This window comes from Balaenoptera borealis (genome assembly GCF_965194805.1).
Source record: "Balaenoptera borealis genome assembly, chromosome: 17".
NCBI classification, from domain to species: Eukaryota; Metazoa; Chordata; class Mammalia; order Artiodactyla; family Balaenopteridae; genus Balaenoptera; species Balaenoptera borealis.
Genome location: NC_138876.1, coordinates 15,775,340 through 15,887,234, shown reverse-complemented (window position 1 = coordinate 15,887,234; position 111,895 = coordinate 15,775,340). Strand labels below are relative to the sequence as shown.

Genomic DNA, 111,895 nt, shown 5'->3' with positions numbered 1-111,895 from the left:
AAAGAAAGCTTTAAGATGATTGTTTAGGGGGATGGTGGTGGTGGGATGAATTGGGAGATTGGGACTGACATATATGCACCAATATGTATAAAATTGATAACTAATAAGAACCTGCTGTATTAAAAAATAAAATAAAATTCAAATATATAAAAAAAAGATTGTTTACCCAATATAAATGAAAGCAGAAAGAACAATATTTAAAGTAGCATAGTCTACCATTATGGTATGTCCACTTTTCTTTATGCATATTATACATCGATAAACATTTATGGAAAGAACTTCCACCCAAAAGGCATATACATTTGTGATTTTGTTATATATTACCAAATTGACCTCCACAGAAGTTATAGCTGTCATTTTAGTTTTTAGTTTTTTTTAAATAAGCAAAGAAATAGAAATTTCATAACACCAAGAGATGGAGCCAGCCAAACAGTTTTCTTTGTTCCTTTACTCTCTCTCCAACAACATTAAGAATTACCATACTTGCTTCAGCCTTTAGTTGATGTAGTGGGTTGATCTGTGTACCCCAACAGGATACATCCAAGTCCTAAACTCTGGCGTCTGTAAACATGACCTAATTTGAAATAGGGCCTTTGCAGATGTAATTAGGATCTTGAAATGAGATCATCCTGGATATACGGTGGACCCTAAATCCAAGTCTGGTCTCATAAGAGAAAGGAGAGGAAGATCTGACACAGACTCACAGAGAAGAAGGTCATGTGAAGATGGAGGCAGAAATTGGAGTGATGCATCTGTAAGCCAAGGACCACCAAGGATTGCCAGCAATCACCAGAAGCTCGGAGAGAAGTATGGAACATTCTCCCTCAGAAACTCCAGAAGGAACCAGCCCTGCTGACACCTTGATTTCAGGCTTCTGGCCTCCTGAACTGTGAGAGAATAAATTTGTGTGTATGTGTGTGTGTGTGTATGTGTGTGTGTGCGCGTGTGTGTGTGTGTGCGCATGTGTGTGTGGGGGGGGGTTAAGCCACCCAATTTGTGGTAATTTGTTACAGCAGCCTTAGGAACTTATAGAATTGGTCTGGAATTGGTCTTTGGCAGGTCACTTCTTTCTTTTGCTGAAGTCTTAGCTATTGTTGACAGGAATGTCTTGATTTAGGAAAAGAGGGGCAGTAGAAACTGAAGTTCTTTCCCATACTCCCTGACTTCCTAAAGAGGGTCAAGTGTTCTTACCTCACATGTGACAGAAAAGAGGCCTGAAGTAAGAGCTAATCATAATTCATTACCTCATTTGAGATGAGGTCATAGCACAGGCTCAGTAGTTGTGGCACATGGGCGTAGTTGCTCCGCGGCATGTGGGATCCTCCCAGACCAGGGCTCGAACCCGTGTCCCCTGCATTGGCAGGCAGACTCTCAACCACTGCACCACCAGGGAAGCCCCATAGGCTTGTTTCTTAAAAGCAGTATAGCAACATGTATCAAGAGACCTAGAAAATATTTAAAATCTTTGGCCCAGGAATTCCACTTCTAGGACTCCCTCCAAACATAAATAATTAGAGGCATGGACCAAGATTTATGTACAAAGACGTTGACTGCAGCTTTATTTATAATAGTAGGATCTGAAAACAAACTAAATGTACAACAGTAGGGGAAAAGTTAAGTGAGCAATAGTCTGTCCATGTAGCTTTTTATACTGATGTTGATAAACTTGATTTTTTAGAAATGTTTTATTAAAAAATTTGTTATTGGAAAGTAACCCATGTGAAAAATTCAAGCAGTACAGAAATGTAAAAAATAAAGGTACAAGTCACTCTGTGTGATTGCCATGAGGAAAAAGAAGTTTTCTCTTTCTACTAGGGTTGTCAAGCCTGGAAAGTACAATATGGGGCTGCCAGCAGCCATCCTCCCACAGCAAGAAGTGAAGTGACCTCAGAATGAAGCCAAGCACTGAGAAGCAGACAGAGAGGGGGAGCAAGAAGGCCTGAGGAAGTGAGTTCTGCTTCTGGTCCCTTGAGACCCTGGTTTCCGCAGCTCATCCTTTAACTGTGAGAGCCACTTCAGTGTCCTTCCTGTTCAACGGGCTAATAAACAGCCTCTCTTCCCTTGACTTTTAACTGATTGAGTCATGACTAGTATAACTGGGACAGCTGCTTTATGGGAATCAAATTATACTGTTTGTGCTATAATCCCATTCTAACGATCAGATAATTCTTCCAGCAACATGAAATGAGGTCCATTTGGCACGAAGTGGGCTTGGCAAACCAGTAGAGGCCTCTAAATGATCACCTTTTTTTCATGGTCACAAATCATCCTGGGACTAGACATCAAGTTCATCAGGGTATACTGTCTGGAATATATGTATTGTTCCTTTTATGAAACTGAAGAGAGCAACTATTCATATTTAGTCTTATGTTATCTCTTCCAGCATATTTTCTCAAAGATCCTTAAGAAAGGCTTTGGGGTCATAATCTAAAGCACTATCAATATGCTAGAATGTAACTCATTTGAGTCTAAAGATTTTTAACCCATTTAAGGCAACTTGGTGATTTCTACCACCGCACCTATCTTGGCTTTTAATTTCTTCTTACTGCTATTTTCTTTGTTCTTTACAGCTTGAGGATCATTTTCTTTGATAGAAAATGCAAGCAAAATAGACAGACATTGGGTATTTCTGTGTTCTTTCAGTTGTCTGATCATTATCGTATCATGTGGTCTCAAGCAGTGGGATTATCTTTCTTTTTCTTCTAGCTCTTAATATTGAGCATAAAATACCCCCTCCCCCAATAAAAAACAAAAGCCCTTTTTGCTATTAAACCTGACTGTATTGTGTGCTATAGACTTCCTGAATCTCCCCTTTCACATCCATGGCCCTTTTTAATATTTTCCTTTGTTATGTGTTCCTCCTCCAAACCCCTGCCCTTTAACATCCTGATTTCAGTGGGTATTGGCTTGTGTGAGTGCATCTCTTATTTCTTCCACATCCAGATCACTGGGATTTGTAGGTCAGAATCTGGGTCTATGTACCTCCTAGTCCTCTGAAACCATATCCTTTTTTATAGTCTTTACCATGAAATTGTATGTATTTTAAAAATATGATCTATTTTTTTCCAATTTAAAGAGTAATTCCTGCTTATGAGACAAAGTTTAGAAGCATAAAGAAAGCACATTATGGCAGAGACTGCTGGCTCTCTCAGTATTCGTTCCCTCCTTCTGCTTGACATACTCAGATGTTAGCTGGGCTGCCCAAAATAAACCCTCCATTCCCTAATCTCCCTTGCACCTGGGTGTGACCTTGTGGTTATCTTTTAGGCAGTGGAATGTGAGCAGAAGTGACGTGTACAACTTGTGGATTTTGTTCTTAAACCTTCCGCTCCTGCTTTTTCCTGATTTTGCTGGCCAGCATGCAATTATAGCAGATATGGTGGTGAGCATTCTTGAAATATGTGGACCAGGACAACACTCTAGATACGGCTTTCCATCCAAATCTCAGGAGCCTGGGTAACAAGACACTGTGGAGACACTACATCAGCTCTGGAATGTAAATGTTCAGGGTGTTATATGAGAAATGCATTTGTACCTCATTTAAACCACTACATTTTTGAGGTCCTTTGTGACAGTAACCTCACCTGTATCCTAATAAAACAAAGTCATTAATTCAACAAGGGTTTATCCCAGTCACAGTGCTTATACTCTGTTCACAGAGAAATATAATGATAATAATCATAACTGCAAAACTCTTGTGTTTGTTTACTACATGGGGTACTTCTGTTGTGCCAGGCACTATGCTTTTTGCACAGATTAGTTTATTTAATGCTCGCTACAGCATCATTAGGTAGACACTCGACTTTTATTATTCTCATTTTACAAAGAAACTGACACACAGAAAGGTTGGTGACTTGTCCAAGGTCATACAGGATAGGAAGTAGCTGAGAAAGGATTTGAGCTAGAGTCTCTGACTCTGGAGCTATTATTTTGTCTCACCTCTCAAGACAAGACCGTGTCATGGAGCTGCTCATGGCAGAGGTAGAGTCAGGTTGAGTTACTTAAGATGATAATAGTATTGAAGACATATGACTAAAAAGTCATGACAAAACAGAAAAAAAAAAAAAGCTGTGCAAAAATGGAAGGCAGCAATGAACTTTCCCTGGGAAAAGCTGCAAGTAAGGAAAGTGAAAGAGCACACATTAGATAGAAGATATGTATACCTTTTGCAGTTTTAGAGTGTCTGAGGAGTAGTAAGACACTCAGTGACAGGAGTATACGGTATATTGGAGATAATGGAGTGAAATTATACCACAAATTGTGGTTGCTAACATTTTTTTTAATTAAAAAAAATTATTTATTTGACCGTGCTGGGTCTTAGTTGCAGCAGGCGGGCTCCTTAGTTGCAGCATGCATGTGAGATCTAGTTCCCTGACCAGGGATCGAACCCGGGCCCCCTGCATTGGGAACGCGGAGTCTTAACCACTGTGCAACCAGGGAAGTCCTAGCTAACATTTATTATTACGTGTCAGCACATATTCTAACTGCTTTATATACATGAATTTAGTCAACCCTCATAACAACCCTATGAGGTAGGTGTTATTATCATTAACTTCATTTTAGATGAAGAAATTGAGGCATAGAGAGGTGAAGTAACTTTGCCCAAGGTCACACAAATAGTAAGTAGTAGAACCTACCTAGTTTGGCTTCAAAGTCCTGCAGTAGTCTGGGTCCAATAAGAAGAAACCACATGGTAGGTTAAACAAGGGAATTTGAATGTCAAGAATTAACTACGATAAAAGCGAACTGTAAGATAAAAGGAAACTATATGGTAACTAGGGCTGAGGGAGAGTACGCAAGGACAAATTTGAGAGGGGTCTGGATCTCGTTAGAGAACGCATGGGTTGGCTACCAGATAGCAGAGAAGTTTGCTGGTTTAGCTAGGCTGCAGGCAGTCTGGAGTTGCTAGGCAAACAGCAGAGAAGCTGGTGGAGGCGAGCAATCACCAACCGGCCCTGTGGGTAGCCACGAGAACCTGGGGGCCAGCAGGGACAGAAGGCCTTCAAGAGGCCTGGGTGGAATACTGGGGTGGGGGGGCAGAAGGACTGCTCAGTGTGTGACCCTGCCCCCCAAAAGGCTTGCTGAAGGACAATGGGCAGGTGGTTGCCTGCAGGCCTCACGGGGCTCTGGTTTCTGTGTCAAGAGGGCTGCATAAAGGTTATTGCCAGGCTGAAGCTGCAAGGTCGCAGAAGGACAGAGTCTGGGCCTGCGGCTGGAGCAGACCCTACTGGATATTTTCATGACCACACTCCTAACTCTGGTCGGGTCTCTCCTAACCACACTCCTAACTCTGGTCAGGTCCTAGAAACTGAAGGAAGCTTCTTCCTCCAGCGAACTTAACTGAGAAGGCTTAATATCGTGCTCACTTTAAAGAAGAAATGCTTAAAGGAATTCCATTTTTTATCACAGAGCCTATGTTGAAGTATGTATTTGGACCTGAGAGGCAATACACTGACACAATGACTTATGTTCAAAGTCTTTAGGACTTTTGGGCTTTACAATTCATGAGATTGGGAGAATCTAAAAACCAATAAAATAATCTAACAATTTAAGTTTTTATAATGGGAAATACCCTGATCAGCTATATATGTCACTTGCAAATTTAAACATTCAGAAGGATATAAGTCTAAAGTGATAGTCCTCCATACCACTCATTAACCAGAGATAAACACTTTTTTTTAAAAAGTTTTTTCTTTTTGGCTGGGTTGGGTCTTCGTCGCAGGACACGGGTTTTCTCTAGTTGTGGTGCGCGGGCTTCTCATTGCAGTGGCTTGTCTTGCTGCAAAGCGCAGGATCTAGGCGCGCTCATGGGCTCTAGAGCGCAGGCTCAGGAACTGTGGCGCACGTAGCGATAAACGTTTGACAATCTGGTGTCTTTCCTTCCAGACTGCCAGCAAATAAACAAATATATGATTAACACAAAAAGGATATCATGAGGACCCTTTCAAAACTGTTCTTACTTATACCTTTCTGAGCCAATATATTTGGAATTAACCTCCCCCCATCATCCTCTCCGCTCCCCCCCCCCAACTCCAGACTCAAACTAAACCTTTGTTTTTCACACAGAGGTCCTCTTATTTTATTTGCACACGTGGAGTCTTCCGAGTCTCATCTGCCACAGCCGGCAACAGGTTACAGGGTCTCAGACTCCTCGGAGACTCACGAAGCACCGTTTACCAACTCCAAGCCCTCCCCTGACTCCTCTCTCAAGCGGCCAGCCGGTGACCCCCTTTTCCCCCACGCTGACTACAACCCCGCTGTTCCCAAAACCTCCACCAAGCCTGGCGCCGCAGCCGCTCTAGGACCACGTGCCGCTCCGCCCCGCCCCTGGCCCCACCCAACTGGCGGGGCTTCGCCCACCAGGGACCACGCTGTCCTCCTCGCCCTGGGCTCCGCCCACTGTGAACTCACGCCTTCACCCAACCCCGGATCCGCCTACGTCGCCCTGGCTCCACCCTCACGGGACCAGCACTGCGCGCCTCGAGCTCCGCCCACCTCGTTCCAAGCTTCGCACGCCGGGACTTTGCGTCGCTCGCCCCGCCCAGGCTCCGCCCAACAGGACTTGCCCCACCAACCCAGGGCAGCTCGCGTCCGCCCACTGACCACCACCACCCCCGCCCCCCCGCCTCGGCTCCACCCTTCCGGAATCTGCAACGCGCGCCTCAAACTCCGTGCGCGGGGATCCTGCGCGCCTGCTCGCCCAGGCTCCGCCTACCCTGCCCTAGGCCCCACCACCTGGGGACGCCACCAGCGGCCTCGAGCTCCGCCCACTCCGTCCCCCGAACCCTCGTTGCGCGTAGTGCGCCGACGCCTTCGCTGAAGCCCGCCCGCGGGGCTGGTCCAATCGGTCCGCCTCAGGCCTGTGCCGAGGCCCACCATGGAAGGGGACGTCTCCGCCGCCGCAGCCGCCCACTACCAGCCGGCCAGCCCCCCGCGGGACGCCTGTGTCTACAACAGCTGCTACTGGTGAGGGGGCGCGGGGCCGGCTCCCGGCATCTCCCTGGCCCGCTCGACCGCGGCGTCGCAGCCGGGCCCCGCCTCTTCCCGGCCCCTCCCCGGGGGCGCTTGGGGCCTTGGCTGGCGAGTTTTCCGGTTTGAGGGGAGGAGGGAGCGGGAGTTGCAGCCCTTGTTCCTTGAGTCGAGTGTGGGCGTTTGGGTGGGTGAGTGGGTATTCGCCAGAGTGGTAGGGTCGGTGGTGCGTTACTTCTCCCCGGCTCCTTTCGCTTGGACGTTTGTCAGCAGATCTCAAGGCTTGGGCGGCCAGGAAGGGGAGTTGGAGGTGGAGGGTGGACCGCAGAGAACCTTTGGAAATTATTCTGCTGAAGCCTGCGTGGTTTCACACTGATGTGAAGGTCATCTTAATTTTGGAAGAGAATGAAAGCGCAAAGATCTTACAGTAACATTCCCAAGATCACCCAGCTAATAGCAGCCCGTCAGGTCCTTTTGTACCAGAAACCAGGATCTGAACCGCCTTGTCGTCATTATAATAGTGATTACATTTACACGTAGCACTTGATGTATGCCAAGCATTGTTCTGAGACGTTTATGTAAACGAAGTCATGTGAGCCCCACAGTTACACGAGGAGGTCGGTACTGTTGTCCCCATTTTAAAGGTGAGTACATTGGAGCACAGAGGGATGCAAGTAATTTGCCTAAAGCCACATAGCTTGTGAGTGAAGGAATGGGGATTTACACGCAGAGTTTGGCTCTGGAGTCCACACACTGTACCCCTGTCCTAGGCCACCTCTGTGGCTGAATCACCACTCTTATCTTGGTCCTTTTCACTCTCCCACCTACCTTTCCCTTGCTTGAATAATGACTTCTTTCCAGTCCCTGCACAAAAAACCTTAGGGCCCTCTAAAACTACCTTTCCCTCCTTCAGATGGTCACCAAACCGCTGCTATGAAGAGCTCCCCATTTGTTCAGCTCTGACTGCATGTCAAGCCTAGTGCCGAGTACTTCCATCCATGCTTAGGAGATAGGCCTTTTGTTATCATTCTCCTCACGAAAAGACTGAGCCACAGAGAGGCCTGTTGTTTGCCCAAGGTCACACATCTAGCCAGTGGTGGTGCTGAACCTGGAACCTCTGCAATGGTGGGACCATGCTTCTTCTGCACTTTACTTCTGCCCTGTCTCTCACCTCAGTCCTGTTAGTTCTTGTCCCTAACATCCATTGATTGTTTTATTCATTCATTCAGTAAATGTTTATTGGAGCGTGTGATGCATGATTCTAGGCACTAGAGATACAGCAGTGAAGAAAATAGACATGTTCCCTGGTAAGATCTCGTACTTCTTACATTTTGGTTGGGGGAAAGCAGACAAAACCAAGTTTAACCATGTTTGGGAGTGTTAAGTGCTATGAGAAACATAGAACAAGGTAAGGGATGATGACTCACTATATTATTAGGATATTTAAAGATTTTATTTATTTATTTATTTAGTACTCCAATAAAGATGTTAATTAAAAAAAGATCCCTAAGAAATTCTTTTGTATTCCAGAAACCACAAAAGATATTATTTATAAAATGACATTTGAACAGAGAGCTGAAAAAAGAGAGGGCGGGAGCTTTGTGGGTATTGGCAGGAGATCATGCCAGGCAGGGGGAACAGCAGGTGCAGAGGCTCTCAGAAGGAAGCGTGCGAGAGTATTCTAGGAACGACAAGGAGGCCTCCACGATTCGAGTGGAGCAGTCCCGTGGAAGAATAGGAGGAGGTGAATGTCTCTTTAATAGAACGTCTCCTTATAGTTCCTTCAGCCATGGGCCAGACCCTCCTCAGCTGGCCGTTGGGGCCTGTTTCAGTCCTTCCTAACAAGCATCTCTGCCCAGCTCTCCACTAGCCCATTAGGTCTTTAACTTCAGCTGGCTTCACACTGCTCAAAGCCATTCTAAATATGAACGTGCCAGAGAATCACCTGGAGCTTGTAAAACATGCAGATTTAGGGTCCTACCCCAGAGAGTCTGGATATGTGAGCAGCACGGTAGAGGAGTCTGAGTTTGGTCCATCAATCACGTTTCAAGGAACTCAGGCCTAGACAATAAAGTCTGTCATCTGAGTGTAGCAAGCCATCTGAAGATCTGGTCACCACCTGTTCCTTTGACCTCATTGTGAACCTGCCGTCTCTGCTCTACCCGAGGGTTTCTCAGCCTTGCCTCTGTTGACATTTTGAGCATGGAAATTCTTTGTTTGGGGGCCTGTCCTGTGTATGGCAGGCTCTACCCACTAGATGCCCATACCACCCTCGCCCAGTCTATCACAATCCAAAATGTCACCAGACATTGCCAGATGTCCCCTGGGGGGCAAAATCGCCTCTCATGGAGAACCAGCGCTCTACCCTGTCTGAACACATCAGGTAGGTGCACCTTTCTACGTTTGCTCCTGCAGATGCTTCTAACTTGAAATAAATGCCTCTCCTCTACTACTGTTAGCCTCTGTCAGATGTTACTTATCTTTTAAGACCCAACTTAATGATAATAGTGGAAGCCAATGTTTGTGTGGCTCTGTGCAGTTTGCAAAGCATTTTTGATTCTGTTGTAATTGTTCTGGATTTTTTCAAACATTTGTTGAGCACTTGCTGTGTGCTAGGGATTCTCCCCTTCTGCATGCTTCTGTGACCTCAGCCCATCACCGTTAACCCTTGCAGAATCCCAGCCCTAATACTGCTTTGTCAGCATTTCTGCTACCCAAATAATCAACTGACAGCCTGGGGCATTATTATCACCCACTTTTTTTTTTTTTTTTTTTAAACCAGTTAAATGAGTTCCAGGACTCACACCCGATCCAGGGCACTTTCTATTCCAACAGTGACTCCCAGCATTTCCAAGGATAAGGCCCTCTTATTTTTATTAGCATCGAAAGTCTCGAGATCCTCCTCCATAATATTGATTGTACTCTTGCAAAAAAAAATCCAGAAAAAGGGATTGCAAATTCAGTAACTCATGTTTAATTTTGCTTTTTCTCTGTGTAACATTCGCACATACTTGAAAAGTGATAGCAGAGTATGTCCAGGCTACATGTGTGTTCAGCCTACCACTAGTGCTTGTGGTACATATGCATTCAGGAACTTTTTGGATTAACTCTGTGCCCATTCTTGGGAGGGGGAAGGGGAACATCAGGGAGCACCCACTGACCTATACCTCCTCCATCGTCCTGTATCCCTCAGAATTAATGACTCCCTCCTCTGTGTTTGCTCTATGCATCTTCTATGGCCTTTATGACGCTTACTTATTTATGGATCTGTAGGGCTCCTCTGAACGTCTGTGAGCTCTAATTTATCATTACATCCTCCAGGCACTTAGCACAGTGCTTTGTACATCACAGGCTCTTTGTGGTCAACTCTCCAAAATGTCTATAGGATGGGCAGACAAATGTTTTCTCAAAACTTGGTCTGAGAACATCCAGATTAAAAAAATTTTAGCTACTACGTGTTACATGTCACATTGAAACAGTAAAATTTTGTTACTCCGTGCTACACATCCTGTAGAATTAGTAGCAATCTCCTGTTGGTACCTCTACCACCATTTTTTTCTGTTAAGGCTTCTTAGGTGTTTTAGGGAAAAACAAAATCATAGAAAAATACAGACGCTCAACTTCGGTACTTTTTTTTTTTTTTTTTTATTTTAGAATGCTTTTTATTTCGACACTTACAGGATGTGTGTAAGGCATGTTCACAAGTATTTGTTTGACGTTATGTACAAAACACGTTCTCTCTCTCTCCAGCTGCTCTTCTTTCCCTTTGTACCTGCTGCTACAAACTGGGCCCTGTGTATCTTCATATCTACAAGTCCTCAGTTATTTTGAACATGCAGACAGTGTTTTAGGGACCTGCTTCAAAATATGGAGGAAGCTTCTATGCACTAAGTCACTAAGACATCAAAACTCACAGGGAACCAAGGCAGAGGGAAGCAACCAAATCAGCTCATGAACTTGGGGCTGTGAGCTTCTAGGGGGTAACAAAGAACACACGGAAAAACATTTTTTGACCCTTCCTGTTTGAGAGAAATGGAATGTGTCCACAATTCATGTTTCTTCAACTTCGGTACTTTAAGCCTAGTTGTATGGAGCGTTGAGACAGGTGGACGAGAGCAAGACTGAAGGGAAAGTGTGTCTTTCCACAGAAAGGCGCCAGTCCTCAGTGCCGTTTGTGTCTTGCCTCATTTTCGGGTAGCATGGTGTAGGTGGCTGGAAATTAGGTTTTGACAAATCGAGTCAGTTGTGTGAGCAGGGTGTTGGTGTAGCTCATTTTGAGCGGAGGTGCTGTGTGACTCATTAGAAGAAGACAGGACCCCAAAGCCTGGGCTGTGAATACTGCCAGGAGTGACTGGGCTTGCCCATGCTGGAGTGTGGCTACCAGTGTGGCTTGGTTTGATGCACTGGACACTGCTTTACTTGGAGGGCTCTACCACTGCTTCAGATAGCTGAAGGCCTCTCATATAGAAGAGATTCATCTGGGGCAGAAGTATAAGGAAGGTGGATTTCAGTTCAGTATGAGGAAGAACTTTCTAAAAGTCAGGACCTCTTCCTTACCGGAGAGGCTCAGGGAATACCACTCACAAGGGGCTCCCTCCAAAAGAATTCCTGGACATATCACATCGCTGTCCCGATACTTTCCAGTCAGGAGTCCTCCTACAAAATACCCATCCTGCCCCATTCCAAAGGGGAGCAGGAAACCAATGTTAACTAAGATTTCTTGAGTGTTTATGATGTGATTATACCCATTTTACAGAGGAGAAAAGCAGACACACAGGGAGGTCAAGATGTCCAAAACTTCTTACCTTGTGAGTGGCTGAGTTGGAGTTCCAGCTGTATCTCAAGTCCCTGGACTCAAAGCTTATGGAATATTGCCATAGCATTTGAGTAGTTTATTAAATGCCTCCATACCCTAGTACTGCTGACAGAGGTAACGAGCTCTGCGTCTGCAGAGGGGTCCATGCGCAGTTTAGGTTGGTAACAGCTTGCTGGGGATTTATTTTTTTAAAGCTTTTTAATTTTTAATTTTTAATTTATGTTTGGCTGCGTTGGGTGTTCGTTGCTGCGCGCGGGCTTTCTCTAGTTGCGGCGAGCGGGGGGCTACTCTTCGTGGCGGTGCACGGGCTCCTCAGTGCTGTGGCTTCTCTTGTTGCGGACCATGGGCTGTAGGCGTGTGGGCTCAGAAGTTGTGGCTTGCAGGCTCTAGAGCGCAGGCTCAGTAGTTGTGGCACACAGGCTTCGCTGCTCCGCGGCACGTGGGAATCTTTCCAGACCAGGGATCAAACCCGTGTCCCCTGCATTGGCCGGCGGATTCTTAACCACTGTGCCACCAGCAAAGTCCCTTGCTGGGGATGTTTTTGAGAAGGTTCAACTGTTAGCCAGTTGTTGGATGAGATGGTGTTTCAGGTCTCTACCAATTTTTTTAAATGTCATTATCAGTCTTTTGTTCAAATTTGAAAGACATAGAGCGTTCTTGCTTAATTATATTGATTAAACAATTACTTTATTTCAGTGAAGAAAATATTTGGAAGCTCTGTGAATACATCAAAAACCACGACCAGTATCCTTTAGAAGAGTGTTATGCTGTCTTCATATCTAATGAGAGGAAGATGGTAAGTTGGGGAGTGATTGTGGAAATTTAAGATTACATTAGAAGCTAAATAGACCATGGGTTTAGCACTGTTCTAAAATGTGCTTTATAAAACACAGCAACATTTTAAAGTTTGTTTTTGAATGAGATTTTTTTCCTACCAGGACATGGTTGAGTTAGTAGAGCTTAGTCCCTTACTTGCAGATAAGGAAATATGTGATGGTATGTTTATGCAAATAAAATCTACTTTCTTTAGGTATTAAGTTAGAGCATTTTAAATTAAACTTAATTTTTAAATTAAGTTAGAGGCACATATTCTCAGGTTTGAAGTAAAGGTTTCTTTGTTTCTGGAGTTTTAATGGAACTGTAGTAAACTTCTATGAAGTATTAAGAAAAGTAAGCCCTTAATATTTTGTAAAGCACTTTTGCGAGCATCATCTTGTTTGATCCCAGTGGAAACCCTGTGAAGTAGACAAGGTCCAGACAGCTGTCTCTGTTTTATAGATGAGGAAATAGAGACTCAGGGAGGTCCCATGAATAATTAAGTGGGAAAGCAAGATTTGAACCTGCCAGGAATTCAAATTCCTAGTTTAGGTCTCTTTCTACTCTCCAGAAAACATCTTGTAATTAATTATTGCTCCTTCATTGTTAAGGACACTTGGAAGGATTTGGATTTCTTCTTATCCATTCATTCTTTCACCTTGATTGTTGGTTGCCTAGAAATATTTTATTTTTCATGTATGTATTGCTTTAAAGAATTTAGTAGTGGTTTAACTGAAGTTGTGGCTTAGGAGAGTTATTGTATTTTGTAGATACCTATCTGGAAACAGCAGGCAAGACCTGGAGATGGACCTGTGATCTGGGTAAGATGGTCAACACAGACAGCTTCTGATGCAATAGTACTTGTAATCCATGAGTGGTCTTTATGTTTTGGTAGAGCAGAAATGATGGGGCAGTAGAGAAAGACTATGATAATTATTAATAATTTGACTTCCTGACGATAGATGTTATTTGGTCTAAGGTAGAAGCACTTATGGGCATGTTTTCTTTTAATTTTGAAATTATTATAGGAATGATTTTAAATGGCTGATGTAGCAGATATATTTGTTATCTAGACTCTTGTCTATTTAGCACTGGAAGGAACTTGAGCAGTATCTAGTCCAGCTGCACAGTAGAATTATCCAGAGACTGTTAAAAATACAGATTTCTGGGAATTCCTTGGCAGTCCAGTGGTTAGGACTCAGGGCTTTCACTGGCAGGGGCCTGGGTTCAATCCCTGGTCGGGGAGCTAAGATCCTGCAAGATGTGCGACATGGCAGAAAAAAAAAGAAAAAAGAAAAAAAAAATAAAGGTTTTTGATCTAGTCGATCTAGAGGTTCAGGAGTTAGTGTTCTTAGTAAACTTCTGAGTGAATATGACTGGCATTTGGAAAACATGGATCTGCTCCAACCCCTTCATTTTTCAGGTGAAGAAACAAGCCAAGAAAGGCAAAGTGACTAGCTCAGGGTCATTTAGCTGATCATTGTCAGGGCTGGGTCCTTTCCGGTACACATCCATATGTCACCTTAAACTGGTCCCCTGAAGAATGGAATTGTTTATGCTAAGAAACATGAAGATAAAGTAAAACTCCATTCATGATAATGCAACAAACATCGGGTTTCTGATGCTTATTTAGAATAAGATATCATTTGAATTGGCTTCATTCACTTACTTAACATATATTTATTGAGTGCCTCTTATATGCCACGCTCAAAATAGACTGAAATCCTTGGCCTCATGCTCTTGCTTCCTTCACCAGCAGGGGATCCGCTGCTCTAACATTGAAGCCCAAATCCAGCAGTGTTGGGTTAGGAGTGCAGGCTGAGTCGGACACATTGGGGTTAAACCCCAGTCCTCACATTGGTGGGCTGTGTGAGCTGGACAGGTTGTTTACGCTCTTTCTTCGGTGTCTTCCTCTGGTCACTGGAGGCTTTGGTGAGATAATGCATTTGAAGCATTGTCCTGGTATCTGGTACCAGTGCTCTAGAAGAGTTAGCTATTATTGTTAGCAGAGCTACAATAACCCCAGTTGCGTACTGTCCATCTGCCCTAGCAATCATGCCCATTGCTGAAGTGCTCAGCTGATTTTGAGTCACAGTCTTGCTTCCTGTCTTCAGGAAACTCGCAGGGAAAGGACCTGTCCCCCTTTACACAGCAGCTCATGGCGGCTCAGGGTGGGGAACCTTGTTTCAGGAAGTGTCCCCACAGATTTTCTATGTGGAGTAAGTCTCTGGCAGATTGATCTGGGTCTCACTGCTGTTCTGTTGCAGGGAATGGGTAGGCTTCCCTAAGTGGGTAGAGGCATGATCCCTGAAGGAACAGATCACTCTCTAAGTGGACATCCCTGCCTCTAGCCCCACTGGGTCTTTTCCAGGCATTTGGACAAGCTCTGTACCCAACTCAGAGAGTGAGGCTATTGCTGGAATCTGCATTCCTTGGTTCCCCATCTCTGCCGTGAAGGTGACTCCTAGTTGAGACCTGCTTTCCCTCTCGAGTTCACCAACCATCTGTTAAGTAGGAATATGGACCCGAGCTAACCAGAAGGATATTCCTTGTTTATGCTTTTTCCTCTCTCTCTTTTTTTTTTGGGTTGCACCTCGTTCCCTGGTCTTAGTTCCCCGACCAGGGGATGAGCACACGCTCCCTGCAGTGGAAGTGTGGGGTCTTAAACGCTGGACCGCCAGGGAAGTCCCTGTTTGTGCCTTTCCACAAGTTGTGTCCTCCTTCTGGGAAGCTCTCCCCTTCAGGCAAGAGGCAGTGACGGCAGCCTTTCCTCAGTGAAACGCTCCTTAGCAGTTGCCTGCCTTTTCCTCCCCGCCCACACCCACCCCCCCACACCTTGGTTGGCTTTTTATAAGGCTGATTATTTACATAGTAGTCTCATTAATTCTCTCAGTAATACTGTGAGTAATACTGTGAGGTAAACACCGCAGTGATCTCCGTCCTATAGAGGAGGAAGCTGGCTGGTGGTGGGGCTGAGGCTGAGCCAGGTGGCCCCGCTTCAGGTGCCTTTGCCTGCGTGCTCTCCCACCTCCGCTGAATTACCTCATCATCTCGTTGGTCTGCAGCAGTTGACTTGTGTTTCCCACTCGCTTCTCTAGGAACTCCTTGAGGGTAAGGACCTATCTTTCTCATCTTCGTATCTGTATTTTAATAGCATGGTTTCCCACAAAAAAATAGGGAGTACATATTTCCAACAAAACAGTAATACAGCATAGAAGACGTCAAGAGAGAAACAGATTTTGGATACGGCGGAGACTACTTCTGGCAGGGGTGGGAGAAGATCAAAGATGGGCTCATGGGGAAGAAAGCATCTGAGCCGGAGCTTGAGTGATAGATGTGCGGAGAGCGGAGGAGAAGGTGATGCAGATGGAGCCGAGTAACGAGCACGCCTGGGGGAAGGGAGTCGTGGACTGTTACCGGGGGAGCGGCGCTTAGTTCATGTATCTGGAGGGTAGGATGCATTAAGGGGAGGACAGGGAATAAGCTTTCGCTTCCGATGCTATTCTGCTTTCTAAGATAGAACTGGAGCCAAAGGAAGCACTTTCAGCTCTGATGGTGCAACATCTCCAGTCTCAATTATGTTCCCCACCTCACTGGGTCAAATGAAACATCGTTTGAGAAAGTGCTTTGTAAGCTCTGAAGTACTAGAAATGTAAGATGGTATTTCTAACATTGTATTAATGTGATTGAACTTTTTATCTCGCAGTGCTGTTCTCTGTGAGCGCGTTTTTCTTCTGAGGAGCTCTAAGCATCACACTGCCCTCATGTCCATTGATAAACCTCCCTGACGTCCCTTCCAGCCCTTAGCTGGTTTGGGCAGTGCCCCGTGTCCGGGAGTGAGAGTGAGAATTCACATGTGCGCTGGGACCCAGCTGTGCAGGAGAAGCTGTCTGTATTCTTCTTCCTTAATGGCTACAGATTAGGGCTTGGCTGACTTAAAAACAATAACAACCACATTTTAAAGTCCTTCCCCTCTCCAGGCTCACCTCAAGCTGTCCCCTTTGTTAATGGTTTGGAGAATATCCTTGTAGACTTGTTTCTCTGTACTCGTATGCATGCATGTGTACTTCTGAATGCACATGTCTGTCTTTATATACACATAAATTTAAAAAATAATGTATAATACATAATCTTCAATTTGCTTTTTCCATCCAACTGTGTAACATGGACTTAGTCCAATTTCCACAAAAATTTACCTACTTCTCTTTAGCAGCTGCGTAGGACTCCGTCCTATGGCTGCATCGTGATTTGTTAACCATTCCCCTCTTGGTGGACTTCTGGTTGCTTCTGAATTTTCAGTGTTATAAACAGTGCTGCAGAGATTTTCTTTGTTTATATACCCTTACATGCATGTGGCCAGACTTCTATAGGCTGGATCCCTAATGGTAAAATTGCTGGATCGAAAGGTGAACATTTAATGTACATGAACATTTCCACTATTTGACTGTTCCCTGTCGCTGGACATTTGGTCTGCTTTCAGGGTTTTGTGTTTGCTTTATTTTGCTATTATAAGGAGGACTGTCTTAGTCTTGTATATGTTTTTTTGTTTGTTTTTAAGGCTTCAACTTTTTTTTTTTTTTAAGATTTATTATTTATTTATTTTTGGCTGTGTCGGGTCTTAGTTGCAACACGTGGTATCTTCGTTGAGGCATGTGGGATCTTTTGTTGGTGCACGCGGGCTTCTCTCTAGTTGTGGTGTGCGGGTTTTCTCTCTCTAGTTGTGGTGCACGGGTTCCAGAGCGCATGGGCTCTAGTTTGCGGCACGCGGGCTCTGTAGTTTAGGCGCGCGAGCTCAGTAGTTGTGGCGCGCGGGCTTAGTTGCCCTGCAGCATGTGGGATCTAGTTCCCTGACCAGGGATTGAACCCACGTCCCCTGCATTGTAAGGCGGATTCTTTACCACTGGACCACCAGGGAAGTGCCTTGTATCTGTTTTTGATGATATATATGCATTATTACTATAACCTTGGAATTCACCATCATAAGGTAACCTGGTTAACTTCAGCAACTTTTACTTCTAGGATTACCATGTTGTCTTGCTTCATGTTTCAAGTGGAGGACAGAGCTTCATTTATGATCTTGACACTGTTCTGCCATTTCCCTGCCCCTTTGATACTTACGTGGAAGATGCCTTTAAGTCTGATGAGGACATCCATCCACAGTTCAGAAGGTGAGGAAATTCAGGGTGGATTTACCTACTTTCTGAAGTTGGGCCTTGACAATTAGACAGCGTTACTTTGTGTGTTTGTTTTTGCATTGGTTTTGTAAAGATCACTTGTCTTGGCTTCACCATTGAGTTGATGTTTGAGAATCATGTGCTCTACAGAAAATTCAAAATGTTTTAAAGTTTTAAAGGTTGTCCGTTGTATAAAAGGTTGGCAGTCTTTAAAAATTTGTGTGATGAGATCCAGAACATTTTCTAACAGTCGTTTTGGGGATTTCTCTCATACTCTTCGTTTTGGGTGGGTGGGTGGTGGGGTGGCGGAGCTGGATGCCTGGTGATGACAGAAGTCTGAGGGCTGAGATGGCAGCACCTGGAAATTACGCCCTTTGCCCCTCATATATACACTGAGTAAGTAAAGGCAACCGGGTACACTTCCATGCCTTTGTAGTTTGGGATTTCAGCTGATCATTTCTCATGGCATCTTTAACAGGTATTAAAGCTACATATATATTTGTGTATCACTAATAGTACAAAAATGCCTGTCTAGTTTTGTGCATGTCATAGAAAATGAGTCTATATGAGAATTGAGTTAGAATTTCAACTGTGATATAAACGAATGTTGGTTTATGTACAGGAAATTTAGAGTGATCCGCGCAGATTCCTATTTGAAGAACTTTGCTTCTGACCGATCTCACATGAAAGACTCCAGTGGAAACTGGAGAGAACCTCCTCCATCATATCCCTGCATTGAGACTGGAGGTGAGCCAAGGACGCCCTCTCACAGGGGTTGCCCATCACTGTGCAGATGAGCGTGGCCCCTTAACCAGGGACGAGAAGCGCGTTGTTCTTCGGGTAAGACTCCCTGAGTGGTGAGAGGTAAGAGGGAGTGTAGTTCTTACATTTATCAGATGCAGAAATGAAGGCACAGGGCGCAGGACCGGAAGGTGCCAGAACTCATGGGAGAGGAAAGGCGTGAGGGAGCCGAACCACGACCCCGTTGCCGGAGTGCTGGGTGTACCTGCTGCTCGCGCCCTGGACTTGGGGAGATCTGCGTGTTTGTGCCGCTTAGCGGTGGGACTGGTAGCGCCTTGCCGTGGTGGGTGTCACGTGATGGTGAAGGAAATCCCCAGTGCATCTTTGGGATATGTGAAATGTCGTTTCACTGGCTCTGTGACAAAATCTGCATTAGAAGGAGGTGAGAGCTAGCAGGTTTTATTGCCCCACTCATCTCATTTATGTGCTTTCTCAAGACTTAAGTAGGTAAAAGATTCTTCACTGTGTTACTATTGTTTGGCATTCACCTGAGTTGGAAACATTATTTATGGTGGGAATTAATTCGCAACGTTGCCATTTATTGGTGGAACATCCCCTCACAAGGATGTACCATCTGAGTGAAAATGCTCTGTAAGCCGTGAAGGATGCCAGAAAAATAGGACATTAGTGTTCAGAGTTCAGCACGGGAGAAAGTAAAAAATATATTTGGTATATTTGAAGTGAGTGAACACTGAAAGAGGATTCCAACTCTGAATTTTGAGGCTCTCTGTGAAAAGCTCTCATGATTTTTAAAGTTTATATTGGAGTTACTTTGGGTTCACCAACCTGGTTCCCAGCCTCAGCATTAGAATTGGGATAGCTCAGGTCAGGAAGGGGCATCATGGGTCTTGCTTTCAGTCTCACAAACCCTGCTATGCGGCGTGGTCTGGACAATGCTTGCACGGCTCCCCGTTTCTCTTTTACACGTGAGCACTAACGCAGAGCCTGACACATCGTGGACCTTCAGTAAACACCACCTTGTCAGCCCCGGTCGTTCCTTTGGGTTTTAATGACTACTTCCCAGGAGGTGCCTGGCAAAGGTGCCAGGCTTTGTGCCAACCCCTTCACATCTTATTAACACTTACTCTTCACTTGGTAGACGTGCACTGGAGCGCGTGAAGGTTCAGCCCTCCGCCTGCCCCCGGTGCCCAGCTGGAAGGAAGTAGGCTCCATTAGTACCCTGTGCTCAGGAGCGGGGAGCGCGGTATCTTTTTTTGCCTTCTATGTACTAGCTCGTCAGGGGCCTCCTGAGGTTGACATTGGGACTCAAAGGAATCTGCTCTGAATGTGGGATAAACATACTGGTTTCTCGTGTAGTAATTTAACCACATGTTCATGGTCTCTTGTGTGGTAAATCCATTACTTCAAGCCCTGTATTTATCAAAGGAATGTATTTGAAGTTAGGAGACAGGGGAATTACCTTTAGCTAATTAGTATTGCTTTGTAAAAAAAAAAAGGTTAAAAAAAAAAATGGTTCAAGAAGACATCAAACTTTAAACTGATGCAGCTTTGTTTTTTTCATAGCAGCTTTCCTTGGTCCCCTGCATTTAGTTATGGAATTGGCCTTTAGGGCTTAAAATTTAGTACATTTGATGTGTTGCACATTATAATTAAGCCTATACATTTAATAATTTTGGTGGTCATGTGTCGGCAGGCCCACTATTTTCAATTCAGCATTTAGTGTATTTTAAATAAAGGAACTCTTTTTTTTTTTTCTCCCCTCCCTGAAAAAAGAAGGAAACGGAGATTCACAGTTTTGCAGCCTTGCTCTGAAGGCTCAGTTCCAGTACCAGCCACAGATGGTTCAGTTCTTAAGGACATTTCCCAAGTCTTGGGCTGAGTTATAGGGTCTACCATATTTGTTCCCTTCTCTTTCTGAGCCCTTTGCTGCCTTTTGTCCGCGTTTACCTCGCATCTCCTTGTCTCAGGTGACGTGTTATAGTAACACTGGCTAATTTGAGCCCAGCTGGAGGACCAGTGTTATGTAAACAGAAATGTTGTAGTGCCTCTTGGGGAGATTATAGGCAAGTGCTGATCTGTTATACGTTGATCTTTAAAAATTAAAAAAATTCTTATTTTATTTTTATATGTTATTAGGTAATGAATGCCTGCAGATCGTAATCATCTTTATTTACTTACATTAAAAAGCCCTAGAAAATGAATACAGTTGTATTTCAGAAGTTGAGGTTTCATTTAGCCATTTGTTAAAGATTTTAGCTGACTTGCATGGAGTCTGGCATCTACCCCAGGTAAGCAAGAACTTTTGCCCCATCTCTCCTGGGAGGTGCCTGTTTTTCCTTTATTTTGGATTCCTTGGTCATCGTGCATCCCTGGCTCTCTGATGACTTCAACAGAAGTCCTGCTTTTGCTGATGATCTAGCTTTTCTTGTTGTAAGGGTGGGAGTGACTCTGTTTCTAGTTTTCTGTATCCTAAGTGCTTACCTTCATTTTTGAAAGATATATTTGTTGGGTAATGTATGCTAGTTTTACATGTTTTTTCTTTCAGTTTTTTAAAGGTGTCTCTCTCTTGTTCTCTGCTTGCTTAGTTTCTGATCAAGGAGCATGCCATTGTTCTTGTGTTTGTTTCTCTAAATGTAGTGTGTGTTTTTTCCCTGCTCCGGCTGCTTTTTAAGGTTTTTCTCTTTATCTCTCGATTTCAGCAATTTGGTTATGATGGACTGTAGCATAGTTTTCTTTAGGCTTATTCAACTTGAGGTTTGTTAAGATTCTTAGATTGGTGGATTTATAGTTTTCATCGAATTTGGAAACATTTGGCCATTATTTCTTCAAATATATTTTCTGACCTCTCCCCTTTTTTAAAAAAAATTCTTGTCCTTCCCCTGCATGTATGTTAGATGGCTTGTTACTTCTCTTAGGTCAATGATGTTCATGTTTTTTCAGACTTTTTCTGTATGTGCTTCATTTTGAATAATTGTTTTGTCTATAAATTTATTGATCTTTTCTTCTTCATTAACTAATTTGCTGTTAATCCCATCCAGTGCTTTTTTTTTTTTCATTGTACATATTTTATTTTTTCATCTCTAGACATTCCATTTGGGGCTGATTTAATATCTTCCATTTCCCTCTTTGTCATGCTCATGTTTTACCCTACCCTTTTGAGTATATGGAGCATGTTTATAATAGCTGGTCCTTGTCTGCTGATTCTGTTATCTCTGTCGTTTCTGTCTGTGAATGTTGATTGATTTTTCTCCTGGTGTTGAGTCATATTTTCCTGTTTCTCTGTGTGATTCGTAATACTTGGTTGGGTGCCGGGCTTTGTGAATTTGAGGTACTTTTAAAAACAGTGTTGGCTTTGCTTCTGGCATGCACTTAAATTCCCGGGGGTCAGCTGGATCCTTTCAGGGCTTGGTTTTAGGCTTTTTTAGTTCAAAGCAGCCTTTCACCCAGGGCTAATTTAGCCCCACTGCTCTGGTGTGACCCTTCTGAGGATTCTGTCAAGTGCCCATGTGTTATGAGTTCTCTCTACCCTGGCTGGTGGGGACCATGGAAGTTCTGGGAGTTATTAGACTGACTGCTTTTTGGTGCTTCTTTCCTGGCCTCATGAGATTAGTCCTTAACCAAAGACTTAGGGGTAGAGGAGTGAGTTCCCTCTGCAGAAATCCGGGACACTCTCTGCGTAGTTCTCTCCTCTCCCACACTGTGTCCCTCACATGTAGCTGCCAGGCCCTCCTGAACTTGGATCTCTGTCTTCCCATCAGCGGGAAACTCCCATGCTGTTTGTGTCCCTGCCTCAGTGCTGTGGTCTGGAAACAGCCCCCCGGGCAGTGAGCTGGAGGGATCCTACAGCTCCTGCCCTTGTTTCTCTTTTCTTAGCAGTCAGTCGTGTGTTGCCCATTGTCTAGTGTCTGGAAACAGTCGCTAAATATATTTTGTCCACTTTTCTGACAGTCTGTGGTGGAAGTGCAGTTCCCATAACAGTTCTTTGACGAGTAGAAGCATCTCTGTACACACTTAAAAATTTGTAGTATGGAAAATTTAAATCATATACAAAACAAGGCAGAACAGTATATTAGACTTTCAGCATTTATCAGCTCACGGCTGATATCCCATCCACCTATATCCCATCCACTTTCCCCCTTCTTGTATTGTGTTGAAGCAAATTCCAGATATTATATCCTTTCAACTCTAAATATTTCAGTATGAATCTCTGAAATATAAGGATTAGTTTAAAAAATATATGACCACAATGCCATTATTACATCTAAAAAAATTAACAATAATTCTTTAAAATCAACCTATATCTCTGTAGTCAGTGTTGAGATTATCGCAGTTATCTCATGAAGTCATAATCTTTTTTCATGTAGTTTGTTCATTTGAATCAAGGTCCAGATACAACCCCCCCATCGTGCTTGGTTGGCATGTCTCTTTAGAGTCATTTTTAATATGTAGAGATTCCTAGTCCCACTCTCTGTTTTTTTTTTTTTTTTTCTTGTAATTTATTTGTTGAAGAAATGAATCTGGGAGAAACGGTCTGGATTTTGCTGATTGTATCTCTTTTTCATCCTCTGTATTTCCTATAAATTGGCAGCTGTATCCAGTAAACTGGCAGTTTGCTTATTTATGCATTTTTTCATTTAACTTTTTATTTTGAAATAACTTTAGACTGCTAGGGAATTGGTTAAAACAGTACAGAGAGCTCCTGTATACCTCTTACTCAGATTCCAGGGGGATCTGAGAAAACCATAGTGTAATTATCTAAATCAAGAAAATAATAAATCAGTATGAAAATATTGACACAGTACTGTTAACTTACAGACCTTACTTAAATTTTGTAACTTTTCCCCCTATTTCTGTTTTTTGGTCCAGAATCTAACCCAGGATATTACATGTAGTTGTCATGTCTCCTCATCTCATTCTCCTTCAATCTGTGACAATTTATTTATTTTAATTTTTATTGTTTTTCTTTACAACTTTTACCCTTTTGAAGGTACTGGTCATTGACTATGTATAGTGTCCCTCAGTTTGGGTTTGTGTGATGTTTTGTCATGATTAGATTGATGTTATACATTTGAGACAAGAATACCAGAGATGTGATATTGACCCCTTATGAAACATTTGAATAATTTTCCCTACTTTTGGTCTTCTGGGTTGTTTTATTGCTGTTAAGCCAGAATTGTGCTTTCAGTGGACATTTCTTTCATGTATTTTTGTAGATTCCAAAATGAACCTGAATGATTTTATCAGTATGGATCCTGAGGTAGGATGGGGAGCCGTCTACTCACTGTCTGAATTTGTACATCGGTTTGGCAGTCAGAACTACTGAAATTGACCTCTGGATGTAGTGCCATGGAGAAATTCTAGGATGTGAACAATCCACCCCTTCATCTGAGACAGCAAACATTATGGTACATTTGGCTTGGAATTATGGTTTCCTCTTTTAATTCAATTGAGTTGAAGCATAAGTGAACAAAAGAATAAATAGAAACAATTTCTTTTTGGTATGTGAGGTTGAAACTTGATGTAGTTGCTCAGATATTCCTACTGCTCATTTGTTAAAAAATGTGAAGACTTATGCCAGTAATTGCTTTTGTTATGATAAATGTGTGGACTTTGTGTCTGTTTTGGATGGTTCATGTCTCTCCAGCTATACTGTAAGCTCCTTGAGGGCAGGGCTGTGGCCCGTTGCTCTGTGAATCTCTAATGCCTATAAAAGGTGCCCATAAAATGTTTGCTAGTGACTGTGCTGCTGCCTGAAGAGGGCTGACGTTGGGAGCTCAATCAGCAATAAGTATTAGTCTTTCTGGACCATTCATTCTGTTCTTAGCAAAGATCGCAGCCCTCTCAGGCTTAAGTGTTGTTTGGCCTATTTATATATGTTTTTAAATAAAATTGACCTAAATTAATTTTGTTTTGAAGATTTTGTGTCCCTCTTTGATAATCTGGGATACCCAAGAATGTCTCAATTATAGATGGGAACCATTGCTTTAAAACACATTGATCAGTCTTCCTTCCTGAAGATGTTTTGGAAATTTGGCTTTCATCATATAATTCCAGATAAAAGATGTTTCGTATTAAACCAGCATATAGCACTAGCTCTCATTCACGTCCTCATGGTTCTGTTGTAAAAATGAGCAAATTTCTTATAACAGGGCTGCGCAAACCTTTGCTCTTAGATGAGTCTTCTGCTTACCCAGAAACTTCCATTCAAATCCTCTGCCTTGTGCTCTGGAGGGACACCTGCAGTCATTTCCTCAGGAGTCAGTCAGTCAGTCAGTCAAAGGAAAGACCATATATCCGTTTGGCTCGGCTGACCTGGAAGATGCTGGGAGAAAGTGAATCAACTTCGGTAAGAGGAATACAAATACAATCTAAATTATTTTTATAATTTAGAGTTAAATATAGACCCTAAACTTAGATAACTTTGTTGAGTTTCAGATGGTCATTTAAAAAGTATGTGACTACAATAACGAAGATAGATTTTGGCAGGTTGTACCACAGAAATACTTTGCCCTGAGCAAAAAGAATTCAGAGACCCCAAAGGATTGTGATCTGATTTACAAATTGCATTTTTTGGAGCTTTGGTTTTTGGGTTTTTTTTTCTCCTGCCAATTTATGAGCAGGTTTCCAATCTGGTATTCAAAATTATGTCTAGTGCAGACCAGTCAGACAATCTTGTGTGTGTAAGTTTGAACTTTCCAGCCACCTTGCCTTGAAATTGAAAACCCCCTATTTCTAATCAGTGTGATGAGCAAGGTTTATAGTTATGTTAACATATCCAGTGGCTGTTGTCATGACTTATTAGAAGCAATAGAGGACATCTGTTATTTCTACCTACCACTCCTACAGTGCCCTTTGGGGAACTCTTCTTTGAGTATATCATATATTGTATATAGTCCTAGTGGCCCATAAATAGAGGCATGTAGCCTAAACCGGGCCAGGCTTGGACCCCACCCCTGGACAAGTCTAGGAATAGCCTGTCACAGTGTTCTCTGGAATTGCTGTATTGACATTAAGAGAGGATAATTCTCTGTCCATCAGGACTGCTGGGCTAGGGCCCCTGGGAGTTTGGGGCTGCTGGTGGGTATCTTGACTGCCACAGAAGAAAGGCCTGCCTGCATAATGCACCCAAGCAGAGCGGGAGCCCCAAGGACATTTCTGAGTGCCTGGATCTTTCTTTGCTTCAAACCAACCCCAATTTTCGAACTTGCCAGTTATACAAACCAGTGGGTTCCTTTTTCTCTTCAGTTTGTGTGAGTTGGATCGCTGTCATTTTTAACTGAAAGGTAAGCTCCCTTGCAAGATTTTTCTTCAGAATTGTTGATTTTATCAGGAACTGTTTCTTTTGTCTCTCTGTGCTTAATTTTTCTCTGAGGTCAGATTTGCTTCTCTTTATACTCAATATGTGTGAGAGAACTGAATAAATACTGATAAATGCTGTTTGGAAAGAGGAACTTTCAAGAAAAGCAGGGGACTAAAATAGAATTTGTAGTTGACTATGAAAATAAGAGAAATAAGGTATCTCTGAGAATCTGACGGGAAAGCAAAACACAATATAAAATGGCTCCCAGGTCAATAGAACTGACTATACCTGATTGTGGGTATTACCGTGGCTTTTACAAGTGATTGTGTCTTTCAGAAGAAGGGGTTGTTAGCAGTGGAAGTAAAGACAAACGCTTTTTTGTGTGTGGTTTTTCTCAGTTTAATTTTTGATTATTTAAAAATAGATGGCACATGTACATTGTACAAACGCAAAAGATATAAAAAGGTATATAGTGAAAAGTACTCTTCCCTCCCATTCTTACCTTCAGTTTTCTGATTTCCCTACCCAGAAACAACCTGTTTTCAGTTTCTTTTCTATCCTTACAGGAATTTTTTTATGCCCATGGAAGCATATAGCATTATGTATTAAATTCTGGGGTTTTTTTCTTCCCACAAATGGTAACACTCTAAAAGTATTGTTCTGCATTTTACTTTTTAAAGTTAATATATTTGGATATTTTCCAATCATTACATGTTGAATTTCCTCTTTCCTTTTAAGGGATACATTGTATTCTGTGGTGTGCATGGTCCATAATTGAACAGTCCTGAAGTTGTTGTAGTCTTTTGTTATGACCCCAAAAAAAAAAAAGGTTCCAGGAGTATTTTTTTTTTTTTTTTTTAATAGCTACTTTATTTATTTATTTATTTATTTTTGGCTGTGTTGGGTCTTCGGTTCGTGCGAGGGCTTTCTCTAGTTGCGGCAAGTGGGGGCCACTCTTCATCGCGGTGCGGGGACCGCTCTCCAGGAGTATTTTTGGCCATGTGTCTTTATAGCAATTTCTGAGATAAATTTTGGAGGTGTAGACTGCTAATTGTCCCACCGAATCCATTCTCCTTTTTTTCTAGAAAAAGGGATACAAATGTTTTCTATAAAGGGCCAAACAGTAAATATTTTAGGCTTTGCAGGCTATAAGATCTCTGCTGTAGCTGCTCAACTCGGCCTTTGTAGCTGGTAAGCAGCCATAGACGATATATAAATGAATGGATGCGGCTGGGCTCCAGGAAAACTTTGTTTATAAAATGTGGGGGCTCGAGGATTTGACCCTTGGGCTACAGTTTGCTGTCCCTTGTTTCAGAGTCACAGAGGTGCAGCTGGCCTTGTGGCTGCTCTGCCAGGGACTACATTTCCCAGTGTCCTTTGCAGCTAGGTATAGCCATGTGACCAGGTTTTCACCGTAGGAATGTAAGGGGAGGGGTGTGTGTCACTTACAGGGCTGACTTGTGGGACGTTGCCCACCCACTCCTTCACACCTCTCCCCGCTTTCCTACTGGATGATATGATGGTGACTAGAATGACCTTGGAAGCCACCCACTGAAGATGGCAGAGCCACCATCAACCTGGGTTCCTGAATGACCCTATGGAGCTGAGCTGCAGGCCTGCCTGAAAAGTATATTGTAGAACTGTTCCATAAGAGACACACTTGTGTATTTTTTTAAGTCACAGAGTCATTGGTGAGTCTTGATTCTGCAGTTTAGCCCTCCCTAGTTAATACAATGCCCATTCAGGACTTGTCACAGGGTATTTCTCCTGGGTTGGAAATGAGACTTTGTGATGTTCCATGTGGAGTTAGATCCTCGGTGTTTTCGTGCAAGCTGCCCCTTAAGTGTCCTGGAGTGTTTGTGGGATTATTGCCCTTTGCAGAATGTTCAGGAACACTGAACACAGATATCCATCCATACCTCTTATTTTGCATGAGGTTTGAGAGCCTTGTGGGAAAGAAGCCAAATGAATCCTGTCCTCATTTACAGTTCAGACATGTGTGGGCCTGTCTGATGGACTAGGGGTCCTCAGAGCTATCTGAGCTAGAGGAGAGGAAAACAGATTCCTGAGGGAAAATCACTCTTGAGTGAGGAAGACACGTGGCTGAGTGGACCAGATCTGGCAACGGGGCCTGGTGGTTAGAGGGACCACCGGTGGCAGGTACAGCGTGAGGTGTGCTTCCTCATTGCTCACCCTTCATGCGGTGCACCCCTTTCCTTGCTCTCTCACCCTCTTGAAAGCCCTGTCCTCTGGGAATGAAGGGAAAGAACTGTGTCACTAGGGGCCCAACACGGCTCTCTGGGAACCTTGCAAGTAGCTGGTCTTGGGCATCAAAGGAGAACAGTGGAGGCCAGTGGCCTGAGAGGTTGGAATTCTGGTGGTTGAGTGGTTGGCTCAGAGCAACAGAGCAGAAGCACGATAAAGCGTGAAGGCTGTGGCTCTGATTTTCTGTGAATCCCCATTTAATCAGGACTTTTTTTTGGTTGCTGTTCAGTTCAAATAAACACTTATTAAGCCTGTGTTAAATGGGGGCATGGTTAAGAGAGGCCCCTCTTCTGTCTGTGTACAATTCCTGCCACTCTGTTTATCGTCATATGTCTCATTATTCTTTTATAGTTACTCAAACTCCTATAATGGAATGGTAACCTTGTTCAGAAGCTCAGAATCTTCTTAGAAAGTTGTTAGTAGAGTGATGGTCACAGCTAGTGGAGAATCTGCTTCATTTTCTGAAAAAAAAAAAAACAAAACACTGAGCTGGACTCGTTGCTTCCCATGAGGATGCTGGGCTCATCTGGGGCTTCAGTCATAGGCTCTTCAGAAAAACCAGCAATGACATCTTCTTTACTCCGAAGTTCTTTACTCCAATCTTTACTCCGAAAGTTCTCTGTGGGAAGAGAATGATAATCAACGGTGGCCTCAGTGACTTCTTCCTCAGAGCTCAGGGTGTTTAATTTCACCTCAGTAGATACAGCAAAAGTCTGCACGTTCTCCAAATACAAGTCAGTGGTAGTTTCTTCATCTTCAGTGAAGCCTGCCTTGATCAGTGGTCAAGGCTAGTCGGTCAGTGGTCGATTCTGTGTCTGTGATGAATTCCGGGAGTCGTGTGGGGTTGGGCACAGCCAGGGTGAACCAGGCAGAGGGGAGGAGGGCCTTCCTGAGCAGGATGCTGATGCCAGCGGGGAGCATGGGGGCTTGTGAAGGTGAGGAGGCTGAGCGTGTCTCCATCTCATCAGAACTTTGAAGTAGAAAATAACCTTATATAGGATTCACAAGCTAGTGGGGGGCTTGCGTACATTCAGTTTATAATAGCAAGCACCCCTGACAATTCATAGAAGTTCTTGGTGAAGAATGCTTATTAAAAAGCTGGACTTAGTTTTGGTGAGTATGTGCTTAAATCATGAAGAGTTGGGATTACTATAAAAGTGATAAGTTTGTACTCACTGGTGGTTGGAAGCCTGGGACATACCAGGTACTTACCATTCGGGGAAGGGGAAGTCATAGTCATTTGCCTTGAATACATTTGGAGAACGGAGTTAGAAGATACAGGCAGGTTGCCTCCCTCCCTCCCTCCCTCCCTCTATCCACCCACCCAGCGTGTATTACATGCCTACTATTTGCAAAGTTAGGCCCTGATGAATAAGGCAGAACTGTCCTAAGAGAAGACATGCAGAGTGCTCAGGTTCAAGGGACAGAACCTCTGTCCTTTATTAGTATGTCTTTTATTACCTCACTTTCATTAGCATGTAAAGCAGAGGGCCGGCCTTGGAGGAGCCTGTTGTATAGAAATCTTTTGGTAAAGACATGGCACTTAGAGATTGCGCTTTGAACAAATATATAAGCCAAAATGAAGGACTTTTCTGTAATTACTTAAAAGGATCTTGAAGGAAGAAGTGATTATTCCAGTACAGAACCAGAAAATTTGGAAACACATGAGCATCCCTAGGACCAGAAAGACCAATCCAGCCTGAACCAGAATTATTCACTTAGTTCCCCTAGTTAGGGGTTACCGTCAGCTCTTCAGTGAGCAAGAGCTGGAGACTTATGTTGGCACCACTGCCTCTTCTGTGTAGTAGCTGTAGGTATGTATCAGTAATATATAGTTGAGTCTGTAGTACTCATTCTGGAGGCTAGTGACAGTTTCTCTGAGCAAGTCCTTTTGCCACCTTCATAAGACACTGAGTGAAAGAAGCTGTCTAGTTATAACTGCAGTGAGGTGTTCAGACTGAGTGCTGTAAATATTATAGACCAGCTTCTGATACTCAGTGTGGGCAAAAAGTGCTAAGTAGTCCCCCATACTGCATTATCTTTCAGCATGTGGCACACAGTAGATGCTCAATAAACATTTGCTACATGAATGAATATATATTTATGAGGTTCTCTCAGTGTGTTTCCATGAGTGCTGCTAGTTATAAAATCGATGAAATGATGTGTAGTTGTGCACATAAAACAGCTGCAGCCAGTCGATTAGGTTGAATTTGGTTGTGAGACAACTATTACCACCGTTTTTTCTCTTGGCAGAGAAATGACAGAAATGCACTGTGGGAGAGCTTCTCTCTCAGCCTATTCTTTTGCCCTTTGTCCCACTGTGCTCCCTCCCAATCCTGTTTGGACATTATTTGTGCTGTTTCTGAGAAGAGGATTCAGAAGTGTCCCAACTAATGAGAACATTTTGTCAGGGTATCTACTTCCCTATGTGCCATGATTGAAGAGACAGAGGGAAGGAACAATACACAATACCCCTGTATTTCACCATGGTGAACCACAGAGTAAATTTAGCCCCTTGTAATATAGCAAGGGTGCTATGGCTTGAATATTTGTATCCCCCCTACCCCACTCCCCAAATTCATATAGTGTAATCCTAACCCCCAAAGGTGGTGGTAATAGGAGGTGGTGGGTGTGTGTGTGTGATTAGATTAGATTAGGAGGGTGGGGCCCTCATGAATGGGATTAGTGGTGCTATAAAAGAGATCCCCCGGAGCTCCTTCTGCTCTGTGAGGACACAACGAGAAGTCTGCGACCTGTGATTTTACCCAACCTTGCCGGCACCCTGATTGGACTTGCAGCCTCCAGAACTGTGAGCAATAAATTTCTGTTGCTTATAAGCTACCCAGCTGTGGTATTTTGTTATAGCAGCCCAAATGGACTAAGACAAAGGGTTCCTAACCTGGAGTCCTAACACACATTGAGTGTGTATATGAGTATATTTTCCTGGAGAGAGGACACATAGCTTGTATTACCTATTTATTCATTTAACAATATTTATTATTATTTTTATCTATTGAGGGCCTACTCTGTAACCTCAGGCTCCAGGTTAGATGCTGGTAACGGAAACCAGAATAGCTTTTGCTCTCTTGTAGCTTGTAGGCTGATGATGGAGACTGACATCAATCAAAGAATCACACAGATGGCTGTACAATTGCAACTGTGAAAGTGCTGTCAAGGAATGGTACCAGTTCTATGAGAACATGTAATGAGGGAAATTAGCTGGTTAAAGGGAGTTGGGAGGCTTCTTGAGGAAGTGTTTCATCCTTTCAAACAAATAGCTCCTACTATGTGCCAAGCACTGTTCCTGCCCTGGTGATTCAGCAGTGAAGAAAACAAGCCCCTGCACTCATAGAGCTCACATTCTGGTGGAGAAGACAGACAATGGACACACACTATGTGTGGAAGAATGGTTGCTATTTACCGAATTGGAGAAGATTGTGGGTGGAGCACTTCTGGGGAGGAAGATCAGGAGTTTTATTTTGAACATCTTAAATTTGAGATGCCAGTTCAATGTCTAAGAGGAGATGTCAGATAGGAGTTGGATAAAGGAGACTGGGATTCAGGGGAGATGTTCAGGCTGGGAATATGAAATGGGGAGACCTCAGTTAATAGACGGTATTTAAAGGCACAGGACTCAGTAAGATCACTGAGAGAATGAGTGAAGACAGAGAAGAAGTAGGGGGACATAGCTCTGGGAGCTTTTACGTTTAGAGGTCAGGAGATGAAGAGACACCAGAAGGAGGACAGAGGGAGGGGTTGGTCAGGGAGGGAAGAGAAGACAAGGAAAGCTCGGAGAAGAAAGTGATTCAGCAGGGAGAGAGGGCTCTGACACATCAGATGTTGATGATCAGTTCAGTAAGCTGAGGACTGAGATGACCGTTGGCTTTGGCAGTGTCTTCAGAGGTCTTCAGAGCAAGTTCAGAGGAGTGATGGGGATGAAAGCCTACTTGAAATGGTTCAGGAGGGAAAGGGAAGAAGGAGGCAGAGTGGTATGGTAAAAGGAACAGAGAAGTGGGGCAGTACTGGAGGGGGACGTGGGTCAAGGGGGACAGCTCTGAACCTGGCCATCACCCAGTTCTTCCTTTATAATGAACAAATTTACCATTTCTAGCCCTCCAGAGAGACTTCTAGGGACATCAAAGACCTGTCCTCCGGCCCGTTGTTCTCATGCAGGGCAAACACTGCTCCGTTCTTGACTAGATGCATCCCTTGGTTCATGCAGCCTTCCTCAGCATTGACATGGAAGAAAGAAAGCTGGATACCCCCAGAGGTATAGTCATCTCTTGGTACCTGTGGGGGATTGGTTCCAGGATCCCCCACGGATACCACGCTCCATGGTTGCTCAAGTACCTTATGTAGAATGGGACAATGCAGTTGGCCCTCAGTAACCATGGGTTCCATATCAGTGGACTCAACCAACCATGGATGGAAAACTGCAGATTGAAATCCACAGATGCGGAACCTGTGGATAGCGGGCCGGCTGTATTTCATCAATGCAATTCCTATCAAATTACCAATGGCATTCTTCACAGAACTAAAACCAAAAAAAATCTTAAAATTTGTATGGAGACATAAAAGACCCCGAATAGCCAAAGCAATCTTGAGAAAAAAAAAAATGGAGCTGGAGGGATCAGGCTCCATTACTTCAGACTGTACTACAAAGCTACAGTAATCAAGACATTATGGTACTAGCACAAAAACAGAAATATAGATCAATGGAACAGGATAGAAAGCCCAGGGATAAACCCACGCACCTGTGGTCAACTAATCTATGACAAAGGAGGCAAGAATATACAATGGAGAAAAGACAGTCTCTTCAATAAGTGGTGCTGGGAAAACTGGACAGCTACATGTAAAAGAATGAAATTAGAACACTCCCTAACACCATTTGTAAAAATAAACTCAAAATGGATTAAAGACCTGTATGTAAGGCCAGACACTATAAAACTCTTAGAGGAAGACAGGAAGAACCCTCTCTGACATAAATTACAGCGAGATCTTTTTTGACCCATCTTCTAGAGTAATGGAAATAAAAATAAACAAATGGGACCTAATGAAACTTAAAAGCTTTTGCACAGCAAAGGAAACCGTAAGATGAAAAGACAACCCTCAGAATGGGAGAAAATATTTGTGAACGAATCACCGGACAAAGGATTAATCTTCAAAATTTACAAGCAGCTCATGCAGCTCAATATCAAAAAAACAACCCAATCCAAAAATGGGCAGAAGACCTAAATAGACATTTCTCCAAAGAAGATATACAGATGGCCAACAAACACATGAAAGGATGCTCAACATCACTAATCATTAGAGAAATGCAAATCAAAACTACAATGAGGTATCACCTCACTCCGGTCAGAATGGCCATCATCAAAAAATCTACAAACAGCAAATGCTGGAGAGGATGTGGAGAAAAGGGAACCCTCTTGCACTGTTGGTGGGAATGTGAATTGATACAGCTACTATAGAGAACAGTATGGAGGTTCCTTAAAAAACTAAAAATAGAATTACCATATGACCCAGCAATCCCACTACTAGGCATATATCCAGAGAAAACCATAACTTAAAAAGACACATGCACCCCAGTGTTCATTGCGGCACTATTTACAATAGCCAGGTCATGGAAGCAACCTAAATGCCCATTGACAGGCGAATGGATAAAGAAGATGTGGTACATATATACAATGGAATATTACTCAGCCATAAAAAATGGGTCATTTGTAGAGATGCAGATGGACCTAGAGGCTGTCATACAGAGTGAAGTAAGTCAGAGAAAAACGTATCGTCTATTAACGCATATATGTGGAATTTAGAAAAATGGTACAGGTGAACCTGTTTGCAAGGCAGAAATAGAGACACAGATGTAGAGAACAAATGTATGGACACCAAGGGGGGAAAAGGAGGTGGGATGAATTGAGAGATTGGGATTGACATATATACACTAGTATGTATAAAATAGATGACTAATGAGAATCCGCTGTATAGCACAGGGAACTCCACTTTGCTGTATGGTGGAAACTAGCACAACATTGTGAAACAACTATACCCCAATTAAAAAATAAATAAAAATAACTTAAGGAAAAAAAAAAAGTGCACAGATGTGGAACCGGTGGAGAGCGGGCCGGCTGTGTTTCATCCGGGTCGTGGAGAAGCCTTGCCACAACCACTAATAGGCTCCCTGCTTTTTTCCTTGTCCCCTTCCCACCTTTCAGTGTTTTCTGCACAAAGCAGCCAGAGTGATCTTTTAAAAATGTAAACCAGATCATCTCACTTCCCTTCTTTAAAACCACCAGCACCACCACTTCACACTGGCTTCAACATGTACTTAAGGTAAAATCCGCTGTTCTTACTCTGGCCCACAAGGCCCTGCGTGGTCTGAATTGGCTGCCTCTGTGATTCCAGCTCCACCACTCCCAGCCATTCCCCGTCCTGCCTCCCCTGTGAGGTTTCTGTCTCTGAGCAGGATGAACTCATTCCTTCCTTAAGGACCTCACATTCCATTTGCTCTGATTTGACCCTTTCCCCCCATATTTTTTCTTGGCTGTTAGCTCCCTGACAGGTCAACTAATCCTTCCCTGGTCATGTGTCGGAAGCTGCCTGCCCCAGTCAGCGTCAGGCTACTTCACCACTTTTTTCCTTCATAGCAATTATCACTATCTGAAATGATTTTGTGTATTTATTTGTGTAAAGTCTGTTTTCAATTTCTTTTCACTAGCCTGTGAGCTCTCTCTGCCTTGCCTAGTACAGTGTCTGCCACAGTGTAGGCACTCAACAAACGTGCCTCAAATATTTAATGAAGGAACAATTCCTGTTACTGCAGGGGTCTGGAAGGTCAGGTCTCCTCCCATCCCCCGCAGGATCTCTGGGTAATGCTGGAAAAGTGCTGCTAAATTCTTGCTCTTTGCATTTTCCCCTTTGACTGGATTCTGTTCTTTTTTCAGATTATACTGTCCTTTTGCAAACAGTACTGTTTAGAAAGGATATATAATTCTCGTTTAGGTTGTACTGTCCTTTTTTTTAGCAGTCTCGTAGGCCTCCACTCCAAGCCCTACTATTCTTTCACCTTTTGGTCTAGAAAGCACATTACAGATGACTTCCAGAGATAGCAGAGATTATCACGAGTTGATTGAATCATTGTCACTGTCACACTCTTGGTGGGTTCCTCACTCTAGTCACCTGTTGCAAACATACATTGAAAGCACCTTGTCCTGTGTGTCTGGTCGTGACAGTTGGGGATCACATTACTTTTTCCTTCTTTCTTCTAAGCTGACCACATAGCCTGGCATCAGAGAATTAACTATTGCTTTCACCCTCTCAGTCCAAGGAGAGCATGGCTTTCACCATGAGCTATGGCAGGCATCTGTTAGAGCCAGGCTTTTAATAACATCCATTTGTTATCAAGGGAGCAGTTGTAGCAGAATTTCACTTAGAGTCAGTAGGCAATCTTTCCTGTGGTTTCCATGGGGATCTGGTATTTTAGAGCAATTTCTGGGAAGAACATTGGAAAGAAATTGAGGGGCAAAATGTTAATAACGTTACTGTTCTGGCACACACCGTTTCTAGAACCACGGGCAATGGATGAGTCACTTCCCACCCAAGGCCCACAGGGTGCAGAGCTGCGTGTGACCTCCTCGGGGCCAGGTGTGGAGGAGACCTAGTGCCTGCACTCAGAATACAGGAAAAATCAGATTTGCGTCCTTAGTCCCCATTGTAGCTGTGCTTTTTTAAAATTTATTTATTTATTTATTTATGGTTGTGTTGGGTCTTCGTTTCTGTGCAAGGGCTTTCTCTAGTTGAGGCAAGCGGGGGCCACTCTTCATCGCGGTGCGCGGGCCTTTCACTGTGGGGGCCTCTCTTGTTGCGTGGCGCAGGCTCCAGATGCGCAGGCTCAGTAGTTGTGGCTCACGGGCCCAGCCGCTCCGCGGCATGTGGGATCTTCCCAGACCAGGGCTCGAACCCGTGTCCCCTGCATTGGCAGGCAGATTCTCAACCACTGCGCCACCAGGGAAGCCCTGTAGCTGTGCTTTTGTTAGTCACTTGCTGTGTGACCTTGAGGAAGTCACTTAACCTCTCTGGGCCTTCATTGCTTCACTTAAGAAAGAGTTATTTTGAGGCTCAGATGAGATTGTGTGTGTGTGTCTGAGAGAGGGAGAGGGAATTTTTCATAACTCTGAAGGTAACATGTTTTGAATAGCTAACACTTACTGTGTGCCTAGTAGGTGCTAGATAGGCCTTCTAAGTCCTGTATGTGTATTAACCCATTTAATCCTTAAAACAACAATGTAAGGTAGATAACTGTTACTCTCCCCATGTTGCAGATGGGGAAACCAAGGCACAGTGAGTTAAAGTAACTTACCCAAAGCCACATAGCTAGTGAGTGGCAGAGGCAAGATTTGAATCCAGATAATCCCACGTTAGGACCAGGCTGCCATCATCTTTACCCAGTTCCCAGTTCACCTCCACATTCTGTAAGCAAATTCCAGTCGCTAGAGAGGTGTTCTCTATCGTGGGGCAGGAATGGGGCATCCAGTTTCCCCGTGGCCTGGGCAAAGTGTCTTTCAAAGCTATCTACCTGAATTAACCAACTTTGTAGTTACTGCAAACAATGTTTATCAATTAATTTCAAACTTTTTGAGCTTAAGATTTGTTGGCGAGTTTGTTAAAAAAAAAAAGGCAGATGCTCAGAACCCTCCCTGAGGGATGCTGATTCAGTAAGCATACCAGTCAGGCTTCAGTTGCAGGTAACAGAAGTCACTCTTGCTGCTTGAAGCCAAAAAGGATTTGATTCAGAGTCACAGAGAAGGGAAACAAACATTTGGAGAGCAGGGTCATTGGGTGTAGCAGCCAGAGATGCTTCACTACTCTCCCTTGGTGCCTGGACCCATGAATTCTGGCAGCACCGTCATGGCTTACTGCATTCTTGAGGACAGGACCTCACTATCACCAGGTGGTGTCTCCCAGCTGGTACTGTGCCTCAGCCTTCAATAGGTCATTTATTCTACCATCCAGAAGATCACCTACTTCTGGGTTATGGGGAGCGTTGTAAAACCAGAGAATCCTGGAGGCACCACTTCATTGACTTACTTCTTTTGCTGTAAATGGATTCGTGATTAGAAGTAATGTTGGCTTTGAGTAAGTCACTAACTCACTGTACTTATTTACATGAATCTCCAATGCCACATTCCAGAGGCTGTGACATTCCATTTCATAGTTTCCTATAATCTGACAGTGGTTGTATTTCCAGATAAATACTTTAGTTAATAGTCATCCTGCTTGTTCCTGATGCTATTGAATGTCAAGAGAACTTATATATCACAGGGATTTTTATTTCAAAATTTGGAACCCAAGATATACTTCTTAAATATCTAAGGCATTAAGCATTTTTTTTTTAATTAAAAAAATTTTTTTAAATTTTTGGCTGTGTTGGGTCTTCGTTGCTGCCCGCGGGCTTTCTCTAGTTGCAGCGAGTGGGGGCTACTCTTCATTGAGGTGCGCAGGCTTCTCATTGCGATGGCTTCTCTTGTGGAGCACAGGCTCCAGGTGTGAGGGCTTCAGTAGTTGTGGCTCGCGGGCTCTAGAGTGCAGGCTCAGTAGTTCTGGCGCCCGGGCTGAGTTGCTCTGCGGCATGTGGGATCTTCCCAGACCAGGGCTCGAACCCATGTCCCCTGCATTGGCACGCGGATTCTTAACTACTGCGCCACCAGGGAAGCCCTGCATTAGGCATTTTTAAGTAAACAAAATTACAAAGAAGTGTTGCTGAACTTGATTACATAATTACCTCATTACGGGAAATAATTATTTTGGTCAGTTCTGAACAATATTAATCCTTACAGGAATTAAACCAGAATAAAGTATATACTTGGACTCTTTACTGAGTATTGAAGGAGAAGCCAGGACTTGTTTTATATGATTACCTCAGGGTGAAACAAAAAAGATATTTAGTGCATCCTTTAAAAAAAAAAATGTCACTTTAAAGTGACCCTTTCGCTTTCCCATCCTCTTAGCTCTGTCACTTAAATGATGTTGGCACTTATTAAACTTCTAGGCATCTTGGAAATTTTCAAAAATAAAAAAATCAATTTGTTTCAAACTCTGTGGAAGGCAATCCAGATAATTTATTTGTAAAAATGACCTATGCGCATACCTTTGGCTTAGTAATTCCCCTTCTAGGAATTTATCTTACAGATATACTGTACATATGTAAGATGATGGATAAACAAGGTTACTCAGTGTAACAACAAAACATTGGAAACCACCTACCAGCTCACCCACTGGGGACTGATGAAATGAATTATAATATAGCTATGGAAGAAAACATTATGAAGCTATGAAAACAAATGAGGAAGGTTATGTTTCTTAAGCTGAGTAGTGGTGTTTTTACTCTTTATCTTAAGCTTATGTTATATTCTTTTGCCTGTATTAGATATTTAGTAAAATTAAATTTAAAAAGCAAGTGAAAAAGTATGTACTAAAAGAGAAAAAATATGTATTTGTGCAGAATATCTGAAAGAATATCCAACATCCAAAACAAACTGGTAATGTTAGTGGCCTCTGGACAGGAGAACTGGGTGGCTGGTGTCAGAGGAGGGAGGGAAACTTCATCGTATATCCCTTTGTGTTTTTAAGAGTTGTGAGCCCCGTGAATATATTACTCATTAAAAATAAAAAATATATAAACCACACCTTCCCTCACTCACACATTTACCCACATGACTAGTTTTTTAATAAACAAACACAGCTTTTAACAGATAAAGCCTCAGATGCTCTCTGTAGTGAAAGCTGCATTGACCAGCAGCACAAAAAGCCGGGATGTGTGACACACACTTACAGAAATTGCCGGCAGTATTCACATGACGAGAGACTGAGGAACGAGGAAGAATTCCCCAAATTGTTTTTCTATTATACTGCTCTTAGCCTTTTGTCCAGCGGTTCTAACCTTTGATTTGACTGCTGTGAGTAAAGGTGAGACCTTTAAGTGACTGGCTGACAAGCTGTTTGTGCACTGGTGAGGGGTGTTTCGGTGCCTTATATGGCTTTGAGCTGCAGTTTGGGTGCAGGAAGGCTCAGGAAGCGTGAACTCATGCAGAGAGAAAACCTTCTTAGTAGATGTCTCTTGATTTCTCTTAAGAATCTTAAAATTACCCCTTGCGGGAACCCATAATGATAGCCAACATTTATTGGGCACTCATTTTGTAGCAGGCACTGGTCAAAGTTACTGATTGTGTATAAAATGATTAATCCTTGGACTTCTCTGGTGGCGCAGTGGTTAAGAATCTGCCTGCCAATGCAGGGGACACGGGTTTGAGCCCTGGTCGGGGAAGATCCCACATGCCGCGGAGCAACTAAGCCCGTGCGCCACAACTACTGAGCCTGCGTGCCTAGAGCCCGCGAGCCACAACTACTGAGCCCACGTGCCACAACTACTGAAGCCCACGTGCCTAGAGCCCGTGCTCCGCAACAAGAGAAGCCACTGCAATGAGAAGCCCACGCACCACAACAGTAGCCCCCGCTCACCACAACTAGAGAAAGCCCGCGTGCAGCAATGAAGACCCAACATAGCCAAAATTAAATAAATAAAGAAATTTATGTTAAAAAAAAAAGATTAATCCTTACAACAGCCTTATGAAGTAGGGATTATTATTATCTCTGTTTCTCAGATGAGGAAACAGGCGTGGACAATGTTTCCAAAGGAGCACAGTTACTACTCAGATGAACGTGATCTGAACCTGGGTCTGACTCCAGAATTACTACCCCCTAAGATGACAGTCCAGTCACATTGGAATAAATCCAAAGACGAAATTAGGGCATTGCTTCTCAAGCTGGTCTCTGGACTGAGATGCTGGGTGGATTATAGAAGTGAGAGCCTAGGGAAGTGATGGGGTGGCCTGTCTTTGGAATGTGGGGTGTCTTTACTGCATGAGAGCCTCGAACCTCAAGATGAGATTCAGGGCTTAATCTTGTAGGAAAAAAAGGGGCCACGGGGACAAGCTCTTAAACAGGGGAGAGATGTGGGGAAACTAGCATTTTGTAGGGTGTCCTTGAGCTGTGATTGTCAGGTGGGGGCTGGCAGAGGGGAGACCAGAGGGAAGAGGCCTCCGCATGCAAACAGATGGGGGTCAGGACTATGGAGACCATCATGGAAATGGGAGGAAGGATGGGTCTGGGAGATTTTGTTTTGAGGATTTGGTCGGGCTCACAGCAGTTGAAGGTTGATGAGGAAGCAAGGAGATAAGTGCATGCTTAAGATGCCCTATCATGCAGGGGTGCGTAGAGGAGATGCTTCATCGTACTTTTACATTCGGGTGCGTTTAATGCATCCGCCACATACTCTGCTCAGGGCTTCCCGAGTCTCACATTTGTCCGCCAAAACAGTTCTTCTGTAAGGTGTAGCAGATGCTGTCAATCCCTCCCTCCCCTATAGTGCCCATCTCCCCTTACTCTTCCTCACCCGAGTGAAGCCCTTGTGCGTCCGTGAAGGGCTTTCCCTGGTCCTAATGCACTTGGCCCTGGCTCAGGCAGGCTGGAAGCAGGCAGGACTTAACACGCCCGGAGCAGCCTTCAACTGCTGATGTGCTGGAGCTGGTGGATAAATGCTTCTGCTTTTTTTCTCCTCAAAGGGTAGAGCTCTGAGTGTGGTGCTGCACCCTCTCCCAGGGGTCCCCAGCAGGGTCGAGCCCCCGCTACCCACTCAACACCTGCTCAGCAACCTGCTTCCTTGCCTCTCCTGACTCACTTCCCCACTCCTTGCTGGTGCTTCCTGGGATCCCCCGTCTCAAGGTCTGCTTTGGGGGAACCCAGCCTAAGGCAGTTGACAGATGATACTAGCTACGCCCAGAGAGGTTATTTCACTTCTTCAAGCTTACAAATCCAGTCTGTAGGAAATCTAGGATTTTAATTCAGCTCTCCTAAACCCGGTGGGCTCCTGATGTTATTTTCTGCTAACCATGTTTTGTATCTGCTGTAACAACTCCCTGAGTCTTTTTACATGTCTGGCTTTCCTACTAGAGTCTGGCCAGTTAGACTCCAGTATAAACTAATAAAAGGCAGAAACTATGATCCCGATCATTTTGTAACCAAGATCAACAAGAACAGTGTCTTTCACAGATAGATGCCCAGTGAGGATTTGTTGAAAGGAAGAGATGGAGCAAGAGGAAGGAGGAGGCAAAGGCAGTTGGGTGCATGACACTGAAGCGAGGATGAGAGTCTCCAGGCGTCTTGGTCTGGGGCCTGAGGGTGACTTGCCTCGAAGGAGACCATGGTGAGAGGGTCAAAAGCAGAAGACCCAGAGGAGGCACAGCGGTGAGCAGAAAAATTGGTGGAGAACTAAAAAAATACTTTTTCTGGAAATCACTTACGAGGAAAGATAAACCTAACGAAATAGTCCTTTTCAGTGCATGTAAGGGGAGTTTCTTTTTTTTAATTTATTTTCTGTTTTTAATATGAGATGAGTAATCTTAGCTTTGTAGGAAAATCATAAGATGGGTTCTCACCCAAGAGTAAATTCTACAAATAAGATACTCCAGTGCAGTATTTTTCAAACTGTGCTTTACAAGGCAGTAGGACTTCTAAGGATCTCTCAAGAAGAGGTTAGTAGATCATAAAAATTGATTAATACTTACTGAACTTTAATTAGACCATGGGCCAAGCCCTAGGCTATGTCTTGGGCTGCATTATGGCATTTAATCCTCCCAGTTACCCTTTGGTAGGTACTGCTGTCATCCCTGCCTCACAGATGAGGAAGCTGATGCTCAAAGCGGTCACCCAGCTAGGAAGTGAACCAAGTGGGATTTAGCCCCCGGGTTATTTGACTCTGGAGCCCATGACCTTCACAGGCAAGGCTGCAGGTACCCTCCTCCCCACCCCTTGGCCAACCACACTCTCCCTCCACCAGAACTGAAGCTCAGATTTTGACACGTGGACAGCAAACTGGGGAATGGGAACTACACTGTTGGTTAGGGGTTTGGAGAGAGTGCATTAAAATGTGCCCCACTTTGATTGCCTTCTCTAGAAGTCTTGGAGTTTTGCCTTCCCGCTGTGCAGGGGAGTTTTAAAATGCATTTTGATGAATGCATTCTGCTCTCTTGGTACACAAGGGGGAGCGTTGAGCACAGGAATGGGAATAACACTGCTACAGGGAGTGAGTTCTTGCTCTTCACCGGAAAGAGCTTCTCTCTCTTTCTCTTTCTCAATAGGATTTCCTAAGAACAAAACCAGTTTTCTGCCTAATCACAATACTATTATTATCATGTCCAAGAAGTTAATATTGATGAAACCGTATTATCTAATACATTGTCTATATTCAGATTTCCCCGAATATCGCCAAGATGTCCTTTATTGCTTTTTCTTTTTCTTTTCTTTTGATCCAGAATCAATTTTGTATTCTCTTAATATTAGATCATGGTCATTTTTCTGAAATATTTTGGTACAAAATGTTCATAATTTTTACTGGCTATTTACTATCCCATGAAGCTGATTTGTCATGATTTATTAATAAATTTCTCTTTGGTTATTCCTGTTATAAGCATAACATGGTGTTAAGCGGGGCTTTTCCTTTCTCAATTTTGACTCAGGCACCAATTCAATAGATATCAGATTGCAAAGTGAGAGTGAGACTGATAATCAGATATGGCATTCACCACGTGTCCCAGGTCAGGTTCCCCGGAAAAGCCTCCTGATGGAGATTTTTGTACAGGAGGTTAATTGAAGAGTGTTTGGGGATCAACACCTATGGAGGAATAAAGGAAGTAGCGCTGGAAGAAGGAATAGTTGAACTTTGATGCAGTCACTACAAAGGCTTCAGCTGGCCCTCTGTTAGCTCTGGAGCTGAGATGGTCTTGCAGAATTGTTCCCTATTGGGGCAAGGAGATTGGGTCTTTTTACCTCTACACAGACCAGTCATTGGATGCAGATTGCCCCTGGGAAGTGGCCATGACCTTGGGTGAGATAGCTAGCTTAGACCAGTTTTCAAAGAGACTCAGGGTGGCAGTGAGGGCCTCAGTCCTGGGGGGAGATCTGGGCAGAGAACACAGCATCCACTGCACCAGGGGAATTCTCATGGACCTGTCGTCTAAGTCCTGGATCCCTGCAGCCAGACTGAATACACAAGTGGGCGTGTGGAAACGGGCGGAGGGTGGAGAGATGCTGTTGGAGAGAGCATTGCATGTTGGGACTCCTCCCTCCCTCCCCAGGAGAAAGGCCAGGGTGCTACCTCCTTATCTGAAGGTGTATGATGGGGGCTTCCTCAGGACCACATATTGAGCTTGAGATATTTTTTTCTACTGTTGGGGGCAAAGAGAAGTGGCTGAACTGGCCTGTGGCAGCAGGACACAGAGGGTGGTGTTTGGTTCTGCCCTCCCAGGGTTTGTTGGGGCAAAGGATGAGAGAGTGTTTCCTAGGACTCAAATGTGAGTCACTTGGGAGAGACAGTACTAGGCTAGAGCTATTTTAAAAAATATATTAAAAAAAAATCCTCTAAGACTCACAAGAAGTTGCAAAAATAAAACAGTTCCCGTGTGCCCTTCACCCAGCTTTCCCCAATGATAACATCTTATATAACCATAGTGCATTTTCAAAACTAGGGAATTGACATTGACATCGGTACAGTGTCTTGGTTTTAATCATTTTTTACATGCACGTGTGTATGTGTTACTATGAAATTTTATCACGTGTATAGATTTGTAGATTTATGTAACTACCACCACAGTCAGGATACATAGTTGCCCCATAACTAGGAAGAAACTCCCTCACACTCCATCTTTGCAGTCAGACCCTCCAGTGGACCCTATTCCCTGGCAATGACTAATCTCTTCTCTATCACTATAATTTTATCATTTCAAGAGTGTTACATAGCAGAATTATGCAGTGTGTAACCTTTTGAGATTGGCTTTTTTCACTCAGCAGAAATAACAGCCTTGAGTTCCAGCCATGTTGTTGCGCATATCAATAGTTCATTCTTTTTTATAGCTTAGTAGTATTTAATCGTATACCTATATATAGTTTATCCAGTCCCAGTGGGAGTCATTTTAAGTCCTGCCCAGCAGACTTTCTGGGAGGGTGAGAGGAAATCAAATGGTGAAGTCTGAATGGAGAGGATTGCCAGGGAGCCCGGGGCAGAGGGGGTAGTGGCAGCTGGGAGGGAATGCTTCTCCTTTGTCCTGAGAATTAAAACTGGAGAGGTCCCCAGAGATGGGGATCTCCAAAGATCCCATGGAAAGTGCACAAGCAAGAGGCAGTTTTTTATAGCTTCGAAGCCCAGAGAGCACGAAGTCGGCTTAACGACGGTGCCAGTCACAAGCCAATTAAAGTATTTCCAGACGTAACCATTTACCTCTACACCATTGGTACTTTGACATGGGATCCAAAACAGCAGCTAGTGAGTGGGGGAGGGAATGTGAAAGAGTAGTGGAAGAGAGAAGAAATTGCATATGAGACCCCCTTCCCCCCGACACCTGTCACTGAACTGCTGGCTCTAGCTGGGAAGGGGGAGGAAAGCGTTGGGATGACACTGAATTGTTGATTAATATAATGACCTGACACATTGAATTACTCTCTTAAGACCATGTTTGTGACTTGATGTGACATCAGACTGTCATTACTTGGAAGCGACCAGAGCAGGCAGGGTCCTGCAATAGTTGTCATATGGAGTCAAGGACAAGCTCCTTTTTTCCTCCTACTGGCACTCCCCCTCGAATAAATTTTTGGAGGGATGGTGGGAGAAAAACAAAGTATGTTTTGATTATGTCCACCAGCAGTTACATAAATAACTTGGAAATAAACATCTTTTATACATAAGCCTTTTTTTTCTTTTATAGTATACTTTCCTTCGAGCAAATTCCTGGAAATGGGGTTAATAGGTTAAAGGGCATGGATATTTTTATGATTCTCAAAACATATTGCCAAGTTACTTTTCTAAAGGTTTGTACCAATTTACATTCCCACCAGATAATGCGTGGAAGTTAATATCATAAGATTGTTAGTATAATGGAGTTTAAATGCTATTTCATGTTTGGAATAATTTTTAAAGTGCTTTCGTAATATGGCACTTTTTGCATTAGGTGTTTTATCAATCTCTTTAAACTTGACATTAATATCTTGAATACAGAATATTGTTAAGGGTCTGATTTAATAAGTTGATTACTGGCTATTCACATTCAGCTTCCAGGGGGTTCCCGGGCGTACTTAGAAGAAGACCAAAACCTGTAGGATTTGTGGACAAGAAAGAAAGGGAGAGGTGAAGTCCAGATGATCAGTGAATACAAGAGACAGGTTCAAGGGCTATGAGTGAGAGGTAAACAAATGAAGCAAGGGACCAGGAGCAAGGAGATGGCCATGAGGTCAAGAGATGATGTGGAAATGGACCTTGGGAGACAAAGATTCTAGCACAGGCCCCAAACAAGGAAATATGCCTTCTCCCCAACCCCCAAATATCAATGAATTCAAAATTTATTTTTTTAAAAAACCATAACATTTACTATCTTAACCATTTTAAGTATACAGTTCAATAGTGTTAAGTATATTCACACTGATGTGAAATAGATTTGTAGAGCCTTTTCATCTTGCAAAATGGACATTTTTACCCATTGAAGAACAACACCCTTTTCCTTTCTCTCCCCAGCCCCTGGTAGCCACCATTTATTTATTGTTTCTGTGAGTTTGACTACTTTAGATACCTGATATAAGTGGAATCATGCTGTATTTGTCTTCTTTTGTGACTAGCTTATTTCACTTAGCATAGTGCCCTTGAGGTTCATCCATGTTGTATAGCCTGCTATGTGTGTTTCTGTGTAGAATCTCATTTTCTGTTAGCAGCATCAACAAAAATGTGTGTGCTGGCCCTACCTCTGCTAGGAATTTGGAGAGGAAAAAGAGACTGTGAGATGCTGTCCATGCTCTGAAGGGCCCGTGTGAGCTTATTCTTACCGTGGCCCCAGATACCCTTCATGCCCACTGCTCTTTGCTAAGGGTTAATACCTGATGAGATGGACCCATTTTGTAGCTTGGAGAATGAAAGGGATGAGGGCTTAAGGCTGGGGCTTACGTCCAGATGTCTGAAGGAGTCTGTGTTCCATCTGAAGCTGCTCTCCGTAGGGCTATTTCTCAGGGTCTCCCCAGACATATCCCACTCTGGTTGAAACCAAAGGTTCATTTCAATAACCTAAGTGCTCCATTCAAGAAACACAGAAAATAGAGTAATGTCCCTTTTCTGTTCTACAGTTCAGTTTAGGATACCACCACATTGAATTAGTTGTTGTGTCTCTTTAGTCTCCTCTAGTCTGTGACAGTTTCTCAATCTTTGTTTGTTTTTCATGACCTTGACAGTTTTGAGGAGAATTGGGCATGTATTTTGTAGAGTGTTGGGCCCAGTCACTTTTTAAAAAAATTTTTGTTGGCATATAGTTGATTTACAATGTTATAATCATTTTTAATGCATTATTTTGTGGTCTTCCTAGAGCCCAGAGTTAAAGCACTTCTTGAGTTATTCATAAAGGTAGTTTTCTAGGTTGGATGGACCTGAGTGGACCCTTGTAACTCATACAATAATTTAAAAAATCCATTGCCCAGAAGGGAAAACTGCAGGTATGAGTCACCCTGACAGAGTCCAGCATTGGCCGGGTTTATATCTGTTTGGTTTTACATTATGGCCGATCTGTTAGTCAGGGTCTTGGAAGGAAAATCTAAGGTACACTCAGCCAGGATTTTGAAGACAATTTAATGAAGGGACTGTTAACCCAGGTGAGTCAGTGTCTTAGCTTGAGCTTCTATAAAAGTATCATAGATTAAGTGGCTGAAAGTACAGATGTTTATTTCTCACAGTTCTGGAGGCTGGGAAGTCTAAGACCAGAGCCTTGGTGAGGGCTCTTTTCCTGGCTTGCAGATGACTGCCCTCTTTCTCCTTGCATGGAGGCAGAGGAAAGCTCTGGTCTCTCTCTTTTTTTAAAAAATACTTATTTATTTATTTTGGTCGTTCCGGGTCTTAGTTGTGGCACATGGGATCTTCGTTGCGGCATGCGGTATCTTTTAGTTGCAGCATGCAGACTTCTTAGTTGTGGCATGCAGACTCTTAGTTGCAGCATGCATGTGGGATCTAATTCCCTGACCAGGGATCAAACCCGGACCCCCTGCATTGGGAGTGCGCAGTCTTACCCACTGGACCACCAGGGAAGTCCCTCTGGTTTTTCTTGCTCTGCTTAAAAGGGCACTTATCCCACTATGCGGACCCCACCCTCATGACCTAATCTACACCTAAGTACCTCCCAAATGTCCCACCTCCAAATACCATCACATTGTGGGTTAGAGCTTCAACATATGAAATTGGGGGGCGGGGACAGAAAGAAGCAGCCCGTAATAGGCAGGGATAAAAGGAACCAATAGGGGTGTTGAGGCTCTCAGGGGCTGGCAGCAGAGGGAAGCTGTTCCGCGCCAAGGCCTGAAGGAGCAGGGGAGGAAGTTGTATCATGGATCTCAGAGCTGCAGGTGGCAGTTGTGAGTTGGGCAGGGGGCCCAGCAGGAGCTGTAGTAGTAGAGAGATGAAGACATTGCCAGAACACTGAGGCAGGGAGAGAGCAGGAAATATCCAACCTTCCATATCCTTTCTTCCAGTTCCCAGTTGTTGTCACCCTTTGGCCAAACCCAACCAGAAGCTAAGGGCAAAGGAGCCTGGACACTGCAGTCCTTCAGAATCAGCCCCTCCAGGCCACACAGAAAGGTAGGGAATGGAGGAGAGTGTGTGTAAATGGTGAATAACCAGCACAGATACTTAAAAGTGTACCTATGTTGACTGTATCTGTTTATTTAGTAATGCAAACTTTCGGAGGGCAGAAACATGACCTTTTTGTAAACTTAGCCTTGTTAAAGCAATTGTATACATTTCCTAGGGCTGCATGCATAACAAAGTACCACAAACTCAGTGGCTTAAAATAACTGACACAAATTCTAACAATTCTGGAAGCTCGAAGTCTGAAATCAAGGTGTCATCAGGGCCATGCTCCCTCTGAAACCGGTAGGGGAAAATCCTTTCTTGGCTTTTCTAGCTTCTGGTGGTTACATTCCTTGGCGTGTAGATGCATCATTCTAGTCTCTGTCTCCAAAGTCACATTGTTGTCCTCTCCCTGTGTGTTTCTGCTTCCTCTTCTTCTAAGGAGACTAGCCATATTGGGTTAAGGGCCACCCTACTCCAGTATGACCTCATCTTTTTCTTTAAAATTTTTTTTTTATAGTTTATGATGAGCACATCTCATCATATGTATAGAGAATTCCTGTATATGCTTCACTAGCTTTCCCTAATGTTAACATCTTAATTAACCACAGTATGATGATCAAAACCAGGAAATTAAGATTGATATAATACTATTAAGTAAATTACAGATCTTACTTGAAATTGCTTGTTTTCCTGTTTAACTTTCCAATTTCCTATAGCAATCCAGTGAATTTATGAGATGAGACTAGCTTAGTCTTCTCTAATGTAGTTTTTTATTGTGTTTCATGATCTCGACACTTGAAAAGAACTCATCAGTTACTTTGTGGAATGTCCTTCAATTTGGGTTTGTCTGTGTTTTCTTTGATTAAACTGAGGTAATGCAGTTTCGGCAAGGATACCTCAGAAGTAATGTTACATCTTCCACCATGTACCATATCAGGAGGTACATGACACCAATATATTTTATAACTGGTGTTGCTAACCTTGACCTCTTGGTTAAAGTGATACTTGTCAGGTTTCTCCATTTTAAGTTACTGTTTTACCTTTTGTAGCTAACAAATATCTTGGGGAGATACTTTGAGACTATGAATATATTCTGTTTCTCGTACTTTTGCACACTAGTTTTAGCATCTGTGGAGGATTCTTGCCAGCAACAATTACTAACGTGGTATTTGCTTACTGGAGATTTTCTGTTTCCTTCATGACTATATTTATTAATTGGAATTCCTCTCTAGGGAAGAGTTGTTCCTTCTCCCCCACTTATTTATATTAGAATGAGCTTATACACATTTTATTTTATGGGTTATAATCTAATACTATCATTATTAATTTTGTTGCTCAAATTGTTCCAGTTTTGGCCACTAGGAGCATAATCAGCTTGGCTCCTGTATCCTTTCAACATACTCTATCATTTGTGTGTACCATCTTACGTTATGGCACTTCCTTCTTTTTCTAAGCTCATCTTGCATTTTCCTTGCCCCAACCCTGGAATCAACCTTTTTTCCGAAAAGTACTAGTTCCTTCTGTTGGAGAATGGATTTAGAAACCACGATCTTGGTGGTGGGTGTGCTCATTGCTACTGGGGTGTCATTGTTTCTAGGTCCTCTCAGTGGACAGAGCTAGGAAATATGTGTATGTATACTAACACACACACATCTACGTTTATTTCAGTATGAATCTGTATAAATATGAAAAGCCATAATGAATATTTTCATTCTAAAGTAAATGCATGAGTATCTGCAAGCTACGCTTCTATTCATCTCCCCCAAATAAGGAGAACATTACAATATTGCTTGTTTACTTGAAATAAAGTCAGTAGTACTTGTTTACTTTCAGTTTTATGTTATGATTCACATAGCTGAGGTTATTAGAGAAGAGACCTAACCTCATAGAATTCTGAAAACAGAAAAAAAAATCATAGAGGTATCCAGTTCGTGTTTCCTAAACTGGTGTTCCATGGGATACTGTTTTGGGAGGTGTTAATAGGCTCATCAGGATGCAAGGGCTCTGTGGTCCAGTGAATTTGGGAAACTTGTCACGGTAGATCCCCCCACACCTGTGTAGCACTGCTCAGGGATTATTAAAGGAGTTTTCTTAAAAATATGTTTTCCAGAAAAATTATATTTTATAAACAAAATATCAGACAAACTTTATAGAAGCAGAAGATATAAAAGAAGAAGAAAACGTCAAATTTATATGCAATATTGTATAAATTTATTTGGGACTAAATGTTGGTCTGCACAATAACATGAAATTTTTAAAGTAAGTGTGACCGCATTCCTTGTTAAGAGAAGCTGCTATAAGGTATGTCTTCAGATGGCTTTTAAAAATCTATGGGGAAAATTACATTTTCTTCAACAAGGGGCAGATATATTCTTTAGAAAAAAGGTGTTCTCCACTCCTGCTTGTTGAAATACAGCTCAACAGAACTTATGGAAAAACTAACAACAAAGACAAAATATCCTGTTTCAAAGTAGTCATTTTGCGGATGAAGGTAGAAACCTACAATCTTTCCCCTCAAGAGCATTTCATATTTAAACCTTCTATTTTTAACCTGATGGTGGGATTCATGGCTAATGCTTATGAGATCTGCGTCTAGACAGTTGAGAAAAACAGGAAATGAGTTACATTGTTGTAGCTTAAGATAATTTAACCTTTTGTATTCTAGCTCCAAGCTGTGCCTGCTTTAAAAAAAAAAAAGAACATTCCTTCTCTCCTGAGAATTTCAGGGCATTTAGGGAACTATAATAATCCAAGGCCTCTTCAGGGACCAGAGATAGCTATTTTGGTGGAAAAGGAAATGAGAACATGGGTTTACTGGGCTTGGCCTATGAAATGAACAGCCATTTGGAGGAACATGTTGCTGTCTTCTGAATTCTGAGTGTGTGCTCACAGCTGTCTCGGATGGTGTGCTTCTAAAGGGCAGGAACTCAGCCTGGCTAACCCAGTCTCCCTCCCTGTGTGCTGGTCGCATCGTGTGATGCTGTAGGACATACAGTGTTCCCCAGAAGAGCAAGTTAAGAAGAAGCAGCTGGCATCTGTAGAATGCTTTCTATGTGCCAGGCACTGAACTAAGCACATTCACATACGTGATCTCGTTTAATCCTCTCAACGACCCTAACAAGATGTGGCTATTACTATTAGCCCCATTTTACCCATGAAGAAATGGAAGCACAGAGAAGTTAAGGAACTTTGCAAGAGTAGCAAACCTGGCATTTGAACCCAAATCAATATGATTCTAGACCCTATGTTCTTAGTTGGTATGCTATACTGTAGTAGGGCTGTTTAGAAGATTAAATGAGATGATGTATATAACAAATTTATCATGGTTTCTGGCCCATAATAGGCATTGTAACTAATTCCTGCTATTATTTACATGTATAAGTAAAGTAATGCTATTCTTCATTACAAGTAGATGATGACAGGGGACTTCCCTGGTGGTCCAGTGGTTAAGACTCTGTGCTTCCAATGCAGGGGGCGCGTGTTCGATCCCTGGTCTGGGAACTAAGATCATGCATGCCCTGTGGCGCGGCCAGATAAACAAACAGCAGCGACAACGGCAAAACAAACAGGGTTCGCTGCACTGAGAGGCAGGAGCCAGAGCCTCGTGGCCATGAGCCCATTTGGCAGTTCGGAATTCTTTAATAGAAGAAATGTAAAATAACTCGATGATGGAGAAGATGAACGCTCTGTTTTGCGGCCATGAAGTCCACAGATGCGCGCTGGTTGATAGCAGAGGAGAGGCACCGAGTTACACTTGACCTTAAAGCAGCAGGATGGTCGGAACTAAGAGAGAGGCCATCTACAAAGAGTTCTTTTTCAAAAATTTTAATCAGGGAACACAGCACTTATCTCCTTATGCTGGTCATCGAGTCACACAGTGGGTCACACACATCACTGGTCCACCCCCTTCCTCCCATGTGAGGAAGCCAAGTCTGAGAAGGAGGAGTAACTATCCAAGGCGTTTGGCTTTATGTCCTGAGTTGCCCTACAAACAGAGAAGATGAATCATCACCTGGAGTGGTTCAATGTGTACAACAAGGTCCAGATAACTCTCAAATCACATGACTGTGGTGGACTGATGAAAAGAGATGTGAAACTGGCCAAGTTTTTATTGAAAAAGGCAGCTGCTTCTGTGTGATTTCTTCCAAAACACATGTAAAATCTTATATACACATCTAGCTCCAATGTATTTTGAAAGCAATTTACATGAACAAATTAAGTTGTAAATTTAGTTCACCTTTTGAACTATCTATCACATTTTGTAAAATCAGTGCTCAAATAAAAATTATTTAAACTTGAAAAACCCAACAAAAAACAAGTAGATGATGACACTCACCCTCACCCTTCTCCTTGTAAGATACACAGTGTGTAGTGCTTCTAAGTAGCTGTTGAATCGAGTGAATTGAATAGTGATGGTAAGGATTTTTATTTAATGTATTTATTACCTGCAGCATTATAGTGGGGCTGGGGATACAAGATGGCATCAGCTGGTCAGGTTAGAGAGTTCGTAAACAAGTAAAGGAAACTGGCTCACACAGCAATAAAGTCTACAATTTTGGCTTTATTAACCATTGCTTCTTAGAGTCTGAGAAATGGCCGTATACCACACGCAGCAAATATTACATTAAGGGTCTGCTTTGTCACACTCAAGATGTTAGGGATACAATATTAGGTAAGACATAATCCTTGTGCTCATGGATTTACAATCTAGTAGAGAATACATTAAAAAGACAAACAGGGACTTCCCCGGTGGTCCAGTGGTTAAGACTCCGCACTCCCAATGCAGGGGGGCCCGGGTTCGATCTCTGGTCAGGGAACTAGATCCCGCATGCCGCAACTAAAGAGCCTGCATGCCAGAACGAAGATCCCACACGTGGCAATGGAGATCCTGCATGCTGCAACTAAGACCCGACCCAGCCAGATAAATAAATAAATATTTAAAAAAAGACAAGCAAGTGAAATCATTACAAATTGTAATAGGCACCACCAAGGAAATAATCGAAGGGTTGAAATATAGAATAATGGAGTTGGGATGGGGGAGGAAGGTCAGACCCTACTTTGCATGGGGAACTAAAGGAAGGCTTCCTTGAGTACGTGACATGTAAGCCCTGATGATAAGAAAGAGCCTAGGAAGAAGAAACAGTACAAAGGCTTTGAGGTGGGGAAATAACTTGACAAGTTCAAGGGCTTGATAGACAGTGAGTGTGGCTGGAGTATAACAAGGAGAGTGGGGTGAGATGAGTCTAGAAAGATAGGCGGGACAGATCATGGAGGGCCTTACCAGCCCTTGGTAAGAAATTAGGTTTTATTCTAAGTGTAACGGAAACCCACCAAAGGGTCCTAAATACACAAGTGACATGATCTGATTTGCTGCTGCGTGGAGAATGAGCTAGACAGGATGAGAGTGCCATTGGGACCAAGCATCCTTTCTAGGGTGGAGGATGGACACTCAAGAGGCAGAAAAGGAAGTGCGACGGTGGAAGCAGAGGTCAGAGAGATGTGGGGCTAAGAGCCTAGGAAAGCAGGCAGCCTCTGGAAGCTGGAAAAGGCAAAGGAGTGGATTCTCCCTTAGAGCCTCCAGGAGGAACCAGCGCTGCCAACCCATTCTAGACTTGTGGCCTGCAGAACACTGTGAAATAATGAATGTGTGCTGCTCTACGCCTCTAGGGTTGTGGTAGTTAATTACCACAGGGAGGTGTTGGCAGGAGTAAATAAGCTGCCTTCCACCCTGCCTCTGCCTCCAGATCTCTGTCTTCCTTCCATTGGCCGGATCTAACTAGAAGCCACAGGCAAGAGATCCACAGATGCCGTTCGCACGGGTCAGCCTTTCAGGTGACAAAGAGGGTGGAGAGGAGTGGAGAGTGGATCTGGAGCAGCAAATGGAAGATATCCAGCCCATTACAGGTTGTCAAGCTGAGTGGTTTGCTCCTAATCTGGAGCTTATAATAAAGTAGGACGTTTGGCATGCTGCCCTTGCTTATCTCAGCCCTCTCTTTTGTGAGTTCTCTCTGGCGTAGCCTTCAAAAACTTCTTTGGTTTTGCCTCATATCTTTATAGTGCAGATAAATGATGTCAATGCACCTGTTTCTAAGATCTGATTTGCCCCTCAGTGGGATGCAGCAAGTTTCCAAAGCAAATGATGTGAATTAAAAGTTAGTCCAGGGCTTCCCTGGTGGCGCAGTGGTTAAGAATCCGCCTGCCAATGCAGGGGACACAGGTTTGAGCCCTGGTCCGGGAAGATCCCACATGCTGCGGAGCAACTAAGCCCGTGTGCCACAACTACTGAGCCTGTGCTCTAGAGACCGTGAGCCACAACTACTGAGTCCACGTGCCACAACTACTGAAGCCTGCGCGCCTAGAGCCCGTGCTCCACAAGAGAAGCCACCGCAATGCGCACTGCAAGGAAGAGTAGCCCCCGCTCGCCACAACTAGAGAAAGCCCGCGTGCAGCAACGAAGACCCAACGTAGCCAAAAATAAAAAAATAAATGAATAATAAATAAATAAATAAATTTATTTTAAAAAAAAATAAGAGTGAAAGTCCCCTTTCACTGCTCTCTTCTGGGTCCATTGAAATCACGCTCACCCACCCCCGTTCCCCCCATCCGGAGGTAGCCATTGTTAATAGTCTGGGTGATGCATTACAAATTTTATTATGTATGTTTTCAAACCTACTGCAATGGGCTGGATTGTGTCCCCCCCCTGAAATTCACATGTTGCAGCCCTAACCCCCAACATGACTGTATTCGGAGATAGGGTCTTTAGGAGGAAATTAAGATTAAATGAGGTCAAGTGTCTGTCATCCGAGGCCACAGTGAGAAGATGGGTGTCTGCAAGTCTGGAAGAGAGCACTCACCAGAAACTGGACCCTACCAGACCTTGATCTCGGACCTTCCAGGCTCTGGAAATGTGAAAAAATTAATTTTTGTTGTTAAAGGCCCCAGACTGTGTTATTTTGTTATGGCAGCCTGAGACTAAGACACCTACCTAAAATCAGAAGAAGTGGCAAAAAGAATCTTCATTTACCTATTATTCAGATTCGACAATTATCTATTGAATGATTATAAACAGGGAAGTGCTATGATTAGATAATGTGTTCTAGAAAGATCTCTTGGGCAGCAAGGTAGATATGTTGGAGGGGTTCAGGCTGGAGATGGGGAGACAAGTTAAGCACCTCTTGTAAATTTCCAGGCAAGCGATGCTGAGGGCCCTAGTCGGGGGGAAGGCAGTGGAGAAGGAGAGGAGGGGCTGACCAGGGAGAGATTTAAAAGTAGACTTGATGGGCTACATGTTTTTCAATCATGAGTCTGTGTTCCATTATATCTAAGATGCCGTGGATTGTAAGATGCAGCCTGAATTCAAAGATATGAAAAATGAAAAGAATGTTAATCTTAGGATTGATGAAATGCAGTAGAATTAATTGAAAGCTGGGATCGCCAACCCCCCATGGGAACAGTGAACACGAGCTCACAATTTAGTGCGTAAAAGAGAAACAAGATTTCGATATCTGGAATCCTGATGCATAGTGTGGGTTAATGAACTTTTTTTTTTTTTAATACTTCTCAAGTTGAACTCTTTTCTTGCTGTTCTTGATTAAAGAACATGTTTGAAGGGTGGGTTTTGTGGCTAGGAACTTTTATCGGAGCCTCTCAATTTTAACAAAATGCTACCCAGATGAGATGATATCATTTACAATGCTACAGCCATGCTCAGTTTTGGGACAGCCAAATTCTGTTTATTTAATAAAAAAGGATGTTTTGAATGGTGGTGCTATTTCATGGAGCTTTTCATGGAGCTTTCTTAGGCTTCCAGACAGAGTTTGGATCCCACAGGCAGATGGAGCTATAACCCATGTTGTCTCTCCCCAGTGAGAGGCCTGCAAGCCTGTAATTGCAGAGTACCGGCATCTCTTGTTTTGGAGCTGGGATGGTTATATAAACGTGGAGAGCAAGCCTAGCTTGTCCAGGCTGCATTTTGAGGACCTGAAATTCCCCTTTGGAGGGCTTGGCATCCAAATCACAACAGGCACCTGGCCGAGGGGCAGCATGCAGCTTTCTGCAGCAGAGCCAGAGGCAGTGTTGACAGATCAGCATGCCAGGAGGGGCCCCAGCCATATCGACCAGCGAACTCATGTCTGCATGCACAGGACCCCATGATAATTTTTGCCTTTTCAAATTTAAAATTGGATTAAAAATTTGTGCGAATGTTTTTAAAGAGTCCAGAGCCAGACTTTTTTCGTTGCAAGTTATTTTAGGACTACATTTTATCGGTTGCTGTTTTGGAAAAAGTACTTTCGCCTTTGCATTCTTGGAAGTGCCCAGCAAAATCGGGCAGTCTTAACTCCTATGTTACACAGTGAGTGCGGGTTCTGGATTTAGACAGCCTAAGTTTGAATTGCAGTTCCACTGTGTGTCCTTGGGCAAGCTGCTCATCCTCCTTTGCCTCAGTTCTCTCTGTAAAATGGGAATAATAAGTAGTACCTGTTTCACAGAATTGTTGAGATTAAGCAACCATTTGGCACGCTTAGAACAGTGCCTTGCTATTCAGTATAAAAGTAACAATAATAACTACAATATTGACTACTAACAAGTGTTCAACTTACTCTGTGCCAGGCACTTTTCTGCATAAAATAGCTCATTTAATCCAACCAACCATCCTATGAGGTAGGCGCTGTCACTGTTCCTGTTTTATAGATGAGGAAATTGAAACACGGAAAAAGCCTATTCAATATAAATATTCTTGTGTCTTTGCTGAACCTCATGTATACCTGGCTGTATAATATTAAAATTACTGGTTTGTATGCCGGCTCTCCCCTGTAAGTATGTGGGCTCCTCAAATACAATGACTCTAGCTGTCTTTTTTGCCTCAATAGACCTAGTACCAGGCATACAGTAGGCGATGATATTGAATACATTGGAAGTAGCTTAATGAGAAGTGTCACTTTGGGGCATCAACATGAAAATACATATTTTTTCAGTATTGGCTCCCAACTGTTTTATATGGCTCTTTCTGAGGCTTCATGGGAACAGCTTCCTTGATGACCTTCAGGCCAAATTCTGCAGCTTTTCAGTTCCTGCTGGTTATTAGCAGTTTCAGTCCGGTCCTGAGCCTCAGCCTGGTTTATTTGATAACGTCTCTCTCAGACTCCCTGCGTAGCTCCCCTCCCCTCCCCGCCAGTGCAGGGGAGGCTGTGGGCACAGCGGCTGCTTGTTTCCCCGTGGCTGTTTCTCCTCCTGGAGCTTAGGTGGGGGGGGTAGGAGGGTGGCATTGGGGAGTAGGCAGAGATTTCGCCTTACTTAGCAGTCCAGGACGAGGTTTCCGTCCTCTCTACACGGGTTGTTGCTGTATCTCCAGCTGATTTGCAGCTGGTCCTCTCTGGGGCAGGTGCCCGAAGCTGGGGCTCCCGTGGCTTGTGAGAGCCAGTCCTTTGGAATTCCATTTGGGAGTCTGTCGCCCCCCACTTCCCGGCGTGGAGAGCTGCCTCCTGTGCAACCTCTTCCCCTGACCCCGCTTCAGTCCCCGCCCCCTCAGTGGCTGCTGCAGGCACTGACGTGGGAGACACCCTCTTAACGAGTTGCAGAGGAGATGACTCAAGCCCAGCTACCTTCTTAGTGTCCACTCCACCCAGGGGAAACTTGCACACCCTTGTATGCTGCTGGGGACATGGCAAGGTGCCTCGCTGCCCTTTCATCTCCCAGGCCAGTGTCCTCTCCAAGTCTCTCTTCCGCTGTCCAGGTAACAGTTACAAGCCTGTTGCCCAAGCAGCCATCTGTAGGGGAATGAAATGCCAGTCTTGCAGATCACTGGAACTCCTGGGCTTTATGAATGATTCTCCTGGAGTCCCTGCTGTGATGTAGGCGAGGGGATAGGCTCTTTCCATGAGCACTGTCCTCCCTTCTCTTCACTCCTCCTATTACACTGATTCAGAGGATGGAGGGAGTCGAGTTGATTTTGGCCTCTCCATAAGCCCTTCAGGTTGGTGGCTGGCTCCAGCTCTTGAACTTAGGATGTCAGGATACTCGGCACCATTTGTCCTCTGCACTGGGTTTTATCCCAAGTTCTGGGACTTCATTGCAGGATTGTTCACAATAGCCAAGACACGGAAGCAGACTAAGTGTCCATCAACATACGAATGGATAAAGAATATGTGATATATAAATATATACATATATAATATATATATTACATATGAAATATATATTTTAATATAATATATTTAAAAATATGTAATGGAATGTTATTCAGCCACGAAAAAGAAGGAAATCTTGCCATTGGTGACAACATGGATGGACCTTGAGGGCATTATGCTAAGTAAAATAAGTAGACAGAGAAAGACAAATGCTATATGATCTCACTTATGTGGAATCTAAAAAAGCCAAACTCATAGAAACAGACAGGGGCTGGGAGGTGGAGGAAATGGGGAGCTGTTGGTCAAAGGGTACAAACTTTCAGTTATAAGATGAATAAGTTCTGGGGCTCTAATGTACAGCCTGGTGACTCTAGTTAACAATGTATTATATACTTGAAAGTTGCTCAGAGAGTAGATCTTAAATGTTTTCACCACAGACACCAAAAAATGGTAATTAAGTGAGATGATCAACTTAATTGTGGTATCATTTAGCAATATATGTGTGTATCAATTCATCATGTTGTTTTACCTTAACCTTACATGATGTTATATGTTAATTATATCTCAAAAAAGCTGGGAAAAAACCAAAACAAAAGTAGGGACATTTCCAACTTAAAAAAAATCTTCCAGGGATAATATAGGAGACACAACACTTTATGTCATAAGTGATTCTGTGAAATAGACCACAAAGTCTAATGTGTTTCTTTAATGTATGTCCCTTCACCCCTGTACCTATGACTCTGTGAACTGTGTTCAGAAATTTAAAAAGAGTGACTAGAGTTTCTTCCTCAATTATATGCCCAGGCAACTGCTCTTTGAGTTAAGGAATGTGGCCCCTGTGAGAAGTACTTGAAAAAAACAATTGTCCCCTGAACTAGGAAGTGAGGTAACCTGTGATAGTTAAACTAGTTAAAATTAACACATAATGGGAAAAAAAAAACCCACAACAAAGTTCTGGGACAAGAGATACTCAACATCCTGTTACTATAATTAGCAAATTACAGAGTAGGGTCCTGTTTTCAGCAGATAATTAGCATTTCTAACCCTTAGTTGTCTCATCTGTAAAGCCTTAGGAAGGTGGTAGAAGCGGGACCAGATCACATCTTGAGATCTCTGTTAGGTTTAATGTCCTTAAATCTATGAAGTTCATGCTTTTAGGGTTGCCTGAATTCAGGGTTTCTCCCGTCTCTGTTTTTTTCAAGTTAAAATTATATTAATTAGGCACAAAAAATAATGAAATATTGCCATTTGCAGCAACATGGATGGACCTAGAGATTATCACACTAAGTGAAGTAAGTCAGAAAGAGAAAGGCAAATATCATATAATATCACTTTTGATAATACAACTGAACTTATTTACAAAACAGAAACAGACTCACAGACATAGAAAATGAGCTTATGGTTACCAAAGAAGCAGCAATGGGGGAGGATGAATTAGGAGTATGGGATTAACAGATGCACACCACTGTACATAAAATAGATAAACCACAAGGATTTACTGCACAGCACAGGGAACTATATATTCAATATCTTGTCATAACCTATAATAGAAAAGAACCTGAAAAAGAATATATATATATATTTATATGCATAACTGAATCACTTTGCTGTATACCTGAAACTAACACAATATTGTAAATCAATTATAGTTCAAAAAAAATTGCATTCATGTCAAAGCACTTCAGAGTTGTGAAATGCCCGACCTAGAAAGAGGGGCGCATCCTAACTGGGAGAGGGGAAGAGGGGGCTGTGTTCGTACATAGGAGGGAAACGGATGCAGGGCTGTGCTCTGTACGTGATCTCTTCCCGTCTACTAGGGCCAGGGTTATGAACACAAGCCAAGCAGTCTTTCAGCTATTTGCTGGCAAGTCTTCCTCTAAAAGAAAGACCATTTGGATGGCAAGGCTAATGAGGGTTTAGCCTGGAGACCCCGGGGCACCTGGTGCAGGAAATATGTATTTCACAAAGACTCTTCACAAGATATCGTACTAGATGCTGTGTGGGAAGGACAGCTGTAGAGTCATAAAAGGACACCAGGTTTAGGATCAGATCTGAGCTTAAAACCTACCTCTGTGGTTTAGTAACTGTGTGTCGAGAGTGGGTGATAGTAAATGTTTAAAAATCAGCTCTCTCTCAAAAAAAAAAAAAAAAAAGCTCTGATTTGTAGCTCTTGCTGATTTCTGAGGTATAAATATCCCCACTATGGCTGATTTTAATTTACCAACATGCCACTGAGTGTGAGGTTGGAAAAAGATGAATCCATTCAGCTCAGCTCTCATGAGCCAGCTCCAGCCTGCCGCACTGTGTGATATTGAACACATCATATAATTTCTCTGAGCATCCCCAGTTTCCACATTTGTCAAGTGAGGATGATACTTGTATCTACCTTACAGGGTTGCTATGGCAGTTAAAAATGTATTTGAAAGCATTTGGGAAAGAGTAGGATTCAATTTATTATTGATGTTGCAGCTGGGCTTCCTTTATTTCTTATTACCTTGGAGTTTATAAAATTTAAAGGACTTTCACCCAAGAAAAATTCTGATAAAGAGTGTATATGTGCCTGTTGTGGGAGTTGGGAGGGGATGGAGAGAGTGTTGAAGGAAAAATAACAAGAAATAAAAAGACAAAATAACATCGTTTCCTCTGAACTATTATATGATTTCCTAAAATCACGGAAGGCTATATGAGCTAAAAGGGACCTAGAGACTAGCTAATCCAACCCACCTGCCTGTTAAAGATGAGGAAACTGAGTTAAGAGAACAGAAGTGACTTCCCTGAGGTTCAGCCCTGCTGTGACAGCCCTGAGTAGAAGCTGAGTCTGCTGACCGGCTGTCCGGGGCTCATCTTGTGAGCCCACCTCTTTTCAGCCTGCGTTTGTTGGCTTGAGCAAAGAGTGATGGGAATCTAAGGCTTCCATTCACACTGGTCAGGAAAAGTGATTTGGCTCAGTCATCAGAATAGCTCTTTAAACCAGTGGTCTCCAAAGTGAGGTGCTGGAAGGAAAAAAAAAAAGAAAACTTCCATTGATTTCTCTGTTAAAGAGTAAGAAGTAAAGAAATTATCTGTGAGGCTTCTGGCAGGAAATAATCTCGTGTAATTCCATTGAAGGGACTACTCAGACAGGTGTGGGCAGGGTTAAGGGAACACAAAAGATGCTGAGGCCCCCAGAGATGAGCAACAAGGAAAATTACTTCTCCCAGGTTTGAGGAGGGGCCTCGTGATGGCTGGAGCCATAAGGAGGGTTTATGTGGAGGAGGGCTGCAGCTTCTGCCAGAGACCAGGGGCCAGTCAGGAGAGAGCAGGCAAGAAGGACCCTGAACTCTTTCTCTTTCTGCCCTGGTCTCTGCCAGCACCTCCCATTGGACAAACCCAACCAGATGCCAACTGGCAAAAGAGTCTGGGGGACGCAGCCCTTTGTGGTCAGTCTTCTAGGGTGCTGAGCTAGGCAGAGGAGCGGAGAATGGATCTTCGGGGACAAGAAGAGAACAACCAGCACAAAAGCTTTACAAATGTTTAATGTCTGGATTGACAGTGGTCCTTTCTGTCCATCCATCAGCGGTCAGTCAGTACCCAAGGCACCGTGGCCTCAGTGGGGAGCGGAGGCCAGTGATACCCAAAGTTGATCGTTTGTTTTCAGTGTACTGTGACATATTGTAACTTCTGTATGCCTGACTAAATGGATTTATGGATTACAGTATCTAGTTTTAAATAAACAAAATCTCACAAAATGGACAAATGGTTTAAGAAGTTTCCTAGTTTCTCGCAAAGAAACAGCAGAATGACGATACTACTATTGCAGATGCAAAGGAACAGACAAATGTGAGCACTAATATGGCTCTTCACTGGCTGCATTAGCTTAATGATAAGCTAATGAGATCTGACTAAAATTTGGCCAAAAAGTTCATAATGATCACAACTACTTGAAATATCGATTTACGTCCATTATTACTCATGATGACTGTCCTCCTATGTGTGCATTATGCTTTGAAATATTAATGATAGTAGTGCCTGCCAATACTTCATAGATAGATAAATAAATACACATATATTGGGTTCATGCTTAAAAAATGTTTATTGATGGGATGGTTGGAGACCACTGGTTTTAAACAATAAGCAAAGGCTAGAATTGTGGGGGTCATTGATTTAGTTATTATGTTTCTCTTTAGAGACAGTGAAGGCTACATGGCTTTTCTGCCTAGAGCACATAATGCAAAAAAAAAAAAAAAAGAAAGATAGTGGGCTTATGAATAATAACAAATGTTTATGTAAAGCTTCTTATGTGTTAAGCACTGCTCTGACCACACAAAAGGTATTAATCATGTAAAATGCAGCAACTCAATTACTCCTCACAACAATTCCATGATGTAGGTACTGTCATTATCCCCATTTTACAGATAAGAGGACTGAGGCAGGTCAAGGTTTAGTACAGTGCCTGGTACAGCCAGGAAGAGGCAGGGCAGGGTTCAGACTCAGGCAGGTTGGCTTCAGATTCTTTGCTCACTATGCCTTGCTGCCTCTCTGAAGGAAGTAGGGGCTCCTTGGAGTAATTTTGAAATTAAGAAAAAACGAAATTGCAAAGTAAAATTAAAACAATTGAATACAAGTTTAAAAAGTACAAAGAAAGGGGAGTCACTCAAGTACTCTTATGTGGGTTAAGAGTGACTGTTTCCTTGCACTCTTTGGCATCTGCCAAATGTTATTTCTCACAATGTGGTAGCTGGCTAACTGCCTCTTGTAGCCACTAGATTCTGCTCTCCCTCTGGTTTTTCTCCCTTGCCCTCTAAAGCCTTCCTCTAGACTTTCCTTGCCCTTGTTCTCTTTCTAGGAGCTTGTATTTATTAGTCAGGGTTCTCCAGAGGAATAGAACCAATAGGATGTCTCTCTCTCTCTCTCCATCTCTGTATAGATATATATAGTACCCCCCTCCCCCAGATATAGATATATAGATGTTGCAGGAAAGGGGACCCCTTCCAGGCCCCGAGAGTGGGCTCTTGTCTGACACTCAGAAATGAATTGTCCAAGGAGACACATGTGCTGACAAAGCAAGAGACGTTATTGGGAAGGGGCACCCGGGTGGAGAGCAGCAGGGTAAGGGAACCCAGGAGAACTGCTGGGCCACGTGGCTCGCAGTCTCGGGTTTTATGGGAATGGGGTTAGTTTCCAGGTTGTCTCAGGCCAGTCATTCTGACTCAGGGTCCTTCCTGGTGGCGCTTGCATCACTCAGCCAAGATGGATTCCAGCGAGGAGGATTCTGGGAGGTTGGTAGGACATGTGGACTGGCGTCTCCTCTCTCCTTGAGACCTCTCCCGAATTCTTCCGGTTGTTGGTAGCTTGTTAGTTCTGCGTTCCTTACCAGGACCTCCTGTTGTAAGATGACTCATGCAAGTGGCTACTATCTTGCCTGGCCAGGGCGGGCGGCTTCGGTCAGTGTTTCCCCTAACATAGAGATAGATTTTACTCTTTAAAATAAAATATTTTGTTCTTTAAAATCTGTCTATCTATAGAATTTATTTATTTTAAGGAATTGGCTCATGCAGTCGTGGTGGCGTTGGCAAGTCCACAATCTGCAGGGCAGGCCGGCAGGCTGGAAACCCAGAGAAGAGCTGATGCTGCAGTTTCGAGTCTGGAGGCAGGATTCCTTCCTTGAGGGGTGGGCACAGGCTTTTCCTCTTGAGGCCTTCAGCTGATTGGCTGAGGCCCATCCACATGGTGGAGGGTAATTTTCTTTACTCAGGGTCTACTGATTTAAATGTTAATCACATCTAAAAATTACCTTCACAGCAATATCTAGATTGGTGTTTGGCCAAACAAATGAGCACCATGGCCTTGCCAGGTTGACACATAAAATTCCCACTATAGGGCTCCTTGAAGAGATCTGGGGTTCATTTGGGCTTCTGTTAGTTTTCTAGAACACTGGTGAGGCTCAGGCACTGGGACCCCAGGGAATACATAGAGCTTTAGTTCTCTCCAAAAGGGAAATCTGCCCAAACTTCAGTGTTTTGTGTTTCGTTTTTTGTTTTCAAGAAACCATTTGAAACCACCAAATGGGCTTGGGTGGTAAGTCTTGGTCTCTGGCTCTTAAGCCACAGTCCCTGGCTCCCAGATTTCAAAGGAGGAGGCCCTGTTCATACTGATTAAGGAAGAGCATACAGTAGGCTTGTGTCTGATGCTGCACTGTTCTCTTTCTCAGAAGCACGAACTCAGTTCTTCCTCTCTGAATTCCTCTGGTACTTTGTCCCTCACTAGGGCACTTGGAACTTTGGATCGTATGTTGTGGTTGACGTCCACTCTCTTGCCCGCCTGGGGACCAGGTCGGTAAAGTTCTCTGAGGGCAAGTGCTGGGTTCACACTTCTGAATGGCTGTTCCGGTGCCCAGGACGTTGCTGCTTCATAAACATGGCTTAAACATTGGCGAGAATTTGAAATGCTGCTTCTCTGTGATGCTTCTTGGGTACAAACATGATTGGCGTCAGCCTCAATGAAGCCCATGTAGAATGGGAGGGAGGCAACTTGACACCTGTCCCCGACAGGCAGAGCCCTTCTGTCCAGTTTTTGCAGGTCCGCGTATCAGGGCGGCCAAGATAACTTGCTGCTGATTTAGGCCGTGCCTTTCATTTGCAGACAGACCCTCACTCAGCGTGGGATGGGGGACATGCAGAAGGATCCGTGGGAGTTTGTCTGAAGGGGCAGAGCTAGAGTGTCTGTCTGATGCACTGTCCTGGCTTCCTGTATGGCTGTAACAAGTTACCACAAATTGAGTGGCTTAATACAAATTCATTAGAAGGTCAGAAGTCTGGCACAGGTCTCACTGGGCCAAGGTCAAGGTGTCAGCAGGGCAAGGTTCCCTTCTGTAGGCTCTCGGGGTTGATGGTTTCCTTGTCTTTTCCAGATTATAGACTTCGATCTCATTCCTTGTGTCTTTGGGGAACCATTATTCTGCCCATCATAGCAGCCTTGTGCTTTCCATTTTAAAATAAGTTATTAGTGTAAGATATGATTTTTAATGGAAAGGTATAAAAATTTCACTAACTTTAACAATGTTAGGTTTTTTTTTAGAGAATTTGAGATATATTTATGTTTACTAAATTTATAAGTTATTAATTTACTTGGGAATGTTTTGCTTATTAGGGTTGAAGCTTCTTTGAGCAGGTATTTGAAGTGCTTATTTTTTAAAAAAGCAAATGCATTAGAGTTATAATTGCAGCTTTAAAATGTTTAAAGGAATTTTTATTGTTTGTAAAAGGGACTTGTTTAGTCTGTCCAGTGTGAGTTTATCAAACAGTAATAAAAGGCCCTCTTATTTCGTATGAAAATTTACTAGACTTGTAAAGGTTTAGTTGAACTTAAAAGAAACTTTAATGAACACTAGGTTTCCACATTTGTTACTTTTTCAACTACCATTAATTTTTAACCAAGGCACTATAAATAGTTGTAAGCACGTAAGCTCACATTGATTCTTATTCTAGCCCAGGGTAAGTTTGTGGTCCTGAGACTTTCAAAAGCATTTTATGAATCTGTGCGTGGGTTTATTCATTGATTCAGCCCAGGCATTGTGCTAGGTACAAATAAGATTACAGTGTAACAAAGTCCATATGCAAAAAAGTGATACGGATTTTCTCAGTTGGAGGAAGCTTCAGCCAGGAGGTGGTCCTAAGGAGCAATTGATGCTTATCAGACAGAGGGGCTGGGAAAAGCATTCTAGGCAGGTGGAACGGCCTGAGCAAAGAATGCATGGGATATGTAGGGAATGGTGAGATTTTGTGATCCTGTTGGGAGTTAAAAAAAAAAAAAAAAATCTCGAATTATCCTCAGGTGCATTTTATGTCATTTTCTGATAGAGAGTTAGTGGCAGGATCAGGGCAGGTTCCAGAGTAAACGTGTCGAGGAAGTCTGTCATCCATGAGTTAGTCACCTGAGCATATTATACCCAACTAGGAATGCAGTGCAATTCCTAACCCGATTCTCTCTCTTGCTGCTCAGGAAATCATAATTATTAACATTTACTGAGCTCATATTTTATGTGCCCAGGTCCTAGCACTTTACATGTATTAGCTCACTTAACCCTCACAGCCATAGCAATAGATTTATTATCAACAGAGTCGAGGAAACTGACACAGAGAAGGGTGTTAAGTAAGGTGACAAAAGTCACACTGCAGGTAAGTGACAGGACCATGATCTGAACCTTGCACAAGCCGTTTCCTCTTTCTGGAATGCTCATGCCCTCATCTTCTGAGGCTGGCTCCTTCTCACCTTTCAACATCACTTCCTCAGAGAGCTCCCCCCTACCCCCAGCCCACCTTGTTATTCTGCATCTCAGTCCCTTGTTTATTCCCTTCATAGCACTTATTACAAATTAAATTCATCCCCTACTTGTTTTTTTCCTTCCCACTAGAATCTAAATTCCATTAGGATAGAGACCCCATCTGTCTTGTTCACCATCCTATACCCAGTGCCTTGCACAGTGTAGCATATAGTAGCTGTTCAATAAATGTCTGTTGATGAGTAAATTAATACTGACTTTAAAGTTCATTATTCCCAAAGCATTCTATTATATGAATAGTAAGTGGAAATACCCCATTTGAGCATAATACTGTATTTCTGATTCAGGTTGGTACTCAGCAGCAAGCTTAGTTTTCTATGTATTCCTAGAAATTTTTACAACGATGATAAGTTTCTGGGAGAAGGAATATAACTTTCACTCAGCAAAAGATAAACATACTCAGTTCGATAAAAAACCAACTTGAATTGACATGCACCAAAAATGCACCAGTGTGTGTTGTTGGAAAAACATTTATTGCAATTCAGTGTCAAAAAATTTTTACAAAAATACGCCACCGTCTGGTACAAACAACTATAAAAAAAGAAATCAGTTCATCATGCAAGAAAAGAGTGCAAATAATTTATACAGAAGGACTCAGCTCACACAATATTAAATAAACATCTTTGCATGTAATTGGTCTAACCTTAAACTTTTAGTTAAAATGTTCAATCCCCTATTGTATTTTTAATTAAAAAAGTACTTTAAAGCTTCTAAAGCTTAGGATATGGACTTTAATATACACCCCCTCTGGCTAGGGTGATTGGCACTTGGTAGAATAAAGATGGCGCCAAGTGTTCTCAAGTGTAGAGCACTGCTTGGAGCCTTCTGTTTAACAGACTTGTGTATCATTAGTTAAACAAACATTTCTACACTCAAAGACAGAAAATGTCATGTTCAAACTCCAGAAGTAATGTTGTAGCAGATGGAGTTTCAAGAAGTTCAGAGTTTTGAAGCAGCCATCCACTTTTGGCCAGACGGAGCAGGGCCTGAGTTTTGAGAGATCTCTCAGAAAGCTTTGTTTGCTGAGTTCAAGGACACTTTGAAAAATGTCTAGCAGACAAAGTCATGAATATCGTGGTCCCTTGCTCCTTGCTGCCTCATGGAACAATCCCCCTTTGCTTGTGAGGTTTAGCATAGAGTGATCTTCCACTGGGTAGAAGCTTATTGGATCTCACAGCAGGTACCAGGGAGATGGAAGGGATGGATTAAATGTACCTTTTAGTCTAAGGGGAGAGGAAATACCTGCTTGGTTACCATCAGAACCTCAGTTTCTAGAAAGCAAGCCAGCTGCTGCTCAGCCATTATCTGTCTCAGGGGCCACCTTTATAATTAAAATCTAATTATCCAGGGAAAAATAAATTTGTCAAAATATGCTGCTTACTTTGTGGCAAGCAGATTGTACTCACTAGTATGCCGTACTCACAGCAGAGTCAGAGGTCTGTAACAATGTTAAGCAACTCCTTAACTTCTCCAGGAAGAATCAGGGACTTAAAATGTCTTTAAAAGTTAACGGCCAGACACCGAACACTGGACACGAACGTGCCTTCCACAGCAAAGGTCTTGAGAAGAATCAGCTCAGCTGTCACGTGTGTCCAGCCACAACAAAAGGTGCTGGGGCAGGGGGTACAAAGTCAAGGCCTCAGAAAGTCCCAAGTTTACGCTCAGGTCCACTGCTGAGCGCCAGGTGGGTTGAGGCATGTCACCTGAATATTCTGGACCCACTACCTCATTTTGAAAGGCAGAAGAAATGCCAGACTCCAGCGTTTCTAACCTCCCTCCCAGCGCTCAAGTCTGGGGGAGGAGTTTCCTTCCTTTGGAAAACTCTCCTAAACAAAACGGAGAAGAAAGCATCTACAGAAAACATTGAGTTTAAAGGAATTACGATCTTGTTTGTTGAAGACATCAAGGGCCCAAGATATATCAAAGAGCTCCATCTCTGCGTTTGCCTAGAGGTTCAGGGTATTTCTGAGGTCTGTTTAAACACTAATAGGATTTTAGGCCAGCATCCAGTCAGAGGATGGTTCACAGACTCGGAGAGTTGGAAACAGATTAAAACAAAAAAACACAAAAAACAACAGATGTCAACATAGAAAATGATGATAGAGTTTAGTTTAAAAAAAATTCACACATAAAATTACTGTTAAAAAAATTCACACGTAAAATAGCGTGTTTGCATAGCAAGACATAATTGCCCTTCAGCCTGGCAGGAATATATAAACTCAGGTGCCTATTTTATGATAAACATTGTATTGAACACTAAGAATGATATACTTTTGAAATGATTGAACTTCTTGTAAATCACACCACTTGCTTAGACAAATGAAATTCCAAGCTCTTTCTCTTCTCCCACATAAAAACAACTGGAAACAAGGAGCCTCTGCTAATTGCAAGCTCCCAAACAGTTTTTGAAGAGAGAACTGTGGCAATAAGGCAATACACACTTATTACCTTCCTTCACCATTGCCAAGTGAAGCCCGTTCTTGCCTTGACAGTTTTGCAGCGCATCTAAAATATCAATATCTCCTCTGAGCCACTTCAATATAAAATGGATCATCACTAAACATAGGTCACCTTACAGCTGACCCTTTTGATCTCAAAACTGGGGACGTTTTCACATTGTAGTTTCTGCCACAATCCTCCCACATGACTGGTCCATCCACTAAAAGTAACAGCATTGAGTAATAACACCATCTAGTTTACAATGTCTCATCTTGTTATAAGTTGAGCCCTCCTAAGCTTCTCATATTCTCCTTTCCTCAAATGCTGTGCCTTCTTCTCAAGAAACTCTAGGATCGTTGCTCGGAAACCTGCGTGTTGAACCAAAGCATAACATCCCCGTGGCTCGGCTTCCACTGTCCTGGACAAAACTCTTTCCTTCTCTGGAAGTCCAGATTACTTTCATATTTGACATCAATTTTAAATTCTCCTCTACAGAGTTGGGGTGGGGGTAGGTAGGTACAGCAAAGACAGTAGAGCATTCTGTCTCTTCCAGCACTTTCCATTATCATGTCCCTTCTGGCTTTTAGAACAGCAGTTCTGAGACAGAGATTCTTTGTTTTTGTTTTTTAGGTCACTTTGTCCTGGGAGGGTTTGCCAATAGAAATTCTATAGATGATTAGTGCCCAGGGAACAAGCATTTTCTTTTTAACTCGCTTTACTTATACGTGAGGCTCTGGCCATGCTTCACAGCCACCCAGTGGCACCAACACAGATGCTCACACCCTCTGTGCTCTTTTTCCCCACTGCCCTCCCACAAACCACAGCATCAAAGACACGCCACTTCTATTCCTTCCCCTCTCCCTCTCCACCTGCCATTTCCTTCCTTATTCTCCTCTTCCAATGAAAGGGAACCACAAATGTTGGTTTCTTCTTTTCTTTTCCTTAAAAATTTTCCTTGACTCTGTCACACACCATCTCCAATTATGCCAAAGGAGATGGGGAGAGCCCCGAGTCACCATCTGGGTAGACATTTCAGAAGACCGTTAAGCCTATCCCTTGTGGTAGGGTCGTTTTGCACAGACGCTCCTGCTGCCTGGGGCACGCTATGCGGTCGTGAGCACCACGGACAGTCCAAGTGACGCTGGTTCGCCAGTTTCGTGCTGACAGTCAAAGCGGGCGACATTTCTGGGACTGCAAACCTGAAGGTGCCGCGGAGTCTCCATCTGCTCCATCAGCATGGAGGGGTGGAGGTCATGAGTTGGGGGGAAGATGTGGAAGGCCATGAACGCCAAAAAATGCCAGAGTCAAAGGTTCCAGAGCCCTCACAGCAACGACAATCCCAGCTCCACTCACATCTTTAAGGAAGCTGAGACCTTTGCGAGAAACTGCCTGAATTATGGAAGACAGAGCTTTTTATTCCATGGTCTGGACCCTGCATTCTCAGTGTGACCTTGACTCGGGGGGAGAAGAGGTGTTACAGTAGTTTGTGGCCCTCCGAAGCTCAACCTTACCCAACAAAATCTTATTCTTCAGTATTTACTTTTGCTCAGAATTGAAATAAACAATTTACTTTTTTCTTCTTCAGGGGGGTGGTGATGAAAAAAGATATTAAGAAATCCTGGTGTAGGCACAGACCTTGCAAAGTGAGGAACATCAACTAGTGGTCGAGTTCCCTTCCGGATGCTGGTACTTGGGTTGTGCTTTGAGGGAAGGGCGTGAAGGGGTCCTACATCACTAGTTGGTCCCTTGGCTTGTCTCTGTACATTCTTAACCATCTCTCCCCATTTCAGGTCACCCCAAATTCAACCGCTAAGAATACACTGCTCCTCAACGTAAATGTGAACCAAGTTCCTATTTCTGCTTCACTTATGTGCCAAGGTCATGCTGGGTGGCCACTTTATTTACCAGAAAAAAAGGAAAGCAAATACAATTGCAAAAATATGTACATTGTTGTAGATAAGCAAAGTTCTATAAAAAGTAAAAAACAAAAACATCCCCCATTCCCTCCCAGGAATATTGACTCCTTAAGTCCTGAGATTTCCTTCTTCCACATAGTTACCTGCTGGTATTGGCCTAGCAAGTTCCCCTGGGGTTTGGAGCAAGTTTAGGATGAACTCATAGTACCTCTGGCTCCCCATCTGGCTGGAATGCCAGGCTTTACTTTATCATCCTTACAAGAAGCCCTACCTCAGGTTGACTAAATTTTGGTGTTGCATGTAAAGAAAACTCCTCAACTCGTCACCCACCAAGAGGAACAGCAGCTGATATGTAAAACCTGTTTTACAAGCCTTTATCAGTACTCTGGCTCCAAACAGTCCCCAGGGATAGGCTTATCCGTGAAGATACCCCAGGAAGCCCAGACAAGCCAAGAAGTTAAACAGGAATAAGAAAGTCTTCACAGCTATTGGGTGACTAATTCCATCTTTTCTGTGGCAGGATTTCCTCTTGAACTGTTTTTAATTGGCCTTATGTTGTCCCGAATGAGCTACAACATGGAAGGAAAAAAGGCATCGATGCTTTGGGGTTGTTCTAGAAAAGAGGCAACCCCAAAGAGTGTCCCATTTGTCTAAAAAGGAAGCCTGAAGCATGATGAGGATTGCCTCCAATATCTCTTCCTGTTTTAAATCACTTTTTATATGATGAAGAAACAAGAAAAACAGAGACTGCCTACTGGACCACGCACTTTTGTCAGAGCGAGTATTGTAGCTTTCCGAGGTAGACTATTGTGTGGTATCTTCAGAAGATAAGGCCCTATACCCATGCGGGTTTAAGATGAGTGGTTCTTCCTTTGCCTTTTCAAAACAAACCCCAGATCAAAACCCAAAGCCCAGGGATTTCTCATATGTAGTTTTTCTTCTTTTTTCTTTTTTTCAACACATTTTCACATTGTAAACAAAGAGCATTCTATCTTGTATTTGAGTTTTGCCCCTTTCTCCCACATCTCTAGGGAACTGTACAAGAGTCTCAGTGAACGTCAAGAGAATTCCATTTTCACCGATGAAATAGAATTCCTGCCGTATAGTCTTGCTGGCAAATCATTAGGAAAAATAGTTTATTTACAGTATTTCTGCTTTTCCATACCAATTCTAATGAGAAGTCCGTATGCTTAAATTCGCAGCCAGCAACTGCATCTCTCCCCTCCAACGTCCTCTCAATGGCTTATCTCAGAAGTTTTGAGCCAGTGTCTAAAATGTACACTATTTACAAATGAAGCATCCAAACTCTGTATTTCCAACCATCCAATCAGCAGGGGAACCCTTCTGAAGTGTTGTCATGTGCTGGGATTCAGAACTTGAACAAGTTGATAAAGTCCTGGGGTGAAAGTGAAACGGAGCAGCTCTCTGGGTTATTGGCTGTGCACGGGTGATCGGTGCCCTAGAAAGGAACATCATGGTTAGGTGGGCATTCTCGGCAGCATCTCATTGGCTTGTAGCACCCTAAGTAAGGCATTGCCCAACCTCAAAACAACATTCCTCTGTCAAGAATGCCCTGTGTTATGGAAAAACTAAAGAGGTGTGTGTGTGTGTGTGTGTGTGTGTGTGTGTGTGCGTGCGCGCGCGCGCGCGCGCGCACCTGTGCACAGAGCGATGGGGGAGTTTTGGGGGGGGGGTGCAGAAAAAAATAAACACAGCGGGGTGAAGGAAATGAAGGTCTTTGAAAGTTTCTTTCCCCAGGGGCTGAATCAGTTTTACCTTCACCTTCAGCTGGGGGCTACAACAGTGAAGAGCAGGAAAGCATTTGGCGACACAGTGCTGGCGCCATTGGCTCTTAGGGGCTGGGCTGGGGATGTGTGGCAACGACCTCCAAGACATATACCTTCCAGGAAAGAATATGGCAGTGTCTGCAAAGCTGAAGGGTGTCTCCATACTGCTCTTTCCGTGGGTAACAGCGCACAAGTTTAAAATACATCTTCTTCCAATCCAGCTGTCCTTTATCTGACAAAATTAATCGCTTGCGGATCTAAATATCAAACAAATAAAAGTAGTTCAGAAAAGTTCTGCTCCTGCCCCCTTTCCACCTTTTTCATCTATACCCTGGCAACAGCTAGGGGAAAAGTAGCAAAGATATAAAGAAGTAGCTTCTGAGCTCTACCTAGTGAAGGAAACAATAGCTTTTAACCAGTCCTTAAAAGAAACAGGTGGCTGATGACGCCTGACTGGTGACCTGTACTAAATTGCATTTGGATGGTCTTGAAAGTTTAGGTGATCTCAATAAACCACTTCAATCTTTTCTTTGCTGTAGACTCGAGTGATTATTTCCAGGGAGATGCAGTGACTGCTTGGCACAATGGCTCTATTTTATATCGAAATATTAGTGGTTTCGTGAACAGAGCTTGTTGAGCTCACACTTCTGTATAAAGAAGTTGGAAAAAAAATCTGAGGCAGTGTGCGGAGGGGAAAGAGGCCTAGAGCTGGTGTCAGAAGGCCCAAATTCAAATCCAAGGCCAGTTTCCCCGCCTAGAGAGCGCTCTACTAATTTGGATATGTCACTTAGTCACTTGTGGCCTTAGTCCCTCCATCCGTTTGAAGTGGGCATAATGATATCTACCCTTCCCTGGGCCATTAACACAAAATGAAATAACATCAGTAAAAGTCCTTTAGCTGTAAAATCTCATAAAAATGTAAGTTATTGTGTTAGAGAAAAGAAGGACTGGTGCCAATTTATGAATTTTTTTTGGAGCAAGTTGTAACATGGGACTAGGTTAAGAATATAAGGTGGTTTTTTTTTTCCTATTGAAACACAGAAACAAAATCTCACAGATATTATTTAGAAACTCCTTGAACTGTTTTCTAGTCAAACCAGGGAGCCCTGGAGAGTGGGTTTGAGAAGGATGCCAAGGCAGCTTGAGGGTGGCGAGCAGAGAGGAAGAGAAGGAAGAATGGCCACTGGTCTGCACCGACCTGCCGCTCGGAGAAGTGGTACTGGCAGAGCTTCTTCCATAAGAGCCGGTCCTCGCTGAGCACGTGCAGGTCGGGGGCCGCCTGGCCCAGGCTGACCAGGTCTCGCCCGTCGCTCAGCCTTTGCATGATGTTCAGTTGTAAGCACAAAGGCAGGTCAGTGAAGGTGAGGCCTTTGAAGGGAGGCTGTGGGGAGAAGGGTTATGTTAAGTTGCAGGGCAGAGAGTAGCTATGTACCAGGTGACACCCAGGATGCAGCTGTCCCCTCATCCTCCAGCCTCAAGGTGGTTTATTGATCAGAGATCAAAGCAGCAATTCTCTCTGCTCTAAGTACAGACACAGGACCCATGACTGAGACCCGCAAAGAACAGTCTGGAGCGGCTCCAGCAGATGGTGCCAGAGGGATTTTCCTAAGTTGCACAAGGCTTTACGCTTTCAAAAAAATGGAACTGTAGTTGACATACAATATTATATTAGTTTCAGGTGTACTGCATAGTGATTTGACATTTGCGTGCATTATGAAATGATCACCACGATAAGTCTAGTAACCATGTGTCCCCATATAAAGTGATTACAGTTTTACTGACCATATTCTTTATATTGTATATTACAGCCCCAATGGCTCATTTATTTTATACCTGGAGGTTTGTACCTCTGAATCCCCTTCATCTATTTACACTTTTGCTCTGAAAGATTCCCCTAATAGCGCACGTTGGATTCCTGTGCTTCACTCAATTACAATATTCGCTACCTCCCCAAAGGACTCACTACCCTGGACAGAGCACCTCCAGCCTCGGGTCTCACTGCCCGCCTCCTTGTGACCACTGATCTCCCCAAGTAGGTTTTCTCACCGGCCCCCAAACACGCTGCCCACAAGGCCCTCACTCTGCCCGGGCCTCTGCTTGTCCATATGTGACTCTTCTTCACATCCAGTTCAAACTCACTTCCTCTGAAAGGCCTTTTCTACTTTGGTGACTCCCTCAAGCCTTAGCCACTACATCTTCCTAGAATTCCTAGGATCTCTTTCAGGTGCCTTTTGCAACAACTTCTTATTGTCATGTCACGTAACCCATCTGCAGAAGGAAGCTTGAATGGAACACTCCTGCTAGGATCTAAGCTCCACGGAGGCAGAAATTTTTGTGTGTTTTCGTTGCTATGTCTAGAAGAGTCTAGAAGTGTGCTAGCATATAGTAGGCACTCCATAAATATTTGTGGAATGATGAAAGTCAAATAATTCAATAGGTACAAACAGCAACAACAGAAAGACTCTATACTGATGTGTGTGTGTGTGTGTGTGTGTGTGTGTGTGTGTGTGTACACACGTGTATGCACGCTTTGGGAATGGCTGGTCAAGAACCTTTCAGCCTAAGATCCATCATCCATTGAGGCATCTCTATTCAAACCTAGGGCTGCACGGAACATTTTGATAACTATTGGTCTGTGGAGAACACACTGGCAGTTAATCGTGAGCTTCTGCAGAAGTTGCTTCTACATATCCTTGAATTTATATTTAAGCCCTTTAATGTTTAAATTCTGATGAGCTCATGTTATTCCACCCAGACCCAGATCCTGGAAGGCAAGGTCTAAGCTTGTATCCCTTGCAGACTAGCCCAGCACAAAACCCCTCTCCTGAGTACCTATTATGCCTGGCACCGGAGCTGCTGCAATGGGCGAGAGACCCAGAAATATAAGCAAGTCATTAGAGGACAAAGGTTAAATGCCATCAAGGATGTAAGCGCCAAGTGCTATGGGAACAATCTGTACAGAAGGTCCTCAGTAGTATTTGTTGCTATTTCTTGAACAGCAACTGGCTGCTGCCATCTGGATAAGAAGTCAGCACAAATCGCTCGAGACCATGGTTCTTTGTCCTTCCCATGCTAGTCCTGGGTGAGCTCTTGAATTTGAACTACTGACATTTTTAGCTCAGTGTTCTATCACCTCTGGAGGTCACACAAAAAAACAAAAAAAACAAAACAGGATGAAGAAACCCTTCCTTAGCTGAGGGGAAAATATCCTGGGAATGAGTACTGAGCTCCCTCCTCGAAATTTTAGGGAACTAAACTCTGTACGAGGCACATCAAGGCTGGAACACACAGGATTCCAGGGGGACACACAGTCTCAGCAGTTCCCTCCCGCGTCTCCGCAGAGCAGGACAGGCGTGCAGAGGGAAGATGGGCAGTGGCAGGGCGGCTTGGGAAGTTGGACGATGGAGAAGAATGGGAGGTGGCATGGGAGGGACACGGGATGCACGAGCCGCAGATCCGGATCCCAAGTGCCCTTGGGAAATCTGGGTCTCAGTTTCCCTGTGTCCAAAATGAATTGGCTTAGTAGAAGTCTCTGAAGATCCCTTCCAGCTCCAACAATCTCAGACTTGGAGTAGCTTCAGCCTCCTGACTCGTCAGAAGTGTCTATGACTCGACAATTTATATTGCTCAGGCTGCTGGGCTGAACTTTCAATTGTTTGCAAAATTCAGGACTTTGCCGGACTGCAGAAGGTCCTAGACCTATTTGTCATTTATCATCTGCTGCTGATCGTATGAGCCAATAAAACTGCCATGAGATTTTCTTTTTGTTTCCAGCACTTCAAAGCATCTACTTTTTTGGTTAAAACTCCCAGGCCAATTATTACATGAACTCCTATTAAAGTCCACTTGGCAGAATTCACTCTCAAATTTTCAAACCTGAACTTTTCCAAAATCCTTGCCCAGACCCCATGCTGAGTCCTTACTCCTGATAAATGATTAACTGCTTGCATGCCTTCTTCTATTTGAATATAAACATATAAAAGAAAAAGAAGTTACTCTTGCTCCCCCTATCAAGTGTTTTGCTGAAAATCTTTTTATATTCATCCTGCCCACCCCCCATGCTTCCAAACTCTCTCTGCCTTGCTCACAGGACACTATGATTCTATTTGATTTTTTTCCCCTACAAGCCAGTTCTCTTAGTTTTTTTCCCCCTTCATTCTTTATTATATAAATTATTTTTGCCAATAAAAATTGGCTCCATAGAATTAGATAGGAAATTTTGAAGGAAAACAAGATTATCTGCTGGGAAAATACTGATAGAACTTTGGCAAATAGAAAGCAATTACTGTAAATGTCACCTTAACATTTTCACGTTAATAACATACTTCTCTTTGGTCCAAACTGTTAAAAAGTAAGTTTTAAAATACCGTCCAGACTGAAGTAATTAAGTTCCTTCTCTCTCTCTCAATCTTTCCTTCCAGCACTGCTCTCAAAATAATGTAGCTCAGAGCCAAGGAGGGTTGGGAAGGAGGGCATGAGGGAGTAGAGTGTCATGGGTAAAAGTAGAGCCTCTGCAGACAGGCCTGGGTTCAACCCACATCTTATTGGTGCGGAGGGCCCGGCCAGATTGTTCTTAACCACTCAGTGTGATTTTTCTCATGAGACAATGCCTGGAAGTACTGAGCACAGTGGCCAGTAAATATTAGCTATTATGATGACTCCTACTTACAATTAGTCACTAGATGAGTTAATGAATACATTAGAGGACTTAGAAGAGTGCCTGCCACAGAGTGAGCCCTTCATAATAGTAACAGCTGACGCATTTACAATACTTACTATGTGTCAGGCACTGTTCTAAGTGCTTTCTATATATTACCTGATTAAATCTCACACCAGGGCATTGAGATAGGCATGACTGCCCCCATTTTCCAAATGAGGAAATTGAGGCACAGAGAATTTGAATCACTAGTCCCAGACCCTGCAGTTGGTAAATCTTCATGCTCATCTGTAAATACAGGGCAATATTTTCCAACTGTATTCCTCTGAACATTGAACAAGTTTTAAGGTAGGTGGTGGGAGGAGCGTCCCCTTCAATCATTTATTTATTCAACTAAAACTGACTGACTGCCATCTGCTGTGGTCCAGGGACAAGGAATAGAGCAGGGAACAAGACGGTGATGTCCTTTCTTTGTGGAGTTTATAAGCCAGTGGAGGAGACAGGGAAGTGAATATACATATGCGATGATTTCAGATCATAATAGCGGCTCTGAAGAAGGTAAGATGATAGTGGCTTCAGGAGATTGGATGGTCAGGGAGGGAGGTGGCTTAAAAACCCTGAGGCAGGCCCAAGCTTAGAGTGTGCAGAGAATAGCTTGGTCTGGCTGGGGTGCCGTGAGCAGAGGGGAGGATGAGATGAACTTCAGTGTTTGATCTGTCCTGCATAGGATTTCACTGGATTTAAAAGGTTTGCAAAAGGCTGGGTCATTGAATAAATAGTTGGAAGAAAGCTAGATTGAAAAAAAGTTTGGAAACCACTGATGTTAAAAGCTTTGCTGTTTTAGGAATAAGAAGCCCAGGGTTCTGGCCTCAGCTCTGGCCCCGATAGCTGTGTCACTTGGGGAGAGTCACTGGGCTTCTCTGATCCCCCTTTACCCTCACTCCATGAAGAGTTATAGCAACTACAATGGGTACCTCCCAAGAGAGTTTGTAGATCAATAGAGGGGGGCTTCGGGGAAGTAAGCCCATGGAAGTGCAAGGTATGTGGGCAGATGTGGCCAAGGGGGGCCTCCTGTGAGGTGGACAGAGAGAACAGAGGCAAGTTCTGGGCAAGTGTGACCATCTAAATGGGTGTTCGAAGTTGCTGGAGGGAAGATGCCCTTGGGACTAATGGGACTTGCTCATTTATATCGCTGGTTGGGTATCACTGGGTGTGTGTGTGTGTGTGTGTACTGTAGCCTACGTGATTCTAAGGAAGTCACAGAACTCTGAGACTTCTAATTATTCCCTGTTTCAGAGTTAAGAAAAAAACAACTAAGGCACAGAGAGGTTATTAACAGTAAAGTCAAGGACACTGCATTTTGCAAACTTCATATAGTGAAATATTTAAAAGAGGTCAAAGAAGTTTTTTCATGTTTCTTTCTCGAGAGACGGGGCAGACCCAAACTTTATCACCCTGGGTCCCGGAACCACTTAAAACAGCCATGGTCAGTGATTAGATAAGTCAGCCAAGTGCTACGTGAGCTGCCTAAGTGTGTCTGTCCATTAGGGAGCCTTGAGAGATTACACCAGCGTCTTTCTCACATTTTTTGTGTGCCTTAGTCCTCCTGCTCACTCTTAAGAGGCCAAGAGCTGGGGGCCAACTTACGTTTTAAAAGCCAAAAGAAACTACTGGTAGTAGTTTAGCTGGTAATGTGGGGGTTTTTTTGGTTTGTTTGTTTGTTTGCTTTGAGTGAGAATTGCTCATGTCTTTTCCTACCTGTATGTTTACAGCCTTTACTCAAAGCCTTCCTTTATCATAACTATTAATAATTGGAACTAGAGTTTTAGAAGGCTGGTGCCAGTTCTCCAAGCCACTGCCATCACAGCTCTGTTGTATACAAGGCAGCATCCTAAAGCTATAAACAAACTTGTACTTTAAGAGGAAATGGGCAGAGATCTCCAGATCCCACTAAAGATTTCAGTGAAATAGCCTACATCGGCCCCAAGGTCAAGTTCCTAGTTTTCCCACCACGTTTCCATTGGCTGTCATTGTTCATATACTCTGATCCTGCTCTGCCAAGTTCTTCTTCCCACCCTCCCTGTATCGGAAAGTCCCCCAGCCCACCCTCAGCACCCAACGGAAAGCATCCGATCAGAACTGTCCAGACTCTTCCATCACCAGAGAGGATTTAAAGTCCTGGCGAGCCCGCCCAGCATCCCAGCAGAGGAACCAGCTGCAGCCGTTCCTGCTAGGAGGAGGCTGGGGTGCTCCGGCTTACCCTGGTGATTTGGATGTTGTTCAGCTGCTGCTGCCAGTGTAGAATTGTCTCCATTCGATACACCCACATGTTAATGTTCCCGACCAGCACAGACTTGCCGACTCTTTGGACCAGTGTACATAAGGACGTGTAGAGGGTCTGGAGTAGTTCCCTTATTAGTCTAATGTTTTGTTGGTCTTCCAGGACTTGAGTGGGGAAGAAAAAAAGCAGTAACGTTTATGAGACTAGAACACTCCATAGTTTACAAGTGGTTCTTTCTTCTTCTCTACTCTGCTCGTGTTACCTGGGTACACCCACAGGGGATATGGTTTTCTTTCTCACTGGTGTTTATTCTACACTTGGCCGAGCTTCTGCACTCGAGGTTATTGGGTAGAGTTTCCATTATCTAGGTCCCTCTTTGTTCTCTTCTCCCCGCTTTCTACAAAGACTCTTTCTCTTTTCATTGTCCTACCAGCACCAATAGCTCACCTGATCTGAAAGCAGCTTCTTTTTGCCCAGCAGTGATGTCTCTTTTAGATGATCAGTGGCAGAAGCACAGGTCTGGGGGTCAGGAGCTTGGATTCTCATCCAGTCTGGCTGACTCTTTGTGTGATTATGGATAAATCACTCTTTCTCCCGTATACACAATGAGTCAGTTGAGCCAGAGACGTAAAGTTCATTCTAGCTCAGAGAGTCTATGGATCTATTCTGCCTTGTACACAGCTCAATTTTCTAGGAATTTGGAATCTAGAGGTTCGGCAGCCAAGGTTGGGACACGTGCCTACGCCAAGAAGCTTGAGAGGCTTAGAGCAGGACAAATGGATGATCCCAACACAAGGACAGGAGGGTGATGGTCTCACCCTTTGTCATGAGCATGAATGGCCCTCCTTTCTAAACTGGAATCCAGCACCCCTGAAATGCATCTGGAGTCATTCATTTCCATCCGCTCACATTCCCTTAAATCCAATGACATGTCCACTGCATTGGAAAACCCATCTGCCCGGCCCCAGGTCTATAAAAAGGGGCGAGAGAGTGAGAGAGAGAGCTCACCTTTCAGTACCACTTTTTCCAAAATGTTCATGAAGTTCTTTTGGGCAATGCCACTCAGGGATGTGAGCTGTGACTTTGCTATCAGTTCCAACAGCTGTGGATAAAAATAGAAGTTGCCAGGCTTAGACTACAGAGATATTTTTCTCCTCTAATCTTCACTTTTGAGTCACATGACACGTAGATACAGACTGACGGGGAGAGATAAATGGCAGGCAGGGCCACAATGCAATAAAAAGCAGATGCTCTGAGTAAAAGACAAATGGGGGTAATTCAAAACCTAGGCATCAAGCTGAATATTTAATTGCTTTTTTTCTTTTAAATATAAAGAGGTTGGCTTCAGCCAGGGCTAATTCATTCTACTTGTCCTACTTCAGCAAGTGAAGCTGAGGTTCTCCAAAGGGAACAAAACCTCCTATGACCTGTGATGTTGGAGTTGTACATAATCACTCCCAGCGGGAATTCTTTTACCCCTACTTGAACTTCTCCCCACTGGCTGGGACTGCTCTCAAGGCACCTAAAAGCTCAAGTTCAGCAACGATGGGCACTTTTCAAGGAAGTGGCAATTCTTATCCAGATATCTCCTGCTTATGTAGCATTCAATAAAAATGTCTGTTAATTAGAATCTTTCACTGCACTTAACTTTCTGTAGAAAGAAGCCAATAACAGGAAGAAAGAGACATTCAGGGATGTACAGTGTATACTCATATTTCTACTTAGAGGCTAGGAACCCTGTAGCTCTTAGACTTATGTGCAAGTTTTGCTTTGACCACTTATCAGCTCTGTGACTCTGGGTAAATTCCTGAATGTCTTGGTGCCCCAGTTTCTTCATCTCTACTTGTAATACTTAGAGTCTCCAAGATTGGTGAGAGTGTTAAATGAGGGAATGCACATAAAACTCTTAGCACAGTGCCTGGCATAAATTAGGTAGAAAGTAAAGGTTGGTTGGTTTACTGAAGGAGTACGTCCCATTCCCCACCACCCATGTTATCACCAAAGAAAAAGAAATAAAGATAATAATTTAAGTTGGTGCACCCTTAGCATAATCTTTCTTCCCTTCAAAAGCAAAATTCTTTATAGATGTGGCAAGATTTAAAAAAAAAAAATCAAAGATTCTATTATTGAAAAAATGAAACTTTAGACTGGAATGGGGTCTTAGAGATCATGTGGTTCAACCCAGTTAACAGATGAGCAAAGTGAGGCTCAAGAAACTAAACTTTACCAACTATGCCACAAGGAGTGACAGGGCTCAGCGGGATCCTTCTTAACACACTTCATGCTTTCACAGAGTTATCGAACAAAAGAGGTTGATATAAAGTGAAAATAATTAATTGCACCAGAACCCACCAGGCTAAGTAAAACTCACTAGCCTTAGAGCCAGTAAACTAGATTTAGAGACCCAGGACCTCCCTTTATGTTAAAGCTTGTATCTCTGCTCCTAGGAAACCTTCCAAGGGAGTTTCATCTCCTGGCCAGGCCCCAGCCCAACTTCACTTCAGGTCAGTAAACACCAAGTATGACACTGTGCTGGGTGCTGGAATCAAGGCTGAGGGAACTAGCAAAGTGACATTTTAAAAATTGGGCTGCAGAGAAGAACTGAAACTTTTGGACCAAAGCCCCAGGCAATTCAAAGAACCTCTGCTTCCAAGGCATTTGTTTAAAAATTTTGTCCCCATAGAGCCCCTTAGGAGCCTGTCAAACCACGGACAGACTTTTAATTTCCTGAACATAATTTTACTCTAAGTTAAAAAAAAAAAAAGACCCCAAATCTTTTCCTGCCTGGCTTATGTATCTCTCTCACACACAGGGAGAGATGCTGTCATCAGGCTGGGGGAAGGTGGCAAAGAAAGACTGAGGCTGGTTTTTAAGATTAGTACTGGTGATCCAAGGCTGGACGTCAGGAACTGACCAAATGCCCACAAAGAGAGGCAAGAAGTCAAAACATCAGCAGAGGCCACGTCCACAGGCGGTGACCAGACACGTTGTCCTCTGCCTTTCCAGTTCAGCTCTGTCACCAACCAGCGCGTGACAGTCAAGAGAGGAGTGAAAAATGGCACAAAGGGACTGGCCAAACCGTTCATTTATCTTCTTGACCAACAACAAGATTCAGAAGGCCAAGCCCAGGGTCTATTAATACCCTGAGCCTCACATGACCAGCACAAAGCAAGATGAAAGAAAACAAAAGTCTTGAGTCGGCTCTGGGAAGGGTAGTGACTCATCATGGGGTGGGAGGAGGGCGGGCAGAGCTCTGCCTGAAATCCATCCAAAACCCCCATTTCATGTGACTACCATCTCACGAGGGCATCAGTTTCAATCTTGTCTAAAAATGCACCAATCACAAGGACACAAAAATTCTCAAGGCTGTGACTATGCATTTGAGGGGAAACAAAAAAGCCCTTTGGTCTGACTGAGATGATCTTTGACTAAGGAAGAGAAAGATACAGAAGCAAAACTCGATCAACTGTCAGGAGAATGACACGTCAATCACCTTCTGTTTATTCCGGTGTCAAGAGAAAGTCCTTCTTTTCACTGTCCGGCAGCCTTGGGGTCAGGAGAGAGAACCCCAGAATAGGAGGAGACCCGGATGCTCTAGCTGGGTGACCTTTACAGTTGTCATTCACTTAGCAAGTATTTTCTGCATGCCCATTCTATCCTAGTGTTGTGATAGGTGATGCGGATAAGGACACACGATCCCTAGACTCACTGAGTTTACCATCTAGTCTGTGGTGTAAGTCATTTAACCTCCCAGAACCCCAGTTTCTTCATTTCTAAAGTGGAAATAAAAAAAGACTACCTACTTCACAGGGTTGTTATGAGAATTAAATGAGATCAGTATGTAAAAACCCACTGGAAATACCAAATACAAGGCATTATTATTATAAGGTATTATTTCTTCCCCTTCTGAACCCCAATCTTTTAGTGAAATTTAAAGTGGATATCAAGGGTTATCTTTTCTGTAAAGCTTTTTCTGTAAAGGGCTAGATAGTAAATATTTTAACCTTTGGAGGTCATAAGGTCTCTGTTGCAACTAATTAACTCAGCAACTGTAGTACAAAAGCAGCCTTGGACAGTATGTAAATGAATAAGTGTGGCTGTGTTCCAATAAAACTTTATTTACAAAAACAGGCATGGGGGGCAGATTTGGCCCTTGGGCCATAATTTGTCAATTTCTGATAGAGAGAGAGAGAGAGAGAGAGAGTGTGTGTGTGTGTGTGTGTGTGTGTGTATGATAGGGTTCAAGAGTGAGGGCTCCAGAGCCAAACTGCCTGCCTCAGTTTCCCCATCTGTAAAACATACATAATAATAGTACCTACTTTAGAGTTGCTGTGAAGATGAAATGCATTCATAAAGCACTCAGAACAGTGCCTGATAGCAAGAATATACTCAATAAATTATTATCATTCATTTTAATCATAGTACAGAGACTATTACTAGGTAGAATTACTGCCAGGGAAGGCATAGTGAATAGTAGGGTAAAGTACAGCTGGTTTAGAGACCTTTAGAATCCCTGTATTTCACTTTTATGTATTGTCAACCAAATGCTTAAATGCTTTCAAATTTTCATATTCCTCTCTGTCATTTTTATTATGTTTCTGATATATTTAGTAGCTCCCTGTCTGTTGATAAAAGTTAATGTTGATACATTCTGTGGCTTACATAGTTGCATCTACCATGAAGTCTAACTTTGCTAGCAATAATGGGTGTTTACTACATGCTACGCATTTTACATGTGTCATCTTGTTTAATCTTCAGAGGCAGCCCACTGAAGTGGGTTCTCCACTAGTCAAAAGAGGATTTTGTGGCTCAGAGAAGTTAAGCAACTCACCTGAAGACATATAGCAGTAGCAAGTGGTGGAGCCAGGACTTGGACCAAGATATGTCTAACGGAGAACATATATTTTGATAGTTAAAGGACTTCAGTTTGTCAAGGCCAATCAAATTTGCATCTAGGTCCAAACTTTACTCTAAAAATAGTAGCAATGCCATGTAGTGTTATGTTCTAGGAAAGAGTCTGGAAATCTTAAATCAGTATTACACTGGGACCGGTAATCAGCTTTTCACATTAAGGGAGAAATAATACCCAGAAAGGGTTAATAACGCATTTAGGATGAGGCAGTTGCTTTGGGTAAATCATTTAGGTCTACTTTCCACATCAGCATAACTCTACAGACCCAGAACCAGTATTGTGTGGAACTAGTGGTAAAGAAGACAGAATTTATTAATTTTACTTCAGTGTCAAGAGAGCTGTGTGCCTAGGGGGAGTAGGGCTGTATCTAGCAATTTATTTACCAAGATGACTTAGCCAGTTGGATTCTTTGCCTCTAGCCACACGAGAAAAAGCAGAGGAAAATGGATTGTTTGAAAATGGCTGTTTGTTTTCTGCTGGGCAAAGTTTAGCCCAGGTGCCAGTAATTTGTGGCTGTGTTTAAGGAGAGGCGGGGTGGGGGACTGGGCTAGGGGTTGGAGAAGAGGGTTCTCAGCTCCTCCTGAATTCCAGGCTATCATTAACGTGGGGGCCGCCTGGGGATCCAGCACGACCCGATCCGCAGTGACTAGCTGTGCAGTAACAGGACCGGTTCTGGGCCACGGGAGGAAGGGCTGGTGGTTGCCGCATGCTGAAACCACATCCTGCCCTTCAGCTTTGGCTCGTGCTAGTCTTAGACATACTGAGTAGAGGAAAAGTCTCGTTGCAAGCAATATCCTATAGTCAGTCTCGGAGGGATATCAACCTCAGCTTGAAGTGGTGCGTGGAAGATGAATGGGGAGAGGAGACTGCCCTCTTGTCTCACTTTGCCTGCAGAAAATGCGCGTTTCCTGTCATCTCTTCCCTTCGTCATAGCATTCAGACTTTTAAAAATAAATTAGCTCACGTCACTTCTCTGCTTGAAACCCTCAAATGGCTTCCCTTTGCCCTTAGAAAAAAAATCCAGACTCCTTACCATGACTGGCAAGGTCCTCCCTGACCTGGTCTTCGCCCCTCGTCCAGCTTCATTTTGCCCAGTGCTTCCCTAGCTCGCCCTGCTCTGTCCACACAGCCCGACTTTGGTTCCCGGAGCAGGCTCAGCTCATTCCCACCTCCCAGCCTTTGTCCTGCTACGTCTTCACATGCCAGCTCCATCCCACCCCTCAGGTCTCAGTTCAAATGTCACCTGTTCAGAGAGCCCTTTGCGGACCATCCTAGATCTTACTATGGTTTCAGTGTTCTTCACTGTTTCATTTATACATGTCTGAAATGATCTTGTTTACTTGCTTGCTGACTGTCTAATTGGGATGGAAACCTAAGACAGAAGAGGTTATCTTGTTTACCACTCTACCCCAACCTGGCACACGGCAGGCACTTAACAAATACATATATTTATATCTATATATATATGTAGATATATATATACACACACACACACATACACACACATATTTAAAGAGATTTAAAGGGACACTAAGCAACTGGGGCTTCAGAAGCATCAACAAAAACAGCAGCTACTCTCCCTGTTAGTTCAAGGTTGCCCATGCAGCTGTTGCCCAAGCATACTCTATCTTGCATAGAATATTGTTAAGAATGTAACTTATCCCTGATTCTTCTATCTCCTATGACAGTGAGCTCTGCAGTTTAAGGTATATGTCTGATTAGAAAACAAGCCATAGGATTATCAAAGGTAGGAAAAAACTTCAAGAAGCCCCTGCCATTTCTCACATCCTCGATATGCCAGCTGGGTGCCCATAGGAAAATTATGTCTTTTGCAATAAACCTTTGGTTACATCAGGCAGTGCCTCTGCCTGCACTGAGCGCCACGTACTTCCAAGACCCTTATTTACTCAATGGATAACACAGATTAAAACCTGGAAAGTTTTGTCCTGACTTTGAGCCTGAACACTGACAGGTTGAAAGAGGGAACATTTCTGCTACATTAATAATCTCCAGGCATGTCAAGATTGGGTAAATATTATTTGCAAGTGAAACATCCCTCTAACTGAGGGCCAAGTTTACACAAATTAATTGTATTCTTAGCCGAGAACAACTTGCCTCTCTGTCTTCCATCCATTCCAGAAAATTCTGAACTTAGAATGATGCCCTATTCCCTGTCGCATTGATCTGAGCAGCTCTGTCTGCCTCAATGAGGCTGCTTAAATTGGGCTCCCTGTCTGCTCTAGCCTCCTTACCCCCACCCTACACTTTTACAAGGTTGGATGTCACATTGCCCTTGACCCCTGGCCCACCATCACTCCCCTCCACTTCTGTTCTTTCCAGCTGCAGGTTTCTGCTCACGCCATTTGTCCCTGCAAAGCCTTCTACCTGCCTCTCCACCTGGCCAAATCCTGGCCATCCTTCAAGGAAGGAGAATCTCAGGTTCTACCTCTTCCAAGAAGCTGCCTCCAGTGCTTCTTCTTCCGTTCTCCTAGACAGGACCAAACCCAGTTTGCTACTGCAGTTACCTTGTACCTTGTCTCCCAGAGTAGCCCAGAAACTCCTGGCCAGCAGAGGCCAGGTCTTAGTTGATTCTCAAGTGACTGTGGCAACACTAGGTGTATGGTATGGACTTAATATAGAAAACACCTGCTTAGGGATTTGAAAACATTCACCTGAAGCAATATTGATGTATGGGGACCTAGCAGAGGACGTTGTCACCTCCTTGCCTTTGGAAAGCCCTTCCTTTAGAAGACTCGAGGGGCCTTCGGATCCTAGCTCACAGATACTTAAACCTCTGTCTCACCCTCAACCAGAGCAACTTAGAGCAATGTCACATGCTCTCAGGAACATCCCTCCTTGGATGGGAAAAAAGTCTGCTGAACTGGCAATTAAAACGCAGCTCACCTATCCAATTTAGCATATCCCCTGTATAATAAGCACCTAACTTAGCCTAGAAACAAGGTAGAGTTTTAGTATAAAATATATTTCTGGGCTCATGGTGGGATATATTTAAATTCTGAATCCTCAAGAAAAAAATTTATACAAAATGGGCACATTTTTGATCTTCTGGTCTCCGAAGTCAGATGGGAAAGAAAATCAGGTAGAAAAGTGGTAAAATAATCAATCTCTATATTTTATTTCATCTTTAATTTCTATTTTCATATATTTTCTAATTCCTGTAATTAGAACCCTAAAGATGACAATAGTTACAGCAACAACTGATGCTCACCATATACCAGGCACTGTCTAAAAGCATTTCATGTGTTTCAACTCAGTTTAATTCTATAGCAACACGATGGGGTAGGTACCATTATCAGCACCTTTTATAGGTGTATGATTTACAAATGAATTTATGAATATACATAAATTGAGAATACATGCTTAAATTATTAATGTACTGTCAGGTGTCCATGGTTGAAAATACCCCTATTCTGGTCTCTCAGCCTTCCTCCATTTTATTGGGTACCCCCTACTTCTGCAAGCACTCCCCCAATCCTGTGGTCACACCCTCAAGGTCTGTGAGTGTCCCCCACTTCTGTGGGCACCCAGAAATTGCAGGATCTGCTGCTTGCCTAAAGGCTTAGTGTGACTGAGAAGGCTCGGAATTCCAAGAGCTGCAGCATTTCTTCGGTAAAATCACTAGCAGCCTAATCACCATTCATTTCAGGGACCTGCTCAGGGCCCTCACTGTTAATACCCCACAGTGAATTCTCACAATTCCCGACCATTTCTGCCAATCACTTTCAAATGGGCTTGCGCCCTGTTCTTTTGATTTTGTTGCCATTGGAATGGCTGGCCGCCTTCCCTCCACCCCAGCTTCTTAGTCTCAATGGAAAAAGATACCCACCAGTTTTAAGACCCAGGTGGCAGGGGCCGCATTCCATCAGAGGAAAGCTGTGCAGCACCAAATTAATCCAAGGTCACTGCGGCAGAGGGACCTGGTGAAGGGGCCAGGCTGCCCTTACACATCACAACCCATCAGGGGCTTGGCAACAGCACGCCCTTAATTTAAGGCATTGGGTTTGAATTTGAGTCATCATGCCATATTTCAGCCTTTCATTTGCCAAACCACCAGTCAACTTAAACTAAAACATGTTTTTGGAAAAGACTTTTAGGGGCGGTAGGAATGCAGTATCTTGCTGGAAACATTCAAATGGACTTAGGGTGGTAATGCAGAAAAAAATTAAAATGTGCACTGGTTTAGGTTGTGGATGTTCTTCTTTGCTGCAGAGGGACAGAGAGAGTGGGGTTGAAAACTTCTGTTTGTCCTTCCTGATCTGATGCACACAGGGGTCACTTCATTCAGGTCAGGAAACGGCTATTCAAGGTTCTTCCTGGTCTGAAGACAGCATCTACAGTTACCACGTACTTGGCCACATTCTCATCCCATAGAGAGAGCCACTGCGAGGACCAGATCAAAGAGCATTCTGGCATTAAAGCGTTAAAGCCCTCTCTTGCACTTGTGCCTCGGTGTGTCTTGTTTAAAAACTCATTATGCAAAATACAACATTTGGGCTCCCAAGTAGTTTCTGAGCTGGTTTACAAACTTGAAAACACACTGGGATCACCTGGTGGATAAATTTAAGTAGCAGTGCCTGGGCATCACCTTCAACTAATGAAGTCGGATGCTCTAGAGGTGGGCTTCCTTAGAGGAACAAGCTTCACAGGTGATTCTACTGTGCAGATGTGATTCTAATGTGTTTACTGGAGACCCACTCTCTCCGCTGGACTGTCTGTGCCCTGGGTGGGTTAGTCAGCACTTGCTTTCTTGTGGTTACGGTTCTAACCCCACCACTGGCCCAGCCCCTGGAATCCTCGCTGGCTCCCCAGGGGACTTTCCAAAATGTGCTGGTCTTGAGGCATGGTGTAAACCCATTTTTTAAAAATGGCCTTTCATAAGTTACTGCTTTTAAAGATTTAAAATCATCTTTAAAACCCAGTTAAAACTATGTTTAAGCCATTGGAGGTGTGTAGAGAAGCAGGTAGAGGCAATGAGTGTAGCCTGAAGCCAATTAAAAAAAGGTACAAAGGCTGTATAAAAACCTCTCCAATTTATATTCAGATTTTGATTCCAAAAGTTCCACAAAATTTTCATGCTGATAAAACATCATAACATTGAGATAGGAGTGTTGGCTATCCCTTTTATTCCCTCTACATGTCTCTTTTATTAACATTGACAGCTAGCATGAACATGACGCCTTTTTAAAAAATGTACTTTGTCTTTAAAGAGGTTAAACAGATTTTAAGGCTTCAAAGTTGGTTCGGTTTCTTACTGGGACTGAGGAATCATTGTAGTATTAAAAAACCATTAAGCTGAAGTAGTAAGATGAGGATAACATACTGGCAAGCTACTTTGCAAAGTTGGTTTAAGGATAAGAAGAGTATTTGAGAAGTGTCTTAAGTTCCTTAGAAGAAAACCCTCAAAACGTGGTGCCTATCATTAAAATGTTTTAAGCTCTTTATAAAAATGACATTTCTCAAATTACAGAGGACTCTTAACAGTGAAGGGGAAAAAAAGATTGTTCTTTCCAAAATGGAAATATCCCCCCCCTTTCTGAACCTAATAACTGAAAGCATTCAGTAGTTTCTTTAACTTAAAGGTTAGGAGAATGTGCTCAGGATGTATTTTACAATCAGATACTGTCAGACACAAGTCCTCTATGCTGAGTTTTTTTTTTTTTTTTTTAAGTTTATTTATTTATTTATTTATTTTTGGCTGTGTTGGGTCTTCGTTTCTGTGCGAGGGCTTTCTCTAGTTGTGGCAAGCGGGGGCCACTCTTCATCGCGGTGCGCGGGCCTCTCACTATCGCGACCTCTCTTGTTGCGGAGCACAGGCTCCAGACGCGCAGGCTCAGTTAATTGTGGCGCACGGGCCTAGTTGCTCCGTGGCATGTGGGATCTTCCCGGACCAGGGCTCGAACCCGTGTCCCCTGCATCGGCAGGCAGATTCTCAACCACTGCGCCACCAGGGAAGTCTCTATGCTGAGTTTTAATCAAGGGCAAAGGGCATGATTCCCCAGGTAATTTTTCTTTTTTTAAGTAGAAAAACATTTTTTATCAACCAAATTGAAAAGACTTTTTAGGGAGAATAAACAACAATTTTGATAAGTAGGTAATAATAAGTATTAGTAGCTGACTTTGAATAACATATTCTGGTCTGCAGAGTATTTCCATACACGTTACTGAGTTTCACAGATACCCTGTGAAGTTAGGTTATTCTAAGTCCATCTTACTCCCGGGGACGTGAGTGTTGGAGAGGCTGAAACAGCATGAAAGCCGTGGAGCTGGGATCTGACCTCAGGCCATTTTACTTTCAATCCTCTGCTTATATGGAACTCATTGTAGCAGCTAAAGAGTGTGGACTTTAGACTGCCCAGGTTTCAGATCCGGATTTCTTCCCTTCTGTAGCTTCGTGACCTTGGACAGGTCATTTTTAGCTCACTGTACCTCTGTTTATGTAAACAGAGATGATAAAAGTACCTACACTTTACAGGGTTAATGGAAGGCTGAAAGGTGTTAGTGCACATAATTGCATGAAACAGATTTTCACTATTTGAATCCTTGTTCCTTTGCTTTATTTCTTGTGAGAAGGAGAACAGGTAGGAAGGAGAACCGTCTTAAAACTGACCAAATGCTGATCAGTTTGGAATCAAGACATCAGATCTGGGTGTCTTCCTCTAACACCTAGAGGATGGAAACTATTCATAGTCTTAGCAACAAGTTTCCAGATCTTCCCGGGCTTGACTCCAAACAGCCTGCACTGGGTGGCTGGCCACAGTGACCTCCCAGAAGCGGCAGAGTCTTGATGAAATGACATGAACATTTCATCAAGAAGGTCTCTCTTATTTTCATCCCTTTTGGACTGGAATAAGGGCTCAGCTGAAGACTAGACAGGTCTGGTCATGGGCTCAGCTCAGAGCTTCTAACCTACAAGAGGCCTGGATTTTTTATCAGGTCAGTTGGGACGGCCAGCCCTGCATCTGCCCAGATGACAGGTGAATGATCCAGGCCTCAAGGGGGCTTGAATGTCATCGCTCTGGCTGAGCCTTCGCAATCATCTGACTCAATGACATGGCACCGAGAAGCACAACCCAGGAAAAAGAAAATAAAAACCCAACCAACTAACACCCACAGCGGGTAAATTCCCTCCTACTTCTGATCCTAAAACCCAAACAGCTGCTACCCCCCCAGGTGGAACCACTGACAAAAACACAAGGGAGCTTAGGGAGAAAAACCACCACCAACCAACTAAAAAGAATCAGTGACTTGAAGGTCATGGTTTGACTTCCTTGCTTTACTACCTTCATCATTAATATTTTGCTAAAGCTCATTAAAAAATTATTTTTTTCCAACATAGGGTTTAAAATGGGAAGCAACTGAGCCAAACAGGTAGTTTCAAGCTTTAAGTGAACCTGGGACTGAATATTGTTACTACATGCGGGTGGGGGAAGGGGGTCACGAGGAAGTAGTTCTGGGGTGCTTTGAACTCATCCAGTTTTGAGGCTTAAACCAAGAATGGCTTAGGGTCACCTAGAGTCAGCTAAAGCCGGGCAAGAAGAACAGTGAGAACAGTCAGAGGTGCACAGAGTTTTTAAAACAAGCCAAGGTGCTTTACAACTTGCTTTCTGCTGAATTCTCTGTTGCTGATCTTACTGCCAGAGCCTGTGCTGCCTGCATGCACTGTGGCCCACGTGAGGTATTACGGCGGCCCCTGTCTGCGGGGGCCAATCTCAGGGACATCCATATGGATGGATCCATCCTATGTGGCTCTCAGTATCCATATAGGAACCTGCAGTACATCGGGGGAGGGGGGAGTTGAGGAATCCATTTTCTGCTTTCCTTAAAATCCCCAGGGTCCTAAAAAGTTTGTTTTTTTTTTTTTTTTGGTGGGGCGGGGAACTACTTCAAGACAACCTGAAAAGACAAATCAACTTGAGAGTCTGGATAATCTACAGAGACTTACCCGTACGACGTAGTTAAATCTTCTGGAATCCAGAATGGCAGTTGAGAAGTCCAGCCTGTTGAAGGCTTCCCCCAAAGTGCAATATCCATGGCGCTGAATGTGAAAACAGGGGGTGCAGAGGTAATTTTCCAGAAAAATCTGCCTGGACCCTGCTGACAAGCTTGGTGGCTGTGTTAGGTAACCTATGGCTATCTGCTGCTTTCCTGTGCCATGATCAGCCCTTTCTGGGCCCCTGGGCCCCTGGCGCCCTGCCCCACCATGAGCCACAAAGATGGGTAGTACAGCCGACAGCTGCTTTAGTCAGTGACTAAAGTCGTGACGTGTACCATTTGGGCCCTTATTCTCTGCACGCACTTGTACTTGCCTGTCAAGGAAAGGTTGGGAGCTGGGTATGTGATGTGTGTTGGTCACTGTAACATACTCCTGGGGGAAGAATTAGCCCCATGTGTGTCAACTCTGTCTGCCATATCTCTAGTGCTTTTCTCTCTGTGATCATCAGAAGCGTTTTTAAGGCTTCATGAGGAAGCCAAAGAAGTTTTGGTCTTTTCTCTGTGAACACACAAGGCACTGGGTGTAGAGAGCCCTGACTCAGTCCCAGCTCTGCTCCTAGTACCTGGGTGGTCTCGGGTGTATCCCTGGCCCTCTCAGGGCCTCAAGTCACAGAGCGAACTAGATGTTCTCCAAGGTCCCTGACAGCAATAGAAATTCTATCAATCTGTCATACTGCCTGTATCCTAGTTATCTGAGCAAATGCCTGTGCAGTGGGAAAATGTACATAAAAGGGTTTTATAAAGTGCCATGCAAATTTAGATATTACAGTGTCTTATTCTCTTCTGCATCTAGCTCATGCAGCCTCACACTGGGTGAGCACGAAAACTTCTCCTGTATTTAGTGATTAACCCTTCCAGGGCTAAAATGAATTGAGTTGAAGTCTAAAAGAGGTCTTAGAACAAAAGGGAGGCACTGTCCTGAGGGAAAGGCTAGAGCTTTATAATAGTGTGTTTGAGATGGGAATATTAATCTTTATAAAGCATTTCTACATACATCATCTCACTGAATGATTGGGGAGCCCACCTAGTGACTTTTGCATCTCTCTCTGTAGCCCCAAACTCTGATGCCTGGCTAGGTAGTGGGCTGCAGGCCTCCACCACCCACATCCAAGAAGACAGTCATGATGTGAAGTAGTTTCCCAGTCTCGCCCCTACCCTGTCAGGGGAGGCATAAAGCTAAGCATACTCCTTAATAAACTGATGGGTGCTCACCTCTTTAGTACTTCCTTTGTGAACATAGATCCATTTTTCTTGGTGGAAATCTACAAAGACAAAATAAAAACAACCCAAAACCCCACAGCTTTAAAATTTATAACATGCCCAAGATTTTAAACTTGTTTTGTTTTCATTTATTCCAAAGTGTAAAAAAGTTTTGACAAAAAAGTACGAAGACTCTACTGACAATCTAAGGGGAGGCAAATGCCTAACTTCTGCAGTGTATAAATATTGGAGTTGTAATTTACTTTGTCAGAAGCACTTCAAGTCTTTGATACTCAGATTGAGTATACCAAAGCTCCAAATTAAAGAAAAAAATCTAATACCCAAGTACGAGTTTGTGTTAAATGCCAAGCTTACAAGTTAAACAAGGCCATAAAAAGTAGAAATAAAACAGATAATATGAAGAAACCATGCAGTACAGATGGAATAAACTAAGGATCAGTAATTCCTGCTTATTAATAGAACTTTATACTCTCTGTTCATACTTACATCCAGCATCTAGAAATGTTACTAGTATTTATACAAGGGAAGAGGGAGAAACAAATCTATGTTCAAAGCCTCAAAACACAGTTCCAAACGAAAGCACACACTGGAACTGGTTCAGCTGACCATACCACTGAATAGTAACTAAATTAACTGTCAAATATAAGTGACAAGCAGGGAAAAAACACCCCAACTAGCAACTGACTTATAAACACGACTGTAAAGAATACATTAATCTCACTCATAAAATGCACAGCCAGGTTTCTGAGTGCAAAGATCCGGGTAACCTCTGTGAATGACACAGTCAACATGAAAGCGGATGCCAAACATGTGAGGTGTGATTTGTTCCCCTGCCAAAACCCAATCATAATGATATTCAAACAGCTTTCTTCTCAAGTTCACAACAAACAGCTTACATTGAGTTTTGGTTTTGCTATTCAGCATGTCCTTCTTTCTCTTCTTGGCTGCAACATCATAGTTCAGGCTGTTGAAAAGATTCTCCTTATTGTATACTTCCTTGCTGCAGTAACTAGGAATAACAGACAAGAGGGGATGAGCTCTAACAACTAGACTTTAACATGAGCTGTTTCTATAAATAGCTTACTGCGTTATAAAACACAAACATACATGCTCCTCAAACAAAACAATGAAGTAACCACTCAAAAGAAGTCTGTACGGGCCCAGTCTTCCCTCTTCGGGGATGAAATAGTGTCACATCTCTGTGGAAGGCAGGGACGGGGGCTTCTGCTTCTTTTGAATTCCCAACAGTGTCCGCCATTGTATTTGACACACAGCCCTGCACTCTTTAGGAGCCGTGCAGGGTACAACAACATTATTTTAAGCAAAAATGATGAATGGATGGGGAGGGAGGGAGGGAGAGGAATGGTTACTGGTATCACTATAATACACAATACTTTCATTTTGCAAAAACATCCACCCCAAGCTGCTTTTCAAAAATACCGCTTTATGGAGATATAATTCACATACCATACAATTCACCTATTTACAGTGTACCCAAGCTGCTTTTAACTAGCATGCTCCCGTGTCTTTAAAACATTTACAAAAATCTGACTTACAGACTGCATTTCTAGGAGATGTTTAGTGTACAGTACTAGTTGTTTAGGTTTTATATAATTCCTTGACTAACACTAGGCATCATGCTGTGAGGTGAAGACCTTGAGTCCTAAATGAAACAAGCTGTATTTACAACTTATACTTTATAAGAGCTGAAAAGACAGAACTGGCCAATTCACAGGTCACTAAAGATGTGCAGTTCAACTTGGGTCAGGGGCATATTTCCTTCAGTAAGCTGAGCTGAGCTGTCATTTGGGGGGCTGACTGAGTTCTATTCTATTATGCAATGGGATTTCAGAGTAAATCTCTGAAGAGCTTCCACAGAAGGAATGCAGGAGAAATACTGAGGTACAATGAGAAGATAGGTTCCCCGATCCCTCCAACCCCCGTGGGCATGCGCCAGGCAGGATTTATAATGCCAACCAGTAAAACATCAATTAGGGTTTGTTTCCCCTTACATCAGCCATATATTAGAGGCCTTTAATTTTCTGAGTTCTTCTGCTGAATTTAAAATATGATTTAATTTATATCTTTTTTGGACCTACATCTGTTGGATAAGATGAGGTACACCTGCACTTCTCCATTGTATGGATATTATGTAAAAGAAAAAAGAGGGGTTGAGACAGTTTCCAGTATCCTGTTGCTACAATGGTCTCTCCAGTAGCACTTCAATAAGTACAATAAGTATCTTGCTAACATGCTTACACGTGACATTACCAACAATATACTCAGTGTTTCTGGACCCATAGGGATAGGCTTGATAGATAATCAGTCATTTGTTAATCTTGCCTCAGAAGGCCATGCTTAATACCATTTACTGAGTTTCCTAATATCATTAGCCTTCTCCTTTTCATTGAGGGAAACAGGATATTTTTAGGTTTCAGGAGCGATTACTGCAGAAATGCGCTCTCTTAGAGGCACTTTCTTAAGTGAGCCCAGGGTGAATGTTTTGGGTCCAGCTTTGTGTCACACGTGTGTGTTTGTCTGCTTGCACAGCTATAGAGGCACAAAACCACTGACCAATCAGTTGACTTGCACCAAGGTCAGCAGGAAAAGAGGGGCAGAAGAAAGGGAGAGCAGAACTCTGAGCCCTTAGAGCTAATTTAAGAAATTTCAATCAATGCTGAGGAGAAGGGAGAACGATGGAAAGTCACTTGATTGGTCCATGATGTACCAAAGCTGAGAACAGCTTTAGAAAACAAAGTTAGGCCATTTTGTGTAAAAATACCACACGAAGCCTTATTTTTAAAGGAAACTCGCACATGCACCATGAACAAAAGCCTACAGCCTGAGTTCCACATAGAGAGAACCATAAAATGAAGCTGCCTTATTCTCAATCACACATTTAAGGTTTAGCAGAACGTTTTCGGAGCCTGGGCCATAGATTGTGACCATTCCTTAGCAATGTTAAATATTTATATTTCATCTTATTCTTTTCTAATTGAAAACATTCCTCAAAGGAATTTGAGCACTTGCTTTCCTCACAGAAACAACAATAACCTGCTTTAAGCCCAAGTGACTCATTTCCAAAGCTAGTTTAAGAAGAATTTGACATAATTGATGATGCTCTCCCACTGGAGAATGTGGAAAAGCTTTAACCGAAGAGAAACCCTGCACTTTTCACTTAGACAATAGGTTTTGGACTTCAGAGGTAGGGCCTGGAAGGAAGGGCTATGGGGTTTATTTGTGTTGCCTGCTTATATGTTTTCTTTTAAGCAATAATATATTTCAGTTAGAGGCTATTTTGAGAGTTCAATTATGTCCATTTCAAGGAAATGCAAAGCCAGTGGAAAATTACAACTGAAATTTTGAACAAGAAAAGCCACCACCATTTAGGAACCACGACATTTTTTTTTTTTTTCAAATAAGCAAAACCATTTAAAGAGGCTGCTTTCTTCATTAAATTCAATAATAACCAGAAAGTTGCTATATTATAGTCAGTTCTTACTAATCTTGATTTTTATAGGCACAGGCCTAGAATAAGAAAAAAGAGCTCATCCAGCCCCGTACTGTCAACACACACATACGAAGATACTTAAAGACAACTTTAGAAAAAGTGAAAGATTTCAAAATAAGCCCATTTGGCAGCAGAGATAAAGGGAGGGAAGGAAAAAAAAAAAAAAAGCCCTATTTCTCATTTCATTTGTAATAACAGGCCATTTAAGAAAGCTGTGGCCTACCCCAAAGGGCTTAGTTGTAGATTAAGGCCAATGAGTTCTATGCTAATTTGCTCCAATACATATCCAATTTGTCAAGCTCACATGGCTAGTAACCAGATTGTTCTGGCAAAACAAACAGCCTAGTGTATGTAGCTCTTAGAACAGTGCCTTGCACACAGTAAGCACTCATAAAATCTTAACTATTATTTTTATTTGCTTATGGCACTAACTCATCCAGGGCACTGAAGTAAACTTCCTGCTTCCTGGTTCAGCCTTAGCTGTACTGGAAAGCAACATTGGAGTTTTCAACTGCAGGCTTGCAGAAGAGTGGCCCAGGCTCAGGGAGCTGAGATTACTCATCCTGGAGGTGGGCTGGGGCGAGATTGGGGGTTGTTGGTGAGGAAGACTGCATGCGAGGTGGCTCAACCATCACTTCCTTGAAGCATTCTTGGATCGCTCCAATTCATGCCGAACTCTTTCCTCGAATGTAACACTTGCCATTCCTCTTCCATCTTATGTAGTTTCAACTTTTTCACAAGGGGCCCTGCTTGAAGCTTATCTGAAATCCTCCCATGATCTCAGTTCAGGGCACTTAGCTGTGATGGGGTTTTGTAACATTCTGCTGCTGGAAGAGGACAGGGCCCTGGACCACAGAGAGAATGGCCAGCAGAGTCCAGAGAAGGTACGCTGGGGCAGACAAACTGTGGTCAACACAAAAACACTGTCCCCAGGCTGCACTACACCAAGTGCACCCTCATCCCTCTCTCCTGTTCAGGCAGCTCACAGAATGGTAGGTGGAATCAGAGTAAGTGCATGAGGTCCCTGCAGGCCTCTGTTTTACATCCACCCGCTCCCTCCCTTTCAAAAGGGCCTGCCTTCTTTGCTCCTAACAGGGGAGGCATTCAACTTCACCTGAGTAGGCAGGCGCTCAGCGCAAACCTGACATCACAGGGAAACATCACCAAGACTGAAAACAGTGGGGATATTCGAGACTACAAACCCAGGTCTCAGAAGGCCAACTGCTTTTAAGAAGTTGGCAGACTTCTCATTGCTAAGTAGGGAAGGAATTGTTTACAATTGCTGGGGGAAAAAAACACTCTGCAAACAAACAGCCAGCTGCTTTGCTAGGAGCTACCAAATGATTCCTCAAATGACTCATCAAAGAGCCACCGGTGGTCACTATATTGATCACCGTTTGTGATGATGGTGGTGGTGACAGTTCTAGCTCAGAAAGCGTGAAAATGGAGGAAAGAAAGGCGATTCAAGAAGGGGAGAGGGGGTGGGAAGCTACCTGATTCCAGCCTGGGTTAAACTTTTGTGGTGAGGTAAAACCTTCTCCAGGTCTCCCCTACTGTGGAGGGAGAGGCACCACTATTTACTTGGAAATAGGAGTGATACCCGCTTATCTCCTGGAGCAGATACAGTGTGAATGTTTATGCGAACCAGAGGCTCTGCATTTTGAGCCTCTCCTGCTGAACCCCATGGCCTGTTTCCTGCTGAGGAGCATCCTACAGTTGTATCTGGGTGGGCCACTGTGACACAGCTCAGCAGATCATGACTGCACCTCCCTAGAAAGAATCCAAACTGTTACACAAAAATAAAGCACTAAAATATTAGATCCTCATTTCTTAGGAATGAGGAGGAAGGAAGGAAGTTTCTACTCTACTAAAATAAAAATAAGCTTTTAGTCTAGGGAGAATAATTTAGGCCTAATTGGTAACTAGAGTCCCTTAAAAGAGTCTAGTGACAGCAGTTGGTCTTTTTATTTTCCTGTAAATTATCTGGTTTTCCATAAATAAGATTTCTTTATAGTGCTCCCCAAACACCCCAGGGACTGCTTCAAAGTGTCTTTAACATAAAGGTCAATGTGCTCTTGTCTCTCCTGGCAGACGCACAAGATTAAATATTTTTTTCCCATTGGAAGACAAAAGGTGATGCTTTACAAATCACAAACAGGTGTGGGGCTCTGGAGGTCAGGACGAGGCAATAACGATTTTTCCTTGATAGTTTTCGTGTGAGTGCCAGGGGCTCAGCCAAACAACCACTGGTAAATCTGAGTGGGAAGCTGGCCCAGGTACAGAACTCTCCACTGAAGTCAATTTAAGGTCTGGGGGTGTGGAGAAGTGGTTTTCAGCAAAGGCCCGGGATAAAGGCACCCAAGGGTAAGCGGTCTGCACTGATCCCCTCTGGGCCAAATGGCAGCGATCCGGAAGCCATCTGTGGAGAGCATGACAGACGGACTCCAGACCACCTAACTCATTAGTCGCTGCTTCCCTGTGTTATTAACGAAGCGGAGCATCAGGCACGGTGGACCTCGGATTTTCCACCAGACTGACAGAGCTCAGGTGGAACTTGAGTCCAGAGGCTCACCCAAGCCAGGTGGGCTTTCTGCAGGTGATAGGCATCACTTGAAATGGGGGCGCACTCACTATACACAGAAAACTGACCGAAAGGGCCACCGAGGAAACAGGTGCAAAGACGCCGTCCTTACAGAAGTAGAAGGCTTGTGGGATCCATGCCCCGCCTCCCTTCCCTCCTCCGCGGCTGTTTCTGAGTCCTTACCATGGCTCCGCAAGTCCGCCCGCAAGCGCTGGTGCCCCAGGGACCATCTGGCTGCCCCTTCCTGGTTACTCATCCTCTCTGCCCACTCTGTGGTCGCCTGTGCGTGGGAAGAGCCTGGAGGTGCTCCGGACGGGACCCGTGTGCAATCCCGTCTCCAGACTTGTGCTCAGAGCCCCGCCACCTCAGAGTGAAAGCTGTGCAGCCCACTCGCCGGCGCCCCGACCCGCAAACCGCGCGATACCGGTGTCCTTTAAGGCAGGGGACCCCTGAAGTTGTGTGTTTAAGCTTTAGCGTTTGGGGACTAGATCCGCGTTTGTCGTCAGATTCTCAGAGGGACACGGGGTTCTGTAAAGAGTCGTGCCCACTTGGAGACTCTGACCTTGAACCATAAGAGAAACCAAATACCCCGAATCCCGTGCTCTGGCGACCTCTGCAGAAACCGGGGCAATTCACTTCCATCCTTCTGGTCAGGGGCTCCCTCCTCACCCTGTTCCGGCCCGGCCTGCGTCCCAGTCACCCGACCCGCTCCCGGAGACCAACCGGGTCAGTTCTGCGCAGCTGAAATTAGTGGCGATCCCCTCACCTGCTGAGGTCGTTCACGAAGCTGCCGCTCTTCTCATCCAGGAAGCGCTTCCAGCCATCGGCCGTCTTCACCCAGCTCTGCCCGGGGGACCGCCAGTCCTGCCCGAGGAATGGCATGGCACTGCCAACGGACGCGACGGATGGACGCGACGGAGTGATGGACGGGACTGGCCCGGCGGCCTTGGGGACGCGCCGCCCTGGGCGGATGCTCGGGGTGCCGGGGCCGGTGAGGGCGCGGCTGCAGGGAACCCGAGTGGAGGGCTGCAGGATCGGGGGTGCGGAGCGGGGTACCTGCGCTCGCGGGGGGCGCTGTGGAGGGTCGCCGGGCGCGCGGGGCTCGCTGGAGTGCTGCGCTGCTCTCCCGGCCGCCGTATTTATCCCGGGCCGCTGGCCGCGGCTCTTTGTTGCCGGAAGAGGCGCCTGCTCTTAGCCCGGCCCCCCCAGCCCGGAGGCCACGTGGCTTTGTTTATAGGCTCGGCTTGTTTTCCGAGGCGCCCTCGGCTCCTGGTCTTCTGGCTGTTGCACAACCGCTTGCTGGTGGAAACTTGAAGCCGCGCCGCGGGGCCGGGGCTCCCACTGCCCCTTCGCCTCTGGCCCTTCTGCGCTCCCACCCCGCCCCCAGGGCGCAGCTTCTGCAGCCGCGAGATTGAGGCCGGGCACTCGGGAAACTGCGCCCCGTCCTCCTGCAGCTCCCGGCCTGGCGAGGTGCAGGGAGGAGGAGGCCCGAGTGGCGTCTGGATCGCTGCGGGGCGGGGGGTGGGAAGAAAGGACGGCACCCTTCCCAACCGCGAGCTGTCACAATCGAGCCCCGCGATCCGGAGCACCCCTGCAGGAGCCGGGGCCCGGCACAGCGCGGCCCGGAGCCGGGTAGGAGGGCGCAGCCTCCTTGGCCTCTCTCGCTGCCTAGACCCGCTCTTGGGCGAAGGAGGGGACCCACCGCGAGGCGGGAATGGGGCGGGGGGACAGTCCCCCCACCTCACCCTGCCCCAGGACTGTTAAAGAGTCGGCTGTCAGGCCTGTCTCCGAGGTGGCAAAGGGAGGAGAAGGAGGCCAGGCGGCAGCTGGTCCCCGCGCGGTGGGAGTGGAGAGCAGGGACAGTCCTCCACCCCACTGTGGGCACCCTAAGCGAGCAGCGCTGGCGCCTGGCCCGGGTCTAGGGCGCCGGGGAATGGGATTTTATTACGAAGAACCGCGAAGCCCCTTTCCCCTTCCTGCTGTTCGGCATCCTCTGGGCTATTAGGCTCTCCTGGGAAAATAATCAAGCCAGGAGTTTTGTTTTAGTTTTGGTGAGCGTTTAGGGAGAGGGGCCCAGAATGCGCCTCCTCCCGACTGCTGGGGACTAAAGGAAGTTCGGTAAAAGTCCACAGTGAGGAGGCGATGCCCGGGAGTCCGAGGCCCTCACAGACCTCAGTTTATTAACCTAATCCTTGAAACCGCGGCGGGGGGCGGGGGCGGGGGCGGGAGGGGGGCCCAGTGTGGCAGTTCTGGTTTTCCAGATGAGGGCACCGAGGGCCGCTGAGAAGGGTTAAACCAGTGACTTACTCAGGGTCACGAGGCTAGTTTCTTCACAATCCACAGTACAATCGGAAATTATCCTGTTTGCTTTTTGGTAACAAGCTACCACTCTCTGCAGAATGTAATCTCCGGGAGAGATCAACCGTCCTGTTTTGGGGGTATCCCAGCTCCAGCACCTTGCAAGGCCCAGAGTAGGCCTTAGATAACTATTTGTCCAATGAGTAGGTGAATACATACGGGAAGCTGCTGACATCAGGGTATCTTCTTGTTCTTCATGACTTCTAGTTACGATGCTTTGCAGTCTGTTCCATTTGTCAATTAGATTGCAAAGAGTGGTCACAACAGAGTAAAATCTGCATGCTCAATAATTAGCTTCCACTTGATTCCTTGATTCTTCCACACCCCTTCCTCTGCAGCCATCAACATTGTCCCACCGACTCTGTGCAATCTTTAAGGCTCAGAGTAGACAAAGAAATTGTGTGTGCCTTGGGAGGGTACATGTTGGAGGGGAAAGGAGGTGTTTTTAATAAAGTCTGTTTTCAAGTAGCCAGAGTTTTCTGATTCAGGTTTTCCACCATAAATTATTTATTAGCATAGTTATAGTAAAAATATCTTGTAAAAACACTGCAGAAGGTCCCAAATAAATGATAGTCACTACGATCATGCTGACAGATGAGACAGTGTTGGGTCTGGCCTTTGTTGGAGAGAATTGATTCCTGTAAGGGAGCATAATTAAGAGATGTGATTATTAAAGATGCATGCTAGTTACATGTCAGCAAACTACATCTCTGTAGAAACTATAGAAGTCAGAAGATTTGAATTCTATTTCTGCTAGAGCAACATACTGTCTGTCTGACCTGCATGAATGACAAATTCTGGAGGCACAGTTTCCTCAGCTGTCAAGAAAGAGTAGAGCCTATAAATGCCTACCTTTCAGGATTGTTTAGAAAATGTGTTAAATGGGATTATGGTTACCAGTTCTTTCCTCTTTGGTAGTGTAGTGCACTCACATGGCCCATGGCCTCTTAATAATATGTAACTCCCTGATTCTTTTTTTAAAATTGAAGTATAGTTGACTTACAGTATTATATTAGTTTCAGTGTAATGATTCAGTGTTTTCATAGATTATACTCCATTTAAAGTTATTATAAAATAATGGCTGTAGTTCCCTGTGCTGTACAATATATCCTTGTTGCATATCTATTTTGTATATAGTAGTTTCTGTCTCTTAATCCCCTACCCCTATCTTGGCCCCTCCCTCCCCACTAATATCTATTATTTTGTTCTCTGAGTCTGTTTCTGTTTTGCTATATACTGTATATTCATTTTTATTTTTTAGATTCCACATATAAGTGATAAAGTAAAATATTTGTCTTTGACTTATTTCACTAAGCATACTACTTTCTAGGTCTATCCACCTTTCTGCAAATGGCAGAATTTTATTCTTTTTTATGGCTGAGTAACATTCCATTTGTGTGTGTGTGTGTGTGTGTGTGTGTGTGTGTGTGTATATCACATCTTCTTTATCCATTTGTCTGCTGATGGACACTTGGGTTGCTTCCATATCTTGGCTATCGTAAATAGTGCTGCTATGAACATTGGGGTGCATGTATCTTTTCAAATTAGTGTTTTCATTTTTTTGGATATATTGCCAGGAGTGGGATTGCTGGATCATATGGTAACTCTATTTTTTAGTTTTTTGAGGAACCTCCATACTATTTTCCATAGTGGCTGCACCAGTTTACATTCCCACTAACAGTGTACATCCACAACCTCACCAACATTTGTTATTTGTAGACTTTTAGATAATAGCCATTCTGACAGTTGTGAGTGATATCTTATTGTTGTTTTGATTTACATGTCTCTAATAGTTAGTGATGTTGAGCATCTTTTCATGTTAGCCATCTGTATGTCTTCTTTGGAAAAATGTCTACTCAAGTCTGCCCATTTTTTAATCAGGTTGTTTGTTTTTTTGATATTGAGTTGTATAAACTGTTTATATATATTTTTTGGATATTAACCCCTTGTCGATTGTATCATTTGCAAATATTTTCTCCCAATCAGTAGGCAGTCTTTTCATTTTGTTGATGGTTTCCTTTACTGTGAAAAAGCTTTTAAGTTTAATTAGGTCCCATTTGTTTATTTTTACTTTTATTTCTTTTGCCTTAGGAGATAGATACGAAAAATATTGTTACCATTTATGTCAAAGAGTGTTCTGCCTATGTTCTCTTCTAGAAGTTTTATGGTTTCAGGTCTTATATCTTTAATTTTGAGCTCATTTTTGTATATGGCATGAGGAAATGTTCTTTTCTCATTCTTTTACATGTAGCTATCCAGTTTTCCCAGCACCACTAATTATTGAAGAGACTGTCTTTTCTCCATTGTATATTCTTGCCTCCTTTGTTGTACATTAATTGACCATAGGTGCATAGGCTTATTTCTGGGCTCTCTATTCTGTTCCATTGATCTATGTGTCTGTTTTTCTTGCCAGTACCATGATGTTTTGATTACTGTAGCTTTCTATTATAGTCCAAAGTTGGTACTTCCCTGATTCTTGACATTAGCCTTGGCCATGTAACTTGCTTTGGCCAATGGGATGCTAGTGGATATGATGTGAGCAGAGAATATAGAGGATATGATGTGTGCGCTTGTCTGATTGGGCTAGTCCTCTTGTACTTCTACCAGCACCCTGGCAAGAGCATACCTGGGGTAGCCACTGCTCCTCAAGCTTTGGTCCTAGGATGTGACACATGGAGCAAACACCCCAGTTGTCCTACAGTTATGTTAACAAGAAATAAATGTTTATTATCGAATGCTTCTGAGATTATTGTCATCTTTTATTATACAGAATTATTGTGTCAATAGCTGACTACTACAAAGGGTTGAGTAGATAAAAGTTTGTGAAAGTTTTAATTTGAAAGATTCAAGATTCAAGCACAAGTAGGAAATCACAGTTTTTGGGTCCTTGTCTTTTTGGGGAAGAACTAATCTCAGGAAGCCTCAGTGTTTGTCTCTAGTCCTTTGGTTTTCTCCTTCTCAAAAAAAAAAAAATGTGGCTATCATATCTTAGCTCAGCCTTTACTGAAGTATGAGTGACTGCTTTAGATTTCCCACACCATTAAAAATCCAACTTGACACTTCTTCCAACACATGGTTTCTAACTAGGAAGCCTTGTAATGCTGAGCCCTTCAAGATAAAGAATGTGCTAGGCCATGTCTAGACCAGTTACCTTCACATTAGATGTTGACTTGACTTTGCAAAGCCTCTGGAATTGGAATCCTTATCATGGCTGAGCATTTGAGAACCACAAAGACAAAATATCAGTGTAATGGCTTTGGACTCAAGATATAGAGGCAGAAGGATACTCTGAGAATTTCACAAGGCACAGACTGGGGAGGACAAGTGAGGCCTGATGGTTTGAGCAACGCACAGGATAGTTTGGCCATGAGTTCCATTGCACAGATACCGAGCCTCTGCCACTCTTGAACAGCTTTGTGCAACAGATTGACCAGATCACATGCTGGGTATTTGATTATTTACATGTGCTTTTCCCCTATGGGACTGTGAGCTCCTTGTTGTCAGGGCTGTTTCTTAGTGGTTTAGTCATCACAGTGCCTAGCATGGTACTTGGTACATGACAGATAAACCATAAATAACACAATAAATGTTGAACTACTGTGGGATGCTGTTAGTCCCATGTCTTTACCTATTGACATATTATTTCTAAGGACATCGCATAATAGGGAGGTGGGAGAGTTCAGATATGCAGTCCTGCCCTGCATATCTGAATTCTCCAAAAATGGTGCCTTACCAGTCGGTGAGACAAATAGAGAAGGTGGTCAAAATCCTAGAAAAAGATGTTTTAATGTGCTTGTTACCTTGATGGCAGATATTAGCCATGCTAAAGATGTGTGCCAAGCACTTTGCAAACATAATCCTGTTTAACACTCCTCACAAAAGCCTGTGAGCTAAGTATCATTATTCCCATTTTATAGATGAGGAGACTGAGGCTCAGAAAAGTTAAATAGCTTGCCTAGGATAACTCAGCTAGTATGTGGTGGAACCCAGGCTGGTACCCAAGTCTACCTTCAACCCCAACTGGAGCCAGATTGACTGGGTTCAAATCATAGTTCCCTACTTAAATAGCTGTGTGACCTTGGGCAAGTTACTTAACCTCTCTGTGCTCCTTTTCCCTCATTTGTGAAATGGGAATGATGACAGTACCTACCTCAGAGGGTATTGTGAGATTGAAGTAATATGTATAAAGGTACCTATAACAGTGCTAACATCAGTAGTAGTTATTCTTATTTATCTTTATGCAAAACTTGCTTAAGTCCATTTATGTCTTCCCCACCAGATTTTAAGTTTTGAGGGCATGGAGCCCAGCTTGCTTAGCTAATTTCCAGATATGGGAAAATGTGTCTATTGGAGCAAATTGTACAATGAAATGATAGTTTACATATTATTAGTTATTATTTGTTGCACTTGAACTATGGAAGTGGGCTTTATTCTGTTCCAAAGACTACATTTTCAAAGGTAAAGCTGACAAAATTTTAGCCTGGCTGCTACCTCATAAGGCTGTTTAGAGAAATTGTTTGTAGAAAGGACTGTGAAAAACTTGGTAAGTATAATAAATATGATAAATACGTTTCTAATCCAAAACGACATTTGTTTATAGCTTTGGCCGAGGGACTGACTACTTCTCACTGAAATGTAATGATATTTTGTTTTTTCATAGTTTCTCTTTCTAAAAAGGTATTTTTTGGTGTGAAAAATACTTAACAGCAGTAGTTGTAAGTTAAAAATAACTTTAGCTTGTTGGGTTGGGCGGGGACTGGAATCAACCAAATCTGTTGGCTCACCCTGTTCAAGTCAGAGTAAATTTGATAAAGGAGGAGCTAGTGTATTCGCAACCTGCTAGTGCTGTCACGAGGAATGTTTAATGCCACAGCAATTTGCATATGACCTTGTGCCCTGGCTGTCTAGGGTAGGGCATCCTTGAAACAGTGCGAAATACGTCCGTTAGTTGTGTTTGAGCAGGAACTGCCAGCTGTGTGTTATTTCTGGGTCTCTGGCTGCCAGGAGTCCTGCCAACTAAATTAAAATCAGTCAGACACATGTCACTGAGAATATTCTCATTACTTTAATGAGAATCATTTGCTATTCCTCAAATGGGGGCCTGGTTCTGTTTCTGAGAGAGGGTCAAGGACATTTTGCTATAATCCACCTCCTTTTATAGCTCAATGGCTCAATTTTAATGAAAATTCTTTTTTTTCTTTTGATAAGTAACAAAAAGGATTTGGAGACAAAACTACTAACTTTTGTATAATATAGGGAAATGAATAAAACCACAGCATTTACACCAATAGCCCAGACTTCTAGTGTTTTTTAAAAAATCCACAGATTTTAAAATGTGAATGTTAAATTTGTTATATTAAATTTTTGTTACATTTGTTATAGATGTAAAGCTTTAAATACAGTATTAGTTCCTGAAATTGGTTAAAACTAGCCTATCTATAATTCTTCAAATGGTATCTTGAATGCCTGAGTAGCAAATTTTAATTCTGAGATTTAAAAAAATAACAAAAATAGCTCAGACTGAAATTCATCTAGACATTGTGTCTTGTGATTTACTTACTTATATTATCACTCACATTCACATAACTTTGAAAAATGGTGTTTTATTCCCAGTTTACAGATGAAGAGACTGAGGCTCAGGTATGTTAACCACTTACTTGAAACTCTGCTTATAAAAATCAGAACAAACTTTTAGAGGTTACCTAGTCCAATTCCAAAGAAGAAAAACTCACTCAGGAACACAGAGCTGGTTAGTAGCAGTCCTGGGAACTGGGTACCGTGAGACCAAACCAATAAGGTTAGAATATTCCATTAACCTTTTCTACTGACCAATGTCCCTGAGAAAAGTAAATTTCAAAGTAAAATTCAAACCCTTTGATTCACACATTCCAATGATTGGATTTTATCAGGACTTCTCATCAGTGAGTTTGGTCCAAAGAGTAGAAGAAAAACAGTAACAGGTATTTGAGCCCTTAAAGAGACTCCTCTTCAAAGTCAACGAGGATCCTTAGAGAAACAGAAGATTTGAAAAATCAGGTGCCTTGTAAGTCCTTACCTGACCGTCAGATTGAATGCAGATCTACAGTTTGTTGTTTTTCTTTTTTTAAAATTATTTACTTATTTATTTATTTATGGCTGTGCCGGGTCTTCGTTTCTGTGCGAGGGCTTTCTCTAGTTGTGGCAAGCGGGGGCCACTCTTCATCGCGGTGCGTGGGCCTCTCATTATCGCGGCCTCTCTTGTTGCGGAGCACAGGCTCCAGGTGCGCAGGCTCAGTAATTGTGGCTCACGGGCCCAGCTGTTCTACGACATGTGGGATCTTCCCAGACCAGGGCTCGAACCCATGTCCCCTGCATTAGCAGGCAGACTCTCAACCACTGTGCCACGAGGGAAGCCCCAGTTTGTTGTATTTTGACAAATTGTGATAACTGCATATTTGGACTTGTCAACCCTAGTTATTGGAGAAGAAGTTTGTTAGTCATGTTAAGTGTGTTTCCTCGTATGAGTCAGCTACTGATTTGTCAAATCCTGGAGAAGTCACTTAACCTATTTGGTGTTCAGTTTTCACATTTATGTACATGTACATGTTATAGAGATCATTAAATTATTCTATGACATCATTGGTTGAAAGGTGATCAATAACAATAATTACAAATTTTCATCGGGAAATAGAAAAACAATTCTCTCCTGTCTTTTCTTGGGTGATTTGTATATCTCTGCCTGTCTTAGCCATTATTTTCCCCAGAAAGCTGAAGTCTGTAAGTGGATTCTGTTCACTGATGTATGCCCAATAGCGGGCACATATGGAGTCTCCATGTATGTGGAATTGAATTTCTAAGTTGTAGCCTAGAAACTGTGGTCTGTGACCTAAAAACCATTTTACTGTTAGTCTCAGGTTATTCGATAAAAATAAAAATAAAATGAACCCACGATTTCTTTTAAACAACAGTACATTCATTTCAGGAAGAAGAAAGTAATTTAAAAAGAAGTACAGAATGTTCATCTTCTTTCCCATTCTGACTACTGCCTGAGAAATTCAGTCCCTTAAGGGACTTAATATTTTCAACCAGAATTTACTGTTGATAGTAATTTAAGAAATAATTTAGTCTTTTAAACATCTGCTTTGCTAAAAATGGTATTCCATAAAAGCTTTTGCTAAGCATCTTCAAATTGTGTGTTTATTGAAGAGATGGCACATAAATTAGATTGTTTCTCTCTTCTGTCAACTAAGCAAAAGGAGTGGTTATCTTTCGTTCTGTTTTTGATCATTTTACAGGCTGTAAAGTTTATTATAGAACGTCATTCATTCATTGTCTCAGCAGGGATATATCACACCCTTGCTATGTTCCTGGTCCTCTTCTATCTAAAGCAGCTTAGGGAACACAGATGAACATTGACCCTCAGGGGTGTAGAGGCCATGGGGAGAGAGAGACACATAAATATGTTCTCCTAAAACTATGTGATGTGTACAGTGAGAGAGGTTTGCACAGAGGTGGTTGGGACACACACAGGGATAAAGCACCTAAGTCAACCTGGAACAGTCAGGCAAGGCTTCCTGGAGTTGCTCTTGAGCTGGGTCTTAAAGGATGAGTAAGAACTGATGAAGCAAATGGAGATAAAGATGGGAGTGGGGTGGCCACCCAGGTGGAGGAGACAGATGGACCAATGACAAGAGGAGGGGAACAGCACTGGGTGCGGTGAAGGTCAGAATGTGAGGCAGGGACTGAGGAGAGCTGGGGATGAAGAGGTTGCGGGCAGGCAGCAGAGGGCTCAGTGAGGATTGTTGGAAAGCCTGGGCTTGATCTGAAGCGGTGGGAGCCACGGAAGAGCTGTAAGCAGGGGAATCACATGGGTCAATTTTGCTGTAGGTACTTCTCTCTTGGGTGTCAGAGGGGTGAATGGAAGAAGCACAAGGACAGGAGACAGGACACAAGTTAGAGGATGTTGCTGTTTCCAGACAGCAGCTGATGAGCATCAGAGCCAAGAGAGAGGCAGCGGGGGTGTGAGGAGAAGAGGGACTTGAGATGTGTGTAGGAGGCAAACACTGCAGGATTTGGCGATCGGTCGGATGCAAAGGATGAAGTCAGGGAAGCACCAAGGAGGGCTCTCAAGATTCTAGCTTAGGTGAAAGGAGAAGTGAATGGTTGGATGGAAGGCTGAGGACTAGAGTCTCATTGTTTGCGTGAGGCCTCACTTTCACTGGTTTTAGGGCCGAGAACAGAGCAAACTCTGTATTTCCTCTGCCTGGGGGGAGGTCGCCTGTGTTTCTGGAAGGACTTCTTTCTAATTGCCCAGACCTGCCCAGAAGGAGGCAGGAACTCTATTTGGAACAACATTTAGAGGGACCCTTCTCTTTTGCCCTCTTGTATCTGATCCATCTGAGATGGTATTTCTCTGCCAGTGGTTACAGCACACAGCCCTGTAACCATGAGATGAAATGTTCCATTTTCAGGCCTTAAAAAATGTTACAAAATATATGTAGTGCTCTTTCTCACTACAAATAAGTTATAACAAACTTTCTTTTAAACAAGTCAGCCAAGGATTGTAAATTGCCTAAAACCAAGTGAATGAATGTCTGTTGAAAATTTGTTGTGTGTATATATTTACCATCCAGTTAGTAGCACCCTCCTGCTAGCCCCCTGATTTAGGGGGAGGCCCCACTGTGTCTTGGTGGGAGGTAGTGCTTATTTCCAGATACAGAACCTAAGGGGACCAGATTTTCTTGCTCCCTGCTGTGGTCAGGCCAGGGACAGGCATGGACTTAGACTTGACTGATCACACTCTCCCGGGGAAAGATGGAAGGAAGCTGGTGGTTCCTCACTGGAAGGCGTTCCTGGCCAGCATCACTGGAAGGGGTGCTGACTCAGGTGGTCTTTGTTGCAGCAGCTTTGCATGGTCCTTGCTGTCTGGTCCTCTTGGGCTGTCTTGGTTCCCACCTGTTTTCCACATCTGTTTCTTCAGCCTCTTTCCAATGCTATGGACCCTGATAGTCTGATTTCTGTTGCTTGCAAACAACAATCTTGACAGTATGGAACTCCCATGCAGGAAAGTTATTCAAAGACTGGGTCACACACAAATACACATTCTCCCCTCCACCCTTCTCTCCTCTAACCCCCTACAGTCTCATGTGCTTACGTGTATAACTCGGGCCAAGGGTTGAGTTAGACCAGAGGATGATTTGTAAGTATTAGGGCTTACCAAAAGAAATCATCTGCTGAGAAAACTGGACTCAAGCCCAGACAGGGGATTTTGGCTTGCACAAAACTGGCAGATTTAGAAACATTGAGACAGAGAAGAATGCTGAGCTGGCCATGTGTGAAAGTAAAAGATGAGGAATTGAAAAGCTGAGAGCTGTAGATTTTTATTATAAATCTATGCCACGCACATCATCAGGGCAGCAAGGCTGAGGCAGAGAAAATTCAACCGGTATTGTTTTATAAATTTCCCTAAGGTACATGTTTTGTTATAAACAGTTTCTAAAATGGATGCTTCAGATGTGGAGTTTAGTTTGAAGGCAGGAGGGAGGGAGGAATGTTTATTGAATGTGTATTGTGTGCCTGACTTTTTAATCTACATTAGTTTATTTAATTCACCCCCAAACCTGCAAGGTAGGTATAATATCCCTATTTTATTCACAAGGAAACTGCATAGTTAGAATCTCACAGGTCATATGGGGCAGAGCTGGGATTTGAATCTGGGACTTTTGACTCTAAAACTCACGTGCTTTCCTATGACACCATTCCGCCTCCTGAAGTTTACAGGAAACCAGCAGGGAGGATAAAACAGAGAGTAGGCTGCTAGACCTTGGGAAGAGAATTCTTCTTCCATGTAGAGGAGAATCGGGACCAGAGGCATAGCTGAGTGGTTTTTAACACAGCTGCCATGTGGACTCTGAAGGGACCTCAACTGCCTTGGTGTCCTACACCATCTCACCTCTAAATAACCAAGGAACTCACGTTATGGCAGAGGAAGT

General features: G+C 43.5%; 2 protein-coding genes and 1 long non-coding RNA gene across 7 annotated transcripts; 2 read left to right on the top strand and 1 right to left on the bottom strand.

Moving 5' to 3' along the window:
• Positions 1-6,639: 6,639 nt before the first annotated feature.
• On the top strand, positions 6,640-83,458 carry NTAQ1 (N-terminal glutamine amidase 1). Of its 4 annotated transcripts, none has more exons than XM_082363156.1 (7): positions 6,640-6,966; positions 12,482-12,581; positions 13,372-13,422; positions 17,621-17,769; positions 18,398-18,522; positions 81,776-81,832; positions 82,141-83,458. In XM_082363156.1, the coding sequence occupies exons 1-7, from the start codon at positions 6,878-6,880 to the stop codon at positions 82,239-82,241; spliced, it is 672 nt and encodes a 223-aa protein (XP_082219282.1). In that variant the 5' UTR covers positions 6,640-6,877; the 3' UTR covers positions 82,242-83,458. The 4 variants fall into 4 exon arrangements, 3 of the variants coding, with proteins under 3 accessions (XP_082219282.1, XP_082219284.1, XP_082219283.1); XR_014236262.1 differs by lacking the exons at positions 81,776-81,832; positions 82,141-83,458 and adding exons at positions 20,674-20,825; positions 23,751-24,440 and having other exon boundaries at positions 6,644-6,966; XM_082363158.1 differs by lacking the exons at positions 81,776-81,832; positions 82,141-83,458 and adding an exon at positions 23,751-23,867 and having other exon boundaries at positions 6,643-6,966; positions 18,398-18,615.
• Positions 26,824-62,159, top strand: LOC309614584. Its single transcript, XR_014236300.1, has 2 exons — positions 26,824-35,803; positions 36,108-62,159. It is a non-coding gene; the product is annotated as an uncharacterized lncRNA (long non-coding RNA).
• On the bottom strand, positions 66,703-101,751 carry FBXO32 (F-box protein 32). Of its 2 annotated transcripts, XM_082363102.1 has the most exons (9): positions 100,333-101,745; positions 94,371-94,483; positions 93,466-93,515; positions 92,204-92,296; positions 80,337-80,430; positions 79,308-79,492; positions 73,589-73,771; positions 72,504-72,647; positions 66,703-72,062 (listed from the first exon to the last, which is right to left on the bottom strand). In XM_082363102.1, exons 1-9 carry the CDS (start codon positions 100,446-100,448, stop codon positions 71,973-71,975), a joined length of 1,068 nt encoding a protein of 355 aa, XP_082219228.1. In that variant the 5' UTR covers positions 100,449-101,745; the 3' UTR covers positions 66,703-71,972. The 2 variants fall into 2 exon arrangements, with proteins under 2 accessions (XP_082219228.1, XP_082219229.1); XM_082363103.1 differs by lacking the exons at positions 79,308-79,492; positions 80,337-80,430 and having other exon boundaries at positions 100,333-101,751.
• Between the last annotated feature and the right edge of the window lie 10,144 nt (positions 101,752-111,895).

What these genes read in the sequence shown, in the direction of transcription:
- NTAQ1 (XM_082363156.1), top strand. Translation starts at nt 6,878, where the DNA reads ATGGAAGGGGACGTCTCCGCCGCCGCAGCCGCCCACTACCAGCCGGCC. An exon ending in GAGATGGACCTGTGATCTGG is followed by an intron (nt 13,423 to 17,620) that starts GTAAGATGGTCA and finishes TTTTACTTCTAG; the next exon opens with GATTACCATGTTGTCTTGCT. An exon ending in ATCCATCCACAGTTCAGAAG is followed by an intron (nt 17,770 to 18,397) that starts GTGAGGAAATTC and finishes GTTTATGTACAG; the next exon opens with GAAATTTAGAGTGATCCGCG.
- FBXO32 (XM_082363102.1), bottom strand. Translation starts at nt 100,448, where the DNA reads ATGCCATTCCTCGGGCAGGACTGGCGGTCCCCCGGGCAGAGCTGGGTG. An exon ending in TTCGTGAACGACCTCAGCAG is followed by an intron (nt 94,484 to 100,332) that starts GTGAGGGGATCG and finishes TGTTATTCCTAG; the next exon opens with TTACTGCAGCAAGGAAGTAT. An exon ending in ACCACTTCTCCGAGCGGCAG is followed by an intron (nt 72,648 to 73,588) that starts GTCGGTGCAGAC and finishes TTTGATATTTAG; the next exon opens with ATCCGCAAGCGATTAATTTT.